The sequence below is a fragment of the Melanostigma gelatinosum genome (genome assembly GCF_949748355.1).
Source record: "Melanostigma gelatinosum genome assembly, chromosome: 9".
In the NCBI taxonomy this organism is placed as follows: domain Eukaryota; kingdom Metazoa; phylum Chordata; class Actinopteri; order Perciformes; family Zoarcidae; genus Melanostigma; species Melanostigma gelatinosum.
This window is the reverse complement of record NC_136642.1, coordinates 12817490-12958418: the sequence shown is the minus strand read 5'-3', so window position 1 is coordinate 12958418 and position 140929 is coordinate 12817490. Positions and strand designations below refer to the sequence as shown.

General features: G+C 43.0%; 11 protein-coding genes and 1 long non-coding RNA gene across 15 annotated transcripts in view; 8 read left to right on the top strand and 4 right to left on the bottom strand.

Annotated features, from left to right (window-relative positions):
- The window catches only part of gra (granulito), a 3249-nt gene extending 653 nt beyond the window's left edge, over window positions 1-2596 (top strand). The window contains exons 2-7 of one of the 2 annotated variants that reach the window (XM_079274903.1): window positions 230-312; window positions 428-486; window positions 719-782; window positions 1246-1352; window positions 1446-1520; window positions 2294-2596. In XM_079274903.1, the coding sequence (XP_079131029.1) occupies window positions 231-312; window positions 428-486; window positions 719-782; window positions 1246-1352; window positions 1446-1478 (345 nt within the window). In that variant the 5' untranslated portion in view covers window position 230 and the 3' untranslated portion in view covers window positions 1479-1520; window positions 2294-2596. Of the gene's footprint in view, window positions 1-212; window positions 313-427; window positions 487-718; window positions 783-1245; window positions 1353-1445; window positions 1521-2293 lie in introns of those variants that run through there. The other variant, XM_079274904.1, reaches the window with a different exon arrangement.
- A 1730-nt stretch (window positions 2597-4326) lies between these two features.
- Window positions 4327-8047, top strand: upp1 (uridine phosphorylase 1). The gene is made up of 7 exons (XM_079276125.1): window positions 4327-4447; window positions 5025-5136; window positions 5256-5414; window positions 5536-5650; window positions 6480-6689; window positions 6792-6938; window positions 7050-8047. Exons 1-7 carry the CDS (start codon window positions 4407-4409, stop codon window positions 7196-7198), a joined length of 933 nt encoding a protein of 310 aa, XP_079132251.1. The 5' UTR covers window positions 4327-4406; the 3' UTR covers window positions 7199-8047.
- A 1057-nt stretch (window positions 8048-9104) lies between these two features.
- Window positions 9105-13207, top strand: stmn2a (stathmin 2a). The gene is made up of 5 exons (XM_079274865.1): window positions 9105-9243; window positions 10945-11040; window positions 11212-11384; window positions 11505-11696; window positions 11858-13207. Exons 1-5 carry the CDS (start codon window positions 9225-9227, stop codon window positions 11915-11917), a joined length of 540 nt encoding a protein of 179 aa, XP_079130991.1. The 5' UTR covers window positions 9105-9224; the 3' UTR covers window positions 11918-13207.
- A 1211-nt stretch (window positions 13208-14418) lies between these two features.
- LOC306781827 (hairy/enhancer-of-split related with YRPW motif protein 1-like) lies at window positions 14419-16499 on the bottom strand. The gene is made up of 5 exons (XM_079274868.1): window positions 16327-16499; window positions 16069-16141; window positions 15874-15957; window positions 15668-15749; window positions 14419-15545 (listed from the first exon to the last, which is right to left on the bottom strand). Exons 1-5 carry the CDS (start codon window positions 16410-16412, stop codon window positions 14944-14946), a joined length of 927 nt encoding a protein of 308 aa, XP_079130994.1. The 5' UTR covers window positions 16413-16499; the 3' UTR covers window positions 14419-14943.
- An 8946-nt stretch (window positions 16500-25445) lies between these two features.
- On the top strand, window positions 25446-26379 carry fabp4b (fatty acid binding protein 4b). Its single transcript, XM_079274878.1, has 4 exons — window positions 25446-25580; window positions 25766-25941; window positions 26045-26146; window positions 26304-26379. Exons 1-4 carry the CDS (start codon window positions 25508-25510, stop codon window positions 26355-26357), a joined length of 405 nt encoding a protein of 134 aa, XP_079131004.1. The 5' UTR covers window positions 25446-25507; the 3' UTR covers window positions 26358-26379.
- A 1685-nt stretch (window positions 26380-28064) lies between these two features.
- Window positions 28065-31273, top strand: LOC306782300 (protein FAM8A1-like). Its single transcript, XM_079275600.1, has 5 exons — window positions 28065-28533; window positions 29007-29127; window positions 29217-29340; window positions 29496-29635; window positions 29732-31273. Exons 1-5 carry the CDS (start codon window positions 28104-28106, stop codon window positions 29874-29876), a joined length of 960 nt encoding a protein of 319 aa, XP_079131726.1. The 5' UTR covers window positions 28065-28103; the 3' UTR covers window positions 29877-31273.
- A 9835-nt stretch (window positions 31274-41108) lies between these two features.
- Window positions 41109-49068, top strand: LOC306782199 (ataxin-1-like; the record flags this gene model as incomplete). The annotated part of the gene is made up of 3 exons (XM_079275443.1): window positions 41109-41249; window positions 44911-46956; window positions 48373-49068. Exons 2-3 carry the CDS (start codon window positions 45178-45180, stop codon window positions 49066-49068), a joined length of 2475 nt encoding a protein of 824 aa, XP_079131569.1. The 5' UTR covers window positions 41109-41249; window positions 44911-45177.
- A 5148-nt stretch (window positions 49069-54216) lies between these two features.
- On the top strand, window positions 54217-56021 carry LOC306782543 (INO80 complex subunit C-like). Its single transcript, XM_079275957.1, has 5 exons — window positions 54217-54464; window positions 54883-54999; window positions 55094-55205; window positions 55403-55470; window positions 55573-56021. The coding sequence occupies exons 1-5, from the start codon at window positions 54285-54287 to the stop codon at window positions 55702-55704; spliced, it is 609 nt and encodes a 202-aa protein (XP_079132083.1). The 5' UTR covers window positions 54217-54284; the 3' UTR covers window positions 55705-56021.
- A 2005-nt stretch (window positions 56022-58026) lies between these two features.
- On the bottom strand, window positions 58027-59963 carry LOC306781650. Its single transcript, XR_013772225.1, has 4 exons — window positions 59550-59963; window positions 58844-59439; window positions 58478-58754; window positions 58027-58293 (listed from the first exon to the last, which is right to left on the bottom strand). It is a non-coding gene; the product is annotated as an uncharacterized lncRNA (long non-coding RNA).
- A 1032-nt stretch (window positions 59964-60995) lies between these two features.
- itga8 (integrin, alpha 8) lies at window positions 60996-96127 on the bottom strand. Its single transcript, XM_079275573.1, has 30 exons — window positions 95835-96127; window positions 95413-95543; window positions 92742-92842; window positions 92540-92663; window positions 91025-91086; window positions 90547-90592; window positions 88504-88629; window positions 88322-88366; window positions 86814-86857; window positions 85034-85090; window positions 84779-84831; window positions 84490-84695; window positions 81522-81719; window positions 77277-77322; window positions 76956-77063; window positions 73782-73837; window positions 73098-73255; window positions 72813-72944; window positions 72064-72131; window positions 71308-71455; window positions 70550-70642; window positions 68474-68553; window positions 67888-67968; window positions 66907-67012; window positions 65589-65747; window positions 63561-63677; window positions 63333-63446; window positions 62892-62993; window positions 62684-62806; window positions 60996-62603 (listed from the first exon to the last, which is right to left on the bottom strand). Exons 1-30 carry the CDS (start codon window positions 96026-96028, stop codon window positions 62514-62516), a joined length of 3168 nt encoding a protein of 1055 aa, XP_079131699.1. The 5' UTR covers window positions 96029-96127; the 3' UTR covers window positions 60996-62513.
- Window positions 96128-98512: 2385 nt separating this feature from the next.
- mindy3 (MINDY lysine 48 deubiquitinase 3) lies at window positions 98513-116518 on the bottom strand. Its single transcript, XM_079274814.1, has 16 exons — window positions 116425-116518; window positions 115602-115931; window positions 115119-115198; window positions 114800-114860; window positions 114531-114713; window positions 114368-114419; window positions 113525-113639; window positions 113201-113274; window positions 112983-113062; window positions 112691-112761; window positions 111720-111800; window positions 104554-104626; window positions 102534-102606; window positions 101023-101110; window positions 100132-100203; window positions 98513-99419 (listed from the first exon to the last, which is right to left on the bottom strand). Exons 2-16 carry the CDS (start codon window positions 115693-115695, stop codon window positions 99270-99272), a joined length of 1347 nt encoding a protein of 448 aa, XP_079130940.1. The 5' UTR covers window positions 115696-115931; window positions 116425-116518; the 3' UTR covers window positions 98513-99269.
- A 422-nt stretch (window positions 116519-116940) lies between these two features.
- Window positions 116941-140357, top strand: LOC306782179 (uncharacterized protein). Of its 3 annotated transcripts, none has more exons than XM_079275416.1 (11): window positions 116941-117089; window positions 117256-117365; window positions 117473-117619; window positions 117748-117900; window positions 118792-118904; window positions 119052-119175; window positions 120108-120200; window positions 120810-120878; window positions 128461-128514; window positions 131507-131659; window positions 138535-140357. In XM_079275416.1, the coding sequence occupies exons 1-11, from the start codon at window positions 117026-117028 to the stop codon at window positions 138703-138705; spliced, it is 1251 nt and encodes a 416-aa protein (XP_079131542.1). In that variant the 5' UTR covers window positions 116941-117025; the 3' UTR covers window positions 138706-140357. The 3 variants fall into 3 exon arrangements, with proteins under 3 accessions (XP_079131542.1, XP_079131541.1, XP_079131540.1); XM_079275415.1 differs by having other exon boundaries at window positions 117253-117365; window positions 118795-118904; XM_079275414.1 differs by having other exon boundaries at window positions 117253-117365.
- The last annotated feature ends 572 nt before the right edge of the window (window positions 140358-140929 follow it).

Below are 140929 nucleotides of genomic sequence, written 5' to 3'. Positions count from 1 at the left end.
CTAGTGAATCTGTCATCTAAATAGTAATCCTTTCTCTGACTTTAATTAAAGAGTTAACACCATAACGTTAAAGGACCCCTAATGGTCTGCAAACCCCACTCTTCAAAGCACTGATTTCTAAAATATTGAAGTGTCTGCCTGTAGTCACTACAGCACTACTCTGTGTCGCCCTTGCACGCCTTGCAGAGTGTAGTAGATTTAAAGTGTGTTTGAACCTCACTGACACCAGGATGGAGGTATATGCCAGAAGAACCTTCCAGAAACATCTGGAGCCTGCCAGACCCCTGCGCCGCTGCATGCCTTTTGCCATTGGTAAGCAGTCTGCACCACTTGGTTTCAACTTATCGGAATATCAAAGGTGTTGATTTTAAATGTATTGTGTCCATATAATGGCGTGCTTATATGAGAATTGTATCACTTCATTTAGAGCCCAAAATAAATGCTGCTAAATGTGCCCAGGCAGTGATCGAAGAACCCTATCGAGAGGTAAGATACAATATTTTAGGGTTGCAACATTTTCAATGAATCATCTCTCAAAATAGAAGTAGTAAATCATATTTCATGACAGTGTTTAGCATTTGTGATTGATAAACAATTGTATGGATTATCCAAATTTCTGATCATTTCTTTCGACCAACTAATCATTTCAGCTTGTTAAGCAGTTAAGATTTAGACAAATTTAGGTTTTCTAAAACTATTCTAACGTTGAACTTGATAGACCACAATTGGGATAGAGGAGTTCTACCAGATTGTGAACCTCTACAAACAAACAAAGAAAAAAGGTAAGACACAAAGTGTTTTAATGACAAATGGGATCGATATGTTTCTGCTCATCTGGAAACTGGGGGCTTTTATTGTAATGCTTCCGTGTTTACTTTCAGCCGGGACGTCATTGTTGGTTACAGTCGTGGCTTGGCAAACGGCCCATGCATTGACAGAATAACAACTACTTTCATTCAATGTATAGTCCTAGCCAAGATGTCAGCATATAAAGTTTCACACAAAAGAAATGTGCAACAGGCATAAAATAAAACAGCAAATTGCATCAAACACTGAATTAGCCGTGTTCAGTAACAGGACATGTTCACCGGTCACATAGTGCTTAATCCTGTTTTTGTAACTTAAGTTTAACGTCACACTAAGATAAAGGTGCAAAATACATTTCGTCTTTCTTTAGATTTTCCTGATTTGAACTCTTGTAATGTTGTTTAATATGTGTATATATATGTATCTATGTTTTCATAGGCAGCATATCCTACACGAGAGGATTTTTAATTGGTCTGGCAAATTGTCCTGAGGCCAGGAAGAAGCCAGAATTCTTGCCCGATCACCCCATTGTCCTGATGGCGGCAGTAAGTATTGTTGCTATTGAGTTTTATGGTGACATCCTCTGTACATGATAACTGCTGTTTGCATTGAGTTGTGTTTGTATACTATCTTACCAGAGAGATCTTGGGCACCTTCATGAGATGAGATGAGGTGGAATAGGGGGAAAAGAAGACGTGCGAGTTTGATATAATGTAAGTGCGTTGTGTCTTTATCAAACCTTTTTGACCCTCTAGTAAATGAGACGATCTAGATTAGGATTTGAATTGAATTGTGTGAAAGTCGTGTTTCTGGAAAAGCTTCACTCAGAAATGTTATGAATTGCATTCTCTTTTGAATGATTGCAGCTATAAATTGAATCCCTGTGCTATTTCTCTGTCGACTGTGAGCCCATTGTCTCAGCTAAAGAGTCTGTTGATGACAGCGAGAATGTGGGCTTAAAAGCCCAGCATCCTCCGTCAGGTTACTGAAATGTCTCCTTCATTATCCTCATCTACGTCAATGTATTGCTCCTCATTTGCTTTGATCGCATGTTGTGTACCGGTTCTTAATTCGACAACACGGATTGTTTTTTAAACGTGTTTATGTACCTAAAACGTCTCCTGAACGCAATTGTTTCATCCGATCATTTATTTGGGATTGCTCCTTTAATTCGTGTCTATAACTTTCCTTATTTCTTTCTTGCTAACGAGGCACCACCCGCTGTGCTCGATATGCTGCTAATTATTTAGCAAAAAAAAAAATACGCTATCGGCCTTCACACAAATGCAAATTAGGCGTAGGAGCTAGCACACTGAATCTTATATTACCAGATAATACCATAGCCTGCATTAGTCATCTCCCCTCATGGACAGTTATTGTTGTAGGCCATGCATTTTAGCATATTTGTTTTCATGGGTGTTTCGCCTCTGTATACGCATAGCGGTGCCTTAATATCAGTAACCCATTTGGTCCCTGTAACATACAGCAGGGTCTGCAGGCTGCCTTCAATATGGTCTGTATGGTGGCAGAGATGTAGCGGAGGAGACAGGTGTATGGCAGGATGGGAGGCAGGCCAGCCCTGCAGCAAGGGGCCGCTTCACACACTGGCCTTTGCAGCAGAAGGCTGAGCAGCACTGACAATCTGTAGTCTTCTCTCAACAGCCACGTGGGCACTTTTACATTTTTTTTTAATGTATATTAGCCTTGACTCATTAGTGGTTGTCTTACTGTATGCGTTACTGTTGGTTTTGTGTTGAGTGTGGTATCTTGATCAAATTAACAGTTTATTCATTATTTGCTATTATTATTTTCTGTTTTTTAGGGTGGCAGAAAAGCTTCACTCACTTCAATAAATTTGAACTGGTGTTCACTGCCCAAAAGAGTTTTTTTGTTTGTTTGTTTGCTTATTGCTTTTCTTGGTGACTTTAATTTAACTTGTTACATTTTGCATGTTTATTATTTGTGAATGTGACTCATAGCAGTTTGAAGTGAAGTTGCACAAAGTTCTAATGCTAAACACCGTTGTATTTGCTTAAGTGGTAGTATTGCTTTTTTGCTTACATTTATACAAGTTTGTTTCAAACATAAGACATTAATGGCTATTCGTCAGCTGTGGTATGTTTCGTTTGAAGAAACTGGGGACGGGGCATTGCCATTTAATGCAGACTCATCATGTTAACGTGTCTCACTAAACATGTGAAGTTCTCTAACCAAGGAATGTTTGGCTCAACAGCTGTGTGACGGCATTTTCTTCTTACATGACATTCAAACTTAAGCTGCAATTATGAATATATGAACAATTCATCAAATGACTGTGTAATGAGAAAGATTGTTAAAAAAACACAGAAAGATAACAGAACTCTGCAGTAGTCCTCAGTTCTTTGGAGTCTTTTATCTTTCGGCTGATTGTTGCTTCGTTTTCTGGCCCACAACTCGGCTCATCCTCATTACCAGCCACAGCTACCAGCTTGAGGACGAATGCTCTATTAAAGCCAGCAAGGTTTGTGGGGACCAAAACAGAGCTGACGTGAGAGGGAATATTCAATATTAAAAATCCATCGTGTGAATATTAATTGTAAATAGACCGCTTTAATTGTCCAGCATCAATCCTTGTATTCTACTTTATAAATAGATTTTTCACATTATACATCACTACAAATTAATATTTCCACATGATCAAGCTGTTCCTTTCTTTCACCTTCTAGGCAGCGAACGAGAACGAGTTAAACACTCTACACCGCAGGTATTTCAAAATGGAGCCACGCAGGACCACTTTAAAATCTCGTTCTGTTGAAGGCACTCAATATCAAGCACACTGATGTTATTCAAAGTCTTTTTTTCAGTCATGTAGTCGGTATCAGCCAGGTGTTTCATTTGTACGGAACCCAGAGAACAAAAAACACCACTTAATGAATTAAAGTAACGGTCTTGATTCAGACCTTGTACACCATTCTTCAAAAGTAGCCTACTTGAATTCACCTGTAGTTTACAACAGTAAAAACCAGTCAGATTCTTCACTCCAGAAACACGAGTGGAGGGTTTGGTCACCAAAACATAAACAAAGGACAGACAATGTGTTTGTCTGTACACAACCCGCTGTGGTTGTCTGTGCGGACATCAGTGCGTTTAGTAACTGCACGTCTGCTTGTTCATTAGTCACCTTTGTGCTGAGCCATAGTGCTCCACATCCAATCAATGGGCTGGTTAGGACGCTTGTGACGTCATCGGCGTTACATCACTGAAGGCTGAAAGCTCGCGTTACAGTTACACTGTCGACCACGAAATTAATTTGTCAGAAACCAAGGAACCGACACTCGATCAGCGACACACCAAAGGTAATAGTCTGTCCGGTGTTTTTTATTGTCGCTTTTTGGATTCGTTGGTTTCGTTCTCACGAGGGTGGAGTTTATCGTCTCTGTTGCCCGGCTGTGAGTGCTGTGTGCTGCGATATGTCTGATTCATAATCTACGGCGGGGTGTTCATATTCTGTAAAAGATATCCTAATTGTGTTTAAGGTTAGGCTAATTCCTCACGTTTCCAACGTTTTGCTCTGGATCACTGAGTCTTTTTGCCCGCACTCAGCTTTTTCTTTCAGGAAGATGAATCCAAAGGACGACAAGAGGACTGAATCGTGCGGAAGGTGAAAAGTTGCATCCTGTTGACCCCTCGATCAAGCGAATGTTCAGAAATGTATAAACCTGCATGTTGACCGAGCTCATGTCGGCTCAGATTATGCTGTAAATGTGTGAGACTGGATTTCAGGACAGATATGTTTCTGACAGTTGTATCTTTTTAATTATCGTACTTATGCGGTTTAGCGACGACGCAACTGTTGGTCCTGTAAAAGTTAATCAATTACATGGGCATTTTAAATGGCAGTAATCCATTCACAAGATACGTTGTTTACAAATAGTTGAACTTAAAATCGGAAAGGCTGATGGTGACACTTCTCCTTAAAGGGTCATTTCACCTGAATCACATTTCCTCACTCTGATTTATGTAGAGAGGATATCTACACTCCGTTGCTTGGGTTCACCTATAACTAAAATTAGAAATGTATCATTCATTTATAAATTAGTATGAACTAATTCATGAATTAGGTTAGAATCATTTCTATGAGGGTGAAAACATATTTTAACGACTGAATGAAGTGAATTGAAATTCCGTCAGATTATCAGGCTACAACTAAACTTTTACAATCTGTTGTCCCCCCTTAGCCCTGTTTTTGTGCACAACCCACACCTGGAAGAAATGAAAGATGACGTCCTCTACCACTTTGGCTTTGGAACCGGAACTCACAACCTACCAGCTATGTTTGGTGATGTCAAAGTAATCATTTTTATGACATATACAAATCTATATTTCAATAATATACATGTTATATAATACTATAAAAACAATGTTAAATATATATCTATGTATTTTTGCGTGTGTGTGTTTTCTTTCAGTTTGTGTGTGTCGGGGGCAGTCCTTGGAGAATGAAATCCTTCACTGAGTACATTGGCGCTGAGCTCAGTATGGAAGACTCTAAATTAGAGTACCCAAACATCTGTGCTGGAACGGACCGCTATGCCATGTACAAAGTTGGCCCTGTACTGTCTGTCAGTGTATGTAAGATTATGACATACAAGTAGTATTAATCGTAATAATCTGTGTGCATAGTGTACTTCCATTTAAAAACAACATGGGTGTTAATAGTGTGTGACTCGTCTGTGCGTTATTTTGCAGCATGGGATGGGAATCCCATCTATTGCCATAATGTTGCATGAGCTAATAAAGCTCCTCCATCACGCTCATTGCACAGATGTTACAATTTTTCGCATTGGAACATCAGGTGGAGTAGGTAAGCTTATTGTTTGACAATGAATGACTGATAATACAGCTGATTATTCATGTGTTGGGTTAGCAAGGGTGCTTGCTTCCTTGTGTTTCTAGAAACAAATCAACTTCTGTAAGAGGAAATGACTTGACTTGACCTAGACTTCCTGTGTAGTCAGATGTCCTTGCCATGAGATTGGTTGGTGTGGTCACACAGTAAATGATATTTGAGTACTTGCTATTGTCCCCTGTTCTTAGTTTTACCACAAGAGAGAGCCCAAAGTCCCTTAGCAGTGTCATCCAACATGACTTTGTGTGTTGTTGCTCTTTGCCCGTGATGGTATTTTTCCAGTTTTAAGAATAAGATTGTGTGACAGCGAGTGGCTGGTATTGTTTTCACTTTGTTAATCTATGTAAATGCATCGTCATGCAAAATGTGGTCCTGGAGACACCTAGCGGGAACTACCACAGGAGGGGTTTTGAGTACAGGTGTGTTGAGATCTAAATGAAGGCAGAGTTTGATGATGGGTGTGGTCGGAGCAAAGGCACCAGAAGGAAGTAGGGTGGTAGAATGTGAGGAAGGGGCTGTTCTAGCAGTTATTATGACTACTTTGGAATAGACTGTACCATTGAATTACAAGTTTAACTTAAGACATATGTTCACTGAAATCCTTTAAAATAGGAGGTTTAAGAATGTCTTTGGATGGTTTTCATTTGAAAATGAACATGGTACTTATTTTACTTAATATAGGCTGTATATATGAGTCCAGTATGTTGTTTGAACATGTATGAAAAATACTTCTACTTCTACAAATACTAATTTGTTTGTCTCACTTGTCATGTTTGGTGTTCAGGGCTCGAGCCTGGCACAGTTGTTGTCACCAAGCAGTCTATGGATGCCACCTTCCTGCCCAAGTTTGAGCAGGTGATCCTGGGGAAGACGGTGGTGCGCAATACTGATCTCGACCAAAGCCTGGCTGCGGAGCTGTTGCAGTGCAGCAAGGAGCTGAACCTGTTTGAGACAGTGATCGGCAACACCATGTGTACACTGGATTTCTATGAAGGTACGACTTCTGACGCATTGGTGTGTGAATCACATTTTATACAGTATTTCAGGAAATGTTCAGCTTTTGCTATGTTTTCTGTCTGTCTGGTCAACTACCCAGGCCAAGCCCGTTTGGATGGTGCCTTCTGCTCCTACACCGAAAAGGATAAACAGGATTACCTCAAAAAAGCCAGTGAAGCAGGAGTCTGCAATATTGAAATGGAGTCATCTGTTTTTGCTGCTATGTGCAAGCTGAGTGGTCTGCGAGGTAAGAAAATCCAATATCGGCATGATATGAGGACTTTGTCAGTGTCTAAAAACACAGAGTTGTCTTCACACCTCTTTGAGTGTCTTAACGTTTCTGTCTTGTTGTGTAAAGCTGCTGTGGTGTGCGTGACACTACTGGATCGGCTGAACGGGGATCAGCTGAACGTCGCTCAAGAAGTTCTTCACAGTTACCAACAACGTCCCCAGATACTGGTTGGCTGCTATATTAAGAAGCAGTTGAAGAAAAACAGCAGTTCATAGCTAACTGCAACAGCTATTACATTGTTGTGCAAGCATACAGCAAATGTTTTCCGACTGATCAACAGCCATACATTTTAACAGTCACTGAATTTTTTTATGATGTACTGACTTATATTTATTCTTTGGCACTGTCTTAATACATTTCTATATCGTATAGGTTTTGCCCTCTAAGAGCTGTCACGATTGGGTTTATCCCTGCATGCATGCACAGGAGTCTGCTGGCTCAGCTCCCTCTCTTCCATGCTCTCCCTCCTACCAGTTGGGAGCGCTGGAGGCTGACGATGATGCAGGCTTTTCTCCGTCCCCATCGTGGCCAGGAGCACTGATGTAGCGCCACACCATCGTGGTGTCCAGCCACCCCACAAACAATAGCATCAGTGGCAATGGCAGGATACGGGGAACATGTGTCTCATTCCAGCTGAGCAACAGAAACCCAACCGCCCTTTTTAGGGTCACCCACTTTTCTACTCAAGAGCGGTTTCCTCTTAGTCTGCTTATGCTCCCACTGAGCAGTTTTCAGCTTCACAATACACATTCCCTTCACAAAACAGAGGCTCGACACTGCACATGCAGGCACAGCCTAGTCAACTTACAAGTAACGGTCCTATTTTAAAATGTGCATTACTGACCTTAAAGAATTATCAACCACCTCCCACCCACCTCGCCCCCAGGGATAAACCCAATAACGGCATCTCTTTGAGGGCTATACCATATGCTCATAATTTAGTGTTATAATCTCTCTGTTTTTAACTTAAATCGAATTTAAACGGAACCTTACGTCGCAGCATAATCATCAAATATGTCTCATTTAATGCTGTCTTTGTTTTATACAACATGTAAAGCTTTTTATCCATAACACTTGAATCACTTCAGGACTTTTGGAAGTCTGCTTACAATGGTATTGTAACAAAATGACCTCAAACTGTCATTAAAGAAGTGTTTCACGAAAAAAAGAAAAGAAAAACTGATACATTTGTGCCCTTATGATGGTATTGGTTGTGGTATCATCCAAAGTGTTTGTATGCAGAATGTATGTAGCAATGTACGATTAGGCTAATGCAATGTTTCCAGACGTTTCCTTCAGAACCTAAAAACTGCAACAAATGTCAATCCATTTTTGAGAAGAATGTCTTAACACCAATAAATTCTCATGCAGTTTTATACTCTGACTCATTATGAGCAGCACAGGTTTGCAACATCCTACAGCTTTTTCTCGGTGGAAGAAGCACCTAAAGCAGGAGGTTTGCTGCAGTATGACCAACATCCTGACCACTGACTTTTTGACTACAATGAAGTTCCTGAAGACGATCTCTATTGATTTCTATGAATTTGGCTGACACAGATATCATTCCTTCTCCTAAACTTACACACACTCAAGAACATTTGCCTCCTGTCTTCAGATCGCACTGCTTATGTGAGGTTTTAATAACAAATGAACAGGATTGCTGTCATGATATTTAACTGGTGTCACATGGGTTCAACCTGAATTCCTGCAAATATCTATCTGAGATGAACACGTTTTTTTGGGATGACATTTGTTAAATAACTGACTCAGGCCAACACTGACGGGAGATGACGTCAATGTTTGAATTGGACGGTCTGACGAATAGCATTTCTATTATTGGTGACAAATAGTCACAATTCACAGCAGACAGTAAAGTAGTCCGTCATGTGTATTCTTAGAATGACATAACACATTGATGCTGCGGAATTATTTTCTCATCAATGTGGATCCAATGAAACGCAAGTCGCAAGTATCCGGTCTGAAGAACACATTTATGACTTCCTGTGTCTGCGCTTTGATCGCCAGCTTTAACTGGACTATATGGTCACACATTGCATGCTGAAAACCGCTCTGCGCGTCAGAGGACTGTAGAGGAGGGTCTGCCTGCGCGCTCCCGTGCGTGCCCACCTCCTGCTCGCCATCCGATCCTACCCCGGTCTGTTCGCTGACTCAGTGCCTTAAGCAGCATCACCGTTCACCTGAACAGAGCTACAGCATCCTCTGCGGAGAAATACATCAGCCATGGCCAAAACAGCAACCGGTAAGCGTGTTCAGAATGGTCATGATAAAACCATTGCATGGCTGGATGGATGGACTCGTGGCAGATCCTTTCTGCATAGAGCCCATGTCGGCCCGCTATTGTCCAGCTGGTCGTGTTTCTGTAAAAGCTTCACTCAGAAATGTTATGAATTGCATTCTCTTTTGAATGATTGCAGCTATAAATTGAATCCCTGTGATATTTCTCTGTCGACTGTGAGCCCATTGTCTCAGCTAAAGAGTCTGTTGATGACAGCGAGAATGTGGGCTTAAAAGCCCAGCATCCTCCGTCAGGTTACTGAAATGTCTCCTTCGTTATCCTCATCTACGTCAATGTATTGCTCCTCATTTGCTTTGATCGCATGTTGTGTACCGGTTCTTCATTCGACAACACGGATTGGCCCATGACATGCGGTTCATGCTACAGCGGCCCCAACATGCAGCATAATGCAGACGGACCCCACCCAAGATGCTGTGCTGCCGACAGCAGATCTGAGAGGGCTTCATGCGTCTGACGTTCATTTTACTTTGCTCTAGTAAATGCTGTGGTGATGTTTTTTTAAACGTGTTCATGTACCTAAAACGTCTCCTGAACGCGATTGTTTCATCCGATCATTTATTTGGGATTGCTCCTTTAATTCGTGTCTATAACTTTCCTTATTTCTTTCTTGCTAACGAGGCACCACCCGCTGTGCTCGATATGCTGCTAATTATTTAGCAAAAAAAAAAAATACGCTATCGGCCTTTACACAAATGCAAATTAGGCGTAGGAGCTAGCACACTGAATCTTATATTACCAGATAAGACCATAGCCTGCATTAGTCATCTCCCCTCATGGACAGTTATTGTTGTAGGCCATGCATTTTAGCATATTTGTTTTCATGGGTGTTTCGCCTCTGTATACGCATAGCGGTGCCTTAATATCAGTAACCCATTTGGTCCCTGTAACATACAGCAGGGTCTGCAGGCTGCCTTCAATATGGTCTGTATGGTGGCAGAGATGTAGCGGAGGAGACAGGTGTATGGCAGGATGGGAGGCAGGCCAGCCCTGCAGCAAGGGGCCGCTTCACACACTGGCCTTTGCAGCAGAAGGCTGAGCAGCACTGACAATCTGTAGTCTTCTCTCAACAGCCACGTGGGCACGTTGACAAATACAGGAGAGGGCAATAGTCAGTGAGGAATTGGTGAAAGCACATCTTACCCCAGATCTAGTGTAAAAGCCAAGATCATTTATCAGCTGCATTTGACGGCTATGACGACAACACTCATCAATAAGGCAGGTTTATCTGTAAGACAGATAGACCTGCTTCTTGGTATTGTGAGCATGACGGCAGGATTTGCTGAGACAACAGGAAATTGAAAATCGTGCACTGGCTTGTCTATTCGCTGACCGTAGACAGATTACAAGGGGATGTTAGAAAAGGCACTCTTGATTCAAATGAGTCACTCATGTCTTCAAATCCAAGAAAAGAATTGTAGTGATTCATCCAATAGATTGTTAAACAACAGAGCACTTATATACATTCCATCTGCATCGGTCATGAGATGCTCATTGATTTCCCTTTTCTAATGTGGCATATCTTAATTTGGAAATATCTCAAGTATATTAATGAATTTGTGACATTGTTTGTAAAGTGTTCTGTGGTTTTGTTTTCATGAGTAACATGGAGAGACTCACTAGGATGCTATGCTTACGTTCCCACAGCATATAAAGAGAAGATGAAGGAGCTGTCCGTCTTCTCCCTCATCTGCTCCTGCTTCTACCCAGAGGCACGCAACAAGCTCGTGCGTGAGTTTGAAGGTATGGATCGGCTCAAACATTGATTTTCATTTGAAACCAACAAATTGCCCCCCATGGATGTTTTAGTTTGCCTCGTAAATACAGACGGTAGTAATAGTGACATGTTGTTGGACTGCTATATTGTGTTCTTGGACATTGATTTTGCTGGCATCATAATTGTCTGATTTACAGACATTGAGGTGAAAGCTATAAACAAGCGAGCCTCTGGCCAGGCCTTTGAGGTGATCCTCAAGCCTCTGTCTCCAGTGTCAGATGTGGCTCACATCCTCCCCTCACCCCCAAAGAGGGATATCTCCTTGGAGGACATTGAGAAGAAACTTGAGGCTGCTGAAGACCGGAGGAAGGTATGTATTATACCTGTGGCTTTGTGTGTTAAAAATCGAAAGTTGGATTGTGTTGTAAACTGTTCAAAATGAATCAGATGCTCGAATATTATTTTTTGTTGTTGTGCTGTGTGGTTTTAGTATCAGGAGGCCCAGGTGCTGAGGACTTTGGCAGAAAAACGAGACCATGAGAGGGACGTGTTGCTAAAGGCCATGGAAGAGAACAGCAACTTCAGCAAGATGGCCGAGGAGAAGCTCCAGATGAAGATGGAGCAGATCAAGGAGAACCGTGACGCCCATCTGGCAGCCATAATGGAGCGTCTACAGGAGAAGGTAAGAAATGCAGAGATCTCAGTTTGTGATTTCTATTTGAATCCACCTTTAGACCGGGTATAACCATGTTTGGGCGGCGCCTGATGATTACTATTCTCTCTCTCTCTCTGTCTCTCTGTCTCTGTGTGTGTGCGTGTGTGTGTGTGTTCTTTTGTTTTCAGGAGAGACATGCAGCTGTGGTGCGCAAGAACAAAGAGCTGAGGGAAGAGCTGACAGCATGAGCCTCACACAAGTCCTGACGTCCATGGTCCATCAACGTCCCCCCATCCAGTCCCCCCCCCCTTCCTCGCCCCACCCTGACCCTCCTCAGACACCCAACAGATACCCAACCCTGAAGGCAGAGAGGTTCAAGGACCTCACCACCACATCACAACACACCACACCCCCAGTACCCACCACTATCAGTAATATCAGTGGATACAAACATCATTACCACTCATCTTGAGAGTTGAATTCATTTCTTGTTTTTAGAGCACATGTGAGAATATTATTTTGTAAATATTCTTTTCTTAAAGTCTATCTATCTATCTATCTATCTATCTATCTATCTATCTATCTATCTATCTATCTATCTATCTATCTATCTATCTATCTATCTATCTATCTATCTATCTATCTATCTATCTATCTATCTATCTATCATAGGTGAAGTACATACAAAGATTGTATTGTACTGCGCTGTACAATTTCAAACTTTTTGTTTGTAACTGATTAACGTTTCAGTTCATGAAATTTGACTCGACAACCATTTTCTTGTGAAAGCCGTCGGTGTTGTGAGTTGGCTGTAGACTGACATTTGCGGTGTTTCCTGACGATGTCATGATGATGATGTTTCTGTGTCTTTGTGAAGAATGACAGTCGGTGTACCTACACCACAGACTCCCCGAGACATCAACGTATCCCCTCTGTATTTTTCTCACGCACACCCACTCATTCTTGACGCGCACGCTTGGAACTTAACAATACGCCAAACTCCACAGATCCATAAAGTGTCCACCTCCTCTGAAATGAGCTTGATAATGAACTTGATACAGGTGCTTTGTTGTTATTAAGAATGTCTTTGCCCAATGGGAGCAACTGTTTATACCCTTGCAGATTCCCACTTACCCTTACAACGGCATTTCTCAATGAATTCATCTTCAGCCAAATCAAAAGCTCTGTTTCATACCCGGTATTTGGGCATTAAGCTCTTGAATGTTATGACACCGTACTGGTACCATGCATATTGTTTTGGACAGTGGGATGTGCTGTTGGTCCCACCTTGATATTGACAGTGTGAACATAACGTATGTCTGTGTGTGTGTGTGTGTGAGCGCAAATTTACCACAAGGCATCATTAGCCTCTGCTCTCTTTAGGGGATTAGATAGAGAATGGATGCAGGACGCTTAACATTCAGCCCATTGAACTCGTCTCTTTTTAGTACCACTGATATCTGCCTGCATCCTCTCTGCTGCTTGTGTTTCTCTGTGAAAGCTTTGCTGAATAAAGGTTTGAGGTTCTGTGAACATGGCATGCACCATCTAATACTTTTCTGTGCTAAAGGAGGAGGGAAAATGTTAACTGACAAATATAATAACCAGTTATCTACACATCCTATGATACACTATCTTCCCCTAGTTGATTTTTCATTCATGTTGCAGTGTAATGTTATTTATTTTGCGATATTGTACACAATTTTTTGGTATCATTCAAAATATGGCCAGGCTTATTCCTTGACAGTTCGACAAACATATGATAAACAAATAGAATGAATCCATGATCCTCCATCTGGCACCTGCTAGATACAGTTCCTCCACTAGGTGGCAGTGCAGAGTTCTTAAAGGCAAAGAAACCAAGCAGGAGCAAATATCAATAATCCAGTCTATGATACCGATTCAAAAGCAGGGGAAAAGTTCACAATATGCCGAATGCAAAGAGTGAAGAAACATAAATGAATTGTGTTATTTTAGATTCAGTTTTTACGTTTCTTCAACAGGCTCATTGCAAATATTGAAAAAACAATCTACAATAATAAAGATAATTTGTGTTCAATTTTTTTTTACATAAGAAGCATGATTTGGAATTTAAATAGCGTCCTCATTTAGAGGGAGCAAGGTTTGTTTAAATATATTATTAAGCCTGAGGTGCTGCATGGATGGATATAACTCGGTCATTAAAAGACAGTGAACCCCTAAACCTCTGTGTCACTCAGAGTGTACCAGAAACCACACAGAGGAGCTGAACAGTGATTTATTGGTCCAGCTGTCTTGTGTATTGTTGTTACTTTTTAACCGCCTTCCTCCAAAGTCCCCATCCTGTTCACACTATTGTCTCCGTTTCAGACCAACCCAAGCTGGTGAGGTCAGGGCAACATTGTAAAGGATTTCCTCTGGCTCTTAATGATTTCCTGGGTATTCATAAGGGCAACAATGCTCTCAGATTTGGTTACTTACCTGGCACACAGCAAAGGAATTGCCTTTCAGTCAATAACCGGGACCTTATTATCTCGTGATTAACTTCCACAGTACTGAAACAAGAATGCACCTGCAGAATATATGTCATTTGGGAAGATAAGTTCCTTATCACTTGGAGGGAGGTTAGTCTGCTTATACAAAGGACTAAGTAGCAGCATGGTAAAAAAAAAGAAAAGTATTTCATTATGAAAACAAAAGAAATCTGGAGAGTTGAGTGTATGCAACAGAAACAAAAACTTTGGTTTGAATCCATGTTTTATACTTTTAACTCAATTTATTGGTACAAAAATATGACAAATAGATACAAGAATGCACGTGTCCTATTCTCAAGTGGTTAGTTTTTTCCAACAATGGCAATTGTAATATGCTTATTCACTTTACGGGTTCCTTTAGTGACTAAAGAAGCAGACCGAATGAAAGAACTCCACATTATGTTAAATACAGACATCCATGCTCGACAAATGTAGAAGTTTCAGTATGTGGTCTACAAAATAAAACCTCTATATGCTTACAGTAAATCTATTCATGACCCATATCAGTCTGCAGCCTGGAGACAATGCATGTTAACTGAGTTAGTCAATGGATAACATTAAATCGTTCAGAATTTATTTTCTTTAGAGTAAGGACATACTGAGAAAACACCTCTCCCACTTATTCTTTATACTTGTATAAAATTAAATCACTTTGCTTTGCTCCTCTGTGTTTTATTGCTGTAAAAACAGAGGCAGGTTGTGCTTCCTAGTCTGTGGTGCTGGGCACAGCTCAGCTGTTGCCATCAGTCTAGTTGTTAGATTCAGAAGGCCCCAATCTCTGTGCCCCACGGCCTGTAAGGCTTTGACAGGGTGGAGGAGGGGCTCACTGTGCTGAGGGCCATCGGGGACACCAGAGGGAAAGCACCGAAGGAGAGGGGGAAGGCCGTCAGCGAGGAGAGGGATGACAGGAGTGGCGGTGAAAGCTTGGATGTTGGCACAGACAGACTGAGGGCCAGCGAACCGTTGGGAGGCACCCTGAGGGTCTCTGTGGGGGGCATGCCACTGAGTCTGGATGTCCCAGATGCCTCAATGGAGGGGGAGGAAGATGTGGAGGAAGAAGAGGAGGGTGGGCTACTTTTGCTTCTGGATGCAGGTGTCCTGCCCTGGGGGTGTTGTAGGAGGAGGGGGTGGGGGAGATGAGCAGGGCCAGTCCCGTAGGCAGAGCCCCAGGCTAAGTGTTCCAGTCCAGTTTGCACCTCCCTCTGAGAGGCGTAGTTGCTGAGGTGGGACACCAAACGTATACGGAGGGGGTCTGCACCGTCCCGACCCTCTATGATGCTCAGGTAGCGAGCTGTCTCTGCCAGACACTCCCTGAAGCCCAGGCTGCGGTAATCCTTAGCAAGAGCATGAGCCTCAAAGAAACCTGTCAGGAACGAAAGCAGAGTTAGACACGTGACACACAGCATATTTATACCATTTTGGATTGGGAAATTACAACATCCATTTATTTATTCATCATCAATAGCCAAATAAATCATATGTTACCTTTGCCACCAGATGCATGAAGCATTTTCAAATGGTCCACGGTCATTTGTAAAATTTCAGCTTTTTCCAATTTAGCAGATCCCTGCAAAGAAATTGAAAAAGAACATTTTCACTTTTAATGATTTTTAATGATCTGGTGTCCATCTAGAAAAGGCATGTATGCACTATGGGCATGCCCATGCAGAAAGGAAGCATAAGCCCTTTACCTGTTTCTCAAAAGCACTTGGCACCAATCTTCTCAACTCTGACAGACTATTATTGATTCGGTCACGTCTCCGTTTCTCAATAATCTGGCAATAGAGTAAAAGAAACAATTTAGCCAAACTTAGATGGGAGGAGAACAGTGGTATCTATCAAACAGCAGTGCGCAACTTGGCACCGGAGGTAATGAGTTCACTTACCCCTCTGCGCCTCTTTCTGGCTTGAACTTGTGTGGTTGTGGAGGGTGACATCGAGCCGTGAGAATCAAGTTGACTGCAAAGTAAGACAGCAATTAAACATTTGTTTTAATTGAAAAAACAACAACATATAGTTCTTCAACATTTGCAAGATAGCAAATTAGCCATAATATTCGCTGAAATATTGCAGTTAGTGGGATGAAACGTCGAAATGTGTCATAGTCCATGATATAATAATCATTGTTAAAATATTGAACATACCCATTTTCGTCACCACTATCCTTCTCCACCTCAACATTGTCGTCCAGGTCGCTTTCCGATGAGCTGTAATTGTGGCTTCGCTTCATTTTTGCTTCCAAGAATACAAGGATCAAAAGTAGTCCTTCAAGAGAAAGCTCCGCTGGTGTTCTGACAGCAGAGGGTCTGTGCAACAGTTTAAACGTCCGACCTGCCTCCTCTCAGCTCTCTGATCATTTTCACACCGCGGAGAGGGGGGCGGGGTCCACAGAGGGATGTGGGCGGGACTTGGAAATATTTGAGCCTGTTAAAATCGAGCTGGCATTGAAACGACATAGGCTTAATAAAAGGAAAAAAAATAAAAATTCAATGAACAAGCCTAAAGTCTCAGAGTAAAACTCTAACAGAGGTACTGAAACTCATTTCTGGAACAATTCAAATCAATATTTAAAGTGAATTCAAAGCATGATTTTGAATGCATGTCTTTTAACAGAGAGTATTGAGTCTGAGGCCTGACAGCTCGGGCTGAGCAGTAGACTCCTGGCCTCAGGTCCACAAGTCTCCCTGCTGAGACCTTAGTTCATGAGCAACAGGCCCCATTATAGTGGGAGCTCTCTTCTTCTTTAGTGTTGTGGAGGACACACGGCCTATTAGCCGAGTGTGTTGTTCATTGTCTGCTGTCAGCTGTGAGGTTCCACAACAGCATTGATCAGCCGGGAGGCCCAACATTAGTCGGTCAGCGTTGCCAGGCTCTCCTAGGAAACCCCCTCCGCCTCCACCTCCTCCCCAGTCACTGCAAACAGGTCAACTGACTGGCGCAGACAGACCTTCCCAGGGAATCATTCATCCGCTGTGGGTGAAAACAGTGAACCTCGCTCTGCTGTGCATAGTGGGAAAGAGAAACAGACGTGTTTTTATGAGCTCAAGCTGCAACTTCAGATGAATGTTTTGCTTGTGAGCTACATTAAAAAAAATATAAATAAAAAATACAAAGGTATAAGCAGCAAAGCATAAGTACTTCACTGTGGATGGGGAGCAGGGTTTGTCTGCAGAAGGTGTGAAAATGTTGACCCCTCTAATATGCTCGGGTCAGAGGGCAAACTGTACAACACGGGAGCTTTTAATGTTCATGTTCCACTGTGTAAATGATACCCTCTGGCTTTTTGTCTGTATTTATCAGGAAGAAAGAGACACACATATATATGCCTCAATAAAAATATATTTATATATAAATACAAGGCAAACGTTTAAAGTGAAAGATAAAATAAAAAACACGGAGTCAGATTTTCCCATGCTTCAATGAACTACTGTTAAGTTCATGTTATGTTGTATATAACCGGTGGAAAGTAGCAATTGTATTTATTTAAGTATTGTACTTTTGTACACTTTTACACCATTGAAGTACTGCTTACATTTTGATGCATGATAATGATCCACATCATAATGATATCCCCGACGCCATTTTCATTTTTGACACTTTGTTGTGAATACTGCACTTTCCCTCAAGTTAACATTTTAATGCAGGACGTTTACTTGGACTGTTTATTGAATGGTACTTTATTATAACACTGCCATCATATGAGCAGCCATATAAAACACATGGAACACCATATAAAAACATCAGCCAAATGTCAGGTCTGGTAAAATAATGCACTTGAAGCTGGTATAATTCCTGCATCCTGAGCCTGACGTGTCTGGTAAGGCCATCAGTGGGAGCGTGACCCCCCCCCCCCTGCTGCCTTCCATTCCAGCACCTTGTCGAGCAGCAGCTGTTTCTCTGCTCTGTCCATCAGGTCAGTTGTTAACTTGATGCGTTGGGAGCCAGACAAGTGCGGCTGAGAGCTTGATTTCAGGGAGCAACTGCAGGCCAACACGCTGTTCCCAGAATGTCAGAGGGGTTTCGATGGTGACAGATACAATGTGCAAGCTTCAGTCATTCTGAGAGTGGACGAGCCTTCACACTATCCCGATCACTGCCCTCCCCTCCCTGTCAGCAGACACTTTCACGAGAAATTATGCCTACTTTCACCCATTTCATGCATTTCTGCACTCCCATACTCCCATTTGGTTGATTTATAGACCTTCAAATGTGTATAATCCTGTGGTGAAAAACTCCTGAGGCCTGCGCAGTCCCTAACTGGACAACGTTTCTCATCGGCTTGTATCTTTGCTCTTCACTTCACAAAGTGTGGCGCTTGTGGGAGAGATTTGTATACAAGTCAGGCAGTTTCAGTTCAAGCCCTCTCCTTGCCCTTTACCAGACTAAACCATGGCCTTCCCACGTCTCTCTGCTGATCGGCAGCTTTTGGATCGCTTCAGTGTTGTTTATGATGCTATTATGGTAATAGGGCTCTACAGTGCGGCCAGTTCTACAGGACAGCCCGGTTCATGTGGTCTCCATTAAGCAGACACTAACCACTCTCCTCACACCTGACTGTCAAGGTCCTTCACATTAGCCCTGACATTCCTGTGATCCATTAAACATAATTATGAGTTTTCCTTGACTTTTTCGACAGTGGAATCACAACATTTTCTCAGCCTCCACTCCGGTTGACTTTCGATGATGTGAAAGAGTGTGTTTGGTTTGTGCTCATTTGTCTGTGAATGCCATGTTTCTATAAATCTTCCACATTTAATAATTTGAACATGCCAGTCTGCTTGTTGACCGTGGGCCTAACTCGGCACCGATTTGACGAAACCACTGTCAAACCAGTGCCGGGAAGCTAAGAGGTATAAGCAAGTATTTGTTTGAAACTGGCGTGTGCCCAGCTGCCTTCCTCAATCTTCCCCCAGGTTTCCCTTGGTGACTCTTTGTGTGCAAGAGTGCGGCCACAAGAGTGTGTGCTGGTGTGTCTGCATGTGTTTATGTGTGTGTGACCGAGAGTGTGCGAGTGTTTTTAGGAGGTGCTGTTTCCCACAGCCCTGATCTAATTCCGTGGTAACTCAATCTCCGTGTGAGCGCTTCCCGGCGAGTGTTCTCCCACCCGTCGACAGTCTCTCTCTGGCTGGCTGAGTGGCTGAGTGTGTCTGACAGAGGCCGGCTCAGTCCCTTTGGACCCCCCCCCGCCTCCGTCCTACCAACCCTCCCATCAGGATTGATTTACTATGTCAACCGTTGGGGCTGCCGGCAGCAGCGACGCTCGCAGCCGTGCCTGCATCCTGTGTGCACACCATCCTGACATCTTATACCTGTCACTCAACAACTGCTGCAGTGAAGTTTGCATTTGTGTGTGTGTGTGTTAAGGGGGGCATCTGGGGGATATTTCAGTGTGTGTGAGATAATGCCTTCTCCTTGCTTTTTTTCAAATAGGCCTACATGTAAAAAGGTATTAACTGTGCTGCATGATATACATGTTATATTACATCATATTCATACATTTTATGTAAGACAGCGAAAATGCCACCCATGCTGGTCCTAAATAGCTTGTCTGACTGAGAGAAATGTCTCCCAGACAACTTCCACACAACAATGTTATCCTATGGGCCACAGCTTCCTGTCTGTCCCCTCTGGTTCCAGTCAGCACCCAGGCGGCTATATTGGGCAGGGACCAGACCAGGCCTGAGACCCATTCCCACTGTTTGATTGTAATACACCCGCCTTCTCATTCTTTACTTTCCTGCCTTTGTTGGCATCCATTCTCCCTGTGCTTTTGGATAGGTAAAGCCAGGGAGGATATGTCGGCTTCCTTGTTTCTTTGTTTAGCAGGAGGTTTTTTTTTTCTGAGGAGGACAGCTCCTTAGGTCATAACACTGACACCAGGATCTCAGTACGGCTGCCAATTACAGGGCTTAGCGTCAATTACAGGGCATGAACGGTATTTGGCAAAAACTTTGAACTCTGATATGGCCCGCGTTATGTGCTGGCTTGAAATAAATGTGAATGACCTGAGTCACTCTGGCATAAATAAAAATCTATTTCATTCGTTGTTTTTCCACAATTGCGCACACTCCTTCACAGTGGCCCCTGACAATGATATTGTTCATATGGTTTACCAGTGTGCTGCCCATTACCAGTTAACTTATGCAAGTCCACAATAGAAGGAAGGCAGATCACAAGACCGCCTTTCCAAATATGCGCAACAGGAGACAGCACATGATGTCCTCACAGAGAAAAGAGGGCCACGGAGCGAGCTACTTTTAAGGCCACACATTGTGTTGCCACAGGAAAAACATTGTTTGCATATCAATGGAGTGTGTGTGTGTGTGTGTGTGTGTGTTCGTGTGTGTGAGGCAAGGTGGGGGGGTGTTTGGGGCTCTAATTGAAATGTATCTCCAGCTTTACATCACGCAAAGGGAACCTCATAGGCACTGGCCATATGAATTATTGGCCGAGTCAAGCTGCAGACAATTCCCTCCGTTTTGTGTATGAGTGCGCAGGACATGATTGGTCACTGCCAGGGCACAACTGAAGAGGCCTGGCTCTAAAAGGTCAACTACCATGTTATGAGTTAGTACTTTACATCGCCTCGTACAGGTTCTTTGGGGGGGCTTTTGTGCAGTTTTTATATTTGCCTGATACAATTTGGAATCAAAATCTGCAGCAGTGACTGTAATAACTGATATTTTTAGACAGAACCGAGAAACAGAAAAAAGTAAATTTATGGTGTGTCACAAGTTTATAATAATAATAATAAAAAGCCGTCTTTTTTTTTTTTTTAATCGGCTCCTTTCCCAGTGGATGCTCTGTGCCAGCTGTCTGCGCTGCAGTAAAGTACTGCTTTCGCAAGCTCCGACCTGTGGGAAAATCTGTTGTGGCCAGTAATTGATTCCGCCCTGCCAGCCCCATTACTCTACACTGCAGTCAAACTGCCAGTGATCTGCAGAAAGCCTGTTAGCACAGCCCCTTTACTCTTTCTCTCTCTCTCTCCTACTCACACAAACATGCATCAGTAACCCACCAACTCTACTGTTAATTCCATCGCTGCTTCTATCTCTCATTATTTTCTTTATATAATCCACATTCTTTGTGCAATCTTTTAGCCATTTTCACCCTTTTTTTCTCAATTCATCATGTCTTCATATCAATTGATAATGTCGTGGTGATTATGTCACTTTTAATGTTGTCTTCAGACTCACATTAAAACCTTTGAAATGCTGACAACAATAAAAGTATGTTCTATATTCATCTGCCAATATTTCTTTTGAAATGTGTTAAATTGCTTATAAACTATATGTAACTGCATCACTGAGCTTCATTTTTAAGTCCCAGCAGCCTGCAAATGGCACATTGCACTTGTTACATGCATCTACTGCTTTCTAGTCCAAAGTCATACGTCCATTTGATTCAAAGATGATTTGAATTGACACGAAAGGTTAAAGGGCACTTGCCAGTTTACCAGGGAGATGTCACAGATACTTATGATATCTGTTATCCTCCTGAAAGGGATGAAAGTCTTGTTTATTTGGCTGCAGAGCTTCACGGCAGCCCGCCCCCCCCCCCCCCCCCAAGTGTGTCATGAAATATTAAGTGCAGTCATCTGCTGACATGGGTGACTTAATTGTCACAGCCCAACACTTACCACATGTCTAAATAAAAGTAAGTGCTCCCCCCTTCCAATTAATCTTCAATTAGGGGTGCCGCTCTGTGCCTCTGCTTTTGTGTTTCCCAGTCTCAGCTCAGCAGGTGGGGTATGGGGGGGGGGGGGGGGGGGTCTGTGTGTGTGAGTGTGTTTGTGTGTACGGGGTTATATGAGGATTATCGGCCTCGGGGTGGACACAGGACAGGGATAAATATTATGTTTTCCGACACATATTGCCATGACGACTGTCATGCTGTCCCAAGACGATCACTTCTTGCCACAATTACAACAACACTTTGATCACAGCCTATTTCAAGCTTGAGCAGAAAGCATATTTTATTGACCCATAGAAATGAATCGTTCCATGTGAGATGCAGATAGACACGAGAGGCCTCAAGCCAAGTGGTTTATCAGGGATTCTCATGACTCTGGAAGGCTTTATATAACTACCAGCTGAGGGGTGCACTTTCCCATGTAGTAAGAGGTCAGGAGGCCGCCCTCTAAGCACTGTGGCAGTTGTTTTTCACACAAGAATTCCAGCCCACTGATGGAGGATCTAAGAGCGCATGAAGGAGGAGCAGAGGACTGTACAGTATGCATCACTATAGCTCCTGGTGAACCCTCCGCCCACTGCCCTCCGCACCCGGTGGCTGTTCCCAATGGGCTGCTCTCCCTGCCCGTCTCCAAGTATCAACAGAACAAGCAGTGTCTCTGTGAGAGGCAGTCCCGACGACCCCCCCCCCCCCCCCATCCCCCATGCCCTTGCAGCCCCACCGTCGTTGTGTTGCAAACCAGAAGCCTGAGGCGCAGGGAGCGTGTGGGATGAAGGGATGAGAGAGAAGATCAAAGCAGGAAGCATGAAACAGCTCAAAGCACACAAGCAAGAGGCACCTCTCTGACCTCCGCCACACACACACACACACACACACACACACACACACACACACACACACACACACACACACACTCTTCTCTTCATCCTGGCAATGCAGAACATCGGCCTCTGGTTCCCCCTCATCCAGCAGCCGTGCAAAAAGGAAAAGAAGAGAGGGCACGTCGCTCAGGTCGTGTGAGCCTCTCAGCAGATGGTTGGGACCTGCTGGGAACCAGACCTGAACTGACGCACACACGATTGTGGCTGATCCCTCTTACTCATCAAACTTTGTCTTCCTATCATTCATTTTTACTTTACATGTATGCACTTTTTTTAAGTGCAAGATTGAATGTTATTTAGTCGACTGCATTGTTTTTTATTGGCATTTTGAAAGCGCATTTTGGGGCTTCCCCGGACAAGCCATCAGGAGATCTCCTAAAAATGATGAAATCATCGGTGGGGTTTGATTCAAAAAGTAAATAGATGATTTCTCAACTACAGACCTATAGAAGACACTGCTGAAAGGCACTCATAGATCTCTACATTGAAGAAATGTATCCCCTACCTTCGGCAAAGGTTTACCCAGAATAGAGAGCTTATCTTGGAAGGGAAGACTTATACAATCTGAAAATAGGTGTTTAGATATTTTGTGCCCTTTTTATTCATTGTACTTTCTGACGCATCACTCCTCTGCCAGATTCTCACTGTGTCAGATTATTGGCTGCAGAGAGCATGCAGGAGCTGAAAGTTCACAACATGATCAGCTGTGACCGCAGTTGTATACCTGCCGGCATATAAAGCTGTACTCGGTTTATAACGAGCCCGGTCAAACTGGTGAACTCCCCCTTGGCCCTGAGGATCCTCTCTCCATTATTCATGAGTCCTCAGGTTGGACCCTGGGAACAAGCTGAGCGAGGCCCTGTGTCAATACGAAACACTGGCCGCCACAATGGGCTCTGCCTCCAACTACACTGTTGACAGACACCGACACAAAGGAGCTGAAAGGGGTCCCCCTCCGTTCTCACACACACTGAAGAATGAGTCAGTGTGCTGCCGCTCAGAGCTGTGTTTGTACAGTATATACAGCTTTTGTCCATGGCCACTGTTCTCCCGTCAATAGGGGCTGAAGTGTTGATGAAAACCATGGAGGGAAGGACTTGTCTGTGGCTGCCAATAAGAGTTCATGTTCATTAGATGGGCCCTGCGCCTGCTGGAGGGCACCTGTATGTACCCCTGGTGACAGAACAACAACTAATCGGCATCAACAACATTCCATGATATATCACAGCCCGGCCTCTTTCACTGCCACATCATCATTGCCTGTCATTAGGTTAAAGAATAATAGATGCATTTGGACCATGAAATCAAATATTGCAGCCATGTGGCAGTCTCTTTAAGGCCTTAAGAGAGGAGTTAGATTAAATGAATAAAATAATCAATAAATAAATAATATTACACAACAGAGGAGTCTGTATTTGTTGACATCTTGTTCGTGTCTATACAAAATATTTAAACTACATAGCTACTCAAACAGCAGAAGGAGAAGATTAACTTGATACATTTTTGATTTTGTGTTTTTGGTTTCTTTAAAATGCAAATTTGGCTCACTTGCCCTTTTGGTATGTTAAGTATATTGGATTGCATTTTTTTAAAAGGCCAAATGTAAAGTCTAATGGTATTACTGAAACCATTGGGAGGCAGTACATGAATGTCTGACATTCAGAAACAAATCCACAGATATCTGATCGTTTTCTGCTACAGTGTTGTAACCTTACGTTTTGCAATTCTTGTTGAATGTCACGCAGTTGAGTTGTAAATGCATTGTACGTCCTCTAATAAAGTCTGAAAATAGACTTGAGGAATGAACATAGATACAATGACAAAAGATTCACTTTTTTGGAGATCCATTCCGATACTAACATATTTTACAAAGTGTGTTAGAAAAGATCAGTTATGAACAGAACTATTTTTATTTGCTTTTCACCGGCGCCATCTACTGGTCGGAACCAATATTACCATTCAGACGGAGAGGGAGTGGTGCTGTTCACTGTTTGGTGGCACAATAAGAATCAGGATCAGCTTTAATGGTCAAATGTGAACACAATCAAGTATTTTGTTGCTCTCAAAATACAGTACAAATATACAAAAAAAAAGTGGACTCACAAGGTGAAATTTTAGACCGATTTGTTTAGAATAAAAATGTGCATTCTGTTGCAATTGTGAGGGAAGACGCTACAACAACATAATATGTATGTCACATTAAATCTGTGTTGTAATTTAAATATCTTACTCTTAATAGGTAGATTTCACATAGGCCTACCTAAAGTTAGCAGTTTTTTTGTATTATAAATGGATTTTTGCATTTTCTAATGTATTTATATTATTCTTTTTTGGATTTGAGTAATTAATACAATTTAAATTTCCCATCGTTTATTTGATTCTCATTTTTTCCGTCACTGTTCATATAAATTCGTCTGCATCTTTCTTTCTGCAGGGTCGACACGCAACAACAAATCCACTTTCTCGCCTCTTCAGTTAATGCTGAAGTCAGCAGACTCAGGCTAAACTCACATTTTTCACTCCTATCAAACACATCATGAAAATCAGATTTAAAAAACACGCCCCCTAATCCGCTCGTTCCCCAGCGCCCGAGCTTGATTGGTCTGCCCTGAATCAAGCACGTGTTTAACCAGGCATTAAATATGCAATTTGGCCTGAACGGCAGTCTCTCTCTGCGCTTTACCGGTGAAACCAGAGGCCCTGCATCATCTCGTGTTTCTGCAGCAGACTGATATTACGCTTCTTCGACATCATGGTTGATCAGTTTGTTGGGACCTGGACTCTGACTTCCAGCGAGAACTTTGATGAATACATGAAAGCGATCGGTAGGTATATTATGCACTTTGTTTAATTGTGGCATGAGGATGATGTGACGCGTTTAAAAGGCAAAGGTGGGAGACTCTGCAACATGTTAAAATAGCTTCCACGCAGATCACTTTCATTCATAGCGTCATTAGCACATGCACGAGACGTCTAACCGCATCTTGCTTAACCCTCCGTTGTACTGAAGGCGTGGGCTTCGCCACCCGGCAAATGGGCAACATGGCGAAGCCTAACCTGGTGATCAGCGTGGACGATGCTGGGCTCATTTCAATGAAGTCTGAAACCACGTTCAAGACCACCGAGATCAAATTCAAGCTGAGCGAAGAATTCGACGAGACTACAGCCGACGGTCGAACGACCAAGGTGGGTTCATCTTTTTGTGTCTGCCTCATTTGATTTTATGCACTCTTAAATTATCGCTTCTGACAGACGCACGTGATTTTTATTTATTTTTTTATTTTTTCAGACCATCATCACTCTTGAGAATGGCAAACTTGTGCAACAACAGACATGGGATGGAAAGAAAACTACACTGGAACGAGAGCTTCAAGATGGAAAAATGACAGCTGTGAGTAATTAATTGATTGAGCAACAATGTTTTTATGTAGTTTGGATGGTATTTTCATGTTTTCCTAATGTTAAGATGTTTGCATATTTAAAGAAAGAAGAAGCGTATCCTTTGTTTATAATGTAAGATTTCTAATATTGGAACATTGTCTCAACAGAAATGTGTCATGGATGACGTGGTTGCAGTGAGGACCTATGAGAAAGAAGCTTAATTAAGAACTTGTTTAGACTGGCCCAATGTTTAATTACGAGACTCCAAATGCACCAAGCTATTGCCAATAAAGTCTAAACTGTGACACTTCAATCTGTGGAAGAGTTGTGCATGATTAGATCAGCAAAATGTTGTGTTTTTAGTTTGTCCTCTTCAATGGACCACATGGTCTTTATGAGAGATTAATTGAGAGTACATATTTACTGGGGGGGACTGATGTCACGCTTTCCTGAAACTACTCTAATTGCCCTCTAGCTAATCAACTGAGGTCCTGAATTTACAATAACATTTCGTCTCAAATAAGACTGACTTTACTTTTCAAATGATACACGTGTGCTCATTTTTCTTAATGTAACTTGAGCCCCAATGCATGTTGGTATTTCATAGGAATGTTTGGGGTTTGTATTCCACATTCAGATACAATGGCCAGCTAACAAAAAAGAGGAAAAAACCCTTAAGTCCGTCTTATAATCTTTAAAGCTTTTAGACATGGGGTGGGGGCTTAACGGAGGCTTTTTGTTCAAACAATGAAAAGCGACCTCACGTCAGAGCAGTCCGCATGACAAGGATGTGGATGACTGGGAGGTGGGAAGGCCAAATCCCTGCTTGGGGTTGGAGTATAGTGACCTCTACTTTGAGCCAGGCCCCTCTTGTCTGGGCTGCACAGACATGGAGTTCAAGCAAGTGCACAATGTTAATTAGGGTTCTTTTGGGGCAGTAGGTTGAGGCCCAAATGCTCTAAAAGATTTCCAGGCTTTAGGAAACTTGTGACCCCGGGTTGTGCTCTGGGAACAATGAGCGCCAACTAATGAAAAGCGGATTTAGATCAAAGATGTCTTACACAAACATTGTTAAAGTGCATTTTGCACACGTCTTGGGAACACAATCTATGAATGTTTGGATTTATACAATAAGATTTTTATTTTTTACTCAACTGAAATGTTTTGCAGAAATTCACATGCTTGAGAGAATTAGCGGAAGATGTTAATTCCTCCCAAACTGGCTTAGTCTTTAGATTTCGCAATACCCTATTGTTAGGATTAAGCTTACTCTGTAGTGTGTGTGTGGAGTGAAGGCTTTAAGACGCATACCTCCTTTAAATGGGTTTACCCCTTTAAACAATCGCAGCATGAGTTGATTTTTATTTTGTAAGTTCTTGTTTGACTTGGCTGCTTTGTTAAAATGGCCCAGTGGCTATGCATTGAATAGATTTAAGGCAATGACACTGAATCTGTTTGTTAGACTTAATCATTTAATCTTACACATGAAAATAAGAAATTGCCTGAAGTGACTAACCTAAAGTGGTCTCAAACTGCTTTAGTCTAACATACACTCATGTGAAGCTGCAACCAGCCAATGTCTACATTAATGTACTATTTTAAGAACAAGACAAACGTTTTCCTGCATTACTTCATTTGAATTATTACATGTGAGCTTGAAGACAGCAACCTTCGTTTTACGGCTGCATCCATCTCGCAGAAAGGCTGACTCCTGGCGGTTGTGTCTTGTAATAGCAGCGACTGATTGGACAGTACCATTATATTCTAACTGGGGAAGGGGGTCCCTTTTTGACGTGAAATGGACAATACATGACAATAATTAAATCTGTAGGAATATTACACTTATTTTATATGAATATACTTCATAACAAAGACATTTATTGATCATAACGGGAACTTTCCAGTTGTCTTCGTCCAGATGCAATGACCGAAATGACGTCGTGCGTGACGCGACGCCATCATCAAACATGGCTGACGAGGAAAACACAAACATGGAAAAGAATAAACCTTTTGCAAACTCGGAAAAGCCACTCGTTGACGGGGTTACCAAAAGAATAGGCCACCAGAACAATGTCGAAGGCAAAAAAGACGCCGGTGAGAGCCGCTCCACTACGGAATACTGTGAGAAGCTGCAGGGGTGGATGTGGCAGTACTACACTGGATATGTGAACTGGCAGAGCTGGATGACGGCGTCAGCCATGTCCTACCCGTATTATTTACAGTCAGACAGTGGGACGACAACGCATGACATTCACTCCCAGAACTGGTATAACGGCCCCTTTGGGCTTCCGTTGTCGCCATATCAAGCTGCGGTCACCTCCCGGTCGGGTGAAGCCGCAGGCGGGGCTGCAGTGGTCGCTCAGCAGCCGCAGGAGAATGGAAATGCACAGAGACCAGGTAAAAGCTGCTGGCTGTGCGCTGACCGACAGCTCTCCAGGTTGTCAAAAATGTGATGTTGCAGACAACCAAAGATACAATGCTACACAGACTCCAGAGTCATCTTATTCTTAACATATAGTTGTATAATGTAGATGGAGGTCTGTGCCGTCACGTGTACAGGTGGGTTCCAACTTCCGGCCTGCATTTATTATGTAGGCTACAGGTTACAATATGCACCCTGGTGTGTAAACATATGAGTTACAGGTACATATATTTGTACCATAAACCATACCATTCAATGTGAGAATAAGCATACAAAATGATGCTTTGGATTTGATCACATTATTGACCTGGCAGCACATATGAGAATAGGAAGGTTTTGCAATGGCATGTTTAACAATTACACACAGGTGTCATTTTGGGGTGTTTGGCAATATAGTTTTACCTGCTTGGCTGCTTTTATTTTTTGCTCCTTTTCTCCTTCTCTCCAGGCCGAGAGTATAGCATTCCTTCCCCTCTCCAAAGACTCCTGGCTGAGATGGTGGATTTCTTCATACTGTTTTTCATCAAAGCAACCATAATCATCAGTATTATGCATCTGAGTGGAATCAAGTGAGTTCCCTTAATTTCCTTGGTGGTGGTCTGTAACTGTAATTGAATAAAAAAAACTCTCTTGATTGACACTTCACGGTGCTTTTCAGGGATGTTTCCAAGTTCGCCATGCATTTCATAGTGGAGGAAATAGATGAGGACACGTCAATGGAGGAGCTACAGAAAATGATGCTTGTTGCACTTGTGTACCGGATATTAGTGTGTATTTATGAGGTGAGCATCCATATAAAGGTTTCCCCACATATTAATGCAGGTAAGGTGGGACAACAAACAGTGGTCTCAACCTTAACTGTCAACTGTTTCTTTGTAAATTTTGGAAAGGCCCCCATTGCAGTTAAGTGACAGCTCCTACACCATTCTCCCTTCAGATCGTGTGCATATGGGGAGCAGGAGGAGCCACTCCAGGGAAGTTTCTCGTTGGACTCAGAGTCGTTACGTGTGACTCATCGGTTCTGGTTCAACCTAACAGGGTGCTTGTTGTGCCAGCAACTAACGTCTCTCTGTCTGCGTGAGTAGTTCATTTCCGGAAGTGTCTTTACGAACGTGACCCAGTATCTCTCTCCTGTGTGTATTGTAACCACGGTCTCTGTTCTCCCTTTTATAGATCAACTGTCCGGGCCTTGAACAAGAACTTTTCAATCGCCTTCTTTTTCCCGGCCTTCATCACCCTTCTGTTCTTCCAGCACAACAGGACTGTGTATGATATGGTAGCTGGTACAATTGTTGTCAAGCGCTCCAGGATCAGATGACGCAGACGAACCCAGATGAGAGTACTACTACAACAATACTGAGGAAGCACTGTGTGTGTCCGTGTGTGTTTTTTATTTTCTTTTTTTAAATGCCTGCAGAACTCAGACGTCAGCCTTTCGAGGTATCGTCCGAACACGGAGGAGCGTTGAGACGGTTGCAGACAGTTTGATACACATCAGTATGAACAATTTCAGTTCCCTACAACCTGGGTTGGGTTTGTTTCCGACACATACTGTATTTCTGCATGTATTCCTACATGCTACTTTCACAAACTGTTTCCGTGCCAAACTGATGCCTCCTTTGAAGACAGGAATGACGATGGTGTACGCCACCATTTCATTAACACAACATTTGCCTCTTTTTAAACACTAAACTTCCAGATTAAGGATAATCAGGGTTCCCACGGTACCTGGAAAACATGGAATTTATTTTTTCATTTTCCAGGTTTGGAAAAGTCATGGAAACTGAGCAAAAGTTAACACTTACATGGAAATTGAAACAGTTGTCCTGGAAAATTGTATTGGATGATGTGTAAAATAGTAATAAAATGAAACTATTGAGCACAGAATTAAGATGAGTTTATAAAAACCCTTTACATGTGAACAGCTTTTACTGTAGATAGAAATGGATGATCCCATGTTGTAGAGCAGGGATTCCCAAAGTGGGGTGCGCGAGCTGCCTCTAGGGGGTGCGCGAGAGGAAAAATGTAATGGTGGTCTAATTGTGCAGTCCTGTCTCCTAAAAATTACGTTCCCCCAAAACTAAAATGCATTCTCAATTACGTTTGACTAAAAACTTATTTTCTCCCTGATTACGTTTGTGTTCAGGGAGCATGCATTGATATTATGCGTTTCATGCATTGATATTATCAATAAGACATCTCTAAGCATTTACAATGTAGACTTGACTGGCACATCTTTTAAATCAAGTAAGTAGTCAGGTGTCCTAGGGGGTTGTGTGTGTGAGGGGAGGGTATAGATCATCACTTAATATGGTACCTGGAAAATCAGGAGGTATATGGAAATTGTTTTCAAGGCAAGCGTGGGAACCCTGATAATGTCCCGTATCACTAGCGTATTGAAGTTGCTGATCACGTATTCATAAGAGTATACCTTCAGTGTCTCTTTGTATTAAAATGTCTTAAGAATTGTACACTCAGACTTTTTAAATTTTGAGTTGTTGACCGTCATCGCTGCAGGAGTGATGCCTCGTGAACAGCTGTTTCAGATGCTGAAATGCAAATGTCTCAAAAGGAAATGTTAACCCGATCGCAACTGATCTTCCTTTTACTCGGACAGCATGTGTGTGACTTAAAAGTTAATATGTGACACATTTTATGTGATTAACTTCTTTTTTTTTTTGCATTTAAGAAGATTAAATGAAACCACCACTATTGCGCTGCATGTTTGAGGAGTCCGTCTTTTAGCGGTTTGTCTGCTATTTGATAATTCTTCCAATGTTTTTGATACGACTTAAGTGGCTTCATGTTTAACTTTGGCTGCATTGACTCATGTGATCGGTGCATATATCAGTTTATGTTAGGACTACGGTTTTTACTTTGTATGTCAACACTTTATTAGGAAAACAATTCTTATGCCTTAAAAAGTATGCTAGGCAGAGAGACACACGGGTGGATAAATGAAGACGCTTGATATGTGCAGAATCTTCCATACGCGGTGTGAAGGGTTGCTGAATAGTTCCATGAATGTCACTAAATCTCAATCATAAACTTTTGGGAGATTTTGGACTGACTTTTTGAGAAAAATGCTCAAAACACCAAAGAAGCAAATACATTTTTTGAAAGGTCTCCACCAGAGTTATTGTATAATTCATATAAAGGTGCATTGAAGCTGCTCTGGAAGCGTGTGGTGCCAACTGCTTAAGAGACTATATGATGGATCTTCATTTGCTTTACCACCAGTTATGTTTTCCACAGTAGGTTTGTCCAAAACTCTTACTTCCTCAGTAAAATCGTGAATATATTCCACTCCAATTTCTGTCTGATATTTATGTTTTTTTAGTTAAATAGTCAAAAATAACCTTGTGACCTTTTACAAAAAAAATCTTTGTGTGATCCTAAGTCATCACACAAAGTAAATTACAGTCAACCGGTTGCCCAGAAAACGAGTGATTCTATACTTCATTGAGGGACGGCCTGAATCAACGCAGACATTTCTCTTTTCTGGCACGTCACCTACACTGGGAGAGGACTGTCGAAGCTCCACCTGTTCAGTGTTGACGTGGTGATTGTGTTAGGCCCACTAAGTGGCAGCTTCAGCCGACAGCCACAGATGGTACTCCCAGATTACAGAGCGACCCCACACACACACACACACACACACACACACACACACACACACACGCTGCTGTCATGCACCATGCCATTACTGCAGGCGACGGAATAATAGAACTTGTATTGTAAAGGGCTTTACAGAGGAACAGAAGAGTGTGAGCAGACACGACCCAGCACCATTACTGCACTGATGAGTGAGGAGTTGATGCATGTTTATCATCTATTTTTGTGTCGACGTGATCTGGCTCGTGTCCAAAGGGAATGTGCAGGAAGAAGATTTGATAAAAGCTCAAGGGAACAATTATCACTACAATTTATGACAGACCTTTGTGTGAAACTACCTGATGTTGCAATAAACCTCACAATCCTTATAGTGAGTTAACAAACATCATTCAGTTATTATTAAAACACGATAATCATTGATTTAAATCACAGTAAGATCATCCTTGTGTGGCTCTAATGATGGCAGTGCTGACAAATGATTCCCTCTATTGCCATCGACTGTAAAAATGAATGTAAGGTCCATTAATCAAATGGCCTACACCCGAGACTAAGGAGGTGAACTCAGACATAAATGAGTGAGAAGAGGTGAGTGTATTCAACTCTAAAACACTCTTTAATTCCCCATATTCTGTCATATTCTCATATTTTCGTTGTCTGTTGTTTGAAGCCATGCTTGTGTTGAGGTGGAAAACTCCTCAGAGGAAAGCAAGGCCGCACGTCTCCCGCTGCTGCTATCTTTCGTCAGCAGTCTTAAAAATCAGCTGGATCCGGTTTATAATCAAAAAAAGTATGAATTACACTATCGATAGAAATATGTTTCATGAAGCAGAGATCAAATGAATTCCTCCACACAGTCCAGCCAAGCTAGTTAGCTGTCCAGAGGTCCCAAGTGATCTAATTATTCTTCTGTGAAACAATGTCCCTTGTTTGTCCGAAAGTTCCAAATGTCCAGTATCAGCTCAGTGATTGGCTGAAATCCAATAGTCTCCTCCTGGCTTCAGACACGATAGTCCGTCCCCCTCACTGACCACTTCCTGTTGACGGTGTCTCTGCATGCTCAGCTTATATCACCTCATATGATCATCTTCTGAAAAGCCTCACTCAAATCCCTCTCTGTCCCTTATGTCTCAAAACATTCAGTGACGATGCTTTCTAGTTTAACACATTCAATGATTATGCTTTTATCGTTTAACACTTCTATCAGTACATATATTGTAAACATATAATACACTCCATCAGTAAATATATTGACATTTAATATATTGTGACATTAATATCCACCACTAGGGGTGCCGTTAATCACACTGAGAATGCTTCTAAACTTCCTCACACTTGACAGCTCTAGTCCCTTGCTGTCACATGGCGTGCCATATGGCATTGAGTTGGTGAGGTGGCCAGAGTTCCTGGCTGCCACCCTTTCTGGCTCTTTTAACAAGGGAGTCATCTACAGGCAGCGTGAAGGGCCCACGGCTTTCTCTGACAGCCATGTGTCTGTGTGTGAACAGGGCCACGTAGGGCAGAGGGGTAAGGAAAACAGTCTGGGCTCAACTGGACCAGAATATTCTCTGTGAATGATACAGTATGCTGTCCTTAAAGTCATTGTTCATCATTATAAGTACTAAAATGGCAGCTGACACACAGACAGACACGCGTACACACAGCAGGCTCCAGGTTTTTATTGAAGTCGTGGAAAGGTGCTGTGACCTGTGAGCTGCACAGCGTTGTTGTTTCTTCCAGTGTGTCTGTGCCTGATGGTATTCCTCTCAAGTGGAGTCAGTAATTACAGGCTGTCTGGGTTCTGCCTGAGTGGAGAGGCATGTTGATGAAAAGGAGACCTGTTGACTGGGGAGGGATGCGAACGCCTGCTCCAACGCTAGAGATGTCACGGGGGACAAACACATGTAGAAATGCGCACATTTGTACACATTTTAAATTTGTGTTATGCTTATGCAGACTTTTCGGACTAAATGCCATTTACATGCATTGATAATGTTATTTGACAGTTTTTATTTATAAGTTACTGTACTAGAAGTATTGTGTAACAGGGTTGTGTGTTCTTTATTTTTGCTGAGGAAAGTATTCCGATTTTTGGAATCCAGATTTAGATTTTCTTTTAGTCTTCACTTGAGCGGCCGCCTGCAGGTTCAGTATAAGTCACTGAGACAATGCATTACTGTTGGGATGCACTGTTCTATGTTTGCCATATATTCTAATGTCAAATGGGATGAATGTTGTGAAAAGTGTTGTCCCATTCACATATTAGAGTTAGAAATAGGACACTATTAGGTTAATAGATGGGTCACACTGTTATGTTATTTTTAGATATTAGGGAGGAGTGTGTTGTAGTTCTAAATCAAGGGGAGGGTCCATTGAAAGGTTTAACAATGCTGGGGAGGGCCTCGCTTTAAAAAAAAAGTAAATCATTAAGTACAGATGCCCCCCTCAGCCTAATTACATTCATGCAGTCCCGAAGCCAATTTGTAGGCATCACATCTGCACTGTACTATTCGGGATGTACTCCCATTTACATTACCGATAAATTATGAATGAACTCAATTCTAGGAAAGTGAATAAATAAGATTGAGTGCGATACAAATACACTTTTTATCCAGAGTAGTATACGCTGCCTGTGCTGGAGTTCATTTTCCCCGGTATAAAAATAGATGTGAATATGAGGTGAGTACAAATTGAAGATGAGTGATGCAGAAGTAAAAAGAGAGACTGTGAGTGTGTGTGCATGATGAGGGAATAGCATTCATACCACTTTCTATGACATAACATTAGGTTTCTGGGTGTTTGTGTTTTTGAATCAGTAGATTTCTGCAGAAGAGGAGAAGAAGAGCTTGAGTTGTCAAGACAACCATTGAGGCTGCATTGGTTACTGCAGAGACATTCAGCTTTTTCTCTCCTCAAAAAAATGTTGCTTTTAAGGTATCTGATGTGCATTTGCTGCATTGGTATGTTTGAAGAGAGACTGAGGGGTAGACATTGGCCTCAAAGATGTTTTCCCTCTGGCATCATCTTGAAAGCTGGTTGGCAAATTCTTGACAGTCTTCCTCATGTCAAGAGAGACTGTGCCGTAGTTCCACTACTTCACAAATGATTTGGACTCAGGAGGTGCTGCATGCAATTGCCAGCTGCATTATTTACAATACAATCAACACAACACTCTCAAGACCTTTAAATAAGACTGGGAAACAGGCAGCAAAGGAATAAAAGCGATCCCAACATTTTGCCTGATGTAGCAATACATATATATATATATATATATTTTTTATCATCAATGCTTTAGTCATTCAGACTGTACTTTCCCACAAAGTCAAAATACAGTAGCCAATGTATTTTGGACTTTTAATTATACAAAAATGTATGATGGTATAGAATAGAAATTCTTGGGGGGAAAAGAAATCTAACTTGCAAGAGCGAGAAAACAGAGATAAAAACCAAAATGCAGTGACCGTTCTCCAGTTATATGAGGCTAGCTGGTGAAATAATCCAAAGTAAAGCCAATTTACCTGCTTTTTCCTGTAACCTGGAATTGGAAAAAAAAGTGTTTTGTTGTACAGATAAGTCAGTAATTAAATGTAAAAAAGTATCAGCAGATAAACTAGTCCTGGTAAACGCTAACTTGACTAGCTTAGCTTAGAGTAGTATTTCTTGTTGTAGACAGTGTTTTCGTGGTGCCTTTTAGATTGTCCAATCGAGAGTGCAGGATCTAAATCTTTTTTTTTTTTAATTGAATTTAATGTAAAGTCTGTGACAATGATTAATAATCAACCTAAATGGCATAAGATGAAGGTTTTACAACATATATAGCCCATTTGTCACACAGTTGGCTTTAAACTCCACACTCTGTTTTTCTCAACTTCACAGTTTCTTGTTGCTCTCCGCCTTTGTAATGCAAAGCCTACTGTTGGCAGGTACTGTTGGCCAGTCTGATATGATTATGTGGCTCTCTGGCAGTGCTTGTTTTTCATACATATGAATATAAATGAAATACAATTGAGGCAACAAGACATTTACTTTCCTTTAAATGTGATATTTTGAGATATATTATCTGTCTTCAAAATAACATACTGATGTTTACAGGTATATGGTGTTGTATACGAAGGCAATGTTTGTTTGAATATTGAAATAAGACACATAATACAAGCTGGGAGAACTAGTGTTGATGTTCTCTACTTAATTGTTATAAATGAGTAGGCTATATCGTTTATTTTTGGAAAAACTTAAAATCAGCTAAAACTTTTCACAGTTTTGTCACACCATTTGGTGTTTTTCTGATTGATATGGTTCATAGTTTGAACAAACTACTGAGTTCCTCCTCCACAAATCACTCCCACCCAATTCTTTAGTTGCCTAAACTATGTTCTGGGGATGTACGTATAAGCGACTTGCTATTTTCAGCTGAATGGAAAGAGTAATTTGGACTCAGGAAGAAATCTGTTTCGATCTGCCGAATTTGGCGTTCACCACATGCACAGTATGGCGCAACAGAGTTAAATAGCTCAGTTTAATAGTGTCCTACAGTAAAACCACTATCTACTGAGAAGCATGATGTTCTATTTGCTGTCTCGTGTCGCTGGATCAATATATTACCCTCAGTAACATCAATACCACATGTACCACTGTGAGAAAAATGTCTGTTTTTGGTTTATGTTTGTGAGATGTCTGTGGTATTATTAGCGTAATCATTTCTGATGTTACAGGTTGAACACTTCCTAAACTATGCGCTGCCTCAACTATGAATCACATTGCACTTGTTTTGAAAAAGGAAAACATTAAAAAAAACCTCATCTTCAAACTTGGCACTTCTGATGGTTAGTTAGTAGTTGGAAACAGATTACATCACAGCCCATTTTTCATAATGCTTGTGTAGATAACCATTTCCTGCATGACCTTATAATAACCTGAAAATACACAGGACACTATCTCTTTGTTATTATTTCGCACCGAGTGTACTGATCAAAACAATGAAGCTGAGTAGATGTCTCACATCTAGCATGCACCCAAACAGAGAGGTGAGGTCAGTATCACCTGCCTGTTGGATTTGCTGTCCCCCTTTGCTCTTTTCATTAACTGCTGAATTCACTGGCTTTCAATAGGCCCATTCAACGTGTCATGCTACACCACCATTGAGCTACAGCCACGTCGCCACCCATCTTTCTTAATGGGGACTGGAGAGACTGTGGAGCTGCCTTGTTGCCATGGCAGCAAGTGCTTTCACATTCTCCCCACATCGCGTGGAGTGTGCACGCCGTTCCCTCCAAACTGGAGCGCGCCACAGCAGAGGCAGGTCTGCTCTCAGACAGAACCGAGCCAGGTTTATTTACCTCCCGCTCTGATACCAGATGCCCTCCTAATCCAACCACCTACGCTCCACTTTCCCTTCCCTTCATTACTAATGGCTGGTATTTTCCCACTGGCCGCTGTCACATACTGAACTTTGCTGGAAAACTGTATAATATGTCTTCAGGCTTTGTTGTTATTACTGTGGGTATCAATGTCAATTATTTCTCAGGTAAACCTATACCTGGGGTGACTGGATTAGTGGGATTAACTGTGGCCCCAACATGGGGAATGCCCTCAATTGACCTATTGTTAAAAAGTTTGTTTTGACTCCTCCCCTAAAATGTGCACATAAATATACCGGTATCTTCAGACGGTAATTTCACTGGTGTAATAGTGCTTACGATTTAATTCGAAACCCGAATCAATTAACATCATGTTAATAAAAAACATGCATAAAATCAAGTTTTTTCAGACAGAGAAGAAAGCCAGAGTGAGAAAGAAAACAATCAGAAATTCGAGTTAGAATTGCAACAGGTAACGTTATATCGCCGATGAATTAAGCAGCGTTGCCGTCAGTTTAAGAAGTGAGCACGTCATCCACCAGCGTTTTAAATTATAAAGCCATCACCCAATACAAGAGCAAGTACATGCACCCGTTTTTTAATTGTTTGCATGCAAGCGCGTCTGTGTGTGTTCATGTAAGTGCGTGTGCATGCGCTTGCGAGTGTGTTTTTTGTGGCTTTCAGAGTTTCGCCGCAAGTTTGTGTACCTCTCCTCCTCCGAACCGTATATGTGCAGTCTTTTTGCTAATTGCTTTGAACGGATGTTCTTGAAACATGCTGATTAAGTTCATTAATGCAAACAGTGGCACACAACCAGCCTTCCATTTCCCACATGTGACTGAGTGCATCATACATGCGTCCCTGTGCTGTGCGCATGAGGATTAGTGTTGCATGTCTGGACATGTCTGCTGCTTTGGCGGAGGCTCACTCGGCTCCAGTGAGTTCATGGTGAACATGCAGAGCAGAATGTGGGTAATGATGCTTGGATAATTCTTTGCCGGACACTGAACAGTTTCAAGGTAATGTGATCTAGTCCGATTTGTGAGGAGCTTGCGGTTGAAAAAGTTCACCCCGGAACTTAGTGTGTTGCTTCGCAGTAAAGATCATGCAGTGTTTTCATCGTGCTTTCCGCTGAAGGCTACTGCTCATGAGTAAGAGAGAGCTTATAGACATCTATGTGTTTGAAGAATGAAGCAATGGACGCTTAAGCATGACAATGAATGTTGATTTGCTGAGATTGTGAGTAGTGCTGCTGCTGAAAATACTAACCCCCATTTATACTCTTCAGGATCATCAGCTTGCAGTGGTTTATGTTTGTAAGATGACAGAGATCTTATTATGGTTTTGGAGCACCCCCTCTCATTATGTGTGCACCATACTGAAGAATGTAACACTGAGTTGTGTGGGCTCAGAGTAAGAGTCTTGTCATGTTGGACCACAATAATCAGCATCCAATAATGTTCAGTGGTATCTGGAAAACTGTCAACAAAGATTAAATATGCCTGATCTTTGTTGGAGACTTTCCAGTAACGCTTAAGATTGCTCACGATAATTCTCCCCAATTCACAGTTGAATGTTTTTGGGCTGAGGGTGTACCGGTACAGTACGTACTGATGCGTGCATGTAGGTACAAGCGAACAAATTGTGAAGGAAGGGAATAAGGGGGACGTTCCCACCAAGTGTATTGTTAGGAACATGCTGGGGTAAGCTGTTACTTTTGTTATATTGTAGGCCTACTCATGGGGTACAGCATTGTACTTACAGGGGACTGAAGCGGCTTGAGGTGGTTCAGGTTCATGTGGATTGACTCTGCTGTTCATTGTTGGGAGTACAGTAATGATGAGGTTTCTCAGTAAACACAGCTCAACCACAAAATTGGGAGTGTCCATCTAACAGCCAAGGCAGGTGGAGAAGATGATCTATGTTATGCTCTGTGTTACTGTTATGATCAGAGGAGCACAGTGTGACAGTGAAAGGACACAAACACTACAGTCATTGAAAACGGTATTGAGAGTCTCTGTACAATATCAACAATAAAATAGGACACAATGAGCTGTGGGTCATTTCGTAACTTTCAAATTCAGTCACGCAGTGAACAGCTTTGCTTCTTGCAACTCCGGCTGAATTTGTGATTTTCTCTCAAAGCTTATTTCAGCTCACTTGGCTGACATTAGTTCTGACCTTCATTGTATAGTATGAGAATTTAAGGCAAGGAAACCACAATCTCTTGTTGACGCCCTCTGGGATTGTGTTTACGTTGACCTGGCAGCTTCTTTTAGTCACGGTTCTAAGACGAGGGTAGCCCTTTGGTGAGGAAGACATGCAGCATGTTATTTTTTCTCCGATTTAACAGCTGAGGAAACTCAAGTGGTTCAGTCTGTGTGTGTGTGTGTATGTGTGTGTGAGAGAGAAAGACATCGCAGCACTGGGCCAGGTGGGTTGCGGGATAAAGAAATTCTCCAAATTATACTTTGATGAGTTGGTTTGATTGTTTATAATTCAAGGGGTCATTTCTACATGTAATTTAGTCACTACTGCACATAATTCCCTTCAGCTATGCACAGTACACCTGATGCGCCCGTGAGAAAGTCAAGAGCCTATGGTGCAATACTATTCACTAGGCTTGTTGTTGTAGTAGCAGCATTGTGTGGCTTTTGCATTTTTTTTTTGTGTGTCCCCCAGTCTGCAGTCTAGGTGGAGGGGACACCCTGCGTGGCTCTTTCTGCTGTGTGCTGTACAGGATAAGGAGGAGGCCTTCGTGAGGCGAGGGCCCCAGTGCTGAGAGGCTGTGTGGGGGGGGGGGGGGGGGGGGGGGTAAGGTAGAGAGCTGGGGAGACCTGGGCAGGAGATGGCGGGTTACTCTGAGTCCCTTTGCAGCTGAACAGAGGTTGAGACTCTTACAGAGGTAGAGCAGCTCACATGGCAGATTAGGAAGAGATTTGTCTCTGCGGGGAAAATGCACATGAAAATGATGAAGAAGGAAGCAGTGCATTATAACAGCTTTGACGTGCTAACACACTGAACAATGTAATCCTCTTGCCGGCTTGTGTGCGTGCATATGTGTTCTGTCTCTGCATTTATATGCCAGTGTGAATATCCCACAGTTATTCACATTCATGCGGTGTGTCCGTCTGAGCAAACGCTTTCTGAATCTCCAGCTCTCTCTCTCTCTCTCTCTCCCTCCGTCTGTTCCCTCCCCCTCCTTCCCTCTCTGTGTGAGCGTAGACTGGGCGCTAAGCCAAGTGGAGTGTGTTTTTTGAATGAATACCTGATGCGGCTGATGAGGCTGGCTGGGGGAGGAGCTGTCAGTGGAGTACTGAGAGAGAGAGAAAGAGGAAAGAGGAGGGAGGGAGGCAGAGAGAGAGGGAGAGAGAGAAGCAGCCAAGCAGAGAGGGAGCTGGCGGTCTGGTGGCCTTGCATAACACACGTTGGAGCAGCCTTGAACGCAGGACTTGGTGTTAGCTTCAGCAGTGGGGAACTTCCTTTCCCGTCAGCTCGTTGCAGGCGCAGCGCAGCCTCCAAACCGGAGAGTCGCGAGAGGAAGGCATAGCTGGAGCAGCTACAGCACAGGCTCCAGGAGGGGAGAGCGGCACAAAGGAGAGATTCAGGAAGAGGACTCCTAGGAAACACGTCTCACACACACACACACACACACACGCACACACTGAGAGGCAGGAAGAATCATTGGACATGCTCTGCAAGCAGTGGCTGTGGAGAAACTGGTGAGCTATTCTTAGTACTCTAACCAGAGGAGGGGAGGAGGGATGGGGGGGGGGGTTGTCTTTTCCTCTTGATTTGTTGCATAGTAGTATTTTCTGCCCTACTACTACACTCATGCGCTCTAACTGTCATTGTAAAGCCCCCAGAGGCCGCACTCACAGCATTTGTCCAGAGTCACAGTTGTGGGATTCATCAGCATTGACCCTGTTTGGTTGTAGTTGTTGCCCGCTCTGCTCCTATGTTGTGTGAGATTGGTGTGTGTCGGGCAGTGATGCAGAACTCTGGAGTCATTGTGAAGACAAACAGCCTGAACCCACTGCCTGTTCTTACTGCCTGCTTTAGTCTGCCACACGGTTGGTCCGCCTCTTAAAGGCACATGCACCACTGTTGTCCAAAGAAGGGCAGTAAAATGGCTCTTTTGGGTTTTGGAAAAAGCCGTACACTGTATTGATCGGCTATGTGGTTAGAGCAGCTATGTTTGTATGGGGGTTGAGGGGAGGTCCTACTTATATGCAGCAAATCACACATACATGCACGCACATATTGTCTTCCTCAGTACCTCCCCCCCTCTGTTTCAAGCCAGAGCTCAGATTGATAATGATGTTTTTGTTTTCTATATATAGACATTTGCTGTACGGGGTATTCACTGTGTCTCTAAGAGTGGTCTGGCAGGTGAAACGGGATTTATAGCAGTATTGACAGCAGGTTCATCACGCCAGGGTCATTGCATGAGCTTATTGCATGAATCTTTAGCATCTTTTGCCACTGAATTGTTTTCTTGCCTTTCTGTTGCCTCCCTGCATCGTCCTGCTGCAGAGAGGTGCTATTGCTATGACACCGTGTGGATCAATGCGATGAGTAAATCGTGGGTCTGAGTGCGTGAGAGAAGAAGACTCGGCGGAAGGAGTCGAGGTGGGGGGACCGGAGGAGCTGACGACTGCTGCGTAAGAGGAGATTTTACTCTGCTGCTGGGAGGGGGGGGGGGGGGGGGGCTCTCACCTGGAGACAACAGAGAGGAGGCTGCATGAAAAAATCTCATCTGCTCTCCTGCCTGCATGGTGACGGCAGACAAACGCCGCTACACAGACAATGTTTCTCAGCTTTTTTTATGTGGGAGTATGGAAGAGGATCACATGCACGGCTGGCTCAATCACTCTGCCTGAGCTGGGAGTCAGTGTGATGAGCGTAACAGCGAGCGTCCTGTCCCCTCTCACTCTCTGTTGCCATCCCTCCATAGAGGGGACAGTCCTGGGCCAGGGGACCGACTCACCGAGCTCACCTTTGTTCTCCATAGTGTCACATAGGCCGTATGTTAGTTGGTGTCAATATTCTAATAATAGGCTGATGCTGGAAAATGTAGTGAGGCTTTTGGCTGCTGCGCTGTGTGTGCGTGTGTGTGTGTGTGTGTGTCACTATGTGCAGAGCGTGCTGTGTGCAGGTCATATGAGGAAAGGAAAGACACCGTCTTTCAGAGCGTCCCGTTGTATCTGGGTTTGTTGACAGCAACGGTGTGTATCGTTTGTGGCGTTTTGAAATCAGATAATGCTGGCTTTGTCTTCCAAATGCTGCTCTGATACTTGTGCTTCAGATGTGATGTCATTACAGTGTTGACACGGTGTTGCTGAGGTGGGGTTGTTGCCACTGAGTGATGCTGCACAGTGTAGCTCAGGCTGTAGCAGCGGCCGTGTTGCTGATCGGGAATCTCTCCGCGTGGCGGGGGCCATGGCGCTCTGATGCTGCATGCGCTGCTCAATGTGGGTCAGGAGAAGCAGCACTCTGTCTTCTCCCCATTCCCCATCCTCTCTCCCTCTTTATCGTTCCTAATCTTCTTTCTTCCCTCACCCCCCCCCCCCCCCCTCTTACTCCCTTTCCTTCCTTCTACACAGTTCTGTCATCTCACGTTGCCTTCCTCCCTCTCCTCCCCCTCACTCTCCTCTTTCCGTTTCTGTTTCTCTCCAGCTCTGCCGCTCTCCCCCTTTGTTACATCTGGTGGATCCACCAGGCTGTGTGTGGTTAGATGAATTACACGGAGCTTTTTGCTGCTTTTGGATGCAGTGACCTTGTCAAAGCCAGCATTAGAGGTAGCTGCATCTAACTAGAAACTGACCAAGGTTGCCTTGTGTGGGTGTGTGTGTGTGTGTGTGCGTGTTTTTCTTCCCCACTCTGTCTTTATGTAACATGTCTGTGGCTGCCTGCTGTAGTGAACCTCCTCTGTGATATGAAAATACAATTTAGCACTGTCAAATAGCCTCGCACCTCTGAATGTAGGAGTAGAAGAATAAATGAATGGATGGACGTGTGAGTTTGTGTCAAACACCGCATCTCTGTGGGGCCTCTGGCTAATGAACAACTCAGAGTGGTGTGCATTGACCCACAGATAAACCTGCAGGAAAGAACAGTCCAGCTCAAAAAACAACAACCGTGAAAGCATGAGCTCATGGCAAGCGAAATGCTGCATGTAATTGTTGAATGACTGTATGCACTGCACATTGTGTTTTCTTGTGTGTGCACGTTCAAGCTACGTGAGCATGCCTACATATGAAGCTACAGTTGAGTCTACTAGACCGTATGTTGGTAATGGCTAGCTGCTGTTGTGGCTTGTTGACACAGTTAGTTACCTTTCACAAACCCACCGTGTGTACGTCATGAGTTCCACTAACCTTCACATCTCTTGCTCAGAATAAAGAGCCTTTGTCAGTACTTATTACTCACCCGCCTCCCGTCTGTCTCTCACTGAACTAAACTCAAGGACCTTCTCATTCATTGTTTGTCGTCCACTTTGTATTCCCTTGAACTTTGAAACACCACTCAAACGGGCTAAAGCGGAAAGCCATTGTTCGAACATTTGTGAAGTACCCATTTACACTTCTTGCAGAATGTTCCACGATCAAATTTCAAGCCATGTTGTTTTCACTTCATTTTTGTCTGATGAGCCCAGTGACCCAGAGTTCCTGTCTGGAGGTGGATGTTACATTTACAGGAGCCCCACTGACTCAACACAAGACAAGGGAGTGTTGAAAACAAAGACCAAAACAGAAGTTGCTTTGAGGCTGTTACTCTGTGCCGTTATCCACTCTGCTCTGCTTTCTTACCCTAGAGCCTGGAGCAAAACAACAGCCAACAGCAACGTTAATACACATGAGCGTGTACACACACACCCAGACACACTAACAGGAAACTCCTGCTAGGTTATGGAAACATGAAAGAGCCTTTCCCCATGTTATGTAAATGATGACACACAACATCGTCCTGTACTTTCCTGTAAGCCATTTATTGTTACTCGTGGAAATGCTGGTTGAGTTTTCACAGATTGGTCCATTGTAGATCCTCGAGGGGCATCTTCAGAGGTTCATCGTATGTACAGAATGGCCTACATGTTGTGTTCAAGAGCATCAGACTCACACAAATCAGATGCAGTCATTTTACAAGGTGCCACCTTGTGGCAAAACAAAGAACAACACCTCCACAAACATGAAAGTGTTGACATTTCTAAGAGTCAAGCATTTCTTAGGAACAGTTTGTGAATATGGTTCAGTTTTATCTCGACAGCCAAAAAATCTGAAGCTGGCCTGAGGGACTTAACAATCTAAACAGCTTGAGATTTGGACTCAGTTTAATTTTGTGTCACCTGCTTATCTGATTTGAGCTTTTCTCTGCCATCAGATTCCTGCCGACATTGTGGAAGAGGTGGATCGGTCAGAGATGATTCCTCATGAAGTCTATGGAGCTCATTTTGTGAGCTGGAGTGACTCCATCTTCTCTGGCCTGAGACCTGGAGCCGTCTACCAGTGAACACAAAGAGAGCCAGAGCTACACAGCACACAGAGAGGCAGACGGCTTCACACAACCACTGAGTGGAGGAGGGAGACGAAGAAACACCCAGAACAACTTCAAATTAACAACTGGGAGTTTTAAAACCACTCTGGCACAATGAAATCCAACCAGGAGCGAAGTAATGGATGTCTGCCTCCTAAGAAGCGTGAGATGCTGTCTCTGGAGCACAGGCCAGTGGTGGTAGCCACAGCGACACCTCCAGCTGCAGTGGTTCCCGATCCGCACACAGAGAACCTAGCATGGCTGGCAAGTGTAGCCAGTGAACGCTGCAAATCCAGAGACGCAGAGAGCCCGAGATGTCCCATCTCCTCCACTTCCTCCTCTTCTCTCTCCACCTCTATCCACTCCTCGGCCACTCCTCTGTCGGCGGTGCCCCTGGCCTCTCTGCCTGCAGTTTACCCCACGGCCCTTCCCCAGCAGGCCGGCACTATCCAGTTTGCTCAGCTGGGACCCAACGTTCAGTTCATCAGCTCTGGGCCCTATGCCGGCTACATCTCCTCTCACATCATCTCCGCCAATGCTGGCTCTGCACATAACAGCTCGACCATAGCACAGCGTCCCCAGCTGGACGGTTACACCACTGCCCTCATCTCCCCCAACACCAAAGGGGAGCAGCACTTTCACATAGGCCTCTCGCCCACAGAACTGACTCCTGTGTCGCTTTCTAGCTCCCCCCAACTCACCAGCCAGTACATTCATCTGGACAGCAGAAACGCCCTCACTTCACCCACGGCCCACCTCCAGCTCCACCCTCACACAGCTGTCCTCCCTCAAACGCTAACCCTGGCTCCCTCCCAGCTGTTGGTACAGTATGCAGATGGTTCATTTGGGAAGAGACCAGAGGGGCATGCTAAGGGTCTGCTGAATGGGGAATTAGAGTTTGTCAAACAGATAAAAAATCCCAGTCATCAAATGAACCATCAGCAGGTCCAGAGCTATGAGGCCAGACATATCCTCCTGCCTGCCGACTACGGCCAAAACCCTTCAGGACTTCAGACCTCCTTGGTGCTGTTGGCCCAGCCCAACCATGGAGCCGACCGTGAAACTGGCTCAAATAAGATCTCCTTCGTCCAGACTGAGAAAGGAGGCATCTGTTTGGGGAAACCAGTGTCGAGATCGTCCTCCTTCACCTCCCTCTCTTCCTCAGATATGGTTAAGTCTGTTGCTCCTCATACAGTCATCCATACCACTCTACCCCACGAGGAGCTGCCAGCCAGTCTCTATTCCTCCACACAGCCACCCATAATTGGCTATATCACCAGTGCAAATCAGCATGCTGTCAGCTACCATGCGGCACTGCCTCAGCACCTGGTCATCCCCAGTGGCCAGTCCCTCCTCATTCCAGTCAGTGGCACCAATAACGGCACAGAAATCGAGGTTAGTCGTACTGTCTGTAACGCCCTGACTGCTACGACTACTCAAATATCCACCGCCATGCCGCACGCCTATCTGGCGACAGCCCTGTCCAAGTGTGAGGCGCTTGGGCCAGATGGACATCAACCACCGCGTGCTGTCGCTCAGGCACCGGCGATGCCTGTCCTGCCCCCGAACCCGGCTCCTGCAGTGGTGGCAGCTCCCTCCCCAACTCCTGCTCCTGCTCCCAGTCCCGCCCCTGTTTCCATCCAAGCCTCCCACTCCATCTCCTCTCCCTCTTCCCCTGTGGAGCTTCCTCCGTTCTTCATGCGAGGATCCATCATCCAGCTGGCCGATGGGGAGCTGAAGCGCGTGGAGGACCTGAAGACGGAGGACTTCATTCAGAGTGCTGAGATTAGCAGTGAGCTGAAGATTGATTCCAGCACGGTTGAGCGTATTGACGATGGACAGAGTCCTAATGCTGTGGTCATACAGTTTTCTGTGGGAGAGCTCAAAGCCCAGGTAAGTTACTCCACATTCATCATGCTTGTGTGCTACAGCTTTGGAGCAGTCTTGTAAAAAAAAAAAGTCTATAAAAAAGCCACTGTGGCAGATTGTAACACACACATAAATAAATAGTCACCAGAGTTCTGTATTTTATTCTAAATGTAATGGGTGTGATGAGAAAATATAAAAAGAGATCCACTGTGATGAGCACAATTGAGCTCCCCTTGTGCTCACTATGGTCATCAATTAAGCCCTCAGCTGCAAAATAAAAATCCATGTAATTCATCTCTGCAGAACTGAGAGAATTGAGAACAATCCTCTTCCTCATAATTATTTTCACATCATTATGTTGCACGCTACCGGTTGTTCCCCAGCAGTACCAACACTGCTCCCGCTTGTGTACCAGATGCCAAAACATAGATATATATATTTCATTGTGCAGACCTCGGCTTTTGAAAGGCAAAAGGCCATTACTTTAACAGACAGAAATGTTAAAGCCCCCATGTCTGTAAATGGTTGCAACGGTCTGACTTTTTCCGTCCCGATATAGATGTGATACCTGGGCTTTGGGTATCGGCTGATACCGAGTACTGATCCCATACCAGTTTCATTCATGTGCTGCATGCCTCACTGGGTGACTGGGACCGTTATTGTATGTGCAAGGCACCATCAGGTCTGACTTAAACATTGTTTCATAACTTTGTGAAACAAAATATAAACAATAGATACATCAATCTACATTCAATGAATTCTTCTTCTTTTTTCAGGGTCAGAGTTTATGACCCGCATATTTGATTTGGCATAGGTTTTAAGCCCCTATTCACGGCACCAGCGTGCCCTATACAACAGGAATTCCAGCACAAATGTAAACGTCTCTAACTGCAGCAACAAATTGGTCAAAAACAAGACAGTATTCAAACACAATTCCAGTATATAATCTAGCTGTTTGAGCCAGTATCGGCCTAACATCCGGTGCATATCTGTAAAGAGTAAAGGCTGCAGAGCTCGACTGATACTGGACTCTTAAGGCTGATATCAATATTGATATTTTAGAGTTAAATGGAAAAAACATGAATTTTTGATAAGGATCTCTTTCATTTGGTTATTAAAGACTTTTATTAAAGACAATTCCAGTCTTGTAGACAACATGTGGTTGGCATTTCTGTACGGCATCTGTATTTCTGTAAGCCTAAAACTAAATATGAAAATGTTTAGTCGCACTTGACAGATTTTTGGTCTCATGTGCCACCGAAATGGTCACAATCTGGAGCCATGCAACAGAATGATTTCCAAGATGCATAGTCCCATACAAATGTGCACATGGGGCATTCAACAGATGTGTTTCTTTTATAAATCCTTTCATAAAAATATTTCAGTCTGTATCCAGGTAAAAGCTATAACAGTGTCTGTTGTGCGTGTGCTCATCTCCAGGTGTGTGTGGAGGTGCTGGTGGAGTATCCCTTCTTTGTATTTGGCCAGGGCTGGTCATCCTGCTGCCCAGACAGGACCACCCAGCTGTTTGAGCTGTCCTGTGCTAAGCTGTGTGTGGGCGATGTATGCGTGTCGCTGACCCTCCGCGGCTTGAGGACCACTTCAGTAACAGACAGCCAGGCTTTGGGCACCAAGCTGAAGACGGCTCACTTCTCTGATTCTTGTCACAATGCGGAGGCCCCCGTAATAAATAGTGCCACTCCAAATGCTGCAGGCAGAAATAGTGGCCTCCTCATGAAGGCTTCCAGCGCAGACCGGCTGGAGAGGGAGCAGGTTACTGGACCAGTACAAGGACTCGAGCTACCGCCAGGATTGGAACGAGTTCCTGGACCAGGGGAGGAGATCTATGGAGCTGGACCAATGCTGGCAGTCTCTGGGACTGTAGAAGTGAGACGGGAATCAGTGAAAACTGACATGCCCGCTCTTACCAAAATACAATGCAGTGATCCAGAGAGACCCACGGTCCGCAAGAGACGCTGGTCAGCTCCAGAGCGTGACCAGACTGAACGAGCTGAGGAGGAGCCTCCTCTGACTCTGCCCAAACCGTCCTTCATCCCTCAGGAGGTTAAAATCAGCATCGAGGGCCACTCCAGTATTGGGCGTGAAAGATGCTTGAATAAGAGAATAGACTGTTGAGAGAACTTCAAGGAATTTTGATGACCCGTGGTTTGCTTTGTGTTTATTCCCTATCTACTACTGTAATATAGGCTGAGTTTACACAGTATTTACATGTTTTCTTTTCCTTCACACAAGTCTGATATCTACAATGAAGGACAGTAGAGCACCTTCATGAGTGGTATCAAACCCGAGATCAGTGCAATCATTGCTGAAAGCAAAAATGAATGCAGCGTGAATGTTGAGCATGAATGGAAGTCCGACACCTGAGAGACTTTTGACTTGCGTGTCACACATCATAAGCTGATTCTCCTTTGTCAGGTGGCAGACCAGTCGACCATTCCTCTTATCACACGAACAAGCACAGACCCCGATGTCGGCGTGCACAGAGCGGGTGACCATATTTTTATTATCGACCTGTTTGTTTCTCTGTTTATTTGGTTTGTAGTGATGTTTGTAAGTGGTTGAAGTCAAAGAGAGACCGTGTTTCAGTGACAATGCTCGATCATCATGGCTGTGGTCTTTGCTGCCTTGTGTTTCTGATGAGGTTTTATTTAATTACAGTTTTTTCATTTGTCATACCATTGCAGATGTGTGCGCTGCCGCAGGTGGCTTTGAGTCACTTATCTCCAAGTGTGTGTGTGTGCCTGTGTGTGTGTGTGTGTGTGTGTGTATCTTGGTCTGTTTGTGTCTTTGTGTGTGGCCGTCAGATGGAGCACAGAATTAAGGCGTGTTTAAGTGGCCGTAGCTGTGAGCTCAGTCGTCAACACGACCTGCAAATATCAAGACTGAAAAGGCCTGAATGTAAGTCACTGAATTCGTCCTCAATCAATCTATCATTTGATACCGTTGCTTTACAATGTGTGGGTGACAGCAGTTGCACATGGCTGCATTTCTCTGATGAAGTTCCTCATTCAAATCTATCTTCATAGTTTAGAAGTCTCATACTTTCAAAGACAGCATGTGTTCCTTGTTAATGTCCATTTTTAACCCTGCTATGTGCAGCAATTATTAATCTGTACAAATACAAATAAACATAGTATTTCTATGTAATACTACAAATGAGATTGTAGCCAATTTAAGTATGGACTCGTACTGCAATATAAACTCTCGTTGGCCAACTTGCCTGACTGCATTCATTTATTTATTTTTTGGCCACTTGAGGGCAGCAAACTAAACACACCGCTGACATATTATTACCTTCTAGATTTGATACGGCAAACTTAGAAAACGATTGACCAATTATACATCCAGCCACACAGATCATCATTCATTTGGAGTCATCTGTCAGGCGGTCTGATGAATATTAGCCCAGTTCACCCTCTTGTTGCTCTGTTTTGGTCTCAACCAGCTCCTGAGGGAAATCTCTGGCCCTTGAGTTGCTAAATTCTCCATCCTGGTCACCAGCTAGTTTCTAACTTTGTTTGTTTGCTGTTTGGTGCTGTGCAGGAAGTGTAGAATGGATTTATCAGAGCATTTCACTGAAAACAAATACCTCCTGCGCCTCAAATCCACATGGGAGAATGTTGCAAAACCAAAACATGGAGCTGAAGGAGGCTAAATAAGTTTGTAGAGCTGAGAGGAACGACACAGTCTGGTCACAATAGTCTCCCTTTACGTTATACTTCACCGTCATACCAATTGTTAATAGAAACATATTGATGAAAGCAACTTTAAATACACACCATAAAACTAAAATAAATATGGCAATACATTTACATATTGATGGGAAAATGGTATTTTCCCGTTCTATTGTCCTATCCAATTGCTTTCTTTCAATAAACTATGGCCTATATGCTACATATATATATATATATATATATATATATATATACCGAGTTCGCAGCACCACATGTTTAGGATTTTACCATTGAAACCTACTTTCCTCAATGATGGCATGCCTTTCTTAATATCCTACAGTTCATACTCAGGAACAGTGTGTACCTGTAAGCGTGAGTTGCGAGCTTGTGTGTGTTGGTCTGAGACAGTATGTGTTTGTCCACAGTCAGTGTGTGTGTGTGTGTGTGTGTGTGTCCTGAGCAGCAGCACTTTGATTAAGCATCCAGCAGGAGTGTGGTGGTGTCCCTGTTCCTCAGCTGTTAGATATAAAGAAAATAATCGACTGACTGTTTTTCAACCGTCCCACAGATTTATCATTAAGAGAAAACATTATATACCAGGGCAGGGAATGTAAACACACATCGGGCAAACTATCTCAACTTTATTTTTGATGACTGTAGAGCTATACAGAGAAAGAAAGAGAGTGGTAGAGCCAGTGAGAGTTGATCATGTACAGTACATTGTATCCTGGAGAGTGTACAGTGTGTGTGTGTGTGTGTGTGTGTGTGTGTGTGTGTGTGTGTGTGTGTGTGTATAGATATTCTAACCCTTATGTAGCCTATGTACTGTATGTGCCACAGCGCCTCCTTCTTCAATCATTCCATTAACTCACCAATATCAAGTGGTCCTGCTGTCGTTTCGGTCAGTTCAGGTATTGATCTGATGTTCATGAATGTGCGACAGTTCTTTGGAAACATCTACATACATTTGGCCTCCTCAGAACAGAATTTGACTTGCACACTGTAACATGTATGTGAACTGCAATTCATAATAATAGCCATTGACCTTTTATAACTCCTGAAAGGTGTTAATTGTAAACCCAGTAACCAGACTGTTCTCTTCTGTTTGTGTTTGACTGCTCAGGCTTAACACTGCCCAGTGACTGTTCTTCAACAAACTGATGTGGTCTTATATTCTTCACTGTTACAAAGTAGAGGTACTGTTCCATCAGTTTGTCTTTGTAGTCATTTCCTCTCTCGTGAGCCTGGCCTGTGTTTGTAGTTTTTTTTCAAAATACATTTTTTTATTTTTCAATTACAGACCTGAAATGACATCTTGACACAGACAAATCTTTGAAATTTAGAATTGATGCTAAAAGGAATAATTTCACATTTTGCGAAATCAACTTCGTATTCTTGCTGAGTGTGCGGTGACTCGGCAAGAAAGCAATTAAGTGCATAAATATATGCTCATAAATATGCTTCATTAAACTGGGCCACTTAAAATTTGTAAGAGCCTTTCTAAATGATGTTGAATGTGGTGTATAAGCACCGCCTTGTGGTGATCTATGGAATTGCACTTTGTTATATGGGGTGGGGGTGGGGTTTAGTCTAACTAATACACAGAAGTAATGTACAGCATGTCTGAGAGAAACTGTACTCTGTCAGTACAGCATCTCAGTGATTTGTAAATAGCCAAAGTCTTCCATTATAATGTTGGTATGACCTTGGTATGACAGTGGAGAGGAAAAAACACTGATCCTGATGTACAGACCTTTGAAGTGAAGTTTAATTTAAAAAATACATCATTTATTTGAAAGAAATACAGGATATAGCGTCACCTAAGATATTTTTTTTCACACCAGCTCAAAAAACAGGAAATTATGGGAGTAAAAGACTTTAAAAAAAGGATTTTGTAAATCGGTCCGTTTGTTGGATAAATCTCAGCCAAGATGCAGTATGTCCTACGTACAGTATGTCGTAATATCAATAATGTTCCCTTATTTTGATGGTGTTGAGGTTTGCTAGTCAGAAACTGTTTAATCTTTACTTCAAATGTTTGATTTTACATTTGATCAAATATATTCAAAGAAATAAAAGTCTAAAGAATAACTGCATTATGTCTCTTTTTTTGTGAAAATGGTTAAGACAGAGAAGGTGTGTTTTGGAAGCACTTTGTATGTGAATGTGGTTTATCAGCTGTGTGCTTGTGATACACCTTCATGCCCGATCAAGGCTAGGTCAGATTACTTTGAAATGTTATTATAATGTTATTAAATGATATACATGTTTTTGATTACAAAAAAAACATGATCTTTTGGATGACTTTAAAATCAAACATTAAATATATTGCACCAATATGGACGTAGCCACAACAATTTGAGTTTATTCATGATCGTACTTGTGTGAGGAAAACAGATCTTTAACCATAACTGACCATGCCTTGGTTGCCCACATCCCAAGGCATAGCATCCTGCTCTAATCAACCAGAAGATTACCAGAGGCCACCTCAGCCTGCAGAGTAATGCTGACAGGCAAGCGTGTTAAGTTTTACCTGAACTACTTTATAGAACTTCCACTCTTTAACAGGACTTTTTTAGCAACTACTTGGCCGTACACATATAAACCAAACAGTGTTCTAAAATGGTGCTTCCCAATTTAGGGGCTGTAAGAAAGAAGACAAATACTGTTTTGTTTCTCAATTTCAGATCCCTTTTTGTCTTCTTTTTTTATGAAGTACTGGATAGTACTTTGACTGCTCCAGGCCTCTGTCACTTTCAGATTCAGATGAAACAATCTAAGAAGTTAAGAATAGAAAATCACTCTTTTGTTAAAACTGTTTATGTGCATGTGAAGAAGGGTAACAGTGTGTGCTTGTATTTTGGGATTATCAGCTAAATAAAGATGTTTCCTGACGACTGGGTATCGTCAGGTCACTGAGTATCAGAAAACACTGTGACCCTTTACAGGAAGGTTAGCCGCTTTATCATTTGGGTGCCTTGCAGATGTAAAAAGAAAGTGTTCATCCATGTGATCAATAAGAGTCTGTTTGCACACGTTGCCTCCAGCTTTCTGCATGCAGAGCCTCCTATAAAACACATGGTGGCAGCAGCACTCCACAGACAGAAGTGAGTCAGCTGGGCCAACGGGCTACTGTAATATCAATATTAATATTGGTTCACATTCTTGTTTTCCTATTTTTCAGAAAATTCTGCCTATATTTAACTTGGCTCTTAGGCTGTAATGTAGTCCTGATTGAATTTTTTTTGGCCTTGTTTTTGCTGAGCAAAATTTTAATAGCCTTTATTTTACTTGTATTATATTTTCGGAATATATGGTCTCATAATATGATAAACAAATGTATTATCTGAACAACTAAAAATATAAATATTTAAATTTAAATTAACATTTTTGTTTTGCTACATTCACATTTAAATAAATAAATACACAAGTATCTGTACTTGTTTGAGAGACACATTTTAAATGAATAAATAGTAATATTTATAGACAATCACGATATGGTTATTTTATTTGGTTCGTTCCAAATTTACCGGAAGTGAAATGATTCCATATCCGGTTGAGGCGATGTTTACAGTGCGAGGTCGAGCGGCTAATGCTAAGTATCGAGAGAGAGATCCGCATTCACTTGGTGCATTACAACCACGTTGCTCACCACAAATGGCATCTCAGATCCCGATAACCGTCAGGGCGCAGCCGGCAGCCGCCAGCTCTCCCGCTGTCCGGGGGAAGAAACGTCCCGCTAGTCCGGCGGTTTGTGCCGCTCAGCAGGTCACCGGGAGCTGCAGCAGCAAGAAGAAGAAAGTCCAGCTGACAGCTGTACCAGCCACACAGGCTCAGGTACTGAACAGTGATGGTGTTGGTTACTCTGTTTCTGTTAGCGCGGTGGCGCTCATCACACTGTAATGGAGCCCAATTACTGAATATTACTCTGAATAACGTTACTAATGTCAAAATGTACACAGTGATTCAGATCTAAAGGCAGCCAAACATCACTAATACACTATATCACAAGTACACCGTGTACAAGGCTGCAGTATATCAAACTATCTGTTATTTACAAATGTACTGTGTAGTACAAGTATCGGTCTCACAACAGCTGCAGATGTGGACACTTCCATTCAGTTGTATCTCTGTGGTTCATGTTACACTGTGTTCAGCCACCTGTAGACTTTAACAGTCACACCGCCTGTAAAACAAGCAGCTTACAATCTAATGTGGTTCCTGTTTGTCTCGTGCTGTCTTTGTGTTTCATCAGATTACAGCAGTGGAGTCGGTGCCTGAGGTGAAGCCAGTGGGAACAGTTGACTGTGGTCCTGCTGCCATCACAGAGTCCACAGCAAAGCCTCCACCCTTCAAAGACCCCACGTTTATGGTGAATGTCTGCTTCCAGTTGGGTTTTAGTTTTATCTGCTTCTGTGGCTTCTCCCTCAAGTTCTTCCCCCGTTTCTTCCTCTGAATCTCGGCAGCATTCTGGGATCGGTGGAGCAGCAGCAGGTAAGAAGAACAGGACCTGGAAGAACCTCAAACAGATCCTGGCTTTGGAGCGGACTTTACCCTGGACGCTCAATGATCCCAACTGTGAGTTTTTATTTTCACTATTTCTACCTACGTACACTTTTTACCTCAAATAAATAGGCTGTATTTCTATATTCTAAACCCAAAGCACAATTACATTTTTTACTATTTTAAAGCAAAAGTACATTTCACTGTCTCAGTGACCTTATTTTAGGAATGTCTAACCAGGAGTTCATTTTAAGACCTTGCTGTGTTCACAGACTACAGCATTGACGCCCCTCCCTCCTTGAAGCCATCTAAGAAATACTCCGACATCTCTGGCCTCCCTGTGAGTTTATCACTTTGCTGAAATCCCGTATTGTACAATAAACAAAATGACTTTTAAGTCTTGGACAAAGCTTCCACTGAACACTCTCTTGTCTTTCCTCAGGCAAACTACACAGACCCTCAGACAAAGCTACGCTTCACCTCCTCTGAGGAGTTCTCCTACATCCGCCTCCTCCCCACAGATGTTGTTACTGGCTACCTTGCACTTCGAAAGGAAACGTGCATCGTACCCTGACAGCCGAGCGAGACATGAAACCTGAAACAGGTTCAAACCAGAACTGAACTTGTGTCGGTGTAGGAAGCTATTGGGCCAGCCAGGAGACTGAGAGCACAGGCTGCATGTCAACGTGTCGTTACTGTGTGACAAAATAAATGCCCAGTTGTTTCTCAATTACTCCATCATTACGAGCGATGATGCCGTACGCCCCCTTGTGGTAGAATATCAGTCTCCAGTGGTGAACATTCAGTCCGGTGTGGTTAAGGAGAAGTCGTAGACAAAAAATGTTTGCGTCGCTGTTTGAAGGAGTTTGTACATTTCAGATTTATACTGTTTATAAGGAGCTCATTAAAGCTTTGAATTGTATGTTGAAGTTGATTTCAATGTCTCTCTTTTTCATCTGTGCTTTCTTATAAGTGTCTTTGCATAAATACACATTTTTGAAATTAGTTTCATCTCAATTGTTTTTATATGACAACCTTTAATCACATTTGTTAAACATTGACATAAGACACTCTGTGCCTTAACAGAAACATTAACACCTGCTGCTGGGCTTCACTGTTTCTTGGATCTTCTGTTATATCCAGTAGCCTGCATGTATGCAAGCTATGCAAATGTAGCTGGGCCAAGTCTATGAAGGTAGATTTGTGTCTTTATTTTTCAAAAGCAAAAAAAAGTTTCAAAAGCAAAAGAAAGTTTCAAAAGCAAAAATAAAAGTTTCAAAAGCAAAAATAAAAGTTTTAAAAGCAAAAAAAAAAGTTTCAAAAGCAAAAAAAAAAGTTTTAAAAGCAAATATATAAACTGAGAATAATTTATTTGTTAAAAAAATAAAAGCTTTGGTTTTGAATCCAAAAGTTTTGAATCCAAAAGTTTTGAAACTAAAAGTTTTGAAACTAAAAGTTTTGAAACTCAAAGTTTTGAAACTCAAAGTTTTGAAGCCAAAAGCTTTGGAACCAAAAGTTTTGAAGTCAAAAGTTTTGAAGCCAAAAGCTGAGTTGGGTGTAGTGGGCGGGGCATACGCTGCTGAATGTATCAGGAGTTTCTATTGGTCCGTTTGACTTGCGTCTCGTATCTGCATCATCTACACAAACGGGAGGTTACGTGACATGGAGGTAAGTTGACTGCTCTGTTTTGTCAAAATGATTGTAAATATAGCAGCACTTCACTTTCTTCTCATGTTGTTCGTGTCGTGGAGTCTCTTTTTAAGAACGACATGGAGGGCTGCTGTGTTGACATGTAGCCCCACTGTGGGCGAACGTTACATGCACCTGAGGCATCTATGTTAGCTAAGGTTAGCTACACATGTATGACACAATTTAAAACAAATCCTATGAGCTTGGTTCTCTCTGACCGAGGTAGGTACAGATGACGAGGTTACAACCATGTTACTGTCTTGTATTAAACTTGATGAAGATAAGCTAATGTTGAAATGAGCCATTAAATCCTTAAAACTCTTAACTAGTTAGCTAAAGACATCTCTGGTCGCAAGTCATAAGATAAGTTAGGCGCCAAGTCGGCACTGACGTTTCCTAAAGTCGGAGGCTACTATCACACTTTCACTGTCCCTTGATGACAGTACAGGAAATTTAAATTCTGTCTCACTCTAACATCCTTGTCGATGTACCTAAAGCTTAATTATATTAACGTGGGCATAGCTATTGATAGCCTAGCCGCCATCGCCAGTCTGACTAACCAATTACAGAAATTATTATCTCATTTGATATCAACCACAATCACGTTAAATTCTATACCATAGAACTGTCTTAATGAGCATCATATTTAACTGTTTGCATATAAAATGACTGGAGAGATTTATTCTGGTCTACACTTTGTATTTCTCTTCAAGATGCACAAACTGATGGCGACACTGCAGGAGAGGCTTTGACTGTATCCTCAGTCATGCAGTGGATGACTGGTCAAGCTCACAGACATCTGCTTTTGGAAGATCGGCAAACATTCAAACTCACAGTGAAATTTGATCATTGGTGTCTGAACGCCATGCCTAACCACACTGTGTGTTACCCAAGTGTCAGTGCTTGCACAGACACCATCACATTCCCAGTAGCCCACATTAAAGATTATGAATCTTTTAAAACACTCCTGCAAACTGCCATTAAGTATGGTGCAGGATTTGATAGAGTGTGATAAATGTCTTCAATAGTTGTTGGCAAGAGCATGGTTCTGTGTTGTGTTTCACTTGTGCTTGTTCTTTATGTTTTCTATTCTTTAGTGAAACAAACAAAATGTTCCAGAATCATTTTATACTGCAGCTATTTATACCACCTTGGTATAATGTGAGTGAGCAAAATAAACACATACGTATCTATTTACTGTGCTTTATTTGTGATCAGTTAAACGTGCATACTGGTTTTAGAATAAGCACATGAGATGTGCATCAAGTATATCAATCAAACTTCATCCAAAAAATGAGGCCAGTTGAAGGACATGCATATAGATGTCCCGTCCAAAAGAAGAGGACTCGACGGTGGGGTTTACTTGCTGCACTGCAGCAAGACCTTCAGCTGACAAGGGGCACGGCATCTCTGCTACAGTGACCCCATGCTCTGGATCAGGTTCCTCATCATGCAAGTGTTCTGCTTGCAGGATCTGAGATGGACCAAACACATACATTAATTACGAATATAGCCATTGCCTCGTTTATACACATACTGTAGACGATCTAATGTTAATATTTATTAATTTAGGTTCGAGTGATATAGCAAATTAATGAATACCATACTTTAAATTGCATTTCTTTGTTCTTGTGCTAAATGTATAGTACACACAGTACCTCCTGCAGATCTGGCTCTGGCACAGGTACTTGTAGCGTTCCAATCCTCCAAAGCTGATTCGGGGACAAGTTTCCCTCTGTGCTTAAGGGGTGGTAATTCCAGGTCTCCACAAAATTTTGCAGATCTTGTTGTAGACGGGGAATGAAGACGTACCCCACACAGAAGAGGTGAACCGCATTTGAAAGGTCAATGAAGCCATCTTCCTCTAAGATGTGAAGCAAGTTGTAGTACTGAGATGTTACAGCATTCCAAACATCTCTCCAAAGGCGTTCCACTCTGGAAGCAAATTACATGATGAAGTGGCTACATTTGATATTCATGTTTTATATAATGTAAACATTTATAGTAATACATACAATTTTTACCTTTGGTTGTGGACACTTTTGCCAGCAATAAAGCTGCCACGACCGGTTCCTCTCACAGTAAACATGCATCTCGCATGTGACACGATATCCCATAGCCAGTAGAGACCCTTTTACAAGCCGATATCCTGCATCAGGCATTCTGGCTTTGATAGATCTCACCTTTTGATCAAGTACAATGTCTGATATATCAGAGTAGGTGTTTCTGACTGAGAGATTATGCTCCCTCATCCTCCTGTAAAGTGTGGATCTTGAAATGCCATGGGCAGTAGCCAGAGTGGTCATTGGTAGGTTCATGCTTAGAAGATTTTCAAGGACTTGGATATTAATGCTAAATTTTGGTCGACCCACAGTACCATTCCATTCAACTACAGCTACACTGTCAAGTAATGGAGCAACAGTGCTGTTTGAAATGTGAGACTTGATCACTTCACTTAGATTTTGTAAACCATCTACTACACACTGAGGAATATCCATCGAAGAAACTGCAATTCCTGAGAGATAACCATGTGCAGGTAATCAAAATCAATTGGCTCCCTTGTGATTACTGCAGAAAGCCGATCCCTGACCCTGCATAAAAGCCGCCTGCTAATGGATTCCTGTAAGAGGGAATTTAGCAAAATAGAAATTTATTAGAGCAGTGGTATCAAAACATGTTTATATGTGTATATACAGATGAATTACATTTTGAGAAGAGAGGTCAACATACCTGAACAAAAGCTATTTGTGGAAGAGGTTCCATTCTGTAGAAAAGGGAATTATGACCACACTGGATTATTATAAATACACAGACCATATAGTCATATCGTATAACAAGAAAAGCCAGTCATTGCCAACAAACTAAACAATGGAATGATTTAACAAATATACAGAACCCCTCCATAACACACAGACATGTTTAAATGTAAGTTGAATGCGTTTTGTGTCACTATTTTACTCTCTGGAGCTTATTATAAAGGCACAAGTGGTACAATTTTGTTAATTATCAAGTATCAAATGATACAAGCCTTTGTATGGGGTCAACTGATAATGTTACTTACAATAGTGTTGAATATTTTGGGTACCTTTTACTGTTACATGATTCGTACTTGTTAGCACACACAAGAACCTATGAATAAAAATAATAGAGTTGTAGCACATGCATGTTAATTTCCATGCGAGGCATATATGTGATCTAAAATACACTGATTTAAAGTATTTTCCCAGAGCCTGCGTTCATAATTGCCAATTTATCTACTATCATGTATGTGTGTGTACTGCACAGCTTCCGCGACAAGGTGGTGCGTTTGAACAAATAAGGGACGTTTCAAGCAGAGGTGGCAGAAGTAGTAAAGGTTTTCTTCGGTGTCTGACCAGTGTAGTCATAAGACGCATGTCGTTTTTAGATACAGTGTCGTCATCTGTACCTACCTCGGTCAGAGAGAACCAAGCTCATAGGATTTGTTTTAAATTGTGTCATACATGTGTAGCTAACCTTAGCTAACATAGATGCCTCAGGTGCATGTAACGTTCGCCCACAGTGGGGCTACATGTCAACACAGCAGCCCTCCATGTCGTTCTTACAAAGAGACTCCACGACACGAACAACATGAGAAGAAAGTGAAGTGCTGCTATATTTACAATCATTTTGACAAAACAGAGCAGTCAACTTACCTCCATGTCACGTAACCTCCCGTTTGTGTAGATGATGCAGATACGAGACGCAAGTCAAACGGACCAATAGAAACTCCTGATACATTCAGCAGCGTATGCCCCGCCCACTACACCCAACTCAGCTTTTGGCTTCAAAACTTTTGACTTCAAAACTTTTGGTTCCAAAGCTTTTGGCTTCAAAACTTTGAGTTTCAAAACTTTGAGTTTCAAAACTTTTAGTTTCAAAACTTTTAGTTTCAAAACTTTTGGATTCAAAACTTTTGGATTCAAAACCAAAGCTTTTATTTTTTTAACAAATAAATTATTCTCAGTTTATATATTTGCTTTTAAAACTTTTTTTTTTGCTTTTGAAACTTTTTTTTTTGCTTTTAAAACTTTTATTTTTGCTTTTGAAACTTTTATTTTTGCTTTTGAAACTTTCTTTTGCTTTTGAAACTTTTTTTTGCTTTTGAAAAATAAAGACACAAATCTACCTTCATACAAATCTACCTTCATACAAGTCTGCCTCTTTAACAAGCCAAGAGTCACCAACAGGCCTTATTTCTGCACTGCACCACTTGGGGGAGCAAGAGTGCTTCCTCTAAGGTGGAGGCATCAGCCTTGAACCAAGTCGTTATTAGATATGACTGACTACACAAGATTTTTCAGAGTGGTGGACAGGAAGACATTGTACAGTTCAGTTTCCTAATATACAGCAAAGGATCATAATGAATAATCAAACACTTTATTTTGATAAAACGTCCGTCTTGATATAAAAAACAAATATGACTAAAAAAGGACACATTAAAAGTTAATTCAGGGTGCTGTTGATGCCCTGACTGCTTTGTAATGCCTGCCTGTGCACAATACATCAATAGATAGGCAACAATGAACAATATGTTAAATGCCATACGGTATGTGCAGTAATGTGCACAGTCTCAGACTGTCTACAGTGCATTTGTTTTTAATCTTTCCAGCGAGTTTTTGAAGTCTTATCAACTGTCATGTTCGAAAAAAATCCCAAATAACAGACACAAGCAAACCTTGAAGTAGCAGGGCAGGACTTCGGCTGTTAAGAAATGGTTTGTTGTCTCCAAAATAAAATTCTGAAGTAATTCTATTGAGATAATAACAAGTTCGTTTTTTGTCGATTCATTTTTCAAAACTAGCGTGGTGGGGCCTTTCTGTAAACCAGTAATTGCTTTTAATAATCGGTTTTGTTGTTCAGCAATACTAATATCTAAAATACCAATTTATTCATAAACAATGAAAACATTAAGCTCTAATAAAATAATGCCAGTGTAAACAAGCTTCAGTATCACGCAACGCTGAAATATTGCACATACATTCATAAATATAGACATCAACTTTGTGCCTTTGTGTTTATGCATCTGTGTGTGTGTGTGTGTGTGTGTGTGTGTGTGTGTGTGTGTGTGTGTGTGTGTATGTATGTGTGTAATAAATCTGTACACAGCCTAGTTCGTAGAAACCTATTGTAGGTTAAATTAAATCAGGTGGGGAAATAATTTTATAACTGAATAAAACGATAAAATGAGAGGCACCTAATAGACACACACATATGAACAGTACCTACACCCACACATGCACACACACACACACACTCACTCACTTACTTACTCACTCACAAAAGCACTTGTGCATAGATCTCAAGTATCTTTGTGCCCACTTACACAGACACACAGAAATGTTCCAAGACATTTGATGCATTGTCTTCAAAACAAAGTCCATTCTGTCTTCAATGTTGGTGCTTCATCACAATGGACAAACAATAGACATGTGTGTGTGATTGAGCCTGTTCAGTGTGTTTTAGTCCCACTCAGGCTGGTTTGAACCTCGTTCTTTAGTCCCAGTCTGTGCGGCGCTGAAGTCTTCAGTCTGTCAGTTTTACCAGCGGTAGAAGACCTCCAGCAAAGGAATGCAGGGTCTGACTAATACAGATCTCAGATCTGATTTAAGTTACTCAGAAGGGGCACGTCCCTCTCAAACCACCGTCCTCCAATCTGGAGCTGTCGCTATCCTCTTAGGCGTCCCCCGTTTTATCAGACGTCAGCTGCTCCTGGTCGGAGACGTCATCGCCAGCTGGTGGCCGCGCCCGATCAAAGAAACCGCACTGAGGGAATAACATGAGCCCATTAGTGTAATATTGGATCAACAAACTAGCTCAAGGAATGCTGGATGATGTGCACGTACCTTCCACATAGCTAATGTTAACATGGCCAGCACCAGCAGCCCCAGCAGTATGGCCAGGATGATGACCCAGAGTGGAACAGCAAACGACACATCAGGAGTGCCCCATAACACCAGGGTCCCCATCTACAGGACACAGAGAGATACAGTTAGGTGTTTGTAAGTGCTGACACGTGTCCCTTTTTTCTTCTTCTCTGTGCCTGCATCTCACCGAGGTGGTGTGCTGAGGCAGGGTGGAGGGTCGGATGCGGTAAGGCAGGGCTGTGACTATGACGGACACAGTGGAGTTGAGGATGTAGGGGTCGTTACGCCGCTGTAAGACAAATATAACATTGTTATTTGAAGGTGCAATTTGAAATATGATGTTGCTTTGCAAGACATTTAATGGAGTTTAGTTTAAACTTGGAATCTTAGCTTTTAATGTAACATGGACGAGATGTCCCTTAAGTACTCAATACAATGATCATTTGAACAAATCTACAATTTCGTGACTCCGCCTGCTGATGAAGATCATGTGATGTAATCAAACGCTCCAGAACTGCTACTAAATGGACCTCATTGTGAAATTGCCTCCTCAACGGCTGTTTTAAAGGTAAAGCACCAAACAAATAATCGACACTCAATGTTCAAGACGACAGGTGAAGACACTGACCTGCAGGAAAGTGTGCGCCCAGAGTCTCGAGCGGATCTTCACCACCGCGCTCTGACCGCGATCCAACCGGCCAACGATACACATGATGTTCAGACAAGAGATATTGGTGCAATTCTGCGTGGACAAAAACGTAGAGCAGAGAAAGCAAAGACACATTAAACACTTGGGAATTACGAATGAACATTTTCTTTAGTTTCTTGAGAGAATGTACATGTATGTGAGGCTCACCAAGGTTTTACCGCTGTAACTTTCAGCGGCAGAGGTGGATCGTTTGTGGCGATGAGGAGGAGCACTGGTGTTCCTCAAGAATCCCAATAATTCAGGTGTGTCCTGGAGAGAGGAAATCTGAGAACGAAAACGAGAGAGTTGTCAACATTGACTATTTTATTTTTTGGATTTCAGCAACTCAGCTGGTGATCGTTTCTGCCAATGGGACACGATGAAGGAAAAAACAAAAGGACAATAAATGCTTAATTGCTTCCCTGCTCACAATCCTCTATTATTCCTTTTTAGCAAACCTTCTACACAGCATGTGTTTGGGCCTTTTAAAGGACATTTATTAGTTAGAATACAAAGACAAAGAATGCATGTAAAATAAGATTTGAAAGATGTTTTAAGAGTGGTAATAACCACAGCATCACCAGCTGGAGAAACATGTGTGACATTTAGCGATCTGATCAAAAGGTGTTTCATTAAAAGAAGGACTGAGGAGATGTTTTTCCTGATTGCAGCGCATACAGTGAAGCTGACAGCAACAGAAGACAGACAGCAGACAACCAACGAGACATGAGTCACAGCTCACAGATAACATACAGATAATAGCTAGATATTTGAATTGTTTCTCCACAGGGAGTCTGGCTTGGGACAGCAGCCTGTGAAAGGAAAAATATTTCAAAAGTCCAACAAGATGTGTAGCACATAACAATAGACTGTTACTTGGTTATTCCTCTACTAATTGTGGAAGAGCAGTAGTGATCTTGCGATATACTGGCATGAACAATATCTGTGATATTTAAAAAATGAAATATACTATACTATGACCTTTTTTTGACATACAATAATAAGACTTTTTGACCTACTATAATAGGACTTTTCTGACTTGTTTGACATAGTGTACTATGAATGTTTCTTATAAAATACAGTAGTTTTTCTTTTTTATGACATACTCTCCTATGCCTTTATAAATTACCACACTATATATTGTTATGACTTACTATTATGTTTATTTTACAGACTATACTGTGACTTTTCTAGGATGTACTATATTATGACTTAGTGTACTATGACCTTTTTGTTTTTTACAACTTTCTATACTTTACTCTTTTTATGACTTACTATACAATGTGTTGTTTGGCTCACTACATTCTATGACTTTTCATCACTTTTTTGACATACTATACTTTGACTTTTCACAACATACTATGCTCTGACTTTTTAATGACATAGTATAATTGAACTTTTATCACATAATACACCATGTTTTTTCTTATCAAAATAGTTATCAATACATTTTCCGATAGCTGACTGATTGTTCAATTGATTGATCAATACTTTTGAAGAGGTTCAGTGGAAGGAGTCTGGAGAAGAGAGCATGAAGCTCCATGCATGTACACTGTTGAAATAACACTCCTCACTGTCAGTGTGAATCAATCAGTCTAGTCTTCACAGGGATAGACAGTGATTGGAAGATGATGGCAAATTGAAAAGGACCAAATCAGGAAGAAAACAGGAGAAGAAAAAAAAACCCTGACCTTTAACCACTGTGTGAATACGGGTCATTTTGTTTTCATGTATGATTGCAGCTTGTAGCGCTTCACTTTCTGACATAATTACATACTTTTTGAACTCACTGCATGTTTTCTTTTTGAATTACTCGACAGATGATATAGATATTCATCTCAAATTTCTGCTAATAGGCATAATACTCCATCCCCCATCTCTTTGAGCCAACTGGCAAAGACCACGGAGAGCAGCCAAACTACGGGTACAATTATGTTTTAAATAAGCAGCTATGAATGATGGAGAAATGGATGGATGAATAAGCCGCTAGCAATATGAGAAATAAAAGTTTGAAATTGCATTTTGTCCGGTGGTTGGATAGAATTCAAGAATGGTTCGAAATACCATGACACATATTTACTTCCACTGCAGGCAATATGTTCATAACTATATATTTGTGTATTGAAATGAGTTTTCGAAAAATGTGTCTGCATGCATAAGCGTGTATATGTTCATAATATATTGGTGTTTTATTACCTGAAGGCCAAGTGGGTTGAGGCTGGTGTTCGTCCGGCAGCTAATTGGTCCGTCAGTTTTTATCTCCATGGCATACAGCAGGTTCTCGTCACGGAAACGGGAAGGCCAGCCGACCTGGAGCTCAGCATCCCGAATACTGCTGGGACCAAAGTTATGTAGCTGGAGACAGAGAGAGGGAACAGAAAAAAGAATTGTGCTCTCTTCTGTCATATTAGTAGGTATCAAGTGACTGAGGCTATAATTAGGTTATCATAACTGTGGGATGATGACACAGGCCACCTGTGTTTTAGTGAAGATAGTGATGCAGCCTTCAGTCCACAGGGATCACCTGGCTCATCATTCCACATCAAAATTAGGACGAATGAATTATGAGCTTAAATGAACCATCAATTATAAAAACCCTCATGTTTTACTCCAACCTGTATTTGTTCTGTCTCTCTCCACACACACACACACACACACACACACACACACACACACACACACACACACACACACACACACACACACACACACACACACACACACACACACACACACACAGTCATTAACATTGAAGCAAGTCAACCAAACAGGACATGATCCTGGTGCTACGGGGCAGGAATTCTGCAAGAGGAAAAAAAAACAACCTCTGTCCTCTCTAACTATAAGCAGCTGCCAACTGGGAAAAGGACCACAAATGAAAATCATTATCAGCTGCAGGACAAGCCAGACACGGCTGCACTCCAATTCAATGACGCAGCCGTCCCTTTAAAACAAAAAGAAATCACATGTATGGTGCACAGACGCACACACCTAAACTGTCGCCAGTCTGTCTGCCATCCTCCCTCCTATCCATTTGTCTGTACCTCTGTTTGACCTTGTTTTCCCCCTCAGTGATGATTACTCACTACACTGTGTCCAGTCACAGACAAATCTTCTTTGCCTTCCTTCCTTCATCTTCTTATTACTCGCCTTGCTCCCCCTTTCTCTGTTTTCCCCACCTTCACCCCAGTAATTACTCCTGCGCTGGAGACCTTTGATCAGCCAGAGCCCAATCCTTTATAGAGCTACTGGTTTTACTGTGTGTGTGTGTTGCTGTCTACTTCACCCTACAGAGCCCCCCCCCCCCCTGCTGTAGCCTAATTTACAACTTCCCACACCTATTTTTCTGCTCTTTTCATCTAAACAGTCTGCGACGGTGACCTGCTTTGTTACCAGCAACAACAAAAACAAAACAACCCAGCCTTCTACTTCGTCCTCTTGTCATCTCTGAATACACCTCTACACATGAACATTAGCTGTACGGCTGTGCTTGGATCTAGGGACGTGCTTTTACCTCATAGATGTGTGTAACTTGCGGTCCCACGTCGTCCTCTTTGACAGGCTTCTCTTTGGGTTCCCAGCGTGGGAATGGCAGCACCACCTGAGAGGGATGAGACACCCTGAAGAGAGGAGAAACAGATCAGTGACACTGATGCACAAACACACTGAAAGGCTAAATAAAATACTCGCAAACCATATGAATGTTGACAGTGCTATTGGTCGCTGTCAACAGAGTATTTCTTTCCTGGCAGTGGCAGAGGGTTGCAGTCTGGTTGTCCCCCTGCACCATGGCTCAGCAATCAAGCACACAGTGCACATTTGGTTCCAAAAGCACAATAACTTTGGAACAGACCTATTTGATTTGGTAACTCTGAGGACTGAAGTCTTATGTTAGATCCAGTTGAAATTTGGAATACATGTTTTGACACAAAAAGACTGGATTTTGGCCCCAATTATTTACAGTGGGTTTGCACTTGGGTGGGTCATGTCTAGTTTGTGGAAGAGGAATGTCTACAGAGACCAATAACACAATTGTAAATATATAAGATAGACTTCTGAACTTGTCCTTTACCAGCTACTGTACGTTTATAATTGAGGTCATAGTTAGAGGTGGCTTTGTATTGGACGACATTATGGGGTGTTTCTAAGTTTTTGTCCTTGATATTTTCTTACTGTACATGAGGGGGCGAGATGTTAGAAATACCTCTGAATATATTGCAGGCCAGTACAACACCATCACTAACTATATGGGCATCCAGGAACATGTCAAAGGCTCACAAGCATCCCATGTGAACATGATTAGTTCAAATTTATTGCTAGAAATGTGTTTTCATGCTGTTCTCCATCTGTATATAAACATGCTCAGCAAATACCAAACATTATAAAAGGGGGCAGATCAAGTGTATCCTTGTGAAACAGACAGAGCAACAACGAAGGTTGTCACTATGTCTCGGAGAAGACGCCACGCTCTCACACGCGGAGATGCTTGACTCACCCACGTAAATCAAGTTGAACTTTGGCAATGATGGACAGATTCAAACTGACCGGGTTGCTGTCGGAGTTGTCTTTGTTGGAGCTGTGGAAAGATTCACAAGGAGTTTAAATAAAATCAAAAACAAAACACACATCACGCTGACTATGCCCTACATTCCATTTCAATTTGTGCACATTTCACAGAAGGCTATAATACAAAATGTATATAAAAACAAAAGCTCATGTTAAAGCTGTGTTTTTATGTTCAGCTGACTCCAGGAAGAATTCCCCCGCTAGTGGGCTTGGCTTAGATTTAACTGTCTGTGTCTAGTGATGTGATATCTGGAAATCAATACAATGAAGCAAACTGTGGACATGTTGTGAAGAGCTTGTCTTCTCTCCGGAGTTCCTCTGGGCCATCTGTCCACTTCTGTCTCTGCGGTTAGTTTCATCAAACCACAGTGACGTGTTTCGGACAGACACAGAACTTATTTACATGGCTCAGAAGAGAGACAAACAGCTCTTTGTGTGTGTGTGTGTGTGTGTGTGTGTGTGTGTGTGATGTTGGAGGGGGGGGGGGTATGCGTGAGAGTTGGTGGGCGTGTCACCTGTGTATCTGTAGCTCAAAGCTGATCTTTGGTCCTGCATCTTCCAGCCTTTCGACAGAAAACCTCAAACCAACAGACAGCTGGGCAAGAGGGTGGAGAAAAGGCAAAAAGAGAGAATGTATAAAAAAACATGTTACAGGAGAAAGAGGAGGACAGAGAAATGACTGAGAGGAAAGAACGATGCATCTGTACATCAAAGCAAAAAATGACCGGTAATAGCCGGTAAAATCCCTGTTTTACTACAACCCCCTCTGTTGTTACATTGGGCCTGTGTGTGCGTGTGTGTCGGTGTGCGCGCACATGTGTAGACAACAGAATAATTCTAAAATCCAGACTACACACACTTAAAAGCATTTAAGTTTCTTGTCTCTCCACCGTTTAAATCGTGTCCTCCATGCTAACTCAAAACACGCGGCGGACTAAGTTCATCATCAACTGTAAAACGACAGTGTGTGTGTGCGTGTGTTCCAGCTTTTCGCCGTGTGACAGCGCGCATGTACATGTGTGTGTGAGCTGTACTGAACAGCAGATCAAACACATGGTCCAGAGATGGAAATGACAGCATGCAGACTCGCACTAACACTTCAGGAGGCAGGCCTGTGGGGGGACAACAAAGTCAGGCAGGAAAGATCTAAAGAGACACCAAATGAGTACGAGTCGCTCAGAGAGACGACGTCACTATTAGCTATGTCAGTCCAGGAGGAAAACAGCCCAACAACAGTCTGAAGAGGTCAACTTAGTCTCTTAAAATGTGTCTTTCAAGCATCACACCTCAGGTTGAAAGGTTAGAAGTGTGTTGTTTTGTCCTTAGAGAGCCCGCTAGCTGTGGTCAGCTTGAATTTATGTTGGTTACAATGGATTATACAATTTCACGGTGGAGAAAAAAATATCTAAACATCCAAAGAAACTTTCTCAAAGCACTCTTGCAATGTTGTCAGATTGTCTGCTGTATTGTTATTCCAAATAATCATGATTTTTCCATAACTTGGCTAAACACACTGCTTCTGTGTTGGGCTATTGAACTCCTTAAAACCACAAAGCTTTGCCGCAAGCAATTTGTTTCGCCACATTTCGGCAAAACGATGACTTTTTGTAACAATATTGAGAGAAGTGGTTTATGCTGCAGCAGTAGTTTTCATGATGCATTTTGTCAGACATACAAAGGTGTAACAATTGGCATCTACTTGAACGAATAAGAATTGAGCCACTGTTGCTAAAAAAAAAGGGTGAAAACTACAAACTTTTTTCTAAAATGAAGGCAAAAAACCCCGGAAAAGTATAAGACAAGCGTGCACAAATACTGAAGCCAAAACCAGCTTTCTATCAGCCATGTACCTCCTACACAGACCCGGCTCAGTGAGGCACCGCAGCTGTTTCATGTGGCACAACGAATGAACTCCAGTGATGAGAACCTGCACGATACAACCGCAGTCTGTGGGGTATATGGAAGTATGTTCTGTCTAAGTTCAGGGATTCCTGAACGTCCAATGGGGCAAGGGGAGAGGTAAATGTGGGAAACATCTGGATGGCTGGGGAGCACACACAAACACTTACACTTGCACGCTCACATACACATGCACATGCCTTGTTGTGCTCTCCTCCAACGGTGAAACATGACCACATAATTGATTTATTAGTATCCTGTGTGTCACCTCCAGAGCCCAAACACACCTCTGTGACGGCCTTGACACCTTTAGAAAAACCCAACGTTCACAGTAATACACACACTGAACCACATGTGACATGCTTTGTGGTAGAATTTCATATAGGAAAGGACCAGAAAGCCTTGACTTCCTGCATGTGTCATCCACCCAAGAGCTAAATGGATTATTATTAAACACTACACACACACTTACGCACACACAGTGTGCGTAAGTGTGAAGCATGAGTGTGAAGCATAGTCAAGGGAGTCAAAGTGTGTGGAATGAGGGTCAAGGTGATGATCAGTAATCATTGGAGACCATCAATCAGTTTGGATTAAACCTGAGGAGTAACAGTCGTAGCATCTTAGCATGGAAATGGATGTTTTAATGCGAAAGTGTGTGTGTTTGTGCTTTTTTTTGTGTAAAAACGTACCTCTGTCCCAGCCACCATCGGGTTCCCGAGGTCACACACCACCACTCTGGACTCGTTGACCATCTTGTACTCGCAGTTCAGCTGAGATAAGGACTAGAGAGGAAAAAGAAGCGAGGAGAGGGAACAAGACGAGTACAGCGAGTGAGATGAGGAAGCAAAATTGAATGAAACCGACAAATAGGGAGCATTGAGAATCAAGAGGAGGAAAGAAAAGAACAATGAAGGGACGTGTAACACCATCAAAGGGGGAAGGGAGCGAGGGAGTGAAAAAGAGGAGTAATGGGACGGGGGAAGCAGGAGAGGAAGAGTGATGAATGCTCTGACAGTAACAACCTCATCAATCAAACAGCCCCATTACACACTCATTAGCGCACACCCGCGTGCAAACATACTCACGCACACACACACTCACACCCGTTGACCCTATCAATTTCCGTGGTCACTAATGCAGCTTGTAAATCATAAAAGGGGCTTTTGGGCTGTTGCCAGTGAAGCATAGCCTGCCTTGCTTTAATCTCTCCAAACAAACACGCACCATGAAGACACAACAGGATGTGATGTCATACTGTAACTGCTGCTTCAAATAGCTCACTTCCTAATTTCGTATGATAACTTAGCACATACGTCCCACTGGCACTGCCTCGATGCTTATATCCATTTTCAATATCCACCCTACTGACCCCCCAACATAAAAAAAAACCTGAATTCAGACAAACGTGTGTGTGTGTGTGTGTGTGTGTAAGTGTGTGTTTAATTACCTCCACCCTGCGCTCTACTCCAATATAGTCAGCCTCTGGTGGTATCAGTGTGTGGAGTTCTGTCTCATAGGCTCCCTCTCCTCGGTTCACCGCAGTGATGGTCAACGTTACCAGATTGTCGTCTCCAATAACCAGCTCTGAGCGGTCCCTGTGCGTGTGTTTTATTAAAAAAAAAAAAAAAAAAAAGAGAGAGGAGAACAGTGCAAAGACAAAATAAATATGTTCAATCATGTAGAGGACACAGAAAATAAAGCACTTTGTTGCAGTTACGTAAAAGAATCTCCAACTTCATGTGCAATCTGTTCTACTGTTTTGATGCTTTTAATGGTTTTATGTGAAGCACTTTGAATTACCTTGTTGTTGAAATGTGCTATACAAATAAACTTGCCTTGCCTTACTGCATGGAATGCAATAACCCTGACCCCAACAATAGTGTGTGTGTGTGTGCGTGTGTCAGTCAGTAGAGGGTGACAGGATGTTTGTATAACGCTGCCATGGAGATAACGTACAGCTGGAAACACTATAGAGAGTAAAGGCTAATTCACATACACATCGGTACACAAACACCTTCACACACACACGGTAAATGGAATTATAATGTGAGCAGCTTCGGTGTAAACGTTTCTCATTGTGTGAGGAATAACAGACATACTTTCTTTAGTTTGGCTGTGTGCATGTATTCCTGTGTGTCTGTGTTTGGCCGTGTTAAGTGTTGAGTGTTTACAGGTTGAGGTCAGAGGGCCATGTCACTCTTACATGCTGGCAGAGAGCTGCAGGTCGGGGATACAAATATTGTCGTCACCGCAGTCCAGGAGAATGTAGGCCTGAGAGGAAGAGGGGCACACAGAGGGGGATTGAGGAAACCAAACCCAACTGAGGTTGGGTTTGGTTATTTGAAAAATATAATTATGAAAAAATGATTCTCCTTCTCTTTCCCTTTCTATGGTTTCTCCACACTTTTTTTCACTTTCTGCAAGTGGAAGAGCATGCAATGTGTTTCACATATTCTTAATCAGGCTCGCTTGTTTGACAAATAAATAGTTTGAAGTAGGTCCAGAGCCAAGTTTCACTTGGCAAGAAGGTCTGAGTCCACCAATGATAATCTGATCTCTCCTGTGAAAAGGCAAAGTTCAGCTTGATATTTGATATTAACAGGTTAAGCCGATCATTTTTCATCAAAGAACAAGTGACATCAGTGAAATTTGACATCAGGTTGGATTTGAGTCTCATTATGTGCTCAGACTTGGGCTCAGTCGATCAAGTCAAGGACGTTTCATTTATTCAGCCCAATATCACATATTTTGCTTCATTACAATCTATCCAGCATATCTTCTATTGTTAGACCATAGATTTGGGTTAAGGAAAACTCCCCAAAAGAATCCCTTTAACCGGAGGAAAAGAAGAAACCTAGCTGGAACTAAACTGGCAAAATGACAATATGGAAAACCAGGATGAAAATATTTTACTATAAACGTATAATGTGTATACTGTATATATACACTCACATGCTCTTGAAGGAAGGTGCTGCTGTAATGGTTGAGGACAGGTGGGAGGTTTTGGCCATGAGTGGGTGGAGCCAAGCTGTAGTTCAGAGCCAGTGAGATTGGGGTCAATTTGTCCCTGAAATCCTCCTCCTCCTGAGAAGGTAACAGAAAGAGGTTAGAGATGTGCAGTAAGTCAACTTGGTTTGGTTTAAATAGTATCAGAGCAGTTGGACAGCTGATGTAAGACACATACCATCGTGCAAAAGCTCATGAATGTGTGTTTGTATATGTGTGTGATTTGCTCACTCTCAGGTAAATGATGTAGCTCAGACATGCATGTGGGCTGTCGTGTCCCAATTTTAGAAGTCCTGTGCGCTGAGGCTGCTGGGTGTCCAGGAACAAAACTCTCTTGACTCCGCCTCTGGTGCCTTTCAACCAATCCAGCTGCAGCTCTGCTCTCAGGTCTGGACAGAAAGTAATGATACAGAGATGGAGATGGGTGGTGTTGAGTTAAGAGGAAAGGCTGAGTGTGCTGCCCTCAGTATATGTGCTGTGATACACCTTGGCAGTTAGACAAACTCCTTCCTGACATCACGACTCTGAAGACAGTGCCCGTTGTCCACAGATTTAATGACGTAAGAAAGAGTAAAACTAAAACACACAAAATCCATAATGAATACAAATAAAATGATTTCTCTTTAACCTTTCTCTTTAACATACTGACTTAACAATTGTAACAAAACACTGAGTGTAGTGACAGTGACAGTGAATAATACGATCCAGCCAATTAGACACTCCTAAACTGTTCCAATCCCTTTACATGTGCACATGTGTACATGACTTTCCATTGGTCACAAAGTAAGGAGCCATTTTTACTCCACAGAGCATCATTAGACAGTGGAAACAATGTACTGTAAACCTCCATTGCCTGTTTCTTTCCACCCTATTCTTGTTTCCACCCCCCCTCTTGCCTTAGTTTTCCACTCTTACCTACAGCGCTGGGGATCCCCACTCCACTCACTGCTGCACACACGTCCACCTTTAGACTGGATGAACAGAACATCAGAAGATAAAGAGTTACACAAGTGAGAGAGAGAAGACTGTGGTGATTGTGTGATTGTGTGAACAACATCAACACATATCTGTCTGTTGACCCACATCCACACCGACAAAGTGAACAAAAAGCAAGGGTGCCAACATTTAGAGTACAATTCCTATTGAGACCTCTAATTCTGAAATATTTACCCACTCATGATACCATAAGACAGGATATTATACCTGTAAGAACTGTAAGTCATGCAAGTTTAAGGGTGGCCGCTCGATGTAACATGTTGCTAGTAAGTACTAGCAAGAAGTCTTTCAAAAAATAGCTTAATTTGGAATGTTTTACAGTTAGTTATTCTTTCTCAAAAGCTTGGAAAATAAGGCAGTAAGGAGTCTTTAATTTGTCTTTACTGGGATTTATCATGTAGGTCAGAATTACATTCTGCTGTTTTAGTAATGTAGCTGTAGAAATGGAGGTCTGGAAACATGATGTGAATTGTTACCATTTACTTGAGGCTTCAGCATTATTCACAAATGCATGCAGTGCGTTCTGAACGTAGTTCATATTCATTTGTGGTTTCTTGAAAGCCAACGCAGGCTGGTCATATTTGCAGCCGATACTATCTCAGCATGAGTTGTGCGGTTTATGCACACCAACAATTAGGTGCCTGTCACAGCAGTGACTTATTTAGGAGAAATCATGACTGCACACTACGCTCCAATGATATTATTCATTCATTGCAAACATTTTTCAACCACTCTCCTCCCTCTTATTTCTATGCATGACAAAATCATAAAAAAACAAACTATATAACTAAATACACTGCCCTTAAGCAAGGCATTGATTCCTTCCTGTGCTCCAGGAGGCAGTGGGGAATACCGCTGAGGGCCCTGTGAGCCCCTCGATTAGACACACAGACATGGGAGACTGGGAAACATTTCTGCATTTCCTCTATTTTAGTGTGTATTAACGTATGTGTAAGAATGTGTGTGTGTGTGTGTGTGTGTGTGTGTGTGTGTGTTATCACCTCTCTAATCAAGAACAGGAAAGTGACTCCCACACAGGGAGCTCTGCACTGTTAATATGGACTAATCGGAGGAAGCTTACAGACGCAATGCTCCTGATTCTAAAGACTAAGCAATATGAGGCACGAGGTAAATGACTTCATGTGAATATTGTTTATTTGGTTTCAGTCCGCAAACTCTAACGTCCATAAAGCAGATGTTGGATGCTTGTGTGTTTGTTAATAATTAGGATCCCCATTAGATGACACAATGATGCTGAGCTAGTGTTCCTGATGGTGATGGCGTGGGATGCAGATGTGAGTTTATGTTATGTGTGATAAAAAATACAGGTTTCTATTTGAACAATGACTCCCGTAAGTCATGCTGACCTCTGCAGGTGGTTTCATGCGTGTTTAATACGTGTTGCATGTAAGGATGTGTGTGTTTTGTGATTTTGGGTGTGTGACTCTAATAAGCACTGTGTGTCAAACTTAAGCATATGCAGTGCGGAAATGACCCCCATTTTACAGACAGCAGCGCTGCTGCTTGGTTAGTCATTACTGCATGTAATTTCCCCCTAAATGCATCTGCTCCACCACCCTGCACACTGCGAGACGGCCCTCCCTGCAAATAGGAACACATAAATCCCTTCCCCGACTTCCCCGGGTCCGCTTAATGAGTAAGAAGGAGCGTTCAATTCAAGACTGGTCATTAAGTAGCTGCCCCTCCTTTTCCACCACTCCTTCATCCATCTAGCCCCAGTTTGAGCCTCTCGTGTATCACAATTCCATTCCAGACAGCGCAAATTACATTATAGATAGATCGATAATAATTCGATAATACCCGGCCCCGGATAAGTGGAAGTTAATGGCTGGATGGATAATATATATTTCATAAGAATAATGATTGTTAGTTTGTATGAGAATACTGTATACAATACATAATAAATAGATACCAATATTACTTTTTAAAAATCTATAAAAGTTTATAATAAAGGCTTAAAATGCCCCAAAAATACTGTAAATAAATTTGACCTTTATCTTAGATGGTTTGAAGTGAAATACCTTCATAACTGCGTTAAGTGTTGTTAAACGACCCTCTGAGTTTTCAAAGATTGCTGAGTAGTCATTTTTTGGAACAATTTGATGCTTTAGCCCGTGACTCAATGTAATGGTAATACATCGTAAACTGGAGCTAACCTACAATCATGCGTCTCTCCAGCTCTCACCACAGGGAAACAACTAAAATCTCAGAAGAATCTCAGAGCCCCAGATATCCCTCAATTCTACGAGCTGCTGTTGGACCCTCTGCATGTGTGTGTCTGTGTCCTACGAGTCCTATCTGATTCCATACCTCCCACCAAACTTTTATGCCGGTTTATTTAAATAAGCTGAGATATGTTTTGACAGAATTCCACAGTTTAGTGCTCTCTGTCAATCCGATCCAAACCCTGTTCCTTTTTCACCTGCTGCCAAGACTCACACACACACACACACACACACACACACACACACACACACGCTATGATGTTAAACTAGCCGAACACGCTTTTCCCGTCCAAATAATCAGACAGCGGTTTCAGCCCCAATAACTTTGGACCAACACTAGACTGTGGCGAAGCAGCAGGAACCTTTAGACTCGTTCCCCTCAACTAAACACACCCCCAGACTGTTCAAAGCCAGCCTGCTACCCACAGAAACAATAACATCATCAAAATATAATTATGCTGTTTTAAATGAATAGCAGGGTCCCATGAAGCTCTATTTCCAGGTTACATGAGTATGCTTTTTCAGTGTACTTCTAAATCATTGCATTAGACACACGGACAAACAGACCTTGGCTGATGGTAGACGTCTAGAGCACAGCGGGTGAAATATTCGTCACATCTGTCGGTGTGTGTGTGATTTGTGAATGCGTATACTTTATACTGCATACCGTTTTATGATACAGTATAAGCAATATGATTTGTGGTACATCGCTGGTGTTCAGTGCAGAAGTAGGCCTCATTAGTCTTCTAGTTCTTATGACTTTTATCCCTTTAGCTTTAATTCACCTGCATGCACACACACACACACACAAGGTCTGTCGCCAACAACCTAAGCATGCCCTTCTTACCAGGTAACCATGATATCTGTTTGAGGCAGGTGACACTGTCGGTCATCGGGGTTTAGGATTCTGGGAGTTAAGATCAATGCAGCTTCCACGGACACCACAGCTCGAGACCTGCACACGAAACACACACACACACACACACACACACACACACACACACACACACACACACACACACACACACACACACACACACACACACACTGTAACACAATCTGACACAAGAGACATTTAAAAGTCTCACTGACTTCCAGGAAAAGCACAAACGTGAATCTACACTGAGAAGCATTTTAGAATGAGACAGAACGCCTTGTTCATTCTTACCTGTACAGCGACACCTCGCCTGCTCCGAACGCCCCCACGATCAGATCTGCAGAGAGAGAGAGAGCGAGAGAGAGAGAGGGAGGGCGAGAGAAAGAGAGAGAGAGAATGGAATAGAGCTTCAAAGAAAGCCACAGATGGGACTGATTTCAAGGTCTCCAGTAATCTTCATCAAACACAGACTTCTCACGTTTAATACACACACACACACACACACACACACACAGTAATATTGTGTGATATCGCTGTTTTGAGTTCATCATGCATGTGTTTGTTTGTATGTATGTATGTATGTATGTGATGTATGTATGTGTGTGTATCTGCTGCAAGACAGGGACCCCGTGCTGCATTCCAGTGCCATTAGAAAGTTCACATCGCTCCAATCACATTTCACGAAGCAACATTTCCCAACAGCTCCTAATTGTAAGCAGCAACAGATCTCATCTATATGTGATTTTTATTTGTTTTCATGGGTTTTGTGATGAACACACACTGTTAATTGGCTCTCATGAGTTTAAAATAGAGCCTGGTGTTTAATGGCTGCGGTTAGGGGACACATACCAATGAAAGCCACACACACCCACACACACACACACACACACACAGATATGCACACATACAAGTGCTGATTAAAACAATGTGAAACTGAGGAGAGGCACTTAATGGATACAAGCCATCACAACCAGATGCAGCAAAACTAAGTTGTGTGATCCTAAGAAAGACAGAATAACCTCATGCCGTTCAGTGAAAAGCAAGTTGGGTTGCAGCTAATTATTATTTGCATTATTAAGTAATCTGTTATTATTTTTTATGATTACTTTATTAATTGTTTGGCCAATAAAATAAGAGAAAAAAACTAAAAAATGCCATGAAAATGATCTAAAAACTAGAATTGATTTGGTTTACAATGACATAAAACTATGAGCAACACTAAATACTCACATTTAAGAAGCATTGCTAAGCATTACTAACTATAAGTAACTATCTGTGGTAACCTGCTGCATGCAGGATTGAACTAAGCTGGTGGAAGTGTTCTCTTGTAGAATTTGCTTGTCATTTGCTGTGTCTTTCCTCTCCTGCGTATTTAAGAAGAAAGGGACTAATTGAATCTGAGAGAAGCACATCTGTTTCTGCCTTTGGCTGCAGTCACTGAGCCCCCCTGAAACCACAACATTAAACATTTAGACCCTGTCCCTCTTCCCCTGGAGTGTGCTATGTCGCTATGTGAGTATGTGGCTCTGTGTGTGTGTGTGTGTGTGTGCTGTATCGAAAAGCCTGCAAAAAGAAAGGACCTCAAGATGTGGGTTTTGTGGGGCTGCCGGAGAGGTACGGAAAAGGGGGGAAAAAAGTGCAGTAGGAGGAAGGGGGGACTGATAGAAAAGGGAGGGCAGAGGAGAGCGCACTTGGCCTTTACAGCGTAATCTGTGAAAGCCATCAGACGCAAGGTGTGTTTTCAGCAGCGGGAGCGACAGAGAGGGACCACCTCACTCCCAGTCCAAATTCCTCTGTCCATCCCTCTGTTGGAGTTGTGTAACCAAGAAATCCACTCCTGCCATATAGCTTCAACACAGTGGCTGTCTGCACTCCTTATCCTCACTCTTTTGTTTGCTTTCAAAACCGCTGCATGACATGAGACTGATTTGTGGACAGGGCACCTTTGGGGTTAAGTGTGAGAGTGTGAGTGCGTGCATGGCTGCACCGAGGGCTCAATCAAATCACGGCCCACTTTCCTTTTCATGTCAATCCCTTTTCCTTACGCACAGGAAAACTTGCCTGCCACTGTTGATTTGAGCTCAGTGTGGGCGTGTGTGTGTGTGCATAGAGACACACCGAACCATACCCACACACAAAAGGGCTGACACACCAGTACGTAGACTCTCATATACACTCTGCTCATTGATGGCAGGTCTAGGTGCAGGTATCATCTGTAACTGAGCTGCTTTAGCTGTTGGTGTCTGTCCTGGGCTGTGAAAACACAACCTCCATCCCGAGTTTAGACTGACTGTCAAGCTGTCACTGGCTGCCTGCCATGACTGCCTGTTTAGCTGCAGGGGACTGGCCTCCATGATGAAATGCCAAAGGTCAATGGCACTCGGTGGAAAAGTAGGCGGTTTTAAGAGAGAAATGGAGGATTTCTTAATTCTTGGGTGCACGTGTGGGATTTTAAGGCTATTTGCTGACTTGCCAACTATAATATATATTTTCAACACTTTGGCTTGAAAAGCACATATTTCACACTGCAGACAGGATTTTCTTAGGATTGACGCACAAAGTAGGTTTTGTTTAAAAGTAAATGTGGTGATGTGATTATAATACTGAGGGAACAAAACATTTGCAACCCCCCCCCCCCCCCAAAAACACACAAAAAAAGAACAAATCTTTTACTTTCTTTAAGATGAAAAGGACAAAGCACATCCAGAATGAGCTGAAAATAAAGATGACCGCTAAAAATACGAGTAGACATGAGTCCAGCAATAGATTTTACACCTACTCACCGACCTAATGACCCCTCGTCACCACCACATCCAAATCACCAACCCCGCCACGTCTCTGTGTCTGTGGCTCTCTGAGCAAGTCAGTGTGATTGACAGGTAAAACATTGTCAGTTTCTGACCTTTGATCTCTTGGCTGGACCTCAAATGCACCCTGAGGCAATCTGACCCCTTTCCGATACACAGCTGACCCTAACCTTAACTCTGGCCTTTAGCTTGAACCACACTGCTTATTGGCCTCCACTGCATCAAACATCAACGCAGTGCTGCTTCTGTGTCGACCAACGTTGCCTGTAGTTTAATGAAGCTTAATTCTGGGCTGCAGATCTTAAGTGTGCCACCTTTCTTTTCGTACTGTAAGCTATCAAATAAAACCATAAATGACTGTGATATAATCTTTTTGGAAAACAAGCTTCATCACCGTCTTCCTTGTCTCTGTTCCTGCAGTAGACTAATGACATTTAACTTCTATGGGAGCACATGGCAGCTTTAGCAGGCCCCCCAGACGCCTGTGCAGTCCTCTCATAATACTGATCAAACATCTCTGGCTCCTTTGAACAGTGTGACTTTACTACCCTGCTAACGACACTCTCTATGTGTGTGTGTGTGTGTGTGTGTGTGTGTGTGTGTTTCACTTCCGTCAGCCAGCTCTCTAATGACAGATGACACGAGCGCGCCATGTTCTTTTGTGCGTGTGTTTATATGATGTGTGTGTGTGTGTGTGTGCTGGCTGAAAGCTATGCCACCCATGAGTTGCTACTCCACTTCCTCCTCCACCAGCCTGTAACCCCTGTGTGTGTATTTACAGTACAATGATTTTAATTCGGGATCTCTGATTTGCGGTGGGTCTGCACAGGGTCCAGCTTTGTCCTGGAGCCTGGCACATGCTCAACACACACTCTCTAGCTGCCAGTGAAACTGATCACAAGCCACACACTGTGTGTGTGTCCCTTGATATCCTGTTTGTGGAATGAAGAAATATGTTATGATAGCAGAATGAAAAGGAAAGGGAGTGGGGGCAAAGAAAATAATAGGTAAAACTAAACACATTCTCCTTTTCAGCCCAATCTGTGTAAGCACAAAGCCAAAGTAATGCTGAGCAGAGTGGCTCTAAATTAGAGAGAAAATTAGGTAGTAAAACAGTGGTTTTACAGACCTGCTTTGTTTCAAATCGATTTTTTTTCTGTACTAAAAACTCTTGTACATACACAGCTTTGCACCAACAAATTACTTTCAGGTCTCATATGATTGTTACTGTATAAGGTTTCTAATGTTTTCTAAAGTCAGAAGTTGAAAGTATCCAGTAAAGAAAGTAAAATGAGTTTCCTTCATGTAATTTGATTGAATGCTACATTTTTGGCTAATCGTTTTAGGGATATGGGCCGAGGTCTGGCAGACTGAATATGCGGCGAATGTATTGCTATATTTCTTTCTTTCTCTCCTTCTTTAGTTCTATAAATCCCCAAATAATGGATGATGCAGCAGTTCATTGGCACTCATCCCTGTACCCCCTTCTTCTGACTGATGACTTTACCAGAGTAGAGGAAAGCAATACAGAAAAACAAGGGGATGGTAGTGGAGAAGAGCATGGGGGGGGGGGGGCATGCAATGTGGAGGTCAAGAATGAAGAGGAGGGAGGCTGTAATGAGAGGAGCTGGAAGGAAAGTGGAAAAGTCAAGGAATGCAAGTCTGAGAAAGAATTTTGATGATAACACGGGGAGTTGAGTGGAGAAGGATTGATCTGTTGAGTATTTACCAGGATACTGATTGTTGTCCAGGTCTTGGCCCCCTCTCAGAGTAAATCCATATCCAGGCAAGCTGCCACTGGGGGTCCCGGCTGCTCTCAGCTCTTGGCTCAGCGTCAGGCCTCGCGTGAATACTTCTCTGTTACCATTAAAGATCAATACTCTGCCTCCACGCTCCTCGCCTCCGAACGGACAGCCCACCGCCACGTCTAAGGGATGACACATATACGCATGGTTTAGACATCAGCAGGGTATAAGGGCTCCCCTGAGACAGAATCAGTGGAAAACATACAAGTAGAAAAAAAGACACAAGGAAAAGAGCTTGGCCTTCCTTTACCTGCACTGGCGGACCATGTCAGCATGATCATTTACCTCTTTTCTTTAATTTCCTTTTGTTTCACTCATCGCTTACCGTAATCTTGTCTGGCCTCTAAACCTCACTGATTAGTTGCCACATTCTATGTTGCATCTCTTTCACATTCACAAATATTAATGGTGAGTGTGAATGGCCTTATTGTTCACAATATTAGCATTGGTGATGTAAATTGTAAATTGCCTTGGCTTGCATCTATTAAATCTTGTATAGTGTCTGTGTAAGACTTCAGTATAACGCTGGAGCTCTGGGTGGGGGGGGGGTGGGGGGTCGTGCACCAAGGGTTCTAGGTGCACGATGCCTAACGTAAACAAAAAAACATTGATACGTTGATAGACTAATGTTTCTTTGTACACACAGTTGAACTGTGCAGCCTCCACATACTTCTGGCACTTTTGCTTCTTCGTGAAGTTGGGGTAAATGGATGTGAAGTAGGCTCTCTGACTTTGAGAGGCGAACCATTGAACTAAGCAGTAGGAGAGGTAGGAAATTTCTGAGTTACAACTACGATATATAACAATTAGCAAGCTCAGCTAATTGTCTCTCGACTCTGGCTCGATACCTCGCGGATGAGGCTGGTATCAATGTTCTCATTGAATTCTCGGTAGGAAAGTCAAAAACACATAAACATTGAGCAATAACTTTAAACCTCCTGAAAACTTTTCCAACTTTGCCCAAAAATGTGTTTTTTCTATGTAGGATCCCTTTTCTCATGGTAAGACTACAGACATAGGCTCCATGAAAACAGAGATAAAGCAATTAACATACAGCACCTGCTCTGATATGACAAGTCTTAGATTTTACCATGCAAACAGATTTTGTTCACTCTTTAACCTCTTAATGTCCACTCATTGCACTGCTCTGTATAAAAGTAAGCTATCCGTCGGTGCTGTAACTGTCCAAACACCTCTAGACATCCTGTTTGTCTCTGGACCCCCCCCCCCCCCCCCAGCCTAAACAACTAGTTCCACATGAAGCAGATTGTGGGGTAGAGAAGATAAATGCAACCATGTGTGTATAGAAGTGTATATATGAGCCTGTGTGTGCGTAAGTCTGTCTGTATATGCGTTAGTATGTGAACATAACTGAATAGCTGTGTAAAAAAACATCTTACTATCAAATTTTTTAAAAAGTCTTCAAATAATGTGAAAGTCCCTCATGGGCATTGCTCAACAGCATCCCACTCAATGCAGACATCCACAGCACAATAGCAGAACACCCACTGTGATCGCTGAGACCAACACTGTAGGAGATTGTTACTCGCAGACAGAAACAGGCTGACGCTTTGAGCGATGGGGACAGACAGCCCGTTTTGGTTGATAAAACAAAACAACTTGAAAACAAAAAAGCCACATTGCAAATTGAATGAGCTACATTTTAAGGTTTCTTTCTGCAGCCGGCATGAAGTGATAAAGATGAGAGGACATGGGTATGGTTCTGCTTATATGAAGAATTTTGGAAATGGAGTGATGAGGTCTCTGCTATGGGAGGAGGAAGGACAGTGAGTCTCAGTGTCATCACAGACAGAGATCTGTCAGTCATTATGCACGGGTGGAACACAAGGGCACAGGTATACTTGAACACAGAAGTTTGACATGCTGTTGAAAACCCCGATTACAATGATTCCATGGTGACGGCGTAATGCAGAATAGTGAAATCATGCACAGACATGGACTTGTACTCATTAGATTAACTCGCAACAAGTATTCTCTCTGCATATCACCGCAGCTGGCAGAGAGGCTCCATCTCCGTCTCAGAGACAGCCACATCCTGACAGCCTGATGTCATTTACAGCATGATTCAGGCCAGAGAAAGCTTCAGCATTGATCCAATGGTTAATGATCCGACGGTTAAAGCGTTGAAAGGGGTGGGACACACATTGACGCAGGCTGTCCATGAATAAATAAAACTTAAATGAGTGGGACTGATGTCATATGAGGGCCAGATGTGCATCACTTCATTCATTTTTAAAGCAGCATTAGACATGACTCAGCTTCATGGAGCATTTGGGCTGCAGGCTGCGGGGTCTGTGTGTGTGTGTGTGTGTGTGCCTGTGTCTTTGTCCAATCAATGCGACGATAAAATAAACACATTGAAGAGGAATGAACTCCGGGCTGCCGGACAGACACTCCCAGATGATTTTTATCTCAGGGCACATCTGGTGAGTTAAAAATAACTCCGACACACAGGCACACACTTACACACACATGGCCTTATCCCCGATCATCACAGGAGGAAACAAGTTCACCCAGACAACCTTTCATCGCCGCACTTCCTGATTGGCTGAAGAGCTTAAAGTTTCTCAAGCAGCAGCATCTGATAGGATTTCCTCAGTAAGAGACAAAACAGTCCAAGAGGCACAGGAGACACCAGCTGCACATGGGCAGACAAGTACAACAGAAATAGGCTCACGTACTGCCACATAAAACATATTCAATGATTTTGTTTAATCTTCTCATCTCCTTCTCTTTTTCCTTTTTGCTGTCTCTCTCATCTTGCATATTTTTGTTTTTCAGATGAATTTCATCTGGCTCAATTTCCTTTTTTTTAATCTCATCTTTCCCTTTCTTCTCTGTCTCTTTCTGCATTTTATCCTTTCAGCATACCATTGTATCCATCCTGGTTGACGTCTCCCAGGGGTGCTATAGCTGTGCCGAAGCGCCCAAAGGTGTGTGTGCCGGTGAGTGCAACAGGTTTGGAGAAAGTGAGCGGGGCCATCTGCAGGTACAGGTACACTCTCCCCACCTCTCTGGGTTTGCTCTCCATCTCTCTCTCCATATAGAGGGGCGCTCCAACCAGCACATCGTCGGTCCTGGGGACATAAGCTGTGGTTTCAATGCTGCGAAAGACAGAAGAGAGTACGTGTCCAGAGTGACAAGGACATTTTCTACTTACCCATCTCCATTCAGGTCAGCGACAGCCACCGAGTAGCCAAAATAGGAGGCCATCTGAGGAACAGACAAGAAAGGAACATGAGTATTTTCAACCATGAAACCCAATACATGATCTCATCTAATTTCATTGATAGACCCATTCAAATTGAATTCATTCAAAAATGGAAGAAAATCCATATCAGCTGCTGCCCATGGTGCAGTGGTGTATATGCTGCCCCGCACTATAACTGTGACCGGGCTGTGTTAATGCTCCTACCTGTTCCCCCGTGAAGTTCTGGATAAAGGACAGATTCGTGGAGTTGATCATTACCACCTAAAACAAGCAGATAGAATGTCAGATACAATCCAGTGTGACTAATAAAGCACCCGAAATTGTCCTAAAGCACTCCAAGCTCACACATAGCCAAGCAGTCTGACAAACAGGCACATGAAGAATGATTTGGAAAATAAATGCATAAACAAGCTTTTAATCGACTGAAACCCCTTTTCTTTTTTCTGCACTCCCCCACCATCATCATCTTTGTGCCTTAACCATCCCCCCCCCCCCCCCCCCCCCATCCTAACCCCGGTCATGGGGAGAGACGGAGGGGGGAGGCTGAGAATTCCTTCATAAGACCTAAAATAACAACCACATGGAGACAGCCGGGGGGGCTACACGTACACACACACACACACACACACACACACACACACACACACACACACACACAGACGCAGGAGATGCACGTTGACCCATTCACAGATGTCTCAAAGACATACTAAAAAGGGATATGAACACAGACTGAGGAGGATGTGTAAACACAAATATTGAATCTCTAGCTTTGACGTTAACCTTCTTGCACTCTGAGTTGTCAGATTGGTCACAGAAGAAACCCAATCTGGGTTGACAGCTACACCAGTGCCAGGCCTCTAACATGGCCTACCTGCATCCCTCATAACACTCCGCCTGCTGCGAGCTGCAAAGCCCTCTTTACAAGGAGCATCCTCGCACCGGCTACAATGTCCAGACACACAGTTGCAGTTTGTCTGCAGTGTAGCTAGTCCTGCGGTTGCACTGCAGGTTAGGGTTAGGGGTCGTGTGTGGAGAAGGGTTAGTGGGGCTAGGTGGGGTCACCGCCCTCCACATGCAGCGGAAGCTGTGTGTCATTAGGGAGGACACTGTCAGCCCTAGGGACATGTTCCCATAAGAGAACACTAGACGCATAGACGCACATACATTATTTCTGGGATCTATGTAGATACGTATGTGTACAGTAAAAGCTCAACTCTAGATGACTTCGTTGTGTGTGTGTGTCTGCACAAAAAGCCTACACTGTACTTCGTATCTCTCTCAGATCACAGACTGCCACACATACATCTGCAAAAATGGCCGGTTTTTATATAGCATACGGATGGCAGAAAAAAATGGAAGTCAGATACAGAACACAGAAGTAAGAAAAACCTCATGCAAGTGTCACCATAAGCCACCAAAAATGGCGCCAATGTTTCCTGAGCAAAGAGTCTACAAGTATCTGGAAAACACACTGGAGGGATAAACAACATCTGTCAAAACTATTTTGGTTTTGGAGCAGATTATCGTTGAACGCATTTAAATTGAATAATGAAAACTGCTGGTCATTGGTGAGCTTAAGACATTTTAGCGACAATTGCAAGTGACTAATTATTCTTATGACTTTAATGACTCCTCCGAAATTTTGCTATTGAGGCTTTCAGGGGGTCTGAAGGGTAAATCAAGGGGTCTCGGACCCCCTGGCACCGCCCGTATTTTGCACACTGGGTGCATTCCTACCTATAACGCAACATCTGCATTAATTAGAAAGCTTTACGGCCCGCTACCTATTGCTAAATTCAGTAGCATATTGAACATGGCTGGGTGTAAATAAATGTAAATAGCTGCTGTGGGATTCTCACCCGGGTGCAAATAGACACTCCATTTCTTAGATTGTCACCAGTCTGTCACAATGCTATTGCTGCTGAATGACAAAACAAATGTATTTTTTTAATTTCTGGATTTACTTGTCAGTTCATATACTCACATATCCAAAGTTCTGTGCTCCTCTTGGGACTCCGGCTATCAGCTCTGGGAAACATACAAACAAAGACAAAATCAGACTTGTGTGTGTGTATGTGTGTGTGTGTGTGTATGTGTGAGAAATACTTACAGAGAAAGAAAGGGCTCATCAGAGGTTTGTCTCAAAGGCCTGAACCCTTAAAGCCCCTCCCCAGCCCACCCTGTCAGAAGGGCCAAGTGTTGCTGAGAACACACTGAGTGAGTGGGTACTCTGTGCTTGTGTACTGATCGATGAGTGTGGTGCAGTGGACTTCTAGGGACGATCTGAGGGACCCACACAGAGAGAGAAGACAGGGTCCCCTCTTCCTGCCTTCCAGCTTTACCCAAAAGGTTCAACCACAAGGCCTATAAACCAGGACTTCCCAGCTCCATCCTCACTCACAACTAACGACCAGTTAACGAGAATAAGCTTCATACCACAACATAACACATCAACAGGCATGTGTAACCTCTTAAAGCTCACTTTAAGACTCACTGACATGTGTTGTGCCAGAGGGCATTCGGGGCCTTTGCGGGATTGGCATGGGGGCATGTAAACGTAAGGCTGTCCCGCAAAGATCCCACTAAACGGTGATTAGCAAAGAGCCTCTGATAGACAGGAAACTATGAATGGGAAGCTGAAGTGGCATTGGGGGAGGAGGGTCTCATGCGTGTGACAGAGCTACAGAAGAGTGAGTGTGTGATGACAGTGTTTGAAGAGAGAGCAATAAAAAAATGATTTAAACGGTTTATAACGGTTTCATAAAAGAGCCGAGCTTTGTTTTGAATTACTTCTGCGTTTCCTTTGCAGCGCTGACAAACCGATGGCATGGGAATGAACGTCAGCAGCACCTGAAGCTCGCATAGAGATGAGAATCACAAAGCCACACTGCTGGCAAGCCACCAGAGTGTGTATATAAGTGGATCTAAGTAAAATAAAACGATTTGTACATTTCTAGTAATCATAACTGACTTTATTTTGGCCTTTCACTTGAAAGGTTCAACAAAGATGAACTCACATTTTCCCCCACCTGCACCTCTTTAATAAAACGATGCTGTATGTGCGTGCCGGCCTGTCTTCCCACCTCATATTTCAAGTCCAGAAAAGATTGCCGACTCACTCTGGACCTGAAGGGGTCTGCGGAGTCTGCCTCTAATCATTCTAATCAGTCAAAATGGGGGAGAGGAAATCCCTTTATCAGCAGTTCCCAAAGTCCTGTCCCCTCAGGGTCGCGACCCAGACATACAGAGACGGTTCTCATTACTGCCTTTGAGTTCAGACCAAGACACTGTCACCCAGCTGTCCACTGCCTATCGCTCACCCTACAACACCCCTCACAGTGGCCCTGGCATCCAGCCGGAGAGAGAACACAAAGAGAGTGTCGAGCGTTGCAGCGCTTCAGACGGTGTTGCAGTGTGGCTGCTGCTGTTGTCAGTGAGGGATTTCTCTACTGCAGCGTGTGGTTAGCCGTAATGAATCGTTGGCTTTCTCACCTTGTTCGGAGTCTCCTGTAAACTCCCCCACTGCCACAGAGTAACCTAGAGAGAAATTGGTTGCACATGATGACATGGGGGCAAAATGAACTCACTGTACGTGGTGTGTGTAATGTAGTGTATAATTACTGTTTAGATTAAAACGGTTGTCACTTTGTGTTTGTTTTGTAAATGCAAGTTACCAAGGTAGCTGTCGTCGTGTGTGTCTTCAGCAGCTCGAGTGTGTTTCTCTCCTGGAACCCGTCTTAGCACTGCCTTCAAAGAGTAGCCGTTCAGTATCTCAGCTATGCCCGCTGTCATTACCTGACCTGCACACAGACACACACACACACAGATAAATACAAAACAAACACTCAGGGTGAGAGAGTCACATCTGTTCATGGCCAGTGATTTCAGCTCAGATCCCATGAAAGGGGCACCGCTGCCCTCTGCTAAAGAAACCTGCTGGAGCTGACCCGTCTGCTCTCCATGAAAGATGCACAGAGCGAACAACACATGGAAGTCTTCCCTGAGGAAAGCGAAAAACACATCGTTGGCAAAGGAATAGCTGGAAAAATAGTCGCGAAAACGCCTATCCTCTCTGTAGCGACGGAGTTTGAATTATAGGTGAGCACGCACAAACAACATCCTTCCTCTGCAGTTGAACAAGAGGTCAAACAAACAAATGATTTTATCTGCGGCCGCAATGAACCTTCCATGAATCTTTCTTAATATGTGTGCGTGTGTGTGCACTGACAAGGAGGCAAATGTGCCCTCTTAACCCTCCCCTCCCCTCCCCTTCCACCCCCTCTCCCTCTTCTTCTCTCTCACACTGCGCTGCGAGTTCGTCTCCCAGAATAACATATCCCTATATCAACTCATGATGAAACCTCCGTCTGATTGATGAGACACCGTGTTACGAACTGTTAACACATAAGTCACTGCAGCCAATTTGAAGTGTCCTTTACACCCAGAGACATCAAGATTGTATATAAAAGAGGGTTTTTTTTTATGATGACTCAGGCTGAAGGCTGAAGATAATCGTTGTATATTAGAAGCTGTAAAATCCAGGCTGAGTGCTTTTATAAACATTCGGAGGAAGTGTTTTAACTGGAGGCAGCCAGCCTTGCCACGCTGAGGGCACAGAGAGTCCATTAGGCCGTCTGTGATGTCTGTCTCGAGCGGTTTTGTATGTTGGAGCATTTATTAGTTAACCACATGTAACAACAGCAGCCATGCCAAACAACAATCCGAAATGATATTTTAAAAATTGGAGCACTTTCCCCTTTTTTTCTGACCTCTTGCTCCATCTTTCTTTTCTAAAAAAATGAATTGCTGTGAAGGCACACATGGGGGTTACAAATAAAGAAAAAAGCCTTTTTTTTGTGCAACTTATCACCAACTGTCTCCTTTTTAGGAAACTAAACTATACTGGGATAACACACACACACACACACACACACACTGATGCACCTGGAGTTGGGGGAGTAGCGCTACACTTCAACAGCTGAACTCTGACACGATCTAGCTGTTACTCCACCGATGAAGACACTTCATCCCTCTGCTCTGACTAGCCCTGCATATCCAGCAAGCTAGCTGACCTCAGCACTGCTTTAATCGAGCAGAAGATCCATCTTTCTTCTTCTTTCTCTGTGTCCGACTCGCTCCCTCACCTCTCATCTTTCTCCCCCCCCCCCTACGCTGCAACATGTTTCTATCATCTCCTTAACAATCCTCTGTCGCTCCCACCGTCCTCCCTGCTCAGTCTTTAAATCCTCCCCACATTTCCTCTCTCCTTCTCAACCCTGTAGCCTGCCCTTGAGCCTCTTCCTCTCATTGAAGCTTTTCCAAGCCCCTCTGCGCTTTATCACGGGGAAGAGGGGCAGTTCCTCTACACTCCATTACCCCCCGATCAGCTCATTACGGAGCCCAAACACCCATTTCCTGTTACACTGTTACATACAGAGAGCTGCATGAAGTGAAGGAGCAAGCAATGGAGGGAAAAAGTAAATGAAAAGCTGCAATGAAAGCGAAAGAGACACATTTCTTTCCACCTCATCCTACGTAAGACCCCTGGTAATGAAATTGCAGATTTGGCAAGTGTGTCCACGTGCATGCGTGTGTATGTGGACTGACTGACTGTTAAACTCCTCTACATTCTCTTCCCACATTTGAACACCTTCCCATCTATGAAATCATTGCAAAGAGGGACCAAATACAGGCGTACATACTGCTGCTGCAGTTACCTTGCCAGTAAAAGCTTCCAGGTCCTCCTACCACCAGCATTCCTTCCTGGAATAAATACAATTCGTTAGGGTTAGTCACGTGACAGATGTTTGTGTGCGTTTGTTTGAGGCTACAGGGGTACATAACGTGTGTAGCTGTGTATGGATGTGCGCATATATGAATCCCGCTGTCATCCTGTAGAGAATGACAACTTCCTGTACAGGAGGGTAGAGTTGGACCACGAGACAGAGGTCACAGTTCACACTGACTATACAGTGAAGGAATGTGTATGTGCGTGTGCGTGTGTTTGGTCTGTTGTGCTCAGAGGCGATGGGTCACATCAGGAGGGGAGGCTCCTCTAGGGACAAAATGCTCTCATCTTCCCAGTGTCCATAAATCTCAGAGGGGGGTCTTGTGCGTGAAGAAAACCCCTCTGCTTGCACTTTGTCAGGAGACAAGATGTGTGCAGGTCTGTACGATGGCTGCTACAATCTTTACCTTGGTGAAATCCACACTGAAACCAGCCTGGCAGAAGCCCTGTCCCTCTGGGTCTGGATCATCTGAAAAACACACAAACATCTTTCAAACACTATAAAAACATCGTACTTGATAAAAAGACACATTTTATGGAACAAAGAACCACTGAAATGTTTTTTTTGATTAAACTACTAAACAGAACTTATGTGCACATAATAAAGTGTTCTCCGTTTCAGAGGCAACCTGAGGGGAAGACTAATTATGCGACACACCTGCACATATAAACAAAAGGTGAGTTGTTGTTATAGTCTGAGTGATTGTAGATCCATGTTAAGATGAAGCAAAACATCTGTCGGAGGCAGAAAAATCCTACTTAGACACAATAAAGAAATACTACCTCTGCAGCGTTATTCCCCCCCCTTGAGAACAGTTGAATTTACAATGCGATTATTCTCGTCTAGATTAGTTAGAACTGACATAAACAACAAAATAGAGATCTTTAACGACCTTCAAGCACTTGAGGGAGTGTAACGATGAAACTGTGTGTATGGGAGTATACGCAAGTGTGAACAGTGAGGTGTTTTATGCAGCGCAGATGATGGAGAGGACGATAAGGGCTGTGTTTGATCTGCTGTTTACGATGTGCCACCTGATAGCCTCCATTTCTCCTTATCATACTCTGCTGGTGCCTCATATCACGATACAGAGAGAGAGAGAGAGAGAGAGAGAGAGAGAGAGATGGATCACAGCAAAAAACTGTAAGAGAGAAAGAAAAAACTGGAGATGAAGAAAGGGAGCGGTCTAGGAAAATCCCATGAATCTCATTTACAGAACCGTTGACAGAAAGAAGTTTATTTGGCCAGGTTTTAAAGTATACATCTGAGATTTCTGCTGCCACGCAAATACAGTAGGAGGTAATGGAAGTTTGTTGGTAAAAAAACATTTTAAAAAACGTCTTAAAAACACGCTATCAACAGTTGTCATCGGGACTATTTCTTCAGCAGATGGTGATTTCAATGACAAGTGTTCCCGGTGAAGTCTGTGGATTATCCTGTGAAACAGGCACACAGCAAATGTGTGCTGTTAAAGTATTTAAATATATAATGACAAAAGCTAAATTACATTCACCTCAAGTGGAGTGGGGTGGAGGATGGAATCTCAGAGACAGACATCAAAACCTGGAGGAATTAAACCTAAACTATCGGCATGGCTACAGACTACCAGAGGGAAGTGAGAAATGGTTTGTCGTGTGTGATTTGGGTGAACTAACCCTTTAAACTCGCGGCCTAGATATTATGTTTTATAGGAAAAATCAGTGCAACGCATTTAAACGTCATGCCATATTGTGACATATATGACTGACACAGTGTATTAGGACATGGTCTGGTAAAGCCACGTCCTAACATTATGAATGATACGGTTCATTTGTGTTCATGCTGACAGCAGAGAGAGGAAGAGAAAAACAATGGAAGGGAGAATGGAGGCCAGTCAAAGGGAGTTGGAGACAGTTGGAGACGAGGCTGCACGGTGACTCACTGGTCCTGCACGGTGAGTACTCTGCGTAGGCGCTGAAATTCTGGACGGCCACATAGCAGGTCCCCACGGGGTCCTTCTCCCCACTCAGTTTCACTGTCCGCCAGTGGTAGAGAGGAGCACATGCCTGCACAACAAATGCAATTCTGATTCCCATTTAAAGAAATACTGACTTTGGATGTTAGTCCACGTCATGTCCACTCACCACCACTTTTCCTTTGTGTGTCCTGACAGATGCTCCAAACCACTGGTGCGACTTAAACTCCAGAGGCTCTCTGGTGCCGTTTACCTTTATCATCCTGTTATCTGGAGAGCGACGGAGACAGAGGGGAAGTGGATAAGACGTAAAAAAAAGAGAACGAAAGAGACATTTCATAATGACACCAGTAAAAGCTGATATTGACTGTGGTAATGTGGATCCAGGCCTTGAGCTCTGCCTTTGAGAGTGGAAAGCATTTGTCCTTGATAAGCGAGAACAAACAGCAACAGTCTTAAATAAGCCTATAACCAACATCAAAACACCATTTGGCCCTCAGAAAAGACATTTGTCAGGATGCTGGGGGCTTTTTTTCAGTTAAAGCTTTTCCTATAAAGTATAACAACACTTAAGACTCTAACTTGGCCTACACACACACACACACACACACACACACACGCGCGCGGTTGTATGTGCACATTATGAGCATTTCCCAGCCGACTCACAATAAAGTGTTAGATTTGGTGTGAGTGCATGTGTGTCTCTGTTGTAGATATTTTCCAGCGTTGTTAAAGACCAGCCGGGTCTCTTTAGATCTGTGAGGACCCCTCCACGTTAAACACCTTCCTTTAGCACATGCACACACACACACACACTTAAATAAGCACATGCATATATAGGCAGACGATAGATGCATAACAGCAGGTGTACAGTGGATTGTTCTTGAGTTAATTCGATTTAAAATATATTTGTAAATGTATATCTTGTCCCCATCATCATTTACAGGATATATTGCAGATACCGTCGTTCAAATTGTGTGTTTGCATGCTTTTACATAAACATCTTGAGAAAAATCACCACTATATTGAATAAGAAAATGCATCTTTCTCATCATATTATAGACCGAAAGGTTAAAGAACCAGGGTCATAAAAGTTATTTTTAATTCCAGGATAAGTAAAAGAAAATTGCGATATTGTTTCTCTGAAGAATGCAAAGAAATGTAAAAAAAATAATTCTGTATATTTCTCGAAATAATTCTATGAAAGATGCATGTAATTGATCAGCAAGAAGAACCAAGAGACCAGCTGTCTTTCTTTCTAATCACGGACATCCAATCACCCCGCGGCACTGGCCCTACTTCACACATCTGCAGAGCGTCACTGAAGCCGTACAGCTCACACAGGTACACACACATACTCAGTCACATGTGAGGCTGATGTATGGACGTTAACCAGTACAGTGCACACAGATGGTCACCACTCGTGCTGCTATTTTTTAACAGTGTGCATGAGTCTGGTTTATACCTGTAATAAAGGGTCTGCTGTAACTCTAGAAATATCTACCGTAACCACTGTCATCAATCACACACCCATTCTAGTGTACGCATACACACGACTACGCACACATCTGCTCCTCTGTGTTGACTCTTATATCCCCCAGACCTGGAATTTTCCCCAAAACACTTCACACTAAAACTAAGCCCTTTGGGGAAAAGAACACATAATTAACTTCAGGGAAAAAACTAGAAAATGATCCTCACATTTGGAAGTTTACCCTCATCTGCATCATGGGGCCTTTCTTTAGTTCAGGCAGAACAATGATGTCCTGCACGATCAGCTGATCGGCTATCAGCGGTTTCATTCACACTTTAGCAACTCATTTATACATCAGCTGACGAGCAAAACATCCAATCATATTCATGCATGTGCACACAGCAGCGTGTATAACGTGACAGTCATCTGTTGAAATCCTGAAGTGAGTATCACTTGCTGCCGCAGCCCCATCCTCACGTACAACTTCCGAACTAAAACTTGAGCTTGTGATACTGTTAACACGAATCTAATGTTCATGTATGCTTGAAACTTTCTCAGAATCCTGTCAGATAAATTATTTCTCCCGACAGAATACTTGTTGCAGCTCGAACCAATTTCCACCAAAGTTAAATGCGGAACAAACGATCAGCTCCTTCTACATCTCTCTTTTTGTAGTCCTCACATCCCCCCCCCCCCTGAAAAACAAAAAGAGAGAGGGATTGACTGATGGAGAGCGAGAGACAGAGACAAGGGGTGGAGAGAGGAGACAGGGATACATTTTCGAAATCTAATAAAAAGCAGACCTCACCCAATCCCCCTTTCCTCTGAAGGGGAACTAAATTCCCATGTGCATACAGTTTACCACCCCCCCCCTCTCTGTCTCTCGTTCTCTCACTTGTTCTCTCTCTCTACCTCGTGCACACACACTTACTACTCAGATGGAAAAGCGTGCATCAGAGACGTTGGACGCACAAACACAGGCTGATTGGACAGTTAACCTTGATGATAATATATTGAAACCCATAATCAACCTGATGCAGGCTTGTACCAGCAAACCCGCCAGCCACCTTTTTAGTCAGATGAAGCTGATGAGACCCACATGTCTTATCTCTCTTTTTATATGCAACAGCACATGTGCCAACTCATATCCACACACGTACACGCGGGCTACAAAACTGGTTCCAAATGGACGGAGCAACATCTGGAGCCACCTATGACTTAAAAAGGACACAAAACAATGAAAGATAACTTAAAACAGGAGTCTATGGAACATGTTTAAACCCGGTGGGAGCCTCAGGAGGTCTTTCATGAATATATTTTGATCCGTGAAATGAAAAGAACTTGAGAAAGCTTTCAGGTAACTCACTGGAACTATCAAAAGGTATCTGTCTGCAGCTGTCGGGCAGTCCAGGCCAGGAGCAGTAGTAGACAGCCCCAGCCTCCACAATGCCGGGCTGAGAGGTGTTCGCCTTGGGAGCCCCAACCAACACACTGATCCTGAAAAGAAAAACCAAGGTACAAGTAGGAAAGTGTACAATGCATTATGCAAACTTGTGCAGTCACTGCACTTTCTCATTCAAATATTATTTTCTGTTCATAACTCTGGTTTGCTCTGTGCAGCAGAAATGTGAATCCCGTTCCAGTTTGTTATATTTTTTCTCCTCACATCATTTGGAATCAATTCTATTGAGTCTACTGTAAAGCATATCTTGGCGGGTTAATGTACAGGTACAGTTTAACTCTGCAGGACCCTGGTGGGACAACTTCAGTCCTGATGTTGCCACTCACGTGTTGCTGTCGGAGGAAGCTTGGTAGAAGTCCACAGAATAGCCGAAATAACTTCCATCGGGTCCTCTGTAAACCGTAGGATGTTCTGCGTGAAGGTTGAAACTCAAAACTCCATTTAGCGCCGGCCACAGAACCGACATCACCCCGAGAAAAAACATCCCAGCGGAGGAAGCACAGTCACATACGCGCTCCATCCCCACAGAACAGTCAGATGCGCACTATTTCCCCCAAAAATGAGAGAGAACTGGAGGAAGGAGAGAGAGAGGGAGAGAGGGCGGAGAGACAGAGGGTTTCCTCGGTCCAGGTGAGGTAGGTTTGTCCCGGGTTAAGTCCGCAAACTGGCTGTCACTGATCACTGCGCTCCCCCAAAACTGCCTCCTGACACCCTGAAAACACCAGGTCTGTTCAGAGTCTCAGCTACAAGACACTGCCCGGCCCCCGCCCTCTACACAAAACGTTACCCCCTACACACACACACACACACGCGCGCGCACACACACACACACACGCATTACAAGGCACAGACCACATCTGAGCGCGCAACGGGACAGGCGCGTCACCACTCCTTTTATGGCACAGGCAAATTTTCTGTGGCGAATTGAGAGCTTCAACCTGAAACAATAAATAATATTAAAGTGAGATTTACAGCCACACGCTCAAATTAGTCCAGGAAAAATACGCACGTAGCGACTTTGCGCGTGCGCGCGTAAATGCAAAGATTTGTAATCAATTGGACCACATTAGACTTTATTTTGGCCACTTTGTTCAACCATACCTGCATTTCTTTCCGTTGGGAATAATCTCTCGAATTACGTCAGTAATTATTATGTCGGTTTACAGCAGAAAGCTCTTGAGCCGTGCACGTTGAGGCAGTTTGGGCCCGCTAACCGTTTCACTCAACACCAGGCCATTTAAACCTCCGACGTGACATCGGCCTAGTTCGCTCTCGCTGAAATGAATATCCTGCAATGAAAACATGCAGTTTAAAGAAGTGACGGGCCAGAGCAGGCAGTTATTTTGTATATTCACTCTTCGGCACATTTTTCTTATCAAAAACTCTGCACGTGTATTGGGAAGATTGGTGAATGTTGCTCCCAATCTGCTGTAAATCAGATTGGGGAGTTTGTTTTAAACTAATGGGCACATTAGGGATGAACTGATCTTCACCACCAGACTCACTTTAAGACTGCAGTGGAGCAGCAGCACAGTCAGTGGTGTGTTTTCTGTCAGGAGAGTTGATAGGAACCAGGTGGGAAGGTGAGGTAAAGAGTGAGAAGACCTTGACCTGCCAGGTGGAGGAGCGTCTCACCGCCATTCCCTCCACCTGCCCTGCTGTCCTCCTTCAACACATGTCCTTCCATCCATCCAGCAATTCATCATCCCGTCAATCCCTTCCAGTGACCCCGTCTCCTTCCTTTCTTTCATTTCAATTGTGTGAACCTGGTTCACCTTGTCACATCCACCTGATCCCCTTTTGTGCAACAGTGAAGTGTGTGTGTGTGTGTGTGTGTGTGTGAGTGAGAGAGAGACGAGATTAAGGGAGAGGGTCTGTTCTGTCTCAACTCTGTCAATGTAAATCTATGAAGGGGGGGGGGGGGGGGACACATGAGCACAGGAGGAAAAATACATAAAATAAATGGTGATGATGATGGATTGAGGAGGCAGCAGACATATTCCTGTTCTTTTGGCCCAATTGGCTTCAGTGTGGCTGTTCCCGGGCACCAGGTAACACATGTTTCAATGCAGCTCAGTTTCAGTGTGTGCACTTTCATCTGTAATCCTTTTCTCCACTGTCACACATTCAATACAATTCTCACAGACATCCCATTTCCAGGAATACACACATTTACACAGACACTGTTCAGGTTAAGTCCCGTCAGTCTGCCAATGTGTTCCGATCACAGATTTACTGCAGGTCCACCTGGATTGATCGTTGCACCCGCACAGTAGCGCTTTCTATTCTACGCACTGTGCCCACGTCTCTCTTTACAAACTCCTGAGACTGTAAGGCAGATTGTTGTGTCAGATTAGGCCCACATCCTTTCTGCATTAGACAAATCCATTAGACACACACCCAGCCAATATTACAACACTCCTGTGCAGGGATGCATACTGGAGCCAGAATATCTGCAGATACACAAACACAAAATGCATAAACATAAAAACTGCTGAGCCAGAACAAGGCACTTAAATGGTATAAAGTACTCTTCCTATAACACGTGCCACTTGTCTTGAGTGGCTACTTAATAGCACACAGAATCACATGCCAGACATGCCACTGTTTTTATAGGACGACTTATAAAAAAGGGCCAATGTTTCATCTTTGGGGAATTTTGATGACGAGCAAACAGACTGATGGAGTTTTTCTTTCTTAGGAGGAATATTTTCCGTTTACACAAAGGCACTTAAGTCACCACCAGTGTCTTGGAGATTTAGCGAATTACTGATTTAGAGTCTCTGGGGACACGAAACATGTGATGGTGTGTGATTTAGTGTTGAGGAAACCAGAAAGACCGTGGCCATCCTAAACCTGAGGTTGTCCGATGTCAATGTCAGGATATTTATGAGAAAAACACACACAGAGGAGGACATACATGATTTAAAAAAAAAAAAAGAAGCAGTACCGAATCACACAGCATTTGAACAAAAAGTGTTTATTCCAGAACCCTTGAGTGTGATAATAAATACATGAACACTTGGCCAACATCCTTGTGTGGTGCGCACACACACGCACACACACACCAGCTTCATCTCAGTGAAAACAATGAAGAAACCTTTTGTTCTATGCATCTGGGTTGGTCCCTTTTACGCTGTAAACGCTTATCTGTGAGTGTGACGGCGTGAATGTGTTCTCAAACGTGGAAGGCTTTGGTAGATTTTCCCTCAAACAGTCCTATAGCGGGATTAACAGTCGTGCTTTACAGTCGACTGGCTGTACATGTGGCTCAGCGTGTGTTGTGGTGACACACTTAAGTCGTTGAACCAAACCAGTTCGCTCTCCAGTTCGTCTACTGCTTAACCGTAGCAGAGGTGTCGGGAGAGAGCAGTAAAATAAACAGTCACTTTTTTTTTTTTTTCTTCTTTTAAATAATTACATCATCAACAGGATGTGTGTCAAATATAAGCCATGGTGAAGACCATAGCATGAACGGTAACGGTGTGTTTGAATGTTTGTGGAATGTGTGAGTGAGGATCGAAAAATGGATCTCAGGCAAGTATGTTAAGTCCATGAATGTGTTCGTCTCAGTCTCTTGTGGGCATTTGTGTTTTTCCTCCATCTCATTCATCTGTGTATGTATATGTGTGTCAGTCGAAACCTGCTGACCTTTCAGGGTCAGTGCGCAGAGAGGAAGTCAGAGAGGACTGTGTTTGTGTGTGCGTGTCTGTGTGTGGCGAGCAGTAGTGGTCCATCCACGGACACACAGACTGTCGGTGCTAGTTCAGTGACGGGGAGCGGTCGGTGGTCCACAGAAGCTCGATGTAGGGCCACCTGGTCTGTAGGCAGCGCTTCACTGGAGTGTCGTCGGTCCGAACCATGGGATCCTCAAAACCCAGCACCAAAGCCGTCCCCTCCACATATTCCACCTGAGCGCACACACACACACAAAAACATACACAGTTAACCAAACACCCAAATTTAAACACTGTCTGCCATATTTCTTCTGAAGGGGTCAGGGGTGAAATGCAAGGGATGGATGCAAGTATACAACACACACACCAGCTGAAGGGGACTGCAGGTCTGTTATTCCCATCTGGAGCCATGGGAATGGAATTGCCATCACTAACCTTAAAGGTGTCAGCCGCCATGTGTGTGTGTGGGCGTGTATTTTTGTGTGGGCACACATCTGGTGCCATTACTACGTTTTCAGGTAGATGTATGGAAAAACTCTGCTTTATAGACTAGACAAAGCTGACAGATGAAGAAAGTGATATTCCTGAGTAGCATTTTATTTATTTTTTTCGCACAGCCACCAACTGCATCCTCTGACAATCATCCATCACACTAAGCCCGCTTAATAGGCCTGTGTTTGAACATTTATCACAACGAGGCTGCCGACAGCGGCCTCTGTGTTGAAATGACTTTGAGAAATAGGAGGCTAAGCCGGGGTTTTTGGATGGATGGACAGGTTATTAGGTTTGCGATAGTTACTGTTTATTTTGGAGTGGCCGGCCGCCTCCAACTGTGTGTGTGTGAGTGAGTGAGTTCATGAAGAAGAGCAATAGGCAGAACGAGGGAATATGAAAAGGAATCGGCAGCAGTTGCTGTGATTAACCTGAACATGAAACAGTGTCTTACCCTCTCATTGTGGTTGGACTGTTTGAGTCCATTGTAGTGGTAGATGGAGAATGAGTCTGGGATTCCTGAACCCTGAAACAGTGAAAAACATGCAATATTGTTAGAGAGTCTCCGTTCTCACAGAGAAGGAGGCAAAGAACCACAGAAGCAGAACATTTTTGAACCGAAAAGTAAAACAGACACATCTCCTGCCTGCAACCAAAGCTCAACGTTAAATCCCACGTGTTCAATTTAAACATGGGTGTGTGTATTTGTCCAACTCCAATTACCAGACAGCATCCAACACTACAAAAATGTCCGAACAATGACATCGAGCCAAAACACTTCCACTGCCTTTGGCTTAAAAAGGTGCAGAATGCTAATAGGGTGTGTTGTCTAAGAGCGTGTCCCAGCTTCTCGTGTTCAAATGCTTATATATGAAACCCTAACCCTCAGCCCAATCCCACGTGTGTCTGAGTGTGTGTGTCCAGTTGGCTAATGGTAGTAGAATTTCTTTGCGGCTCGGGGCCGCTCCTCTGGCGAGTCCCTAAAGCCCTGATCACTTTAACACAGCTCCCCTGTATCTCTCCCTCTGCCTCATAAAGCAGTCCGACCGCTCTTTCTGAGCTTCTCGGAAAGTAATGCCATGCGATGGTGAACACACACACACACACGTTTCACATGAGACACCATAGGAATGTTTTGGGCATAAAAAAAACAAACTTAGATTTTCTAAAACAGCACTTCACATATGCTTGGGAAAGAGCCATTAGTGTCACCCATACGCGTGTGTGTAACTCTTTGTCCATGTGTTTTAACTATGATATGGAATGTATGACTGGTGGAAGGTATTCGTCATACTGTTTGTGTGTATCTTTGAGGTGGAAGTCCACCTTTTGCGCGCACACACACCTGATCGGGGAAGAACTCCAGCAGGAACGGGCCCAGTAGAATAATGCCCAAACTCTCTGGATCCAGTTTACTCTTCACCAGACTGACACTGAGAAGGCACAGACAGAGAGAGAGAGAGACAGATAGGAGAGAAAGTATGTAAAAAGGGAGTGGAGAAAAACATATCAACAAATCCAGAGAGAGAAAACATGCAGGTCAAAAAAGTACTGAACAGTCGGCAATGTTTTGTGTATGAAAACAGAGTCAAATTTACGATCACCTCATCACTCAACGTGGACTCATAATGCGTGTTTTGCGGCATGTTTTCATGAATATCGTGGCGAAACTAAATATACCTCTTTCCAGACATGCCTTGGTGTTAGATCAGTGTTATTATTCTTTCACTGTCAGATTGCCCTTTTAAGGCTGCAATGAGAGAAGCAAGGGTCATACCGAGACACAGAGGGAAGGCAATGATGGTTTCTAGATCTGCCGATATCAGCAGCATGTGCAGCAGGGCGGCATACAGAGTGGACAGGGCCGGCTGAAGTGTCATTGAGCAACACTACGAATCCCTAGAAGATGTCAGATGTGCTGCTCTATAGCAAATTTAGAAAAAAGAGCATCTCCTCAGGAATCAGTATTATAAATCTAATTTTGATCAACAAGTGGTTGTGTGTTGATGGGGGTCATAGGAATGAATTGTTTGAATGGTATCCACTGCATGACTGTATTAAGTATGTATAAAAAGGGAAAACCCCGAGGAAGTAAGAGTTTTTGTGGATTTACACTAAATCGTACGTCAACGTTTAATTAAATGGAATAAAACAGATAGAATAACTATCCCAAACACTAAAAAGCAAATGATCAAGAGACTGAATCCTGACTGTCTGAGAACAATCAGTGTTCACAAAGTTAGTTTACCACAAATGATATCAGCTGATATGTGACATTAGTCACAGGCAACTGAAAACACTCTTTGCACGCATCTTCCATGAGTGATGAAAGCCCTCATTTCATTACATCTAGATATTCCTATTACTCACCCCCCCCCCCCCCAAGCACTAAAGATGCTACTTTTTTTCTCATGGTGATATCTCTGTAGTAACTCTCGTTTTGTAAGCAAACTCTCCTGTTTGCAGTTTGCCGTGTTGTGTTGTGATGCATCGCCCATCTGGGGGTCTGCAGAGCAGATCAGTGGTCCAGTTACTTGGCCGAGGCCCACGGCTGCAGTTTGGGGGCTTACTGTTCCTCAGACGAGAACGTGCTTCTGTTTGAAGCGGCACTTTAAAGCATTTCCTCCCTCTCAGTCTTTCTTCCTGCTGTTAATGATCTCCCTACAAGCCTCCTTTTTCGGACTCTTTAATGCACTTTTATAGTTGGCTCTCTCTGGTCTTACTTTATAGGAGCCTGGCAGTGAAACATGAGCACAGGGCTGCTGACCTGGCCTGGCCATGACTTAGGAGTTGGAACTTTAGAAGCTCTACAGGTGCCACACACACACACACACACACCAACATGCAAGCACTTACTATTCAGGCTCAGAGACAAGGTCAAGGGCTTTCATCACATCCTCCAGCAGCGATTCGGGGATAAAGCCATTATCTGGAGAGGGAGAGCGAGAGACATAAAGAGAGACTGATGCATTGGCGGACCCCGGACAGAACATAAAATACAGGCTGTAGCTGACCAGGGAAGGCCTTCACCTGCACATGTGGCACAAGCACTACTGGTATTTACATCACCGGCCCTGGGGAATGAAATCATCCGACATAACTAAAAGAGAAAAAAGGAAAACTCTCTCTCACACACACCTTGTCCTTTCTCGCTGACCTACATTCCATGGCCATGGTGATTGCTTTACCTGAGAGGAGAAGGCTCTAAACACTAACATGTGTTTTTGCCTGAAAGAGTATGTATGCATGCGTGTGTGCGTGTGTGTCTAGGCACTCATTTAAACATCCGTATGCGAGCCTGTGTGGCCGGTTGTTTGGATACATACATAAACCCCATGTGTGTTGTGAAGAAGATTAACCGAGGAGCGCTCTGCTCGTCCGCTCTCAAGCAACTCAATCTTGTCTTTTCGATGCCAGATGCTATCCTCTCGGTCCTCTGTCAAACTGTCACACTAACGAAAAACACCACATATTACAGAGCATCCTGAGACAGTAGGTTGCTGAATGCGTATGTCTGGTGAGTCACTGCAGTGCGTGTGAATGCGTCTGGCGCCCCTTTTCCAGAACACCGGGAGCTCTGCTGACTACATGTGACAGAGAGATTTATGGCCTTTTTACACAGCTCTCAACTGCGCTGCCGGCTACAGCATGTGTGTATATACATTGCATCGTGTGAGAGTCGTGTACATTGCCTCCTCCTTGCATGTGTGTATACATGTATATTTATGTCTCTGGAAGCGCCTACTGTAGTCCGTCCGTGCATGCGTTTGTTTGTTTGTGTGCGTCTGTCTTTGCACAAGTATGTTTGGGAGAAGACCATAAGGCTCGCAGAATGCCCCAGCAGACGATAGCAGAAGTGGATTTGAGAATGTGCGAAGCTGTATTATGTGTAACAGGAAAAGACAGATGGAGAACAAAGGGGAAGAATAAGGTGACAGACAGTTGGGTTTACACATTTGTTTTTCGAAGTTGCCAAAGCAGGCGAGACTGTTTCAGCTGGTAGGATGAATGAAACATCCTTTTGCGCCACACACACAGATCTCTACGAATCAGCATGTTGTTCCTACAAGCCTGAAACCGTTTTTTTTTTTATGGCGGCGACAGAGAAGAGCATACTTCATTTCACAATGAAAACACATGAATATGAAGGTTTGCGTAGCCACGTCAGGTGCTAAGCTGAACACTCTTCATGCTGGACATGCTCGTGTCTCGAGTGAGACGTCTCTGCATCTCTCGACAGCAGAAGAAAAACATCCCGGAACAGCGGTTAGGACTAAATGTAGATCTTGAGGCGACATAAATGAAATGCAGCAGACTTCCGACATCCAGTTCATACATGACAGCCTCTTGAACCTTCTACTGTCATTGTGTCCCTCGCCTTTTAAGCCCAGTCACCTGGAAGTGACCAGAAAGGCGGTTTAGGGAAACAAGGAGGAGAGGGAGCGAGAGCGGGATGGTTGACTCAGCTGTAAGAGGAGCTGATCTCACCAACCTAAACAACAACAGTGGAGATGAAGGGAGAGAAACAGACCCTCGTTCTTTCTGAAGAAGAACAATAATGGAGACGAGAAACAAGAGGCGAGGAGGGCAGTGGAGGTTATAAATGCATCTGCTCAACCAGGAAGAAGGGAAGAGAAATACAACAGGGCCAGGATATTGTTTGCTCAGTGTGTGTGTGTGTGTGCGCGCGCGCGAGTGTAGCTGTGTATGAGTAAAAGTTTGGATTAATCAAAGTACATCTGTGTGCCAGGGTTTTCATAAAGCCGGTGTGGTAATGAGAATGGTCTGTAAAAACAAGTGTGCTGGGAGTGAAGCCGGAGAGAGCAACATAATGACAATGTGTAAATGTACGCTATACAAAACACTTGTTCATTACCTTCAGGATCAAACGACTGGAAGACCCTCCTTGCCTGTTCTGATGGAGACTCTGGACCCACCAGGGACATCTCCTACAGGGAAGGAGAAACAGAAAGACCGGAATGAATGAATGGATGGATGGATGGATGGATGAATGAGAGCGAGAGGAGAAAAACAAGTGCAAAAGGTGAGATTGTGCATTCAAAATGAGATCACATTGTGGAGAATGTGGCTTCATCAGTGCTGAAATATTAGAACGACATGTACGTGTGTGTGTGTGAGACTATATGTAATCTAAGGGGCCAGTGCAATCACCAGAATCCATCGGGTTATTAACCGATCTGCTGATAAAGTTAGACGGCTTGTTTTCACTCCAAACACACAATCAGGAAATTGAGTCTTACACATACAACCGTTGATTTATGACGAGCTCTACAGTGTTTGTTTGTTGTTGAAGTTTACAACGAGCAGTGTTGGCAGGGAGATTAGAAATGTGTGTGTGTGTGTGTATGCATGAAGAGAAGAGGGTGATGCCCCGATAATGTAGATGCTGATTGAATGAACATTGTGCTCTGTACACCAAGGGACTCAAACTAAATGCTTGTCAGATCATATAACGGCACATAAAACCCACTCAGCTCACATATACACGTCTGCATTCGACAATATTTGTAACTTTCTGCAACAGAATCTGACAAACATCACATCTGGCCCTTTAATTATTCATACAACTACGTCCAATGGTGCAACTGAGTGAAACAACATGAACGCCATCCAAGAGAAACTGCTCAAATTTGCATGCGTCTTCCCATTTGTAAGATAAACTGCATTGAAACAATAAAGAAATACAACAGACAAATAGACAGCAGAGAAGCAGCGTGCCACAGCCAGAAGGAGCGCCTTCATGTGAGGCCTTTTTGAACAGGGGTAAACATTTCATCGTTGGATGATCATTAAATTCCCAAGTTTGTGTTTAGCATAATGAACACTTACACAAGGAACGTCTCCTTATGCCATCTCTTCTCTTAGCAAGCGTCATGTAATATCTTCAAGCTCACGGTCAGATCTTGCCCAGAGAATAACCATCACCTTCTGATTATCAACATTGTAAGAAAACATTGACAATGAATGCAACGGTCTCATAGTTCCGTAAACATATATTATATGATCTAACCATTTAAATAACTTTAAGAAGAGATGGAAGGGATATTTTTACAAGATTAGATGAAATGAGATACTTCTCAAGGAGATGCATTTCAGCCGTCTCTGTCTCTCACTCACACTCACACACTTGTGTGAAGTGTGTTTAGGCGAGAGTCAGAGGGCTCTCACTGTTCTTCCTCAGGAGGGAGGGAGTGTATTTATGACAACGAAGCGCTGGACAAACACACAATGTTTTTGGAAAGCAGACGAACCCTGCTCATCTCCTCTCGCTGGCCGTTATTAAAGCTTGAGCCTCAGATCCATGCAGGCTGCTAGAGTTTCATGGTCTACTTATTAACGTATTCTGGGCTTACTCAGGGAAAGAGAGAGGGGGGGGGGGTTCAGAGGGACACATCGAGAAGAGATGACTCCCAGCTGCTGGCTCTTCAGATGCAAAGAAAAACATGCACAGGCCAGTGAACACACCGCGCTCACACACTGTTCTGTCACAGAGTATAGCGCGGGGGGGGGGGGGGGGCGGTGTGTTAACATTACAGGCTCCATAAATCTGACGGTAGATTCGTCATTACCTAGATATGTCTATGTTTCACTTACAGGGGGGAACAAGGGTCGTTTTGGTGTGTTGGGAGGAATAAAGTGCTAAAAAAAGAAAAAAAAGAAAAGAAGCTCTTAACGGTTGACTGCATCCTAAAGACGAACATACCAAATGTAGGATTAACAGGGAAGCGTGCGTCTCGAAACATGACCTGTTTTGATAAACTGTTGCGAGAACTAAACTTATTCCATTTATAAACAGCATATCTGACCTAAGAAAACAGCTCTTCCCAAGGTGATGAGCAGCTAATCAATCTTAGGCTGCCACATACAACGCTGCTGCCGTAAGTGAACCAAAGCTCGGCTAAAACAGTTTATTATCTTCCGGAGCAAGACGGACACAAGTCTGAGTAAATGACCTGGTAATCACACTGTTACACGATGTCAACACTTTACCGGAAGAAGAAACACTCCTAAGTGGTCATCCACCAAAACAACAACTTAAAACATATTATTGGTAACCTGTACATGCTGTACATAAGGCAAGTGAACACATAGAAAAGACTTGTGTGAGGGTCACATCATGCACAGACAATAATAGCTGCAGAAACGACGTGATTGTGTGATGACAGGTCTGCCTGGCTGTCTTTCATCTATGTTTTATTAGAGGCCCGAGGAAGACTCTGCTGAGTTGGAAAACATGTCACGGAGCTAACGCACTCCACGGGGAAGGTGTGTGTGTGTGTTTTCGTGTCTCCGCATTTCTATCCTCCCAATCCCACTGTGTTACAGTATGTGTGAGCGTATGCGTGTCTGTGTAAGACAGAGAATCTGCAATAATTAGGCCTGTCCCCTGCCGAAGGTTGTTTGCTTATACTTGAATACAAGCTGGCATCCTGTTCTCTCTGTGTGCCCAGACATTCATACTCATGCAGAGATGCATTACAATGACACACTCACACTCACAAAAGGACCTGTCATCAGCACAGCCCGTGACCCCCTTAACAGAGCAACAACAGGCTACCCTACATAGGAACAAAGCAAGAACAACACGCAGGCACGCACTCCACAAAGGACTTCAACACACGACGTAATGCAAAACATTTGCTGTGAGCAAAACAAGAATACATTTATTGACGCCACACATGTGTTGGCGCTGTGTTTGAGTCTTATTGGGGGGGGGGGGGGCTACTGACCACTGCCTAAACCTTCAACTCTAGCCATCTGCACTTCTGCTGCTCTCTTCCCACCAGACTTAGTGGCTCTCTTAGGTTGACAACTCATCTCCTCGAGGTCTTTTTCATCTCTTGTTCCTTCTCTTGCCAATTCTACCCTTTGTGTTTGCTTTTTCCTGTGCTAAGTAGCTACTACACTTCTGGAGTATTTCCTCCCCTACATCCCTTGACTTTTTCTTCCATTCTTGCCCCCCCCCCCTTTATCTCATCTTGCAGGTAGGTACTTCAGGAAAGACAGGTAGGCATAGTACTTTACTAGAATTACTCTCCCTTTCCCTCCGGTCCAGCTAAAGAGCCATTGTTTGTGCTGAGAGGCTCTGAGTGGCCATAGAGTGCGTCTGAAGGGATCGGTTTCAAGACAACAAAGCGGAGGTCTCGGACAGTGTCTCCTGCCTTGTTCCTAGCGGGCAGCGACAGCCACACTACATGACAGGCTGAGCAGGGAGTCTGTGTGTGAGGGCGTGTAATCGAGAGAGAGTCTGCGTTTACTTTTTCACCTTAAATAGCAGCACAGAAAACAATGGAAAACCTATCTCTCTTGCTGCAAAAGGAGTGTCTGCAGTATCGTGTGTTTCAGGTGTGAGCGACAGTACAAAAGGCGTGATTTATGGAGCTGTCTTGGATGAGAAAGCCGGTGTCTCATCATAAAAGAGAGGCAACACCAGAGGACAGTTATATAGCGTAATGACGGGTCCTATAACAAAAGACGACACACAGGGGAAAAGGCAGAATAATGCAGCACACACACAGCTTTTCATCCGACTACAATGACCCATGGTCTGACCTGTCACACATTATTAATGACCGTTAACGTACTCCGCTTTGTTACCCTGCGTTTGTGTGGCCCGCACCCTCTGATCACACTCAGGACAGAAAGTAATCCTCTTTAACAGAAAGCACAAACTTCTTCCAGCTACCTTTCAGTACACTGGGTGGGACGAGTGAAATTCATTATTATCGTGTGTGTGTGTACGTGTATATATATATATATATATATATATATATAATTTTTTTTTTTTTAATTGCGATACATTTCTAGTATTGATATATTGTGCAAAACCTGCAAATAAAGCCTGACTGAAATAAGCTGACCTACAGTAACGGTGCCTGCACACTCGCATTTTAAGTTCCTGGTCCTTACCAGTCCACGAAGGACATGTTGCAGACAGGAGTCTGAGTCTTAAGGGACACGAAGCGCTACAGCGGCTGCTCTCCCTTTAGTAAATCACTGACCCAGAACACGACTACTGTACACGTACACACACACACACACGTCACTCCCTTGAGAAACAGAGATACAGCCTGTGAACCTCATCACTCCGCTAGAGGAGAGGAAAGAGCGATGACAAATAGCACAGGAGGACCCCCCCCCCCTTTCCCGACTGACCATTGAAACTCTTTAAAGTGCATCCTTCCTTCCTCTTTCCACCCCAAGAGGGACCGATAATCTGAAGAGGATGGCTGAGGTGCCCTAGGGAAACCTTTACTTGGGCAACCAACCTGCTGCACACTGGAGTTGATAGTTTTTTCAAAGACAGGAATGGGAAAAGGAAGAAAGAATCCTTTAAAAAACCATATTACATGATATGTCTCATACATCACCCATCCCTCTTCTCCTTCCCCTACTTCCTCTGGCATCTCAGAAACTCTTGTCCAAGAATAGATCCCATTACACACACTCAGCCTCTTTCTCACATGCACACACACTGATACAACAGAGGATAGAGAATATGGGGGGTATTGTGGGTAGGGATCAGAGTTGGTGGAATGGCCTTTGTGTAGGTAGATTAGATAAAAAAATACTAATGCTATTAAGCTGATGGTCTGAAAGCCACAGTCACACACTGACAGCGACTCAGGGGAATACACACCCGTCCCCAATGGCAGACAGAAGGAGCCGCTGACACATCAGAAGCAGGGATCAGGTTTTCTGCTTTTGTGGGGCTGGCTCTGTGTATCGGAGCTAAAAGCTACATAACCAGGTCGCGTGTATTTTTGTATCACCAAGCCTGGGAAATCTCAGCGTGTTTTCAAATTAGCTCCAAACATTGATTCCCTTTCAAGGAAGACAGGGTCACACTGAGTGCTGTTCCCCATGTCGTCGCCCCCCCCCCCCCCTTAGGCTCAAAGTTTTAGAGGCGGCATAGTGTAGCGTCAGCTCATATGCATGCATGTGTGTTTAAGTGTGTTCCCATACTCCAATGGGACAAATGGATCCAGATGGGAACTCTGGAATCACATTCAGGAAGCCATCCACCTGAAGTCACACGCACACACACACACTAATGTTAATCAGGATTAGGTTCCCTGGGCTCTGGAATGTGTGTGTGTATATGTGAACATGTCACTAGTGCCAGGGGGAGTTGTAGCAATCGGTAAGTCTGGTCATCAGCACATGCATGACGACTTCGGTTCATCACTGAGCCAACATATGATCTACTCGTACAGGCAGGCTAGAGCTTAATGCATGTAACGGAGCTTTTAATCAATGCTATATTAAGGATGTGGCGTTGTGATGGAGATGATTGCCTGGTGATTTTTCTGCTTCTCTGGTGCCATTTTCACAACAGCAGGGAGAATCGATTTGCTACGGCCCAACCTGCCAGCTTAACTACACAGGCTACAGCAATGGATCGTGTTACGTGTTCACTGACAGAGATGAGAAACATGCTTGTCTGAGTGCAAACTGTGTACACACACCCACACTAGCACAGCGATCTGATGAAACGTCTATCCAAGAGCCAAGGTTTCTCTCAAAGCGACAACAGTTGACCTCAATCAGGTTGTGCATTCTATACCTTGTGGCATGGTGCATATCAGAGTTGATGCTGCAGGAGCAGGACTTCATGGCCCTTTTAGAGAGCCCAGAACCCTTTTTCCACTCACACAAAGCTACCTACAGCTCAAGAGTACACTACGCAGCACAGAATCTCACATCTGTCAAACACAAGCATCCAGAATGCAACAACTTGAACAGAGCAGTCATTTGGACTCAAGCCCTTGTTATTACTATAACAGGCCGAGCGTCAAAAATCTGCCTGTGCATGTTGGCATCAGAAGAGTGTTTCGCCCCAGCCATCCAGACTAGTTAGCAAGCATTTAACATTTAATTAAAACTGTTAACAGCGTCACAATGTCTGAATGTCACATGTTCAGAGCAACAGGTGTTTCAGTTTAATGAGTGACCGTGTTAATTGGTGACTTTCAGCCAAATGCGTCTATGGTTGTTCATAGTAACTTGTGTAAACAGTTGGCATGGATAATTAAATTAAAATTGATTGAAGGTTGTTTTTTTACGAGGACACCCACATGTTCTGTTTGTGTTTTCAACAGCTGCCGTCCCTCAGAGCAACCATGGAGGCATTGAACCGAGAGTCACCAGTTAACATGGTCGCTCGTTCAATCGAAACACTGGATGGATCTGTGGCTATTAAACATGATAACTACGACTGGATTGAGGACACGATCACAAATGCTCACGTTTCTATTGCATTCCCATTGTACTTCCTTTTCCCAACTGCATGCAGACACTTGCGTACGTCATCCAAAAACATGAAGGAGATGAGATCTTTACTCTCTTTGAGACAGGTGTCTTGCTTTTTTGGACAAGTCTCAAACCAAGCAGCTGCTTCTAAATCTCCGTCTAATTGTCCTTTTCTTAACATTTCTTGAGATGCAGTGGAAACTCAAACATGAATACGCTGAAGGGACTGTTTGTTATTTAGTTCCTGAGTGTTGTTTCTTATGAACAAGTGCCAGGACAGAAAAATGTGTGATATCCATATTGTTGAAATGAACCCGACAGTGAGGGTAGGCAGAAGTATACTGTAATAGAAGCTCTCGCTGGAGCCCCAATTCAGCAGTTTACATTACCGTCATACATTATGAACACATTGTTTAGTTGATCACAGATGGTTAAGAAACTTGAATTGTGTGTTTTCATGTGCGTGAGAAAGAGAGGGCATGGAGATGAAAGTGTGCATGTGTGTGTATGCACTTGTTTCCCCCCCTTAATGCTGGATAGATCAGCACTGGCCATATATGACTATCTCCTGCACTCATTTTCCCTTTCCTCCCCTCCTGCCCCTCTTTTTCCCCCCACAGTGATATCTGACCTGCACTATATTAAATCGGTTAAGCACATTACATATTTTGGTTTTCCCTACCTGCTGAGGAGACTGGCTCACATTACGCACTGTGTGTCTTTGCAAGTGAAATATGGGTTTCTTGTGGATGAGTGTATTAAACTTGCCTTGGCAAAAAACACAGAGAGGTGAGTTTCACTGCCAAGGATCCAAATAGGGAACTTTGGAGACTTGAGGAATGTCCCGACCTGAAAAACACACACACATACGCGCGCACACACGCGCACACACACACACACACAATGAAGGAATGTGTAACAAATGAGTATCTATTTTCAGTCATCTTCATCATGAATCAGTAATTGCTAAAAGATTAACATGAGTCTTTTCATCAAGTACATTCATATTTGAACAGAGATTACATGTCACAGTACATGAACAGCATAATAACTCTCCGGATCCTCAACAAATAGTACTTAATGAAATGGAAATCATAAATGTTAATGTTTAACTCATTCTCACTTGGATCTTCTCTTATTACTGATCTACATATGCAGCTTGAACTTGATTGCCAGAGACGAACAACAAACCAAATTTATGAACAGCGTAGATATGAGCATACCTCTCCTTATTTGATACGAGTTGGGCTCTTAAATTACTCTTAACAGCCCTCTTTGGCAGCCATCCACTTGCTCTTAACTTGTTATCACTACTTACTTTTTTTTGGCAATGATAAATAAATTCCAAACATGATTCCTGTTTTCAAGATGAATATGTCACATTACATGTATTTACAAATATCTATGTTTAGTACACTGCATGTGTGCCAGAAAATAAAAGCGTAGTGAGAAGGAGTAGGAGAGGGTTTACAGTTAGTCTGTTGGGCCAGTTTCCTCCAAACACATATGTTCACACGGTAGCTCTCACTGTGGTTTGTGTTCAAACGTTGGATATGTCCCACATCTTAGTAACAGAGAGCATTCGTTTGTTTTCCAAGCACTCTCTCTGCTTATAGAGTGGGTGTCTCAATTCATAGGGAGTCTTCTTCAAATAAAGATCTACTAGTCCTATGTGTATTTGCCATCAACAATCTTTAAACAGTTTGCTTTTACTTTTGGGAACCTGTACAAGTCTGTACCTTGCAGTAGCGGAGAGATTCCATAAGCGTGAGGAAGCCAACTGATGCCTGTTTATGAAGACCATGAAGTTCTACCATGACAGGGTGGAAAAAAGAACAAAATAAGAATTTGTTAAATTACATCAAACTGGCATTAATTTGTGCCTGTTGCACACTGCTATGGGATGTAAGATGTATTGCCCTCTGGTGGATAAATGTAAATCTGGTGCCACAAAACAGTTCTGTAAGTTTGATATATGAGCATGTCTGTTGTGTGAATGTGGCGCGCCTGTGAGGATGCAGTAACTCTTACTCATGCCAGAGCACTCCCTGTCTCCATCCCAGACATTAGAGACAGCATGGCCAGTGATAAGGAGGTTCACCAGGCTCTGACTGAAAAGATAGATAAGAAAGGAGACATCAAGAGATTTAGAGAAAACAAAAGATATCCAACATCACCACACAAAGGAAGATCTTGCAATGACATTTCACTTTTTTTTGTGCAACTAATGAATAAAGGTGTTTTAATACCTGCCATGGCCATGCACAGGGTCTATGAGAGGCTCCATTGTGTCCTGGATCTCATTTCTTATATTCTCGATGCCCTGCACAGAAGAGATGAGTCCGCATTTCATTTTTTGTGTATTTGAACATTGATGCACCACAAAAGAAAAATGACTAAAAATGATACAACACAATAAAAATCGTATTACCTGCAACCGATTTTTTTTAAATGTCATATTTGACTATCACGTTATAAATATGCTATCAGAGACAACATTGACAAAATAATTATTTCCAATCAGTATTTAATATTTATATCCATCTCTCTAGCTAGCCTTTTCTTTTCTGTACCTTGGTGAGGATGACAGAGTAGAGGAATAGCAGGACTCCACAGCACCCCCTCCAGGTGTGGCAGAGAGAGAACACCTCCTCTCTGAGACCAGACACTGACGTCACAGTCCGCTTACTGCCGGATGGGAACAAACGTCAGGTTAACTTATGAAACACTCCAAAGACAGAAGACTTGTTGGGTTTTGGGATCAATGAGACTGGTGTATATTTTGTATTTGTCATGTCTACTTGGTAAAAATAACTTTCAAAATGGGGAAGAAATCAATTAAATGCATCAGAGGGCAAAGAAAAATCTAATATTGTCTATTTGGAGCCACTACCCTCTTTTGCGCCACCCTGGAAAGTTTGCAAGTGGAGTTGTTGGTCATAGATAGCATGAACTTCATTACTGTGAGTCAGCACTGCTTTTTGCTGACCGTGGTCTCAGCTGCCAGTATGCTGTGTGATGGAAAATCAATATGTCCACTGGCCAATGCAGCCTTGCACACACTTAGTCTGTGTGTGTGTGACAGACATTAAGTGTGTGAGAAGGGTTGGGAAAAGATAGTTTTTTGTTTTTAACTAGGCAATCAGTGAAAGTGCTGAGTCTGCAAATTGTGAGAGTGAAATAGCCAAGTCAATGTGAAAGCCAATTCTTGCAGACCAGATGAATCAAATACCACCTATCCCCTTCACTTTTACTAATCTGAGAAATATGAAGTTCTCTATCCCAGTACTGCATAATGGCAACGGTAAAACAAGGATTTGTGAAGTCTTAATCCCTCCAGAAACCCACAGTAGACAGCTTGGAGGTAGAGACAGGTTCGAGTATAAATATGCAAGGTGTTATCTGCAGTCACTTACTGGACAGCACTGTGAAATCGCTCAAAGCCAAGGTCCTCAGCAGCCAAAGCAGCTAGGCACATGAAAACACACATACACGGTAACATCAGAGCATGGCACAGAACAAACAACCACTACAAACTGTCAAATGGATCATTCTGAGTATGACAGACATAGGACTCACTGGGCTGCTGGTCTTGTGGCGGCTGGCTGCTCTCTGGCATGTCCTGTGTTTGTGACTGTGTGCTAGTATGTGGGCTTTGTCCCTTGGCCCAAGTCACCAGGCAGAACCCTGTGGAGGGGCTGGAGCAGGCAGACTCCAGGATTTCACTCAGCGTGGAACACAGTGCGGTTTTCTGCTCCTCTTCTAAAACAGACACAAACATAAAAGATAGATGACATAACAAGCCACACAAATATTTAAAACAATAACACAAGCTGTGGACAATCTACCTGTCATCTGTCTCCAGTTGGAACTCTCTCTGTTGAAGAGCATGTTCTTTAGGAGGAAAGCCTGTAAAGAAACACAAACACAAAATATTCCATGGTGCACTTTGATGCACTCACAGACTTTTGTGTATACTTTATTTGTGTGTGATCAATCATTTTTTTTGTCAATTAAGCATTGCCACCATTGCGTACAGCTATAAGCCTCACAGACTAAGTTACCAAGTAAGTGTGCCAGGTGTAAAAGCTGGCTGACTGTAAAATGGGAGTAAATGGAAACTGTTAACGGGCCCTGATAATACAAGGCTGTTTAACTAGACCATACCTGGACAGGTGCCAGGACAGCACACGGACCTCCTTCAAATTGCTCCAGTGCAGTTTGCTCATTCTCACAAAAAACAAATCCTGTAATAAAAACAATCAGGACAACCTTAAAAATGTTCAGTTACAACAAACAAGGCTGTTTGTTTTAGACACTTTCATCCTGCACACATTAAAAAGCCACAAGCGCATGCATGCTCACATTGACGACCACCGGCTAAACTAAAGAGCAGGATCATGTGCAATACTCAGACTGAATCACTACACAACAGAATTGTATTGTTCTACTTATCTGACCTTCATTCAGCTGGAGAGGAGGACCTATCAGGAGAAATTACCTGTTGTACTCTTTTGGTTAGAATTAAAACCCTGGATACACTTTGCTCTCAACTGCACGTGGGTGAACTACCCTGGTCTTGAGTGTATTTCCCGTTCCACGAAAAAAACACTTTAATTCATATAATAATTCAGAAACAAAGCATCATACCTTGGGTCCATCTACGGAAGATGGAGGCAGACACTCTTCCACTAGAGGGTCTCCCCCAAACCAAATCCACCACTTCTTTATTTAAATCCAACATGACAATTCTTCACAGCGGGTGAGTCCCCTACTCAGTCCAACAGCCACAAGGAAACAAGAGAAGTCTGTTGTTGAGGGCCAACTTGGTAGCTTTCTCTGAGGTTGATAGTGCCCTTCTCTCGACAGGTGGAGCCTGTGACATTGGCCACAAGCTACCTGTGCTGTTCGACACAGTCCGACTCTGGTGGCTGGCAGCAAACTGGCGGGTGGGAATGACATCAACGTAGCCACACAAGCCTGCGAAGTAATGGGACAAAAGCTTTAATGTCACTATCTAACGTTATATAGGAACACACTTTTTAAAACATAACTTTATTGCATAAGGCGAGAATGGCGCGATATAGCTAGTTCATATATAACGTTAAGTGTAATGCTATATAGCCTACTCGCTCGTAGTAACAACCGACAAAGCTAACAGTTGTGTTAACCTCCAATAGTTGGCACTAGTGTGAGGTTAGCAATGAAGTACTGAGAGCAAGATAACGGCTAACAAGTTAATTTTCTGCCGAGGCGTGGTTAACTCGTTAATCTATAGTGAAATAACGGCGTTACTGATTGTTTTAGAAGAGCTGAGTTGACTTGATAATGTCAGCAGTTAGCATTAGCATTACTCCGAGCAGCTATTTCTTTCATTGTCATTCAGTTACCTCTCACGCTGTAGCTATGCCGATAGTTATTGTATGACTTCATACGGTTTGCCGTTAGTTAGATGGCGTTAAAGCTTATTTACCTTGATACACAGTCGAGTAACGTGAATCCGGATTGATAAAATATGTTGGTAGCAATTTCACTATCAGCAGCGTCTCTGTCAATCGTTTATTTACAACAGCAATTGTTAAAAAAAGAGAAGTGTGCGTACATTTTGACGTAGCTGCCCATTGGTTAAAATACAGACAGTTCGAGATGCGTCAAGGGGTTCAGCTTCAAGGAGTTACCTCATTGGCCTACAGGCTAGTCAATCATATTGAGCACCCGCCCACAAACAAGGAACCGTTTAATTCATTTAAAGCGCGCTTTAAGTAATCGGCGTTTTGGGTAAAAACAATTAAAACTGTGGTATTTTAAGGTTACGTCAGTATTAAATCATGTGTTCAAACGCAATGTCTAACAAAATGTCAGACCTTTTTCCGTGAAAAAAATTGATTTCTATTATTTCAAACCGCTCGTTATGTCCATTACCTCTCTCCGTAGCAGTCACCAAGTCAATTTTTGGAGCATGCGCACTGCATTCCTCCAGCTCAGTTGTTATACGCGTGTGTAAGATTCACACTTTGGAAAAAGTCTGTTTTGAAGACAGAAATTATCGAAATATAAGCCGTATTTTTACCACCATGGGAGGACAAGCAAAGGGCAAAAAAAAAGCCAAGCCGAAGAGGAAAGACAATCGCCCAAACAGTAATTTTGTTCATTGGTACACTATTTTGCTAGTTAGTGTGTAACTTCCACCTCTCAGATAGCAGTTAACGTAATGTGAATTAATGTGTTGTGCTTTCATTTAAATTCCTAACGAGACCAAATGAGACTAACTAACGCTGACTCTCCGCTTATTTGATCACAGCAGATGCAGGATTTGTTGGATTGTCACCTCAAGAAAGGATGAAACTAAGAGTACATGAAAAAGCCAAGAAGAAGACAGCTGAGAAGTACTCTGTGCAACAGCTACTAGAAAAGGTGACTTTGACAATACAACCACATTAAAGACATGTCTTTTGAAATGCATGTTTTATTCTGATCATCTGTTACATGTTTGTTATATCATGTGATCATCTGTTGTACAGACGGAGGAGTACATGGACAGTTTTGACTTTGAGATGGCCGGCCTTTTCTGTCAACGGGCCCTGGATGTGGAGTCCACCAACCTGCAAGCTCTCGACATGCAGGGACACATCTGCTCTGAACTAGGAGACATGCAGAAAGCTAAGGGAATATCCTTTATGCAGGTTTATTCTTTCCTGTTGTGTGCATGTCCGTAACACAGTCATTTCATTTAAAATACTGATATATAGCCATGCTGTTTGAGTGGAGTGAGCCTCCTTGACCAAATGTCTTTTACGCTTTTCTGCGTGCCGTGGAGCTGAACCCAGATGCAGGCCACAGTAAGTACATGTACCTGGGGCAAATCCACACAGGCCAGGAGGCAGTGAACTACTACACTAAAGGAATACAAGTCCTGCTGTCTACATTGGACAAACAAGCACAGACCACAGTGAGTTCACCCCCATACACACACTCACATTTCCTCTGCCACTTAGTTGTACATACCTAACGTCAACAAGGGCTTAATGCTAGTGTAGTGGTATTTATCTTCACAAGAGGGTGCTGTTGAACAATATATGGAATAATTATTATCTATTTATCTATTGCATGCATGCATTTCACTTTGTCATACCATAGATCTATCAAGCAGTGTCAGTTGTCAGTGGTAGTGGACATACTCAGAGCAGAGCCATTAATAATGGCTCAGCTTTAAGGTGTTACATTATATTATGTATAAAGATGTTAATGTTACACTCACAATGTCATGTTTTGTTTCCAGTTTAATTCACACTCTGTCTAGCTTACAATATTTCATGTTTATAATCGGTGTAATTTTAAATAACTTACAGTTTTTATAAGAAATAGCATAAAAGTGTTTGACTCCTCTTTATTATGTTCATAGCAAATGTTACATAGTATAGCTAGGGAAAGGCATGAACTGTTCTGTGTAATTTAAATCTTCATAGACCTTTCTCACAGCAGACATTTTGACTTGTCATAGTAAGAAAAGCCAAGCTGTTGCTAATAACATTAACAATGTCCCAGTGTCCCAGTAAGCCATGACAGTGAGCCAGCGTTGACAATACCAGGACCCTGAAACCGAAGCAGCTAAATGGAATTCAGCCACCATTCATTTTATTATTTACATCAAGGCCTTTTTTCTACTGTGTCATATCAAAATATTTGTCTGGGAATACAAGGAAGTTGTGCCGTGTTTCCCTTTATTAGACATTACTTAATTTAACATGAATTGCATACTATGTTCTCTATCTTTGCATTTATTAAACTTAATAGACACTTTAGACACCTTTTTAAAGACTTCTGCGCTGTGGTCTTTAAGCAGGCTCAGGCCGGAGCAGCTGCCCCACCAGATGAGGACACCGAGCTCCCCACAGCGAAGGATGTCTGTGTGGCCTACTGCTCCATGGCTGAGATTTACCTGACGGACCTCTGGTACTACAGCACACAGAGTAGCACTCTTGACACTTGTAACCCCAATTCATGTTACTGCTTTTTTTTAATGAGTTGAGATTTGTCTTTCTCTCCCTGACTGTGTATATGTGCGTGTGTGTGTGCGTGCGTGCGTGCGTGTGTGTGTAGCATGGAAGAGGGAGCTGCAGACAAGTGTAAGGAGTTCGTTGAGCGTGCGTTGCAGTATCACCATGACAACCCTGAGGCTCTACAGCTCATGGCAAGTTACCTGTTCAGCACAGAGAGAAACCAGGTCAGTCAAACACACACACACACACACACACACACACTGGATGAGTTATCACCATATTAAGGTGGGAATCTGCTGAGTTAATTATTCTGAGCAAATTGAATTGAATGCCATTAATCAGCAGATGGACACTCGCATTAACACACACACACACACACTCAGGCAGGTCATGCCGATAGGAATGTTAATTACTGGGCAGATCATTGAGGTCATATAGTCATCTGATAAATGAGAGAGCAGCAGCCTATTGGACTCAAATATTGTTTTGCCATATGAAGCATCTGACAATGAGTTTGGAAGAATGTCTTAATTCAATTTTCTCAATTTTCTCAATTTTTTTCTCATATTTAATTTTCAAGACATATTTAAAGTATTGCTGCTTGACCACATTCAAGGCAAAACCTTTCTCTGAGAAACGTACGTGGAGCAAGAATGCGACCCAAATGCTACAAGACTGGGATTTCATATTTAAGATATAACACTCTTCCAATGTTTCCTGGAGACCATTTAATAAAGAGAGTAAAAATATGGCAACAATTGTTCACAGCGACATCCTAACCCGTACATTGTTAATGGGAAGGCACTTTTCTTTTCACATCATTTTTCTGAAAAGTTCAGTTGGGCTGAAGTGGATCTGTAGTACTAGCTGTAAGCTGTAGGGGTCAGGCTGGCTCCTGTCACACTTTATATCGTCCCACATACAGAAAAAGTATATTTAGCGATATTCTGGTAATAATTAAAAAATATTATTAACCTGACCTGACCTCAGTTTAATCAAAAGACTATTGACATCTATGGAGCATTCATGAGCCTGTAAAAGTGATTTTAATTCAAATTATTTCCTTTTTGTTTGACTTGTGTGTCTTAATCTCCACGTGTATATATATATATATGCAGGTTTAGTTGTAGTTGAATTGCCCTTTTTCTGTCTTCAGGAAGGCAAAGAATACCTGTTGAAGAGTGTTGCATCGTGGCTCCCGGCCCAGAAACAAAGTGCGGCTTCCTTCAGCACAGAGGAAGACATGCAGGTGAGTCAGAGCTGTGCTTAGTATTTCTCTGACAGCAACAAATACTCATAAGATCCCAGTTTATTTATAAAGCGCTTTCAACTAACAGGATTTTCACAGTGTGCTTTCCAGTGAGCACAAACACGAGTACACAGTAGAGATAAAAAGTAAGAGATAGCGAAATGAGGGATAATAAAAAGTAGAAAGACGGAACAACTGTTTCGCAAACCTGTGTGCTTTTGTGTGTGTGCGTATATGAAAGCACCAGGCAAAACCAGGAAAGTGTTTAACGGATAAATCAGCAAATTACGTCAGGGAATTTGGCATAAAGAAAGGAATGGTTGTAATGTCAAAGTAAGGATGGGTTCTAAATGACACCAAGTCGATAGTGAACAAATGTGATATAAGAGGGGTTGGGGTGATGATTTGAGAGAAACATCCCAGCGGCACCACAGTCACGACTCTTGTCTGTAGGAGCAGGTTGATCTGAACACACTTTTGCTGTGATTAACAGCCACGTAGCTGCAGAATGTTGCGTTCCTTGAAATTGGACCGAGTTATTATCAGACAAATGAAGAACTATGTTTGCGTGAACGCTGTAGAGGTGACGGTGTTGTCTTTTCTCTCCAGAATGACATCCCGCCGTACGAGTCTCGCGTCACCACAGCCAAGCTGCTCATCGAGTCGGAGGAATACGAGGTACAACGTTGTGCCCGTGCACTGTGCTGTTGTTGGTCTGTATTTGTTTCATGGTGGGAGGTTGGCCTGGCATTTGTATGTATGTGTGTGGGTGTGTGTGTGTGTGAGCGCAAGCGTTGGAGTGCTTTCCTTTCTAGTGAATAGCACTGGAGGTGGGAAGGCCATACCTGGTCTTTATCCCCTCCAGAGTTCAGTGTCAATAATTTAAGAGTGGTATTTACAGAGAGGGAGAGGGGTAAGGGGGCGCACAGGGGAGGGGGGTTGTGTAGAAGGAAGGGGGGGTGGGGGGGGGACAGTCTGATGAATTGCTGCCATATCTGTGATACGGAGCACTTCTAGATCACTCATCAATTTCTAGTATTAATGGCCTCGATTTTAGTGGCTCACTGCCTTTATTTCGGTGCTAAAACCCTTTGCAGTCATTAACGCTTGAAGTCATTTTCTGTGATTACTGGCAAACCAACAGCGCTTCAACTATTTTCTGTTGTGATCCACTGATTCATTTCTAGTCACTCTTGTTGAGTGGTTTATGGTTATTACTGACAGGAAATGAGAACAGTGTCCTTTTTCTCCCCCCTCACTCCTAAACGGTTCAGCTGCAGTTATATCTGTGTGTGTGTGTGTGTGTGTGTGTGTGTGTGTGTGTGTGTGTGTGTGCGCGTGTGTGTGTGCAGGAGATGGGCTGTCAGGTGTGTCAGTAAAATGACAACGTCTCGGTCCACAGTTTCTGACATGTCGTTTGTCTTCATCCTCCTGTTGGTGTCATCACGTCTGAAACACAACCTGCACACATTCGTGAGTGCTTTATTTTGCCGTGTGGATACGTTCGCACATACACATCCATGAACACGGTTGGTCATATGCTTTTCATCCAGCAGCTATGTGAAAGTTTCTGAGGGAAATTGAGCTCACGGATAGAAGTGGAGGAGAAGCGAGCTATTTTCTGTCCATCTCTCCCAGACTGGGACTTCGCCGGATTTGATAGGGACATCCTCGCTTCCCTTTCCTTCCTCTACTCCTCTGTCACACACACACACACACACACACACTCACTAATTTCTGCGCTCACCATCTCTCCCTGTGGACTATAAATCTACTCACAACTAAACTCTGTCAAGTTGTGTGCTTCCAGTCCGTATCAGTTTGAAGGCTACCGTCTTAGCAGAGTGCGACAATTTGTCTGTATTTTTTCCCTATTGGATATTTAGTTTACCGGTAGTCTTCCAAACTGAGCCATGGCTTTGAACATTTAATTTATATATATGCCAAAAAAACATATTTAGATAACTTGGGTTTTCTGTAGCTTCATAGAGTATCATGCTACTCCTGGTAAATAAGTGGCAGAAGAACTACCCTGTTCTTTGTCAAAAAGCATTTGTCTGTCTCTGTTGGAGATGAAGCTGTTTGTCTGATGAATGCAGTTTGGGCCACTATGTGGTTTGAGTTTGAGAAAATTAGGCAGTTGGCAAAATAATAGTGTGATTAAGTTGTCCAAATGATCTGGGTGTATGATATTATCTCGACAGCTGGGAAGTCCCTGTAGCATGGTGGTGACAGATCTTGGTCAATGTGAGGTGGAGGACATCGTGTCGTTTGTGGCTTCACTAGGTGACGGTCCTCACAAATGGCTCACACATTGAATATATGACCGTTGCTATCTGAAATAGCACCTCTTACCTTTTTGTCTTGAGAGTTTCTTCAGGGTTATTTCATCAAAGCCAATTGGTTTCTCATGGCATTCATAGAGGCGGTCACCAATTCATCGCCAGTGGGCAGCCTCTGCAGCAGTAATGCTAAACCCAAAGTATTTGTAATTTGTAATTTGTAAGCTGAGTGCTTATGAGAAGTTCAAAATGAAATTCAATTTGGCTGAGGAAGTGGTTATTTTATGATGCTTGAGTTACCTAAAAAGAAGGGGTCAAGAGGAACCATGGCGATGGATTGGTACTCGTCTCATGCTCTTTGTAAATGAACTAGCATTGGGAAAAAACAAACTGGGCTACTAAATTCTTGAAAACCAAAATCTTCTCTCAGCAAGATTATCTGTGCCACATAATTTGGAAAGAGGAAAAAGTCAACACAGATTGCTTTTCAAGGTCTTTTTTTCCCTTGCTTTTGAGGAGAGACACTTGAATGCATGCCAAATGTGTCTGATTTCCATATCTGTAATGAGAATTGAGTTGAAGCACACCAGGGGTGCTTGAAAAGCAGCATAAGTGAGACTGAACTGCAAAAATATCTGTTTAAATATTTCGGGGCCAGTTTTTGTAGTGTTGAAAGAGCGAGTTAATTAATAGATAGATAGATAGATACTTTATTTCAGACTCGGGGTCCATACAGGCAGATACATGAAAAGACAGACACAAACAATAAAAGTACATAGGCCTAGCAATGCCTTACAAAGAGACAGCTGTACCAATGTCGCCACAGCTGTGACTGGTAGCGTGTGGTGCTAAACCTTATGTTGGTTAAAACAAGTGTGATCCCATTTACAGAGTCATTCAGTCTACAGATGAATTTGTACATGAGATTTCTTAAAACAGTTTGGAAAGTGTTGACTCGTGCAGCCACAAACATTTCACCAGCACTACTCCATCTCGGTCTCTTTAAAAGTATTCTCATGGCGTCATTGTACGCTACTTGAAGTCTCTGTAAACTCTTTTTTTTCAGATCATCAATATACAGATTAAACAGAATTGGGGACAGAATTCCCCCCTGTCTGACACCATTGCTAACCCCAAATGGGGCTGACACACTTTTACCCCATTTTACTTGCATACTCTGGTGCGCATACCAGTAAGCCAGAATTCTCACAATGTATGTGGGGACACCTCTTTGGCTCAGTTTAAAAAATAATTTACTATGATTAACACGATAAAAGCTTTGGCGGCATCAATAAAACACATAAGAAGTGATGAGTTTTGACCTCTGTATTTGTTTACAATTTCCTTTAAGGCATATATACACAAGTCAGTGCCATGTTTGGCTTTGAAGCCGAACTGGTTATCTGTGGAGGTGATGAAGTCCTGTATTCTGTCCAGCAGAATTCTTTCCAGGACTTTTGACAGGACGCTGGCCAAAGCAATGGGCCTGTAATTCTCTAGGCTACATACTTTACCAGCTTTGTTTTCAATGACTGGCACTAAGAGAACAGACAGCATTGAGTCTGGTAACAAGCCGTGAATCATGAAGCCAGTAAAACAAATAGCGAGGAGAGGAGCTAACCTCGGACTAGCATATTTAAGGTGTTCAGCAGTAATATGTCTAAACCACTTGCTTTGCCTTCAGACAGTTTGTTGATAGCTTGGTGCATCTCATATGATGTAATTGCCATTGACTCATTACTCTCAGAACTGTCCACGCTGTACAAATCACTTTTGATGCAGTTAAATAAGGTGCTATAATGCTGTCGCCATAACTCAGCAATGTTGTCTGTTCCTGAGATTCCATCTATAGTGCATGGTAAAGATGTTTCACAGTTAAGAGCTCTCACTTCTTTCCAAAAATCAACTAGGTTGTTGCTTAGCAGCTTCTTGGCCATGGAGTCAGCCCTCATGGCTTGATCATTCTTGCAAATGAAGCGAATGGCATACTTATATCTTGCATTGGTGAGCTTCTTGTACTCAAGCTCTGGTCCTTGTCTGGGTCTACCAGCTAGAGCCCATGATTTGAAGGCTTCACAGGCTTCAGCACCATACTCAGCTACATACTCGTTCCAGCCAGGTTTGATGTTATGGGTCTTATTATGATGCTTGTAGTAGGGCTTGCTGTATACAGAGCACTTACTATATCATTGTACATGAAGCAGAGATCTCTCCTATGCACCACATCCTTACAGTTAACGTCAGTACACATAGCTGCATCTCTAGCTAGATGAATATGACTGAAGGACTGGTCTGTACGAGCAGAATACACTAAGACGTCCTCTTCAGTGAGAGTTGACCAGTCAAGTTTTTCTGTGTTGACACTATTTCCATTTCTAGATAGCGCCGGCAGATGTTCAACATTTATCGACATAGCAAAAGGTATATGATCAGTTGTTGCTGCTCCATAAAGAATGCCCATACATCCCAATGAAGCATGAGCATCAGCTGTACGAATACAATGGTCCAGCCATGATGTAGTGTGCCAGGCCTCACTAATGTATGTATAGCTATCTGTAGGCAAAAGCAGTTCGCTTGATAATATAAAATAATTGTCTTTACAAAACTGAGCCATGTGCTTGGCAAATACTGAGCTTGTGTCTGAGATATCTGCATTCATATCCCCAATAACATAAATACTAGAAGAATATTATCTTGAATGAAGGAATTGATGAAGGCAAGCCTATTTAGATATTCATCCTCATTGTGATTGCACTCATAGGGTGTATAAACATTTAGGATAATGAATTCCTTATCATCATGAGTAAACTGTATTGCAACACACCAGTCAACACCAAGCCTGACCACATTTATCAAAGAGTCAAGCTTCTTATTCCAGAGAATAGCCACACCCCCTGGAATCCTTCCTCTGACTATTCCAATGCCAAAGTCAGTTGTAGACTCCCCAGCACCATGAAAGTTATCATTAAAAGAGTTGAGTTTTTCCAAGTCTTGCTTCGGTAAGAATGTCTCTTGTAAACATAGTATGTCACAATTCTCCAAAAGGTTGTCAACAACCATGCGGCGAGCTTTATCCCCAACGCTCTGGCCCACACGCAGGCAACGACAGTTGTATGACAAAAAAAAATCGAATAGATATAGATAGATAGATAGATAATTAATAGAATGTTGATGGATGGAAGATTAATTGTTGTCACTCATGAATACTAAACAAGAATCAGCTGCTTTTCTCCTTTTCATCTTTGGGGTTTGGAGTGTTTGTTGGAGAAATTAAACGGTTCAAGGCAGCGCTGTGGGCAAACTGTAATGGCCATTTTTCACTTTTTTTCTGATATTTTAATGAAGACTAAACCAGTTCGGAAATGATTGTTTGAATAATTACCAAATATTTTCCTAATCCGTTAATCATTTTAGTCATTTATCAAGCAGGAACACCAATCTCCGGTTCCATCTTCCCCAATGTCAGGATTTGCTGCTTGATACCAATTTATGTAATTATATCTGAGTTTTGAAACGTCTGTTTGCACTCAATAATCAGTTTGACGAAGCCTTTCAACAATTTCTTTCATTTGAATAATAAAAACTCAACAAGAAATCCATCTATGAAGAGATTATTTCATCATGAAATGATCATTATTTGTAGCCCTATTCATGTTTTATTCAATTTGTTTTAATGAAAAACAAATGTGCTTTGTAGTAACAATGCGGCCCTCAGAAACCACAGTTTTGTCACTGTCACACACACAGACACACACATTTCCATCATCATCACCCATCACCACCGTTACTTCACTTGCCACATAGCAGCCACACAGACACACAGACACACAGCCACTAAGGTGTCTGCTCGGCGTAGCTTTCACAGCAGCTGATGGTTAGTTACTCTCCTTGTCGTTGTCACTCTTGTCAGCTTTTATGTTATTCCTTGAACATTTCTGTTCTTAAATTTAGCTCGTGATGGAGAGCAGCTTGTACTTTCCAATGTGGCTTACAAGTACAGTTAGCACAGACATCCCCAGGATTTATTTACTTAAGTGTAGACGTCCCTGTTTGTGCGTGCAATGCATGTGTGTGTGTGTGTGTGTGTGTGTTTGTATGAGTCTCTGTGTTAGAGATACTGCTTGCCCTAGCTTGTAAAGTGATTAGTCTTCCTCCTGTCTCTGCTATGCGCTCCGGTAAAATTATTCTGCTAAACAAAATTGCCTGACGTTCACACACACACACAATGGCCATTATAAATGAGTTTCTCCCCAGAGTGTTGCTTTAAAAAAAAATCTTGAACAGGTCTTGAAATAAAGAGGACAGCATGTACGGAGTGTCTTTGCCGTGCACCGTTGTTCACTTTCACATTGTTTATTAAGATACTTTTTTCGTGCCCTTCCTTCCCATTTTCACACTTTTTTCCCTCGCAGTACCTCCTCTCTTCCCCTTATCTTCATGCGAATATTAATCGTGTTGTTGTTTAGAGCGTGAAGCGGCTTAAGAATCTCTGAATCTTTAATCACTCGCCTCTGGGTTGACCAGTGTAGTTAGGAAGGATTACAGTTGGAGATGATATAATGGTTATCATTGCTACTTATCCTGGCTCCCAGATATCTCGTGTTCTATTTTTGTTGCTCCAAAAAACTGCCTGTTCTATCAGTTGTTTAATACCCAGACAGATCTTTACTCCTATCTCTGATATCTAGGGCTTAGCTTGAAATACTCCGAGTGCGTGTATGCGTGTGGTTGTGTGTCTTTCCTGCCACATCGGTGTGATACAATGAAAGTCAAGTGGATCATCCTGACGCTGGGCATGAATCCATTCATTGTCAACTGGGTGTTTTTGTTTGTGTACTTTTAATCAGTCATTAATAAATTAAAGACAATGGGGGTTTTCGGCTGATAATTGGTTGAGCAATCAATCACCCTGACACGGACATTTGCACACTCATAATGAGATACCCACAATTAACCTGACTCTCCCTCCGTCTACACGAGCAGCTCACCTCTTTATTGCCACCGGAAGCACGTAGGCTTAATGAAAAGAAGAGAGAAGTCCAAAGAGCGGGAGAGGGGGGGGGGGGGGGGGGGGGGGGGAGCTCTCCAGCTAATAAGACTGCCTTAACAAGAAACAAGTGCTGCTTGCTGTGCTCACTGTTGTGTGTAGCTTTGTTATAGTGTGTGACTTTGCGGCGGTGTGTGAGTGCATGCGCGGGTGGGTGCGTGTCTTTTATTCTTGCCCTTCACCATGGCTGATTGGCTAACAGTCGCCTCCAACCTGAAGTTGACAAAAATCAATATATCATCACCTGGGGCCTCTCTCTCTCACACACACACACACACACACACACACCAAAACCACAGCATCCACAAGGACAGAGGCAGAGCAAACCAAACACACGGCATACTTTAGTCAAGGTCTGTTTTCTGTAAAAGAAACTTCCCACAGAGTCTGACCCAGACAGTGGGGCTCTCTGGTAAAGGTCGCCTACAACATTAAACTCATTTTAGACCTTAAAAGGAGAGGGGGGGGGGGGGGGGGGTGATAGAGTCGATGGGTCAGGCTGATATTTAAGTTTATTAATGCGTCCCATGGGGTGATGCTGGTTAGCAATATATTGACTGCTGACGTCTGTAAATGGATTAAAAGGGCCATCGAACAGAGCAGCCAGAGTGACTATTGACTGTACGATAAGCACTGGTGAGTGTGTCTATCGACGGCCATGTCGGTTGTCTTGTTGGTATCGACGATGTTGTGTATAAGACGCCGATCTAGACGCTTATCAGACCTTCTGATCACTCTGATCGAGCTGCCTGGGAGATGCTCAACACCGTGTGCAACGTGCTGACTTGCTTGTTCATGGATCGAGGCTGTGTCAATGAGCGTGTACTGATGAATTTGTTGAACCTTAAAAGTAATGTTCTTGTCTGACTATTCTGTCAATGTTAAAGATTCTGTCAAATCTCATTTCAATCTGTTTGTCTTTCTGCATTAGATGGCGGTGGATGTGTTGGAGGGTCTTCTGGAGGAGGATGATGAAGTAGTCCAGGTAAGCAATGTCTAAAAAATGTCTGCATTCATTCATTGTTTTCATTTTGTATTTTTTATAATGTGGTAAAATACAGAGAAGCTTTGTGCCTCTGAAAATGTGGGTTTCTGGTTTTGCTTTAACTGTTTTTACACTTCCAGCATGGCGGTCTCGCGCTCTCTCTCTCTCTCGCTCTCGCTCTCTCTCTTGTGGCCCACACCTCTGATTTGTTTATGCACGTGTGTGTGCAGGTGTGTGTTACATGTCAAGACGTAGGATTAAGCGGTCTTTTCTCGTGTCCTCTTGCAGGGTGTCTTATTGCCACGATACAGTCTCACTGCTGGATCAGACCAACTTGTAGGCCGATCTTTTATCAGCGCAGAGGGAAGGAGAGAGCCTCAGCCTGTGCACCTCTTTGCTTCTGTTGAGCCGCTGTTTATGTGCACGCACTAAGAAGTGTCTGCACGCCCATACTTTGTCATTACTTGCTCGTACACGACGATGTATGTCTGAGAACTTGAATGCTTATTAGAGAGTGGCGTAAATGACAGTATTTGCTGTGCTTTAGTAGGAAGTATGTGCTGTCATTGTGCTCCAAATCCCCTCTGTCAGTGGCAGATGAAGTGAAGGTTTACCACTGAGTGTCAGATTCAAGAACACAGCAGTCTCTCTCTCTCTCTCTCTCTCTCTCTCTCTCTCTCTCTCTCTCCCCCCCCCCCCCCCCCCCCCCCACTCCCCCTCAGGCTCAGCCTCCCACACACACCCCTGAGCTGACAGATTGGGAGCAATCATTGGGGGGCTGAACTTTTAAACTTGCTCCAGAGACGTACAGCTGTGACAATCGATTTGAGCGGCAACAGCAGCCAATCACACATGCATACAGGCACCAGTTCTGATGGTCAGAAAGTGTTTTTAGTCAGGTTGCACCACAGTTCTGTTGCTGGTCATACTGGTGACTGGAGTGTCTGACAGACACATTTGACTGCTCTCGCTCCTTCTTTCCCGCTCTCCCCTCCCCTCTTTGTCTTACTCTCGTTCTTATTTCCTCTCTTAAGTGCAGTAGATAAGTTGTTCGCTTTCGTCTCCGTTTTCTTGCTCTGGCGTATATCTCAAAGTTGGAGCCTTACTTCTAAAATGTTACGTCTGCACAAACAACTGAGCTGGTTCCTTGCAAATCTTGTTTCAAAGGTATTCAGTTGATTCATGATGCTTTTGTTCCTCCCTCTGCAGCACCATATGGGAACTAAGATGTGCCTTCACTTTGAAGTGACAATAGTCTCAGTGATTTGATTGACAGACGAGAGTTTATTTTATTCTGTGTGCTTCTTCTGTCTGGGGTTGCGGTTGTGAAGAGCGGGTTCTCTCAAATTAGCCAACTTTTGTTTTGTTTAAATTTTGAGTGTGGAAGTCGTCTTTACCGCATGCCCAAATATTTGCCGGTGGACCATGTGTAAGGATTGTTCTAGCTGTTTTAAAGACATGCAGTGGTGATCATTTTTAAAGAAGCTTAACTTTTGAATTTAACTGACCCAATTTTTACTTTCTCTCCAGGACATACACAAATATTCACAAGGACACATTGCTGCATTCACAGAAAATGTTTCACTGATGTAAATGTCGTACTGCTGGTTCTGCCACATAACTACATTTATCCAGCGCTGCTGTTGTTCTGATAAGTATGGCTGCAGGGGGTAGCCTAGCCACCCACTCAGCATGCTTAGTGGCACAGTGTGGTACGCCTTGATGTGTTTTTTTAGCTAAATAGTTTATTTGGCAGAGGTGCAGGTCCCCACTGCGTCTGCCCTCAATGAATAATGAATCCAGTGAATATTTGTGTCTTGGTGCCTGAAGAACAGTGGGTGGGTGATCTTTGGCCTCAGATGAGAGGCACACACACACACACACACACACCTCCAAGTTCACTGAGAGTTGAAAATGATTGTGTGTAGAGGTGGAAGAGCAAGCATAGCACAGTATATGTAATTATGTGGGAGGAAAAAAAAGAAAGAGAAGAAAGTTTTGTGTGTTTCAGCTTACTTCCTTACAATTTAAAATATGCCTCCACTCACTGTTTGAACTCTGTGAAGCAACAGGACTATTTCAAAGGGATGTTCTTGGGGTTTTTTGTTTGAATTTTACATATATTCATGAGGTTTTCATGAAGTTCAATCAGAGCCAGTTAGGAGATCCTTAACACCCAGTCTACATGGTGCACTCTTGAAATGAGTCATGTGTCATAGTCTTGTTAAGGGTTGCACGTTTGCAACAGAAGAGGCACATTGATGGATCTAAAGCTCTGTATCAGATGATACTACTGGTCTCATGTCAAAATGTAGGAATCGAACCTCCATGAACCTACTTGTAAATCCAATCTCTGTGTCCGTGGTTCAGGCCCCAGGACGGTGGTACTTCTGTTCCTCCACAATTCATATCAAGGCAGAATTATGGGTGGAATAAATCAATTACTACTCAGATAAAGAGATTATTAAACATTTCCTCCTCCTCTGAATGGCTAATATTGTACACAACCTGTGAGTATGATATGATTTGAAATGCAGAGAAGACATTTGCCTTATGTTTTGGTATACGTTTCAACAAAGTAAATGCATATTTTACTCTTGAAAGATAAACAAATTGGTAGTGACAGATGGCACAGTCTCATGTCAGGTGTGAATTCATTGTTAAGCTACACTGTGTGCATATGTGCATTTACATGCATCCATCATTTGTAAATGAGAACCGTATGTCAAGATTGGATCAGGTTGACAGTTATGATGTGAGTGATTGATTGCCCGTGTGCGTGTGGGATTCCATGTCATATGTGTGAAACCTGTTTGTCAGAGAAGGATGTGGGATGTCATGCGGCCGTGCTTCGTGAGGGTTACGAATGCGTAACCCTCGAATTGTCGAAATACGAATTGTCACAGCTCACTTCCTGCAACCAAGAACACTTTCTCTCTGTCTGAATCCTCCCCACACCCCCAACCCGCCTCTCTTCCTCTGTGCCTCCCAGGTGTGGTATCTCTCCGGCTGGGTCTGCTGCCTCCAGTTGGAGAAAGCAAAGGAGCAGCAGGAAAGAGATGGGAGAGAAGTGACAGAGGAGGAGACAGAGGAGTGGAATGCATTGAAGGAGGCGGCCAGATCGTACCTGACCAACGCTACGAAGGTAATTCAGCTCAGGAAATCTGTCCGCAAAGCAAATACTGCTGTAAAGTATATCAATGCGACTGAATTAATTGATAATTATTTTAATAGTGCTTTACCAGTGTTGGAAAGTAAGTAAGGACATCTACTCAAGTTATGTACTTAAGTACATATTTGACGCAGTTGTGCCGTCACTAAAGTATTTCCATTTCAGGACACGTTACACATCACCTCGACTACATTCCAAAAGGAAATATTGTGCTTTTTACTCCACTACATCTATCTGACAGCCATAGGTTTTGGGTTACTTATTAGTTAGTTGATTAATCGACCAATCATTGAAGCCATTTTTCATGCAAAAATGCCAAACATTGAATTGCAGCAGGCTGAATCATTTTGAGGTTGGTGTAACCTTGAGCTCTGGGTCATTTTCACGATTTCTTACCTTTTTACAAAGCAAACTGCGACTGGTTTGATCAGGAAGATAATTAGCAGATTAATCCATCATGAAAACCATTAGTTGCAGCCGTATATATAATAATTAAGCTTCACCTCAACCAACAACACGGGTTAAACGCTGCTTATATACAAATGCAATGAGTAATAATAATATAATGGTGTAACAAACAATAATATAGCACACATAAGGGCCATTTATGTGCAGCACTTTGTGGTACTGTCCTGATACTCTGGGTATTCCTGATAAAACCTTCATACTTTTCTTCAGTAAAGGCTGTGAATGCTTCTTCCACCACTGTGCATGGCAAATGTGGGTACGGATATTTACATCTAGTACACTGTCAGAATAGGTAAAACTCTTAAGAACCAGTCCTTGTCAGAGATGGAGTACATGCAGTCCTGGAACTGTGAGAGGATTTTAACTAAGCTCTATTGTTGCCAAAGAAATGTTTTTTTTTTACTATCTCAAGGAGGGTTAAATATGCCGCTGTCTCTCTTCCATTCCCCCTCACACACACACGCACACTTGGAGTGATGTGTTTCATTCATTCTGTCATTCTGTCATTCTGTCAGGGAGCAATGCCTCTTTGGGGCCATGATTCATGTTAGTCTAAAATCCAATAGGCTTGTAAATCAGACAGCAAGGACGTGACGGATAGGAGGCCCAACCTACGATTCGTTCTCTCCTTCTCTTTCCTTTCCTCTCCTTTTCACCTCGCCACCTCACCACCCACCTTCCCTCCTGCTCTCCCACAACATGGTGTTCCTCTACAGATGAGTAGGGGCAGCAGAGTGCCGATGTATTGATGTCGGTCTCTCTGGCCGGCAGCGTGGTGACAGGCCTGTCTAACCAGCATCCACAGGGACAGGAGCGAGGTGCGCTTTGAGCTGCCAAGAGGGAGAATTGAAGAAAACAAAGGCACACGGCACATTTGAGCTGCCAGCTTTGTAGTAAGAGTTTAATAAAGATAAAAGAAACAAATGGAAATTGAGAAATTAGGTACGGCAAAGGAATACAAAGGTGAAAGACTTTTTGAAGCATTGGGTGAGGCGGCGGAGCGTGACAAGTAAACAGCTATGCTGCTATGCCGTTTACTTGTAGAGTGTGTGAAGCAACAGGCGCAGAATAATGTGAAAGGTAAATGCACGAAGACCTTGCAAAGCTGAGGTGGAATGTGGAGAGAAAAGCCCCCACTGTGGTTCACTTATTTCTCCATCTGGCAGCTTTTGCTGATGTGTGTGTGCATCTGTACATCGTGCAGTCAAGATTCTCCCTTGTTTATACCAGAGCTTGTGTTTCTGAGCGTCACTGTGAGTGTTAATTATTAACGATAAGTCAGTCTGCTAGTTAAAATTGGCTCCAACATGGAAATGAGGCCTCAAAGCCCAACGGCTTGTTTTGGCACCAGTCCACTTCTCTGCATACTGTATGACTTTGCTAAGTGTGTGTGTGTGTGTGTGTGTGTGTGTGTGTGTGTGTGTGTGTGTGTGTGTGTGTGTGTGTGTGTGTGTGTGTGTGTGTGTGTGTGTGTGTGTGTGTGTGTGTGTGAGAGAGTGTGTGAGAGTGAGAGAATCATGCGGCTGTGTGCACCTTATGTGCATGCACATATTTAATAATGGTTGTGTGTGCCAACTTGCATATCTAATAGGGGTGTAACAATACGCGTATTCGTATTGAACCGTTCGGTACGAGGCTCACGGTTCGGTACGCATGACGAACCGAACAATACGTTTGAATAAAAATAAAAAAAGATTTTTTTTTTTTTTTAAACCTTTATTTAACCAGGTAGTCCCATTGAGATTAAAAATCTCTTTTGCAAGATGTAAGTAACAATACTACATAACATTAAGGAGCAGTTTTAGTTTTTTATGCTTATGTGTTGCTAAGAAGACACCCCAGAAGATGGGTCACTCAGGTATAGTTCCATCATTGTTCAAAGTCAAAGAATAACTTCATGATGTTAGTTGTAATGAATAAATATATTTTAAAATCAAGTACATTTCTCTGGCATTTATAGTTTTTCTACTGTACCGAAACGTGAGTTTTGTGAACCGTGACACCCCTAATATCTAATTATTAAAAAAAATATTCATTATCCACCTCAGCTGTGATCGATACTCTTTCTCTCTCACAAAAACACACACACGCACACACACACACACACACACACACACACACACACACACACACACACACACACACACACAGATTGCGTTCAGCAGAGATACTATAAAAAGGAATGATGGGGAGGAACGGATGGGCTGAGAAGACAAGAAAGAAGTGTAGGAGAGGAGCAGCAGGAGTGGGAGAATGAAAGGGGAGGCGAGGAAGGGAACAGATTGGATTGTGTGTGTGTGTGTGTGGGTGGGTGGGTGCAGGGGGTGTAGCTGGTGAATAGTGGCGAGGGTAAAATCAATGGTAAACCGGACATGAAATGGAATTTGAGTCTCAGCCAGATAGGGTGCGATGGAAGAAGGATCTGCAGTGTATGCACAGAGGACAATTTTATGTATGTGTGCGTGAGAGTGTGCACAGAGGCAGATAGGGCAAACGGAGGTCAATAGCTTTACTGTTTGATGTGTCTGAAAGGGTATCCCATGAGCACGGATTGTGGGGAGGGTTGGCCCAAGGTGTGCTTGTCATGACATTTGAATGCCTTTCCCTACCAAGGATGTGACTCGAGAACTGAAGTGTTAAGTTGTGTCGGTCTGTGCTTTGTTTGTGTGTGGGTGTGTGTGTGTGTGTGTGTGAGAGAGTTTGCGCTCAGCCCGCTTGAGACTTCCAGTGACATGTCCTGTTCACGCTCAAGGAGGTCGAATCTCACACACTGGCCAGTGAGGGAGTCTGTGTATGTTTTCATGACAGAGTGAGACAGAAGTTAAGAGAAAGAAAATGTGTTGAAGCGGTTCATCTGATTAATGTTCTCGTACTAATGAAGAGATGTGCAGCTGGAGTGCTGTGTTTGGTCTAAAAATGGGTTGGGGAGAGCAGGATTGAGGAGGGCAATATTTTGGAACGATTCTGCCAGTATGGTAGACGTGTGTGTGTGTGCGTGTGCGTGTGCGTGTAAGTATAAGATGTGAACGTATGAAGAGGTATCTATCTCCTTGACTGGAAGGTCATTTGGTGAGCGTGTATGAGTGGCAGCGACAGAAGGCTAAAGGAAATGGTCAAAAGACAAGCTGGAAGAATGAAGTCATTAGAAAAGGAACAGAAGAGGTGAAATGAAAGGGGAAGTTACGCTATAGGTGTGGAACAGAAGGTGAACAATGATGGTATGATCAGTCTTTATTCTGCCATACGAGCTGTAGAAAGAGGTGTCTATCAAAGAATGAGGGGAAAAGAATCAATTTATCTGTGAAGGGTACATTAGTGCTTATTATTACACTTTTCTCTGCTGCACACGGGACAAAAGATAGCACCTTACAGATACTATGTATACTATACTATGTAGCCAGAAGGAAGCAATTGTAGGGAACGAAATGAATAAAGGTGTACAACAAATTGTATTCTCATCTGATACATTTCCTTTTTCTTTCTTACTTTTTCTCCATCAAGTTTGTTCTTTAAACTAAGCAGAAAGCAATATAATGACCATAAACAGGGTGAGACCTCATTCGGCCCCAGAAGCACTGCTGCATCAGGTACCTTAAGGGAACATAATTCTGTTTTGTATTAAAATCCATCCATCCAGCCTATTCAATTCTGTTACCAAGAGCTGGAGCTGCTACTGTCGTCATCATGAAGTCAAACTTGCCAGCGCTGTTGATGTATGCCACTTCTTGTTTGGAAATAAAGTTGGTTTCCCGGTCTAGAAGTTTGCCAGTTCGCAGTTGAACATAGAGTAGCAAAGGACATTGAGTTACACAATATGCGTAGCAAGCAGTAAGATGCAATGCAACTATTTAATTCAAAAGTACAGAGATATAGTAATCGCTTGAATTCAACAGGATACATTGTGGCTGCATTGTGTGTTTATTTTTCTTTTTTTAGATTATGTTGAGATGAAAGACATTTGACCGTTTGTCCAGTACGAGAAACAGACAACTGCTCTATCATTTCAACACCATCACATGAACAAGACGAAGAACATAAAGCCATATGCATTAGCACTGAACACAAACTATGCTAACGCTCGAAATGTTGATGGTGTTGAGAAAAGGTCACACGATCACAGAAGTTGTTCAAATTCATCCTCAAAGCACCGTGAACGTCTGTACAACATTTCGACATTGCAAAATGCCATCCAATAGTTGGCAAGATATCACTCTTCAACACCAATGTCAAGTTCCTGGAGCCATGGCGCTAACGCGGCTGTAAAGACGAGCGAGTTGATGGTGAGAACAGATGTGCCTATGCGCCCCTTTGTGTGCAAGTTAAAAATGATTGTTGTGTGTTGTTGTTGTGGCGGTGGTCAATTGTGCTTTGGGCTGTGACTCGGGGGCTTGAAAGCAGAGCAAAGTGGACCATGAAAGAGTTATACGATTGCATACACTCACACACACACACACACACACACACTCTCCCTCCCTCTCTAGGCAGCTCTCTGGGCCGTGAAAGTGAGAAGAGAAAACACAGGCTGTTGTAAATGAGAAATGCCTGCGTTTCTTGCGACGGCGATGCTGAGCTCAGCAGCGTTCGGTGCAAAATGTGTGAAGAATAGCTGCTGTTTAGCTAGCTGAAAGCATCGCAATGAATAATTACATCCGATCCAGCACACACACTATGCTATTGATTCGTAGGAAATATCGCCACGCAGGAATACAATTTTCAAATGGCATTCGGTATTCTATGGAACATAAAGTATTTTCTTTTTCTTTCGCACACGTTCACTGAATTTCTCTTTTGTTATTTCTCTTACGCGACTCATATGAAAGACTCCACGTCGTACCCAAGGCTGTAATGTGCAATTATGCTGGCTGTTGAGCCAAGCCTATTGTAAAGCAAACCCAACTTGTATTCTTTGGGCTTGTTGTGGATAAACATCTCCAGGCATTTCAGAGTGACGTTGGCAGAATGAAAATCTGTGTTTTTCTCCCCTCTGTGTGTGTGTGTGTGTGTGTGTGTGTGTGTGTGTGTGTGTGTGTGTGTGTGTGTGTGTGTGTGTGTGTGTGTGTGTGTGTGTGTGTGTGTGTGTGTGTGTGTGTGTGTGTGTGGTGCTTTAAGGAGGCTGAGAGGGTCAGCTCTCCCCCGGTATCAGACCCTGAGCCTGGACCTGGGTCAGGGTCCAACTCCCCGGAGCTCCAACCTGCGGAGACAGCATCACTTAAACACACACACACACACACACTACGTATTCTTACACTCCAAATGAGTTCCCGTGGGACTGCGTGTCTCCTGTCAGGACCTGCTGTTGCTTGGAGACTGGTCCTGGGGCAAAGCAGTCACACACACTCTTCTTCACTCTTCTGGCCTCGTTACACTTTTAGTAAGAATGATGGCACTCAGCTGCTTATTGTCCATGAGCTCAGGGGAGTGTGTGTGTGTGTGTGTGTGTGTGTGTGTGTGTGTGTGTGTGTGTGTGTGTGTGTGTGTGTGTGTGTGTGTGTGTGTGTGTGTGTGTGTGTGTGTGTGTGTGTGTGTGTGTGTGTGTGTGTGTGTGTGTGTGTGTGTGTCTGTCTTCTGGAAAGAAAGAAAAGCAGAGATATAAATTGCTGTATCAGTTCCCCTTACTCTGTGTATGCAGCCAGTCTGAAACACATAGTTATGCGTTGCTGTCCTTGGTGGTAGCTCCAGTAGTTTTATCACCCAACTCCACTTTGAGTTCAGTAATTAGACACAAGCAAAGTATTTTACAGAGATAAATGTGCTGGCTGCTTTGAGAGCAGGACTTTTTTTTTTTATCTTGCTCCTTCACGGCATATTTCACAGAGATAACAACTTTGATAATGTGTGTGTGTGTAAGTGCACATGTGCGCCACATAACCATATGTGCTCCAGGATACAGTGTATGTGTGTGTGTGCATGCATGTCGCAAAAGCAAAAGGAAGATAAATGGTCTTTTTGTCTCGTGTACGGATGAGCGGTGTGTCAAATGTGCTGATTTGCCAAATGAAAGACAAAAACAGTTTAGCGGCGTTTTGCGAGCGTGACTGCCTCACTGACAGAATGCAGCTGCTGTTGGATATTTCAGGCGGCCTAACCAGCACTTGGAGACTTAAAACCTCGGGGCTGCTCACTTCCCTCAACTCCAAGCTGCTGCTTACTGATGCCGCGGTGATGCACCGTTATCTTCAGTGACACAATGGAAGAGCTTCAGTCGAGGGCTTTTCACTCACCATATCTCATTTCGTGTCTTGCCTCCGCGGTACAATTTTCGTTCTCCACATTTCTGCTGTATAACCTACTTTCTATTTCAAATTTTCATTTCTCCAGTCTACTTACTAGCCCATTACACACTTGCATTTTCCTTTTTGTCTCCTCTCCCTTTTCCCCAGCTGTACAGCAAGTTGCGATGTGATGACCAGCCGATGTTGGAACACGTGGAGCAGCTGCTCGGCGATCTGGGAGGACAGCTGGAGGGAGAGGAGGGAGACCCGGCCTTGGATGAAGACTATGAACCCTGTAGTGATGAGGAGGACGATGCAGAGGCCCCCATGCAACACTGACAACCGCCCCTTGCCTGTACTCTGATTTCCCTTCTCCCCATCATGCTTCCCGCTTGTTAAAATGTTGTAGTGCACTCTTTAAAGTGCCTTTTGTACTGACTATCCCTTCACACCAGTTTATCAAAGATGAAATTTGAAATCAAGTGAGATGCACAAAAGAGCGACATTAAATGCAGCCGTCTCCTCAATCTCTTTCAGTGAGTTATTTAATGCTTTTGGTGAAATAAGTGCATGCTCGAGTAATGCTTCCCATAATCTCCCTGACAGATGTTGATGAAAGAAATTAGTTTCACAGCTTTACTACTTACCAGCAGCAAAAGCAAAACACCTTTGAATGCTTTTTCCTCTCATACACACCCACACGTTGGTCTCTACAAGCGAACATACATGGCACTTGTGCGCACACAGACACAAAAGATTCACTTTAATTACTTCAGCTCATCCTCAAAACAACAGCAGCAGCGTTTCCCTCTCAGACTGCATCTCAACAGGAAGTGAGCCTTATTAGAGAAGCGCGTCTGCCAACGTTCAACGCTGTCTCTATTTGTAACGGTTCTAATATTCCAAGTTCATGTGCAATCCTTGAATTGTTATGCTGTTCAGTTTACACTGCTGCTTTGTTTATTTCCCCCCCATTCTTTTTTCGGTTCAATCATTGGATTTAACAAAGCAAGACACAATAGAGAGAGTTTGACATTAACTTATGCAGCGTGCGTTGTTTCTGTCTTCTAGACAGTTGAAAGTGGCTGGTACAAAGTCTTTCAGAGAGGAGAAACAAGCAACTCTTTCTCCAACTGGAGTTCACATCAAATCCTTTAAAAAAAATTTACAATTGAATTCAGCAAGGTGAAGAGTAAGAGTTTGAACCAAGTCGTAGAACAGTACACGTGAAGCTATATTTTCTGTGGAAAGTAAAGATTATGGCGTTAGAAAAACATTTTTGGGACTAAAAGACAAAAAAAGTTAAAATGTAAGACATTTACAGCATGAAAAACCATTGGTTCAGGCAAAAGATGTCGGACTGAAAACTTCAAAAACATAGTGTGACAACAGTTGATTTTGTCAGTTGACTTTTCCACATTGCAACCCCTGATATCGCTAAATCTTTCAAACACTCAAAATTGGGATTGACTGGCCCAATTAAACCAGCATCTATTTAATTCAGATTTTTTTTCAACATAATAAATGCAGTTTGTACATTAGTTTCTAGTTTGAAAAATATATTGGACACAACAGTTGTGACTTTTCTGAAGCCCTGATATATTTATAGTGCAGTCAGTATGTGACATGCATGCTGTAACCCACATATACCACAGTGTATATCTCAATGCAGCATGCCTGTGAACAAACACACCACAGGCATCCACTGCTGCACGGCCCCTTTGAAGAATTCTTTCAACCAGTAAATAGGACCGTTATCTGAGATCCTGCTCCCAGCTGCAACCTGGAAAACCTGTTTGGCAATACAGGGGTTCAGATACCTTGATCTGATTGTGCGTGTTTGTGTTTAAAGAGTGTTAAAAAAAAGCTCAGGAGAAACTGCGCGTCTGTATATGCTGCAGATATTGATGGCTTAATGTGATATGATGTGTTGTTATTTGTTGACCCAACTTTGCTCAGAAATATTCATGCCTGTGATGTTTAATGTATGACAATGCACCAGGAGTACAGGCCTAGAGGACTGACTACCTGGAGCGATGCTGTCATCCAGCATTTGGCTTCATAATTAAAATGGGCTCGAGTGTGTATGTGTGTTTCAACACTATTGTGTGTGTTACCGTGTGTCCACGCGGCTCATCTGCAGTGCTCCGTGATAAATGACTCCAGGGGTGAGTGAACAGGCGGTCAGCCCTTTTCTGCTTATTCTGAGCTGACCTAGTGTGAGTGGACCATAGTGGACACAAAGCCTCGGGTGATCTCAAAATCCTTGGCCATTCTCTCACCTGTACATCAGCCTCGGCACCGCAGGACTGTTTTCACTTGCTGAAAGAGGAGAGTGCCGTTTCTACACAAGGACACACATTCAATCACAGGGAAAGTACACTCGCTGTTTACTCGCATTCGTTCTCGCTCTGTGCCGAAAATCGTTTTCCGAAAGGCCAGAATGGCCCTCTGAGAGGCCGGAGCACAGAAATGATCGGCCTTGTATGAATATGTTTCTACGCTGCAGATGTGCAATGTTTGAGCTTTCATATTTGTGTGTTTCAAATGTCCACGAATTAAC

Excerpts from the sequence above, each read along its gene's own strand:
- stmn2a (XM_079274865.1), top strand. Across the intron at positions 11,385-11,504 it reads CTGCTGAAGACCGGAGGAAG|TATCAGGAGGCCCAGGTGCT; the intron begins GTATGTATTATA and ends GTGTGGTTTTAG. Across the intron at positions 11,697-11,857 it reads TGGAGCGTCTACAGGAGAAG|GAGAGACATGCAGCTGTGGT; the intron begins GTAAGAAATGCA and ends TTTTGTTTTCAG.
- mindy3 (XM_079274814.1), bottom strand. The coding sequence starts at position 115,695 with ATGTTGGATTTAAATAAAGAAGTGGTGGATTTGGTTTGGGGGAGACCC. Across the intron at positions 114,861-115,118 it reads CTGTCCTGGCACCTGTCCAG|GCTTTCCTCCTAAAGAACAT; the intron begins GTATGGTCTAGT and ends GTTTCTTTACAG. Across the intron at positions 104,627-111,719 it reads TCTCTGTGTTTTTTGCCAAG|GAGATGTCCCTGGTGGGTCC; the intron begins GCAAGTTTAATA and ends CCTTCCCTGTAG.
- LOC306782179 (XM_079275414.1), top strand. The coding sequence starts at position 117,026 with ATGGGAGGACAAGCAAAGGGCAAAAAAAAAGCCAAGCCGAAGAGGAAA. Across the intron at positions 117,366-117,472 it reads TGCAACAGCTACTAGAAAAG|ACGGAGGAGTACATGGACAG; the intron begins GTGACTTTGACA and ends TCTGTTGTACAG. Across the intron at positions 118,905-119,051 it reads ATTTACCTGACGGACCTCTG|CATGGAAGAGGGAGCTGCAG; the intron begins GTACTACAGCAC and ends GTGTGTGTGTAG.
- upp1 (XM_079276125.1), top strand. The coding sequence starts at position 4,407 with ATGAATCCAAAGGACGACAAGAGGACTGAATCGTGCGGAAG. Across the intron at positions 4,448-5,024 it reads AGGACTGAATCGTGCGGAAG|CCCTGTTTTTGTGCACAACC; the intron begins GTGAAAAGTTGC and ends GTCCCCCCTTAG. Across the intron at positions 6,939-7,049 it reads CAAGCTGAGTGGTCTGCGAG|CTGCTGTGGTGTGCGTGACA; the intron begins GTAAGAAAATCC and ends TGTTGTGTAAAG.
- LOC306782543 (XM_079275957.1), top strand. The coding sequence starts at position 54,285 with ATGGCATCTCAGATCCCGATAACCGTCAGGGCGCAGCCGGCAGCCGCC. Across the intron at positions 55,206-55,402 it reads GACGCTCAATGATCCCAACT|ACTACAGCATTGACGCCCCT; the intron begins GTGAGTTTTTAT and ends CTGTGTTCACAG. Across the intron at positions 55,471-55,572 it reads CCGACATCTCTGGCCTCCCT|GCAAACTACACAGACCCTCA; the intron begins GTGAGTTTATCA and ends GTCTTTCCTCAG.
- fabp4b (XM_079274878.1), top strand. The coding sequence starts at position 25,508 with ATGGTTGATCAGTTTGTTGGGACCTGGACTCTGACTTCCAGCGAGAAC. Across the intron at positions 25,581-25,765 it reads TGAATACATGAAAGCGATCG|GCGTGGGCTTCGCCACCCGG; the intron begins GTAGGTATATTA and ends GTTGTACTGAAG. Across the intron at positions 25,942-26,044 it reads CCGACGGTCGAACGACCAAG|ACCATCATCACTCTTGAGAA; the intron begins GTGGGTTCATCT and ends TTATTTTTTCAG.
- LOC306782300 (XM_079275600.1), top strand. The coding sequence starts at position 28,104 with ATGGCTGACGAGGAAAACACAAACATGGAAAAGAATAAACCTTTTGCA. Across the intron at positions 29,341-29,495 it reads TATTAGTGTGTATTTATGAG|ATCGTGTGCATATGGGGAGC; the intron begins GTGAGCATCCAT and ends TTCTCCCTTCAG. Across the intron at positions 29,636-29,731 it reads ACTAACGTCTCTCTGTCTGC|ATCAACTGTCCGGGCCTTGA; the intron begins GTGAGTAGTTCA and ends TCCCTTTTATAG.
- itga8 (XM_079275573.1), bottom strand. The coding sequence starts at position 96,028 with ATGGAGCGCGTATGTGACTGTGCTTCCTCCGCTGGGATGTTTTTTCTC. Across the intron at positions 91,087-92,539 it reads GTACTCACCGTGCAGGACCA|ATGATCCAGACCCAGAGGGA; the intron begins GTGAGTCACCGT and ends TGTGTTTTTCAG. Across the intron at positions 84,832-85,033 it reads AGAACTTCACGGGGGAACAG|ATGGCCTCCTATTTTGGCTA; the intron begins GTAGGAGCATTA and ends TCTGTTCCTCAG.
- LOC306781827 (XM_079274868.1), bottom strand. The coding sequence starts at position 16,412 with ATGAAGCGAAGCCACAATTACAGCTCATCGGAAAGCGACCTGGACGAC. Across the intron at positions 16,142-16,326 it reads GATAGTGGTGACGAAAATGG|TCAACTTGATTCTCACGGCT; the intron begins GTATGTTCAATA and ends CTTACTTTGCAG. Across the intron at positions 15,958-16,068 it reads CCAGAAAGAGGCGCAGAGGG|ATTATTGAGAAACGGAGACG; the intron begins GTAAGTGAACTC and ends CTCTATTGCCAG.